This window comes from Haemaphysalis longicornis, unplaced genomic scaffold (assembly GCF_048455015.1).
Source record: "Haemaphysalis longicornis isolate Haplotype H1 unplaced genomic scaffold, Haemaphysalis longicornis Haplotype H1 scaffold_4, whole genome shotgun sequence".
NCBI lineage: Eukaryota > Metazoa > Arthropoda > Arachnida > Ixodida > Ixodidae > Haemaphysalis > Haemaphysalis longicornis.
This window is the reverse complement of record NW_027526361.1, coordinates 153,051,633-153,195,811: the sequence shown is the minus strand read 5'-3', so window position 1 is coordinate 153,195,811 and position 144,179 is coordinate 153,051,633.

Here is a 144,179-nt window from a genome sequence, read left to right as displayed (position 1 = left end):
GTTTGATGATGTGGTTTGTAACGAGTAACATGCCATATGCTTCTGCCGTGTAAATACTGTTATGAAAATTCATTGTTTTGCTTACTCTAAAATTTGGTCCGTGCGCTGCACAAGATACCGTAGAACCAGTTTTCGACGCGTCGCTATAGAATTCTGCGCACCTGTACTTGTCCTGCAGGAACAGGAAGTGCTGCAGAATTTCATTCTTGGGTACCCTATTTTTTTCTACAAGAGTGACTGACAGGTCGCATGATACAGGACGAAGATGCCATGGTGCGATGAAATTTTGAATGGGTGTCTTGTGCGTGTCTGAAAGAGGGACCGTGAGTGCAGAAGCCTCCTCCCTAACTCTGAGAGAGAAAGGTAAGGAAACGGATGGACTGTTTAAAAAGAGTTGCATATTTGATGTATTGTTCATGATGGGATTAAAGGGATGGTTGGTAAGGGACACAATCTTAGATGCATACAGCAGGTCAACATACTCCCGCTGATGCCCTAGACACCACTTGTCGCACTCGACATAAAGGCTTTCGACAGGGCTAGTGCGGAAAGCGCCGCATGAGAGGCGAAGGCCAAGATGCAGCACTGGGTCGAGCATTCTCAGTGCGGTCTTTGTCGCCGACCCATACACGACACTGCCGTAGTCGAGCCGGGACCCCACCAACGCTGTGTACAGGCGCAGCAGGACTTGTTTGTCGGCCTTATAAGATTGATGTGAGAGAACCTTAAGAATATTCATTGCCTTTAGGCATTTACATTTGAGCTGTTTGACATGAGGAATGAATGTAAGTTTTTCATCGAATAAAATGCCTAAAAACTTGTGCTCCTTGTTCACAGGAATTGGCACATTCGCAAGAGTGATGTCTGGGTCCGGGTGGACCCCACGCTTCCTGGAGAATACAACACAAGAGCTCTTTCCGGGATTAATTTTAAAACCATTCTTGTCTGCCCAGCCGGCAAGCTTCTTGACGCCGAGCTGGACTTGACGTTCGCAAATGGACATATTACATGATTTAAAAGATATCTGCACGTCATCTACATACATGGAGTAAGAAATTGTAGGCGGCAGTGCCTTCCCAAGGGAGTTCATTTTTACTATGAAGAGAGTGCAGCTTAGAACTCCGCCTTGCGGCACGCCATTTTCTTGCACGTGTACCTTTGACATTGCAGAACCAACTCTGACGCGAAAGGTTCTCTCCGACAAATAGCTAGCAAGGGTGTTAAACATATTACCAGAAACACCGAATGACTTCAGGTCAGTAAGGATCCCATAACGCCAAGCGGTGTCATAGGCCTTTTCTAGGTCGAAAAACACAGGTAAACAGAACTGTTTATGCACGAAGGCATCCTTAATATACGACTCTAGTGCCACAAGTTGATCATTCGTGGATCGCCCCGCCCTGAAGCCTGCCTGGCAGCTCTCGAGAAGGCCGTTATACTCCAAAAAGTACACGAGCCTCCGGTTTATCATCTTCTCGAGAAGCTTGCACAGGCAGCTGGTCAGGGCAATGGGTCGATAGCTAGCGGGAGAAGAAGGGTCCTTCCCTTCTTTCAAGAATGCTACAACTATGGCATCCCTCCAAGACTTTGGAATGTGCCCCGAAAGCCATATCTTGTTGAAAAGGTGAAGAAGTGTTATAAGAGTGTCTGTGTGTAAGTTCTGTATCATTGTATATGTAATGTTGTCTGGGCCTGGAGCTGAGCGTTTACACGTGCTCAGAGCAGCCCTCAGCTCATGTAGTGAAAACAGGGAGTTGTACGAAGTCTGTGATTTGTTGTTGTCGTGTAGGGACTTCTTTTCACAAGAGGCTTTATGTTTCAGGAAAGTGTTCGTGTAGTGTGCTGAACTGGACACGTGTTGGAAGTGTTGTGCGAGTGTGTCAGCCTGGTCTTCCAGAGTGTCCCCTGTTGTACTGACCAGGGGCAGGCTGTGTGTCTGTTGTCCTTTGAGTTTGCGTATACGTGTCCATACTTTCCGTGTGTCCGTGTAGGAGTTTATTGATGTTATGAATGTACGCCAACTCTCTCGTTTTGCCTCACGGCGCACACGTTTTCCTAACGCCTTGGCCCGTTTGAACAAGAGGAGGTTACCCGACGGGGGGTACCGACGAAGGACACCCCACGCCTTGTTCTGGGCCTCTCGCGCCCGCCTACAGTCCTCATTCCACCACGGCCTCCGCTGGTTGCGCGGGGCACCATAGGCGTGGGGAATGGACTTTTCGGCGGCGTCGAGGATGTGCGCCGTGAGCAGTTGGGTAGCTTCTTCAACGTATAGGTGTCCTATGGATGTGTGGTGCAGTTTGGATGTCTCTGTAAATGTATTCCAATTAGCTCGTGCTTCATTGAACCTATTATGGGAAGATGGACTGCATGGGCCTTTACCTATGTATGTTAGTGAGGTGGGGAAGTGGTCACTGCCATATGGGTCAGTGCCCACACCCCACTCGAGAAGAGGAAAGAGAACTGCGGAGCCAATCGCCAAGTCAAGATATGAGTATGTGTTGTGTCCTATGTTATGGTATGTAGGCTGTTTATTGTTGAAAAGGCATGCTCCTGAAGATGTAAGAAATTTCTCTATCAGGCGACCTCGGGCATCCGTGCGAGAAGAGCCCCAAAGAGAGTTGTGAGCATTAAGGTCGCCTGTAAGAATGTATGGTTCGGGCAGCTGGTCAACCAGTACCTCGAAGTAAGAGCTTGAAAGTGCAACATCAGGCGGAATGTACATGGAGCATACCGTTATTAACCTATTAAATATTATTGTTCGAATTGCCACAGCCTCAAGGACAGTGTTCAAGGTGACAGGGTGGCATGCTAAGGATTTCCGGGCAATTATGGCCACACCCCCAGAAGAGTGCGTGCAGCCATCCCTGTCCTTTCTGTATATCAAGTAACTATTCAAGAAATTTCTGTTCTTGGAATTCAGGTGTGTTTCCTGAACACACATTAAACTTGGCTGATTGGCATGCAGAATCTCATACACGTCGTCAAGATTCTTCAGGAGGCCTCTGCAGTTCCGTTGAACAATATTTTCTCTTCCCATTATGATGTGTTCGGAGCTACTGGAGTGTGACTATTTATGTAGGGTCTTTTGGGGCTTGGACTCTTGGAAGGGGTTTTCTGGCCTTCTCTACTGACCTGGACGTCGCAGCCCGTTCCTTCCGCTGGGATGGAAGCCGGAAGGGCTCGACGTCCACGTCGTCATCTGAAGGCAAGGGGGTGCCCAGTGGACTGGGCCCCCTTGACTTGGTACTCTGTCGGGTGGTCTTTGCCTGCGCCGCGGGCGGGGCAGGCGGTGGAGCTAGGATGGGCGCTGCTGTGGGCCCTCCCGTCTCCATCTCCCTGCCCTCAGGTGTCCCTAGGGCAGGTGAAGAGGAAACAGTGAGAGCGGCAGAGCTCCTAGCGGCGATCCCATTCGCCACATTTGCTGGAGTCGCCACACTGGGCGAATCCTGACACCGCTGGACTACCGAAGGCAGTCCAGCAAGAGACGGGGTCCCCGCAGCCTCTACAGGTGTTGTAGAGGCAGCAGGTGGCTGGTCAGCTGGGGGCTGGGACAGCAACACATCAGCAGCAAGGCTGCACTGCGTCGCTGTGCTGACCAAACGCCGCCCCAGCCCCCGGCGGGCAGCGTCTGCATAAGATGTGGCCGAAAGCAGCTTGTGCTTTTGGCGTGCCTCAGCAAAGGTGATGTTTTCTGTTACTTTCATCTGTAGAATTTCTTTTTCTGCTTTGAATTTTGGGCAGGTTCGCGAATAAGCAGCGTGTGGGCCACTACAATTCGTGCACTTCACTGTGCTGTTTGGACAGTCATCGGACGAATGGTCAGACTCTGAACATTTAGGACAAGTCACCTTTCCTCGACATGATAGAGTTCCATGGCCGTATCGTTGGCATTTGAAGCATCGCCTGGGATTAGGGACATATGGTCGTACATTGCAGCTTAGGAAGCCCACTTTGACCTTTTCAGGTGGGGTTGTGAAATCAAATGTTAGGACAAGATGCTTTGTTGGGATTTCTTCATTTGCTCTACGGATTACAATTCGTTTGACAGAGGTTACTCCTTGAGGTTGAAGCGCCTGAAGAAGTTCCACCTCTGTCTCAGGCTGTAATTCCTTTTCTGAGATTACACCTTGAGAGGAGTTGAGAGTTCTATGTGGAGTCACAGTAACAGCCAGGTCAGCCAACGTTGTCTGTTTCAGGAGGTTTTCGCTTTGATTTTTCTTTTTACTTGAACAAGTAGGTCACCGGATGAAAGCTACTTAGCATCATAGTCTGAGCCGACAACAGACTCAATGCATTTGGCCAAAAGAATGACGGACTTCTTGCCAACAGGGGTGTCCCCTGTGGAATGAACTACAAGATATTTATAGAAATGTTCTGCCTTCTCTTTAGCAAGTACTTCGGTGCGGCCTCTTTTGGGAGGCCGATCATTGGAGGGGGGGGTTTGAGAAAATATCATACAGTATGTATAAAAGCAGGGAGACAGGGGTACTTTCTCCTTTGACGTTACCCTGGTAGTCAAAGAGGTCCCGGAGCTCCCTGCCTGGTAGACAGGCAGGGAGCCCATCGGCCGGAGCTTGACCAAGGCTCCGACGGCCACCGTTAGAGGTTTCTACCCTTCACCTTAAAAACACATCACCACGGTAGGTCACAGCTTATGTTGGGGGGCTGGGGGTCCGCGGTATCGCCAGTACCGTCACCAAGATTACTCAAGGTGCCCCGTGCGGGGACAGGGAGTCGTCATAAAAGAAACGAATGCTTAGCGGGCAAGATGAATTGTGCTGCCGTCACATCCTCGCCAATTCTACACTACGCTCTCATACGAAGCTATCCGCATTGATCACTTGTTGCTAACTGTAGTCCCCGATCATGTCCTCCTTCCCGACTCGTTCACATATTGCTCGTCGTTCTATTCCGCGAGGAGCATAGGGTAGCTGCCCAATTCCTTGTCAGGAAAGAACGGAATGGGGGGCACCGCGTTTCTGCAAATCCGTCTTCACTCTTTACGCCGGCCGCCCTCCCTTTCGCACCCGAGTCTGCAGCAGCCTTCCTCGGAGCAAACTGAGACGTCACAAAATTTGAATAACAAACTCAGTTGCTTTGCGATTCGCTACACTGCCCATTTCACATTTCTCTCCTCCCGTCTATCAATGCGTACGCGGGGTCCCGTGTGTGCTCTTATGAGCACAGATTTGCCATGTCCTGTCGTGCTCGGCTGTAGTCTTTGTCTAGAGACATCTGTTTGCAGAAAAAGGAAACTTTGGCGCTGTTATGGCAAATCGTTCAGACCACTTTAGTTCTGTTGAAAATGAAGGAAAGCTTTCACTGATAGAAGGATACCCTCATATAATAGATGTAGGCAATCGTAAACGTTCTAACGGAAGTAGCCTTCTTGTACTTTATCATACCGATATTTCTGAGCGTCTTGAAGCGGTTTACGTACCAGTGTTTCTTCCTTTTATGCAAACTAATCAACTCTCAATTGCGCTTCGCTATAAAAACCAATTATTCTACAAAACAACTAACACTCCTTAATCAGCTGACTTGGCAGTGATGTTGCACCACTCGCCACGTAGCAGCCATTTTATTCGCAACATAGCGTGCCGCCTTATCTTAGGTACACCTTACTGATGATGTACATTTATTTGTTATTTAAATGTTTCAACAAAACTGACAAAAGGGAAATAAATTGAAAATATTTGCGTGTGTGCTTACTTAGTTTTGGATTGAGATATTTGGTCAATGTAGTTTTATGACACCATAAACCGAATAAATAGCACGATCTGAGTAACTGCCTTCTCGAAGGATCAAATATCGTACAGCGACTACACAGCCTTCATTTCTTAACACCAGCACTCCGTTCTGCTACTTTTTGAAAAGCGTTGTTAAACACAACGAGGTAAAAGGATAGGCCTTTAAAACGATGCGCAGAAACGTCAGTAGCCTCGTAGGGGATACGAACACAGAAGGAGTAACGAATGGGGCAGGTGGTCAATTTTCCTTCTGCAACAGCCCCACTAATTTGTTGATACCAGCAGACGCATTTTTCTGCTTCAATGTGAAAAAATAAAGTTATGGTAGGGCCACTTGACGTCTGGGTTTTTTTGTGCATACGATAGAAAACCGAGTTCTACGACATACAATAGGAACCACGGCGACTATAATTTTTAAATGTTTTCGTATTGCGCAAATCCAATAAACAACCCGCGTACTGTCCAAAATATAAAGAAGGTAAACACGAATCTGAGGGTCCTGTTGGTGGCGACGAGTACATAAGCACAAAAGGCGCGCAAATATTCGCAGTCGGACGCAGTAGGTTGTGCATCACGAAATACTGAGTGGCCGCTATGGACGAATCAACCCTATTACGGCGGGACACGGCGATGTTCTTGAACATGGAATTCTGTTTAATCGACCTCCCGGAAGGGAGGTCGATTAAATTTCCCCGGAAGCACGCAAAACTTCTCTAGCACTTAAAGCTGTTCCATAGTTTCTAGGCACAGGTGAACCACGCCAAAAAGTGCGACTAAAAATGGAAATTTCGAAATACAGAGTATAACGATCATAGCATGCTTTTGGGTAGTGCCCATGAAAAATGAATCGTACGACGTTGGATGAAACACACCGCTCAGGGTATAACTGTTGAAGTTGCAAGCCACGGCTCTCAATCTTTGAGCCTCGCAAGTAGGTGTCACGATGAGCTTCTTAGGTCGGTGGGGTTGCTGTCCCTCTTTTCTATTTTGAAGTGTGCGTGCGTGCGTGTACGGGCGTGCGTGTGCGCGTGTGTGTGTGTTGGTGCGCGTGCGTACATGCGTGCTTGTGTGTGCGTGCGCGTGTGCGTGCGTGCGCATGCGCGGAATGTCAGAGGGACCCAATATTCGTCCTGTTTTATACATTGGTCTTTTCCAGTCTTTTTACTGTTTTTTAATTGCAGCTACTGGATTAATACGTACGTGTCCCTTTCTTGGATGAAACAATGATTACGGTAAAGATTTTGCTCGTGAGGAGCACGCTGAAAGCACTCTGTACAAAAGACGATGAACAGCCGTTAAGAGCTAACTTTACTGCCTGTAATGCATTTTGCCCTCCAAATGAAACTAATAAAGACACGCAAATAAAGGCCTTAGCTTCGCGGAGAACCGCGTAAAACTGCTTCCAAGGCGGCAGCGGTGCCGACGCAGTGCCACTGATGACGCCGCCAGTTTGGGGCTCAACACGACCTCACGATTGTCCGCTCGAGCAGTGCCATTCTGAGTTCTTCTGTCACTCTCTTACCACAGATCGGGGGCTTCAATGTTCGCAGACACGCCTCATCCATAGCTCATGGAATAGCAAAATGCAACTTACATGTTCCCCTTACAACAACTGTAGAGGGCACCGCCCATTGAAACCAAAACCAAGCAAAAACGTGGCAAACGAGAACAACAATTCGAGCAAAGGGTGTTCTGCTCCAGGGTTTCTGTTTTGAGCTCACAATGGTTCGGCAAACCGCACAAATTGGAGGCAATTACTTGCACTGCCCGCTTATCCACCGCGGGACTGCACAGACGCATATCTTTGACCATCATCAAACCAAAAGTAACATTTGACCAGAATTTTAACAGGGAAACAAACTTTAAGCGGAAGGATTTGCAGGTTTCAGGCGCACAGCTATTCACTAATGTTGTCTATTTGATCACGTTTGGCGGATTATTCCCGTTGTACCCTCTGCAAGAAGACGAACTCTGCAGTTTTAATTCCACCAAGCGGAAACATTATCAGGAGAAGTAAGTGAATATGTGTGATTCAAACGCAGTTTATTCTTTTTTTACAATTCATTTTTACCTCACTGCCACCTTACTACTGGGCCAGTAACATCTGTACAGCAGCAATTTTACTGAGGAAGCCGAACTCGCTATGCAGTTCATAATTTTACATCTTACGGATTTAAAGAAGCAGCGTTTTATTATAGATATCGATTTTTGCATTGCCGAAGGCCGCGATGGCAAAAGGGAATTCACGAAAACCACACTGGATATTCCGGACTTCATGCTGTCGACACCATGGCACTTTTTAATTGCCTCAGCGGGTATATAAATGTAATTCCTCTAACTTAGTTCCTCTAAATGAGATTCTTCCTCTCTTTCCAATAGCTTTATCGCTAGCTGGGAGTCAAAAATCTACTAAAAAATGCAATCACCCCCCTCTTCCCGCCCCCCCCCCCCAAAAAAAAACCTCGAGACCTCTGTCCCTTACCGCAGAGAGCCGTTGCCGGGAGATCTTTCTATTCTCTGGACGGCTGTTTTCACTGAGCCTTTTTTGCTTCTTAATTCGCGGGCTCCAGCTAGCAGGCATCGCCCACTCCGAAACGGACATCGCAGTTTGACAAATGTCGCGGTGTCGCTGACTTGACCAGAATAACAAATGTCCCTCTCGCACGACCAGAGAAACAACAGTGGAAACACTCCGTTGGAGTGTTTCCACTGTGGAGAAACAGTGGGGAAACAGCAGTGGAAACACGCATGTGTACTCTCTGAGTGAAAGCTGGCCGTTGTAAGGCAGAGGTTCACTGAGTTCATCCGGTCTGTGTTCTTTTCTCTCATTGCTGAGGCAAAGAAGATTGTCTTCCTCAAAAGTTTATCGAGGTAGCATAGGGTCGACTAAGAAGAGGTGAACTATAATTACGATAGTGCCAAATAAAAATACACTTTTAAATTACTCGGACTTTGATTCCCCAGTCCCGGCAATAAGGCTAAGGGAGCCCTTACCAATTTTGACCGAATTAACTAACAGCCTCTTTAAGCAGTGTACAAATTTATTTGCCTGAGTTGCATTCACTGAAAAATAGATACCCTTTGCTTGTGTGACTTATTGACATCACCCCAAGAAAACGGTATCAGTAATTTTTTTATTCGGGCATTCAGCATTGGAAAAGAGCACCCTTGAAACAGTGCAATCTGTATTGACGCGATCTCTATCATCTTATATCGCATACTAACTCAACGTACTACACCCTGGATGGGAAATATTAATAGATATAAATTCGTCCACGCCAACATTTGACCAGATAACGCATTGTTCTGAGGCGTGTCGCTGATGGGGACCGACGTCTGCTGTACACGGTGCCCAGCTTCCTGTTTTTGATTGGTTTTAGTTGGCCATGATATTATACCCTCTCCTCCAACTGTGTCCCTTGATCGGTTTCATGCTACCAATTTATCCTTATATAAGCCTTTGGCAACCACTTAGGACCTTATGTAAAAACACCTCAACCAATGAATCGAAAAGTACGATACTTCCTGATCACAACCTTGACGGTCTCGTTCATTGTTCTGGGCATCGCTACCCAGAACCGCGAAATATTGTGGTAGTTGTTACTTAACAATTGGCGCTTATAAAGGACAGTGGGTACGTTAATGATTTACGTTCACAGGCACACTCATTGGCCACTCAATTCGTATAATATGCTTTCCGATAATCTATTACTTCTGTCGCAAGCTTAGCATAAATTAGGGCTCATTAATCGAGCAATCTCCACCCGTCACGAAAAATACTTCAGGAAGAAAGTTAGATGCAACCACTTGCGGTGACTGGTTACTTTGCATTTATATTTATTCATTCAGTACGCTCTTCTCTAATCAGTTATGTTTCGTTGAGTTATTGAAGTTGCCAGTGAATGTGCCGTTGATCACAAAGGGCACCGATGATATCTATATGCTATTAAATTGTTTTATTAAGTTACCGACAACATATATTTGCTACTATAAATATTGATTTAGTTACTGATACATCAAGACCAGCGACTCCACTGTCGAAGCAATGAGTAGTGGGAACAGAGAAATGAAGCGCGTCGTGGAAAAAAAAGAGCAAGAGGATATATTTGCGTGTCACCCAGGTCGGGAGCTAGATGCTGGACTTCGCGAGGGGCGTCCCGCGAGAATCGATCTCAGTGCGCGAGCTGTGAGCTCAGCCTCTTCGTCGCACCAGCTGTCATTCTTTTCGGCTTCATACTCCGGTGAAGCCTTGCAGTGATAACTTTTACACCACTTGGGAGAAAGGACAACATCGATCAACTTCTCCATGTTCGTCAGGTGTTTCATTGTACGTAAGATTTATTTGGGCTAGGTGCACCTAACAAATGTTTTCTTTTTTTACTTTTTGAACACGATTGCGAGTTAGTATAACGGCAGTGTCATTAGTGGGTTTAGGTAAACTTCAAATGTAAATTTTAAAGAGTAATTTTTCGAATCAGATACCAAGACTACAAGTACTTCGACATTTGAAAGGCAGTATCTGTTAGCCCAAGTATTGAATGCAATGGCTTCACTGGGTTTGTAGCGCAACATGGGCGTTTTCGCTTAACATAAATGTCCAAATTTTGTTTCACATTACCTTTGTGCAGCGTCTCAATTTTATGTTAGTTCCAATAACAAACTACGTTTGATGTACACGATAACTGCCTCCGCTCTGTCATGTCGGAGGTCCGCAACCATGATTGGTATTCGCATGTGAACGTTTGTACTCATTGCTCATATTTGCCTATTGAGTAGATGCTACGAAACTGACGAAATTGGCATATTTTTTGAAACCATAGGGAAGGGTACTAAGCGATCCGTTATGGTTTTTAATGGAAACACAATTTCGCATTTCACTGCTTACATGGGTTTGCGGGGTATGAGACCACATCTGTAAAAAAAAAAAGACCCGGGACATCTAGCATTTTTTATGAGTTGTAAAAGCGAAAGTGCTATCGTCTTGTGCAATGCCTCAGAAAGCTTGGTTCTGCTTTACCTTTTTTGAAGGTATTGTAACCTAGCTTCATGAGACGCTCTTCTTTGCGACTCGCCTTAGCGCTTTCAAATTTATTTGATATGTCTCCTAAGTATTGCGCCGCTGCCCGAAGGTCTGGCACTGCCACGCCATCTTGCACTGCAGTCTCAGTGGGCCCTCGTCAACAGGGCCCGGGCCCACAGAGCTGCTCTTTGGGTGCTAAACCACACCTATGCCCAGCCAGAATAAAACGTGTTGCTCTCTCTTTCCTACCGCCATTTTGACGATAGCGAATTTCTCGGCTGGACTGTTTGCTCGTTTATATGCGGTCGTCCACTCCCTTCGAATGCGGTGTCGTGGCATGGATCCCCCCCAGGCAAATCCTGAGTTTCAGGTAGTGGTCGTGCTTTGGAACGCCTCGTTCTATAGAATACGTCCAAACGAGTCTCTTTGCTGTTACGGACTCCGGTGCCAACACTAACACCCCTTCGGCTTGATCGCGGTATGGGCCATTATGAATTTGGCTTTACGTTCGTCTCTGCTAGGCAATTACAATATGTCGAACTGGTATTTACCATATATACCTGTGTACATTGACAGCGCTTAAAATATCCATTGACAAAATAAAGACACGTCAAATGAAACGGTTAAAATAAACCTATTTTATTCTCTAAGCGCCGCCCGTATAATACATTTTTCAACATAAATAAATTTCACTAAGTATGTAATGCTGTGGCTTATAAAACAATGCACATCAAGCTGACAGTGGCCTGAAATTTTTCCTGCTTGTAGAAATATAGCAACTTCATTAGGCCTATTGAACGCTCTGTTTTGTTCAAATTTATACAGATAGGTTTTTATAAGGCAACGAATCATAAATAAACTCACTAGTCTCCCAAGTCTACCACGTAACCGGATGTTCAACTTAAGTTTTAATTATATATCTTTGGATGGAAACGTCATTACTGACGCCTCACTTCGCCCATTTTTGCGTCGCTCCGTGCTGGGTTCGCGTGATAAGAGTCGTTCCAACAGATGCATACGGACAGGATGTCGCATAAACAATCCTCTTCAGTTTTTCTTTCCGCTTTCCGTTTCTCTCTCTCTCTCTCTCTCTCTCTCTCTCTCTCTCTCTCTCTCTCTCACTTTTGCCTTGAGTGTAGTGCACGTTACCAACAGCCGTTCATCAAACGCGAGCGCCCAATTAAGTACTTACATGAAAAAGCGAAAATCTCAATGTTGGGACACCGGTTTCACAGCAGTTTGTAGTAATCTACAGAAAAATAAAACTAACACTATCTTGATTACTCACAGAAAATGGATGAAAAAGAAATACCACAACTGATGATGATGATGATGTTTGGTGTTTTATGGCGCAAGGCCAACGAGGGCAAAGAGCGCCAAAACGGTGGTTAGGTATGAAGGATGTAACCGTAAACGCTAAAACTGTTCAACAAAAAAAAAGTGAATTCAGTAAAAGACAATGAGGATGGCTGCTGTAAAAGGCCAGGTTGTGATGGTGCGTGGCATGAAATCGTGTTTAAAAGCAACTACGCGTGATAGGAAACGAGGTGTAAAAACTTGATGTCACTAAGAAACTTAAAGGTGCGTTGTACAGGAATCATGGGGTCATCCCCTAAAAACAATGCTGGGTGTAGTGGAATGTGTTGTCTGTAGAGGTCGGCGAAGTGTTTCTGTCGTGTTGTGTGGAGTGCTTTGCATTGAAGTAGCACATGGATCACGGATAGGCCGTCTCCACACCTGCTACACAAGGGTCTTGGAGATCCCGTAAGCAGGTAGGAGCGTGTTGCATGCGTTTGGCCTATCCGTAATCGAGCCAGGGTAACTTCATTGTGCCTGTTGTGTGTGTCAGTGGTGTATGCTCCCAAGAGTGTCTTTATAACGTGTAGTTTGTTGTCTGCCTGTTCATTCCAGTGTGCTTGCCATATATTGCGAAGGTGTTGTCTAATGTGTGACTTAGGGTCAGTGTACGGTATTGTTGTTATGTCCACTGTGTTTGCAAGTGCAGCAGCAGCGGCCTATTGATCTACTGTCTCGTTTCCGGTGATCCCCGAGTGACCTGGCACCCAGCATACGGCCACGTCAAGACTTAATGCATATGCTGACATAATGGTTTTGTAAACTAAATGAATAACATGGTTTTTACAAAGCTGCTTAGATGACAATGCACGTACTACACTCAAGGAATCTGTAAAGATGATGGACTTGGGAATTTTATGAGGAACTATGTGCTTTAAAACCAGAAATATGCCATAGGCTTCAGCCGTCAAAATGCTGCTTTTCGAGTTTAGGGTGTTTAGGGACCTGAGTTTAGGGTTTAGGGCGAGTTTAGGGACCTGATTTAGATACCCTAAAATCAGGTCCGTGCGCAGCACACGACACCATACGGGCTGTTTTTGACGCGTCGCTAAAAAATTCTGCACACTTGTATTTCTCTTGAAGGAACATGAAGTGCTGAAGAATTACAATTGTGGGTACTCGTTTTTTGTCAATCCCTACAAACGACAAATCGCACGACACGGGGCGAAGATGCCACGGTGGCAAAAAGTCGGAAAGGGTTGATTTGTAGGTGTGTGAAAAGGTGACAGATAATTCTGACACTTCCTGTCTCACCCTATGTGAGAACGGAGCAGAGATAGATGGACGATTAAGAAGAAGTTGGGACATGGGTGCATCACAAATAAATGGTTTGAAAGGATGGTCGGTTATTGACGAAATTTTAAAAGCGTACAGAAGATTTATGTATGTTCGCTGATGATCTAGGGACCATTTATCGCACTCGACGTATAGGCGTTGTACGGGGCTTGTACGGAAAGCGCCCGACGCAAGGCGGAGCCCCAAGTGAAGCACTGGGTCTAGCATTTTCAGCGCTGTTTTTGTGGCTGACGCATAAACCACGCTCCCATAGTCCAAGCGGGACCCCACCAAGCTTGTGAAGACACGTAAGAGGAGTTGCTTGTCCGCGCCATAGGAGTGGTGTGAAAGGACCTTAAGTATGTTTATTGCTTTGATGCATTTATGTTTTAGTTGTCTGATGTGAGGGTTGAATGTTAGTTTCTCGTGTAATGCGACGCCTAGAAATTTGTGTTCCTTTTTTACAGGAATCAAGTCACCATTCAATTTAATTTCAGGGTCGGGTTGGATACCGCGCCTCTTTGAGAAAACGACGCAGGTACTCTTTCCAGGATTAATTCTAAAACCGTTATGATCAGCCCAGCGAGCAAGCTTGTTTGCCCTAAGCTGGATCTGTTGTACACATATGGACATATTACACGATTTAAATGATATTTTTATGTCGTCCACATACATCGAACAGGAGATTGTTGGTGGCAATGCCTTCCGAACTGAATTCATTTTGACTATAAACAAAGTGCAGCTCAAAACACCACCTTGAGGCACGCCATTCTCCTGCACGTGAACGTTTGAGAGTGCCGAACCAACTCTGACACGAAATGTTCGGAAAGATAGGTAGCTGGACAGAGTGTTCAGCATGTTACCAGATATACCAAAGGATTTGAGGTCTCTAAGGATGCCATAGCGCCATGTAGTATCATATGCCTTTTCAATATCAAAAAACACGGTCATGCAATACTGCTTATGAAGATAGGCATCTTTAATGTAAGATTCTAGCGCTACTAGTTGGTCATTTGTAGACCGCCCCGCCCTGAAGCCCGCCTGGCAGCTCTCGAGAAGACCATTGTACTCAAGAAAGTACACGAGTCTCCTGTTAATCATCTTCTCGAGAAGCTTGCCAGGCAGCTTGTGAGGGTGATAGGTCTATAACTGGCTGGAAAAGAAGGGTCGTTACCCTCCTTCAGAAACGCCACTACAATAGCCTCCTTCCAAGATTTTGGGATGTGCCCCGAAAGCCATATGTTATTGTATAGGCGTAGGAGTGTTTCAAGTGTATCTGGGTGTAGGTGTTGTATCATGGTGTATGTAATCTGATCTGCGCCTGGAGCTGAAGGTTTACATGTGCTCAGGGCAGCCCTCAACTCATACAGTGTAAATTCAGAATTATAACCAGATTTTGACCTGTTAATGTCATGTAGGGACTTTTTTTCAGAAGTATTTTTATGTTTCCGGAAAGTGTCTGTGTAGTGTGCAGAGCTGGAAACCTGTTGGAAGTGTCGTGCAAGTGCGTTAGCCTGGTCTTCGAGTGTGTCCCCTGTTGTACTGACCAGGGGCAGGCTATGTGTATGTTGTCCTTTAAGTTTGCGTATTCTTGTCCATACCTTGTGTGCATCTGTGTATGAGTTAATGGATGTAAGGAAGGTGCGCCAACTCTCTCGCTTTGCCTCACGGCGCACACGTTTTCCAACCGCCTTGGCCCGTTTGAACAACAAAAGATTACCCGACGTGGGGTACCGACGGAGGACACCCCACGCCTTGTTCTGGGCCTCTCGCGCGCGCCTACAGTCCTCATTCCACCACGGCCTCCTCTGATTGCGCGGGGCACCAGAGACGTGGGGAATGGACTTCTCGGCGGCGTCGCGGATGTGCGCCGTGAGGAGTTGAGTAGCTTCTTCAACGTGTAGGTGTTCAATGAATGTGTGGTGTAGTTTAGATGTTTCTGTAAATGTACTCCAGTTCGCTCTATCTTCATTGAACCTGTTATGGAAAGGTGAACTGTTCGGGCCTTTACCTAAGTATGTTAATGTGGTTGGGACGTGGTCACTACCATATGGGTTAGTGCCAACGTCCCATTCTAGAGATGGAAAGAGTACTGCAGAGCCAATCGCCAAATCGAGGTGTGAATAAGTGTTGTGTCCTATATTATGGTATGTAGGCTTGTTTGTATTGAATAGGCATGCTCCCGAAGATGTTAGATATTTTTCGATAAGGCGACCTCGGGCATCTGTGCGAGCAGAGCCCCAAAGAGAGTTATGTGCGTTGAGGTCGCCTAAAAGAATGAAAGGTGTGGGAGCTGATCCACAAGGCCCTCGAAATCCGAGCTCAAGAGCTGGAAATCAGGAGGGATGTAAACTGAGCATAGAGTTATTAGCCTATTGAAAATTATTTATTTATTTATTTATAATACCTCAAGGGCCCCAGTCAAGGGGTGTTACATGAGGGGGAATGGCAACATGGTACGAATGGCAACAGCCTCAAGGACGGTCTGTAACAGGATAAAATGGCACACCAAGGACTTTCGGGCAATGATGGCCACACCCCCGGAAGATGTACCACCACCATCCCTGTCCTTCCTAAATACCTGGTAACTAGTCAAAAAGTTTGTATGTTTGGAATTTAGGTGTGTTTCTTGTATACACATGACAATTGGCTGATTGGAGTGCAGTATTTCGTAAACATCGTCAAGGAGGCCTCTACAGTTCCATTGAATTGTGTTGTCTCTTCCCATTATTTAGTGTGAGAGCTACTGGAGTGTGTATGTTTATGTGTCGTCTTTCGGGGCTGTGACTCTCGTCTTTTTAGGCTTGTCGGGAGGCTTTGGCGTCGGGACACGTTCCTTGTGGTGCACCGCAGATAAGAACGGTCCGACATACGTTTCGTCGTCTGATGTCCTCGGAGTGCCTGACTGATCAGGCCCCTTGGACCGTGCACCCTTTTGGGCGCGCTTTGACTGACCCACAACCACCGAGGGTTTAAGGAATGCCTCGGATGGCGCAGGCGGTGCGGTGGGGGTGGGAGATGCCGCTGGTTCCTTCGTCTCCATCTCGTCCGTCTGCGCCCTCGCTCGTGGTTTGGGACGCTGGAGCGGAAGTGGAGGATGCAGCATCGCTCCCAGCAGACGTGGTTGCCCCCACAGCCGCTGCTTGCTCAGCAAGCGGTCCGGAGGCGGGTTGGGCTGCCTGAGGCAACCCATGGGGGGGGGGGGGGGGGCGGACGTGGGACCAGGTCCGACACGCGGTACTGGGTCCCTGCCGAAACCAGACGCTGCTCCGCCCCCCCCGGCGAGCTGCGTCGGCGTACCTCCCCAGAGGGAAAGAGGCGACCGTCTTCCGCGCCTCTGGGTAGGTGATGTTCTCTGTCACTTTCACGTTTATTATTTTCTTTTCAAGATGAAATTTCTCCCACTTCCTGGAGTAGGCCGCATGTGGGCCCCTGCAGTTTGCGCAGGTAAGGTTATCAGAATTGCAATTGTCGGTGGGGTGGTCCTGCGATGCACCTTTCGCACAGATTGTTTTGCCGCGGCAAGAGGTTGTGCTGTGCCCGAACCGCTGGCACTTAAAGCAGCGGTGCGGGTTCGGTATGTACGGGCGAATAGAGCATCGGATGTAGCCTGCATTTATATATTGCGGAAGTGTCGATCGGTCGAAGGTCAGGATAATGTGCTTGGTGGGGATTATCTTATCGTCCCTGCGCATCTTGATGCGGCGCACGGCTGTGAAGCACTGGTCCTTTACCCTTCAAGAAGGTCGGAATCTGTTTCTGTAAGGAGATCCGACTCTGAAATCACACCCTGGGAGCTGTTCAGGGGCCGGTGGGGCGTGATCCTGATGTCCAGATCATGGATGCGAGTTTGGGCAAGAAGTGTGCGGGATTGTTTTTCAGTGTTGAGTTCGACAAGGATTTCTCCTGTCCAGAGCTTTTTGGCTTCATACTTTTCACCTAATGTGCTTTGCAGAAATTTCGAGACAAGGAATACCGACAGTGAAGCGACGGGTCTCGTTGGGTCAGCTCATTCGATCACAAGAAAACGAGAATAGTTGTTCCCGTTTGTTGAAGAGACAGTTGCTGACAGAGGTGGGAATGAAATTTCGGTGCGCCCCTTTTCGGGGGCCGATCACGTCTGGGGGGGGGGGGGGGGGGGGTTTAGAAAATGCCATATATCATAGTATAGAAGCAGGGGACGGGGGTACTTTCTCTTTTACTTTACCCTGATGGTCAAAGAGGTCCCGGAGATCCCTGCCTGGTGAACAGACAGGGAGCCCATCCGCCGGAGCTTGACCTGGGCTCCGACGGCCAACGTTCGTGGTTTCTAACCCTCCAACTATAAACACATCGCCACGGTTGGATCCAGCTTATGTTTGAAGGCTCGGGGTCCGCGGTATCGCCAGTACCGTCACCAAGATTGCTCAAGGTGCCCCGTGCGGGGAAATACCACAACTGGTTCACTTGAGACTTACATGTATTGTGATCTTCGTTCTAGAAAACACAATGTTCTCTACACTTCATTCCCACATAAAATTCGCTAGAAATGAAATCACATCACACCGGTTTGTTATCTGACAAAATTACTCCTAAACATATGACCAAAAGATATTAGCGATTATTTTGTCTTTTGTCTGGCGGAGCTGTTGTACAAGCCGTAAGTTCGGTGTTGCAGCAAAAATACCAAGAAAAAGCGGAGGGCTCCAGAGTGTGCGCCTGGCGGGTACCGCAGAGTTCTGTGCACGCGGAATGCCTTTACAAAACAAAAGAACTGGTAAAAACTACCAGGCGCAAGGAAATACCTAGCGCTCGTGGGTGCGTACCTTGCGGTGCACACCAAGCCCCCGGCTCCCGCAGTGGCTTTTGCAAAAAAACAAAAAAAAACTCCGGACCATCTCTACTAACGTAAAACCTGAGTACGGGCGAAGCATGCAGTGTAAAATTATATTTGGCGCCTTGGCGTGTTTGCCAACGGAGATGAAATGGTTGTGGGATGCAGGTATGCAACTTTGGTCTAAAAGTCTATTTGCTTTGAAGCACGAAGCTCTCAAGCACGAGGCGTAAACAAGTGTCCTGGCAATTATTACCGTGACTATACGAGACGAAGATTATGCGACGACGACGACACGAGACTCCAACAGCACGAGCCGCTAAAGTGTTTCGCTACTGTAAAAAAATCTTCAGCGCTGTCGTCAAGCGCTGTCGCGCAAATAACGCTCTGCACGCGACGATATCGATGCATTTGACGATGACTACTACTAGCCAAGTGCAAAGCAACAACGGAACATCTAAACAAACAACCTAAAACTTGTGCTAATGGGTGATAATGTGCCCGAAGGAATCACGTATAAAGAAATCCTGAACTTCCGCTATGGTTCAAGCCTTGCGCGACTTCGTGCAAGCTTCGCCAGTTGAGCTCGCGGAAGTCATCAATGCTGAGGATGAATTCGCATCCACCACTCGCCGCGAAGAAGACGGCGACCTCTTTAATACATATGACGAGGATTCGAAGCACCGCAAATATGCAAATAAAAAATGTTTCTGTAACGTAACTGTGCTTGCGGCAATGCTCGCGTACTCCCAAATCGCCATTCAAGTCTTTCGCGTAATTGCAAGCCTCTCTTACTTTTATTTGCTAGTTTTCTGCTGAAGCAAGCGGAGCAAACACAGAAGAAATGCTTCAGTTTTTGCATTACAAAGGCAGCCACAGAAGAAAGGTCACTTGCCTCATTCATCTCCGTTAAAGGAAGAATATAGTTTGTTCATAGTGGTCAGATTTTTCGTTGCACATGCCTCTTTTCAGGAAAGCTCATGTTGATCAGTCGCTGACCTTAACTACGAGCAAGAAGCTCCAACAGCATTGCTAAAAATGTTTACTGTTCGGCCGGAAGCAAAGTTTCGTCTAAATGGACGCTTTCGCTATGCAGCGTTCCCGGATATTCAGGAAATCATCCATATTGTCGCCGTTTCAAAATGCAAAACATTGCTCTTCGCCGCTACTATGCCCGATTCATAGCCTTTTCGCAAGCAGGGCGGCATTAGCGAAGCGGCAGTGACAGTAACTCTGTCATTTCACAATCTTATTTAAGGCTCACTGATCAGGCGATCACGTTTGAATTTTTTTTATAAGAAGCGGGGTAATTTTTATGCTGTCAGCTTGCATACTGAGTTTCAGAAACAAAAGGACACAGTAGGGTTGAAGTGCTTTTTGTAAAGTTGCACCGACGGCCTTTTCTTACAAGCAAAATATTTCCTTCCGTGATTCTAGTTCTAACACCCCAAACTTTATCTGGGACGAGCGTATTTGGGAAGGGAAGATAATGCATATTTGAAGCGTTTTCAATTGGAAGTGTATTCTGAAGAAGTCAATATACCTTGAGTGCTATGTAATGCAAGTTTGGTTGAAATTATCTTTAGCACGTGCGTCACAAAACACGACACAGAAACGGCGAGTGAATCCGAACCTGCTGAATCAAAACAGGAAGAAATCCGCCCACCAAAAAAAAAAAAACTAACAGCTTCGGTATAAAACAGGCTAAATCTCATGTGCAATCAAAATTGGTTTTAGTGGTTTGTCATCGAGTTTCCTACTTTTTGGCCTGCTTATAAACAAGTTTTTTTCATAGCTCTTGCTATCGATGCCTGAGTTTTGGAAAGGTCAACAACCGTTTTGGCGCGTGTGGGAATGGCTGGGGAATATTTTCTGTATAGCCGAATTTGAAGTTCGACTTCCGAGTTTGGCGTGGATTTTGGTTCCCCCTTATTTGCCTGCTTTAGCTTAATCCCTAGCTTATGTCTACAGTGTTCACATGCGGTTCCCTCCTGCTGATAGGTATAGGGGCTGTTTATGGGTTGTTGGTTTTACGAGCTGTGGTTCAGATGGAAACAGAACTACAAAATAACCCCACAGACATAGCTTACGTCACTTAATCCAATAATTGGTGGCGTAGCCATTCCAACAGACCTTCACGGTGCAGGCTACTTTGTTTTGTCTCAAAGTTAATAAGAAAAAGGCGTCAAGAAGTCAGAGAGGCAAGTAGCGGTGTCCAGAATACTTCTCCCTAAAACAAACAAAATATCTCTGGATGTCTGAATTTCAGTAGTACTGGCGTTACGTGTCTTTCTAGAACAAACAAGCCGATTTTCGCCTAAAGTAGGACGTGGGGCCAACGTGGTCCTTACGTGCCCGGGATAGTCAGCGACGCTCGACCGGAATAAAAGTCCCGGTACAGAGGAGGGGCACCCTGCGCCTTCCCGCCAGACGAGCTTTTGATGGAAGCCCGCGACGCCGCGGTCGAACAGGACCAGGTGTCTTCGCTCAACAGCAACTATAAAAGTAAGGCTCAGCAAGGGTGGCGACACAAGAGCACAAGGTCATATATGGATTTCTACCGCATCAGACGTGTCTACCGGAGACAAATGGGCTTCAAAAACAGCCTCGCAGAAGCTTGCGCTGGAGAGGCTGCGGGGCGTGCGGCGCGTGGTAAAAGGCGATCATTGCCCAATCGCCCCATCACTACAACCCCGACGCGACGTGGTCTCGCATATCACGCGTTATCTTCACCAGCGTGTCGCACGCGGTCGTGTGGCTTTGCTGCTTTTGTTAGTTGTTCTCTTTTTTCGGGCTTTTCTGTGAGCGATCATTACCGGTTCGCTGGCCGTACAGGAGGAACGCACTCGAGTATAGAAAAGAAAGAAAACGCAAACACAGCAGGGTGTTCCTCGCCTGCTAACAATATCGCGGAATAAAATTCGGCGACAGCAATTGAGCAAATCGTCCCGCCAGGGTTCTTTTCTGCTTCCGGAGCTGTGTTTACGGGGGCTTTCTCAACGACGAGTGAGTCGTCAATCTGTGGAGAACAGATGTTAAGACATGTGCGGCCATAAAGTCAGAGCGCCAGTTTGTTTATCGCCATTTATTCTTTTATTTCGCTCGGAACGGACTACCGCTGCATGCGGCATCAATTTTTAAGAAGTCCTTCGGCAGCAGGAACCATGAAGAGTTTCCATTGCCAAGTTTTCTGATCAACGGCCCACCTTTTTCGATTGGGCACTACGCCCCATTGCGTAAAATAAATGAAATTAACAACTTGCGGAATCACGTTACTGCATAGGCACAATTGGAGAACAAAACATATCGCGAATAAACTACGTTCAAGATCTGCCTGCATCTCCATCGTATGTTCAAACCTACGATAATTTGCGACGATCAGAAAACTTAGGCGCCATTCCCCTACGAAAGTGGATGACCCGCCAAGCTGTATAAAATGCACGTCCCCGACAAAGTTAGATAAGGTACACGTAATATTTCTCTAATCTTTTGGTAATGGTTGGGATTAAGCTTTGTGATGAGCTTATGGAACTTGGAAGAACTCGAGTTTTAATGTAGCACGCCTAATCTCATGCGATGTGATTAGGCGCGCTAGAATATTATCATCATCATCATCATCAGCCTATCTACGTCCACTGCAGGGCAAAGGCCTCTCCCTTTATTCTCCAATTACCTCGGTCCTGTGCCAACTGTGACCAATTTATCCCCGCAAACTTCTTTATCTCATCTGCCCATCGAACTTTCTGCCGCCCCCTGCAACGCTTGCCTTCTCTGGGGATCCACTCTGTTACCCTTAATGACCAGTGGTTATCTTGCCTTCACATTACATGCCCTGCCCACGTCCATTTCTTCTTCTTAATTTCTACTAATATGTCTTTAACACCAGTTTGCGCCCTTACCCACTCCGCTCTCTTCTTGTCCCTTAATGTCACACCTATCATTTTCCGCTCCATTGCCCGCTGAGTCGTTCTCAATTTAAGTTGAACCCTCTTAGTGAGCCTCCAAGTTTCTGCCCCGTAGGTGAGTACCGGTAAGATGCAGCTGTCATACACTTTCTTCTTCAGCGACAATGGTAGGCAGGTCGTCATTATCTGAGAATGTCTGCCATATGAACCCCACCCCATTCTGATCCTGCTAATTATCTCTGCCTCATGGTTGGGATCTGGGGTCACAACTTGGCCTAAGTAGATATATTCGCTTATCACTTCTACTGCCTCGCCACCTATCTCAAACTGCTGTGCTGCCCCGGGGTTATTGATCATTACTTTAGTTTTCTGCATATTAATTTTCAGGCCCACGGTTCTACTCTGTTCGCCCAGTGCGGAAAACATGCTTTGCAATTTGTCCCCCGAGTTACTTACCAAGGCAACGTCATCAGCAAATCTGAGGTTAGTGAAGTATTCTCCATTAACCCTTACTCCCACCTGTTCCCAATCCAACGTTCTGAATACTTCTTATAAGCATGCTGTGAATAACATTGGAGAGGTTGTCTCCTTGCTGACACCCTTCCTTATAGGTATTTTACTGCTCTCCCTATGGAGGATGATGGTAGCTGTAGACTCATTGTAGATATCCTCTAGTATTCTTACATAATGCTCATCTACCCCCTGGTTCAGTAATGCCTGAATGACTGCTAGGGTTTCGACCGAGTCAAATGCTTTCTCATAATCTATGAGGGCTATATATAGGGGTTCAGTATACTCAGCGCACTTCTCTATCACCTGATTGATCGTGTGAATATGGTCCATTGTTGAATAACCTTTACGGAACCCTGCTTGTTCTTTAGGTTGACTGAAATCTAAGGTTGAGGAGATTCGGTTAGCGATTACCATGGTAAATACCTTGTAGACGACTGACAGTAAGCTGACCGGCCTGTAATTTTTCAAGTCCTTCATGTCGCCTTTCTTATGGATTAGGATGATGTTCGCGTTCTTCCAAGATTCCGGTACCACTGCGGTCATTAGGCATTGCGTATACAGGTTTGCCAGTTTTTCAAGTACAATTTCTCCGCCATCCTTCAAGAGGTCCGCTGTTATCTGATCCTCACCAGGTGCTTTGCCCCCTTTCATTTCTTTCAAAGCCTTCCTTACTTCTTCGGTCGTTACTGATGGGATGTCTATCTCCTCTGCACTACTGTCTCGTTCGGCATTATCCTGTATGTCCCGGCTACTGTACAGATCCCTATAGAACTCCTCGGCCACTGTGACTATTCTATCCCTATTTGGGATGACATTGCCTTGCTTATCGTTCAGTGCATAGCTCTGATTTTTCCTCACGCCAAGACGTCTCTTCACTGCTTTCAGGCTACCTCCGTTCTTTACAGCGTATTCGATCCTCTCCATATTATACTTCCGTATGTCAGCTGTCTTACGCTTATGGATTAACTTCGAGAGCTCGGCTAGTTCTATTCTGTCAGCTGCGGTAGAGATTCTCATGGTTTGCCGTTTCCTGATTAGATCTTTCGTCTCCCGTGAAAGTTTACCAGTATCCTGTCTAGCAATAGTGCCCTCGACTTCTACTGCACACTCCGTGATAATGCGTGTAAGGTTGTCGCTGGCTTCCTTTGTCGTAAGCTCGGCTTCCTCGTTAAGGGCGGAATATCGGTTCCGCAGTGCGATCCTGAATTCTTCTACCTTACGTCTTACTGTTAGCTCATTTATCGGCTTCTTTCGTACTAGCTTGTTGCGGTCCCTCCTCAAATCTAGCCTAATTCGAGATCTTACCATACGGTGGTCCCTACACCTTACCCTTCCGAGCACTTCCACATCCTGCACGACGCCAGGGTTATCGCATTATATGAAGTCTATTTCATTCCCCATTCGGGCTCCTCCAGGTCCACTTCCGACTCTCTCATTTACAGAAGAAGGCATTCACTATGTGTAGGTTATTCCGTTCTGCACACTCAACTAGTAGGTCTCCCCTGCTATTTCTACAGCCCAGACCATAGTTCCCAACTACCTTGTCTCCAGCCTGATTCTTGCCTACTTTAGCATTGAGGTCCCCCATAACTACGGTATACTGTGTTTTTACTTTAGCCATTGCCGATTCCACATCTTCATAGAAACCTTTCACTACTTGGTCGTCGTGGCTGGATGTGGGCGCGTAGCCCTGCACCACCTTGAGCTTGTACCTCTTATTGAGCCTAATTACAAGACCTGCTGCCCTTTCGTTAACGCTATGGTGTTCGTCTATGTTGCCAGCTATGCTTTTATTGACTAGAAGTCCCACTACCAGTTCTCTTCTGTCCACTAGACCACGGTGACATAGGACGTGTCCACTTTTTAGCACCGTAAAGGCTTCGCCTGCCCTCCATACCTCACTAAGCCCTATTGCATCCCATTTAATGCCCTCTAATTCCTCGAACAACACCTCGAGACTTGCTTCGCTAGATAAGGTTCGCGCGTTGAACGTTGCCAGGTTCAGATTCTATTGGCGGCCTGTCCGGATCCAGGGATTCTTAGCACCCTATGCTGCGTCACAGGTCTGACCACCGCCGTGGTCAGTTGCTTCGCAGCCGCTGGGGACTGAGGGCCGAGGGTAATTGGCGTATTCATGGGAGGTTGTGGCCGTTAATACACCAGGGTGGCCAATCCTGCTCTGGTGAGGGAGTGCATTACCGGCAATGGTCGCCGGGGTCAGGCCACACCCCAAGCCCCTTTGGTGCAATTCCACCAATACGCGGATTTTTTTTAATCCGGTGGGAATTGTCCGGCACCGGGATTCGAACCATGGTCCTTCTGCATGCGAGGCGGGTGTTCTACCTCTACGCCATCGCTACCTTTACGCCATCGCTATTATGCGCCCCATCAAATCGGTGCCTAATAACGACGTACCCACGCATCGACGTGAGGGCACGTGTAAGTATGCGATACCGCGCACTACGCTCATGACGGCGAGCATGTCCCCCAATGGCAGCGGCAGTAACAGCCACTTCCGCCGTGAGCATACGCCAAACTCCACAGGGTCGGCTTCAACCGGAGATTGTCTATAGCATTTCTGACCACTAAATCCATCTCAACAAAGACCGATAAAACACCGGCGGGTATTTTTTTCTTGGAGCCTCTTTTAATTCAAAAAAAGCAATACGTAGGATAGTGGTTCTCGATCTTGAGTTCCCCGGGGTATTCCCTGGCGGAGAAATTCCCTTTTTTTGATGGTCATATACTTACCGCAGAGAGAGATTCGCTAAAATTTGCCACTTAATTTATTTTGTGAATTCATAGAGTTAGTTCACAACTTCATTGTTACCTCATTAATGAAAGTAATTAAAACTAGTCGTAATGTTGGCCATATTAGCCGGTAATTGTCCTATAATAATTCTCGGTATACTTTCGATTAACCGAGAGTAAGAGCGGGTATCTGTGATCATACTCTCGCCGCAGACGGCCAGGATTCACTGCGCGAAAGGGCAACGTGGGAAAGTGGGCTTAGAAATGCCAAGCCTAACCGACCCCTTGAAATCAGCTTCACCTCTGAGCACAAGTACCTGGCTGGAAAGACGTTTTTTAGGGGCAATACCTTTAATTTTTTTAATACGAAAGTTTTTGTTCCTGGATACACAAAAATTCTACTAACGCCATATCCGTGACGGAAATGACGGCAGTACAAACGAAGCAAGCGCCCTGTAGAGGGTGCACCCCTGTACACACGATCTCCTTGCGGGGACGCAACCATTAGTAGTAACGAGTACATTATACTTAGGGTTGTTCGTTTTCGGGTTTTATATTTCAACACGAAAGTGTTTTATGCCGGATACACCAAGACGTCATATCCACCACGGAATGGACGCTAGTACACCTTTGCCGAAGCGACCCGCCAGCAGGACGTCGCTCGCCAAGCACACCCACAAGACCGCCGCTGACCCGCAAATCATACTATGATGCAGATTTCACTGCACATTTCACTTTCGTGTTTTACTGATTCCTATCACAGAAGAGTCAACTACAGCATTTTTTCTATACTGTGACTACTGCACGGGCCCGGGTTGACCCATAAGCGTGGGCCGGGCGAAGCCTGCATCGGGGCGCAAGGCCTGGGCCCGGTTTAATGCAGCGCACCCTGTTCGGGCGCGAGTTCGTAGCCGTAGGGGCCCAGGTAGGGTCTGGCCCTTTAATATTTCATACGTGAAGTGTAGAACGGAGTAGTAAAAGCAATGCTAGGAGTTTATTTCCACGTGCTTCTTGATGGTAGTTGTCCGTAATTTAAAAAAAAAAAAACAGGTTTTGCTAAGTCTGATGGTCCTTGTAGTGCACGTTTAGCGGCATTTTATGTACTGCACTAAGATTTTATATTTATAAGACATTTAGGATCCGTCAGTGCCACAACTACAGAACGGAAGTTCCACTGGAGTACTCAGATCGACATTATGGAGAGCGAATGACAGCCATGGCTGCCTTCAAGATGCTTTCTTTTAAGCTTAATTTCCCCTTGGCAGTTTTTAGGTTTCCTGGATCGCGACTCTGCGGAAGAAGTGGTTTGCTGCAAAGTGGATCGAGTTGCTCGCCTGATATAAGGCTCCTTATCGAAGCAGTGGAAATGTCGAGTTCCATTTCGGGCTCATTTTATGGGTAGAGGTCGAAAGAGGAATTCTGGCCTTGCGAAGTCACAGGAATAGAAGGTGCCAAATACTAACCAGTTGCTATCGGAGTAGAGGTTGGACCAACTGCCTCCTTGGAAGTCGCATTCTGGAGTGCGCTCGCAGAGGAAGGATTCCTTGCCAGATCGACAGCTCGTACCGCTGAATCCTGGGGCTCTTGATCTCCTTAGGGAGGGGGGGGGGGTATTGGATGAGGACTGCAAGCAACCCGGCTGCTTGAAGGGAGCCACCGGCAAAGAGAGTGCCTGCGCAATTTGCTGTGTTTGCACTGCCAAAAAATTGCACACTTGCTTAGTTACATACGCAAGCATTCCTTTGAAATCTCCGCTAGGACGTCTTTGAGAGCAAGCGCCATCGCTTTTGCAAAGGAAGCCTCGTAGAATGCTGCCTCGCTAGCAGCCGCTCCTGCATATCCATGCGTCCTCCCTTTAAATATCGCCACCTCTTCCTTGCAAGAGCATGAGCGTTTTCAAGAACTTCAAGGATACTGATTTAACATGAACAGGGTGGGTAGTTCGAATAATCAGCTGTGTGCGACCCTCCGCAACGGTAACAGGAGAAGTCGTCTGTGGTACATTGGCTAGCGAAAGGCTCACCCCCACAGTTGCAGCAGCGTGATGCAGACTTGCATGACCCTACGCTATGTCTAAAGCGCCAGCAGTTCCGGTATTGACGAGGTCGTGGTTACAACGGTTCTACCCTGCAGATGAGCGGCAAGACTTTAATTTCCGATGGGCACGATATACCCGCAAAGGTGTCGTTGAAGGATTCTGTTGGAATAGTGGTATTTTACACTTCACGGAAGCAACGGTACACCGAGATTACCCCGGCATTAAGGAATTGCTCAAAGAGCTCGCACGGTGAAATCTCCGCATCTAACCCTCGGACGATTCCGTTTGTTCAGGCAAAATGGGAGGGGACAAAACGACTCACCGGGAACAACACGAATGTCGAGCACTTCAGGCGATCGATCAAGAAAGACTTATCCGAAATTTTGCAGACGATTCCGCCCTTCCCGTATGATCTCTCTTCCTTCAGGTTCTTGAAGTGCTCACTCGCAGCTTGCAGATCCCTCAGAACAGTTTTGAAATTTTTAAGACGGATCGCACAGCCATTTGTAGAAACCATAGCCACAGGAACAGCCGTCACACCAATCCTCAGGGAGTAGTACAGGGGTACGTCCTGCGCCAAGAGACTAGCCGACCAGGGAGAAGACCCCTGGCCCGGATAAAAAATAGAGATGGCAAAAGCCTATGCGATCAGGCAGATGTACCTAAACGTAAATGACTCAGACACCTGGTACTTGGCCAAACCCAAGTCCATAAAAACAGCGATTGTGGTCGGCCGCGAGGAACGCACGCACGAGCCCTGGGAAATTTCTTGGTTTTCAACTGCCGGCTGGTCGGCGCAATCTTGGCCAATTCCCATACGTGGGTACGCTTCGCTTAACAAACGTGCGTAGGACACGCTGGGCGATCGCCGTGACGTAGGTGCACACGAGCGCTAAGCCCCTTTTTGGCTTTTTTACCTCCCGGGCAGTTGCCACGGGACCAGGGCTCACCAGTTCGAGCTCGGTAATTTCTAGGTATTGTAACTGCGGACACGTAAAATTACACTTTGCCAAATAGCTTCGCTGTTAATATACCACTGCGCCCGGGCTTGGTCTGTGATTGAAACGACTACCCCGGGCCAGGTCCAGGTCAGGCTATCTTATGAACACCCGAGACTGGGCTGAGCCAGGGCTAGGTGTCACGGGCCTTGGTCGGGGTAAACCTCAATAAGGTGGGTTCGGGCCGGACCCGGGCCTTAAAATCAGGGCCGAAGTGCGCTCCAATTTTTTTAATATTTTGTTTACAGAATACTGCATGTTTATGTAAGAGCAATATGCTGTACATCTTTGAGGATGGTACTATGCCTTGTTTTGAGTTCATCGCAGCTCTTTTCGATTCTCTTTCCAACATCCACCGAGTCAGGGGACTTTGCTTTGGGGCCAGAGGGTACATTGGTTTGAGAGAACTTTCAGAGCAATGTGGCCCCTGCCATGTGGCTACTGAAATTCTGAAAATGGAGGAGGCAGATCCTGCACTAGCTGTATTTCGGTGCGATTAAAAGTAGGTTACGAAGCTCTCGTTCTCAGTCACACTGGGGGCCCGCAAAACTGCAAGTAAGTCTGTTGCAGTAAACACAGGCGCGCAAATGGTGTTATAGGATATGTGCCTACACGTCTGTGACCAGGTACTCCTTTTGCTTGCTGAGGTGGTTGGATAGGGGATATGGGGCGGACGATACTGCGACAGCGCCTTCATGACGAAACATATGCCTCCTGCTTTTGCTTCAAATCAGTTCAACGGAAAATACTCGCACCTTAATTTCGATGCCTATTTTGTCAATAATTGGAGTTGTGGTTATCGTATCCCAACAGTTTGTTATACTGCAGATCCTCAAACCCAGCTGCATTGCCGCTAAGGGTAATATAGCTTGGGCCGCTCCTTTTCCGCAGGCTTTTATTATCGAATTATATTTGCAATTCTTGTCGGTCCATTGGGGTATTCATGTCTTTCCCATATACTTACGTGCTTTGTTTGAGCATTAAGCGTAATAAATTTTACACTGTCGCAATTTTTGCGGTCACTAAGATTTCTGTCGACGTGTTCTGAATGTTTGCAGCAACGAACACCGGGATGGCACGGTGTCCTACATTGGTGTCCGCATTGCTCATGAAACCTCTCCTGCTGAAGATTTAAAAACAATCTTGAAGGGACGTTGGAGCAGGAATAGAAGATTCAGTATCTGCAATAGGCCAAGAAGTTCTGCCAAGATGTTTCCTGAGGGTACATCGCCGCTTTTCCTCCAGTAACCTCTGCTTGTGTCGTGCCGACGCCTTCTGAACAAACCGTAGCTGCCATGGGTTATTTGACGTTACAAGACAGAGTGGGCCTGTTTACGTGTGTGTGACTGCGTGCATTTTTTGGTGGTCGGCCGATTTTCCCCAAAATGCGGAATTTTATTCCAGCTGAGAGGATCGACAGCTATTGGAGAAACAAGCTACGTTGCCTTAAAACGCAACTGTCATGCGCAGTTTGCTGCAGCCTACACGGCACAGCGCCTCGGATACCTCTGCTAACGGATCTGAACGACTCATCTTAACGCTTGGTACGACAACGGTTCCCGTTGCATATTGTGTAAAAAAAATGTTTTAAATTTACCACAATCTTACCAGAGCAATATGTTCAGAGATTGAGTGCAGCGGAAGTCTTGGCTATCACCAAATAAAGCATTTATTGCTTTTGCGAACTGTTCACGTTGAAACTTTTCAGGTGTGAAATCGTAAATGTGGCAATCTATTTCCGATTCTGGCCAGCGTATTGTAACAAGTAGCACCGACTGTGATGAAGTTCTCGCGGCCTCATTTTTAACCAAGTACGCTCGAATGGGTCAAGAAGAAGCCTTTTTGTGGTAGGAAAGACGGGGTAAATTTGTCTAGTCAGTACACTGTGTGTTTTCCTGTTAAGCTTAAAGCTCTGTAATATGCGCCTGGGCTACGGCACACAAAGGAAGAATGAATGAAAAAAATTGTCCAACTGATCCAGCAGGAAATAAGGGACCAAGAAAGGAGCCTTGAGTACTTTAGCGGGCTAGAAATATCACTGATTTGTCTTGCCCTGTAAACACATTGTTCTGCAACAAACTACAACTATTTCGTTGCACCACGGGAGAATTTAAAGTGTGTTACTGTGATTGGCAATACGGGACCTAAAGGGACGGTAAGCAATTTCTTACAAACAATATTGTTAAGTGCGGGCATAACTTATCAGACAATCCATGGCTGATGGGAAGTCGGGAATTTACAAAATAGATGCGATAAACCTATTCTGAAAATGCACATTGCGACTATAAGATATCTCGCGCAAGGGCACAACCACTTATTCGTCGTCATCGCTGTCTTCCATATTGACGCAGGACTGTATGGGACATTGTCCACCGGTTATTCTGTGACAATATGTACAGAGATAGCTCCCACGTGGCGCGACAAATAGCGAAAACAGTATTACAAGCGCGCTTGGTCTCCGCTGCTCAGTTCCAGTATTTGACGACAGCGCATTGGGATCGACTGGAAGCAAAAAACAGAGAGGCTACGAGAGCAAATACAGCGCTCCCACCCCTCACCCCTATAGTTGCTCTCCAGGTACATGCCCAATTGAACAGCTTGGACTAACTAGTTCATCAACGTCGCAGAGCTCGATAACTGAAGGCTCCATTGTGTGATTCTGCGAGAGCTATAATAGCTTATGAAGTCTCGCATACTCTGCCAGCCCTTCCACAGGGAGTACTTCCACCGTGGCATCACCGACATCGATAGCCACCTTCCATTCGGCTCCACCATTTTATCTACAGATTGAAGTATTGAAGACACTGTGATTGCCACTACCATTCATTGCACTACCCACCAAGCCTTCTCTAAGACATCCAGATTTAAGGTTCCGGAACATCCAGCATCGTTCTGGGCGGAACTTGTAGCCATGAAATAGGCTCTGCTGGCTGTAACCGCAATTACTTTGCCGCCCAGGCAGACATAGCAGCCCTGCTAGCAGCTTCCATTCCATTTCCGACTTCCCCGTTACAGCTGGATGATGCGACTATCCTGCTTACTGAAAAGGAACACCTCCTGCGCCGCACACGTGTGCTAATTCCACCATGTGCTGCCAACATCCCCCCAGGCCTTACTCGTGACGAAGAGATTGCGCTTTGCGATCCGGAAGTGGGGGGGTAGCCTTAACTCCCGCCGTGAGCCGCCAGTGGCCTCAATTCCAAGATTATTTTACAAGCCGCGGTTGCCCAGTTTGCCACCGCAGCGATGCAATAGCCGACATACACCACTTGCTGTGGTCTTGCCTCGCTTTGCATCCTACGAAACGGCGATATCTTGCGGCGACGTACCTCCGCCTAGACAACGTATCTGCATACAACGCATGGATATATGGGCTCCATCATTGTTCCATCGTAGACTTTATAGGCGAAGAGAACATTTCCGTTCTTCTATTCAACTTTCATCGTCATCAACTCATACCCCTTGTCTACGCCCTGTGGCAAAATAAACGCTCTAAAAATACATCTTCGCCACGGAAACAAGCTGACCCTAAGGACGCAGTCATGATTCGGAAGACTATATTGACACGATCCCCTATTTGTGGTAAGCCTATACGTTTTACTGCGATGTAAAGCGCTATTATTATCCAAAGTCCTCTAGTTAGGTTTAGGGAAGACGGGGTGACTGTGCCTCGACAAGCTTCTAGAGAAATGTACCAAAAAGGAAATGTTTACTTACGAAACTGGAGCGTAATAACTGTATACCATTCTAGCAGTTCTTTGCAGTGTGGCGTTTAAAAGTTTCTATCGGATACTCTTCTAACACTGTTTGTATACATAACTTTGAAGTTGAACAATGTTGACCGCCTTTTCTGGTGTAGTTGACTGTGATGCCTTACAAGTCTGCGCTTAAAAAGGAATGATGAAATGAACAAGCGTTGAATACCTCGTGAAGTTTTTGCGCCCCATAGTGTAATTTGTTTTATCGTTGGCAACCGGCAGCTTCCAAGTAATCTTTAGGTACATACGTGTTCTCTAAAGTAAAACTTTAGTTGCTATTTAACAGACCGTCCTGTATTTATTTCTCGCGTGTATTGTTTTTATCCAATTTTTTGTCCCTCCCCATCCACCCAAGCTTTCATTGGACCATCGCGCAGGACCATCAGGAACCATCGCGCAGGAAACAGACGAAAAAAATACTAAACAAGCGCGTGTTCCAGAAATTAAACAAAAAAGAAGCACAGTCTGGGGCGAGCCGATGCATGAGGGGCGTACCTCGAATAAAATACAAAATATCGCTGACTCAGCCAGCGGCGCAGCAGTCCCTAACAAGTCGGGGGCGCTCAGTGGCTCGTACGAGCGCACTTCTTGCCGGTGCTGCGGCCACTTCAGCTTCTCTTTTCAGGAAAGCCAAGGGCCTTTCAATCTCGCACTAACGCTTCCATCTTCTCTACATAATAAGAGGGGTTTATGTGTCCTCCTAGATTTCTTTTTTTGAAGTCTGACCAAGATTTGTGCCACCAAACATGAACCACAGTTGCTGCGTTCACGAATACGAGAACTGCGAACTTCTTACCAATGAAAAAACAAAACCTTGTGCCTTTCGGGAAAAAAGTTAAATGGTAGGCTCCTGTTTTTTTAAATATAATTGCAATGTAAAATCCTTCGGAGGACGGCAATTTTAGGTGAAATTGATTTCATTTTTAAGAACTATGAGAAATGTAAGTTTAAATAAGATTTATTTGCTTTTCAAAAATAATTCCTCCTCCTGCTTAAACACCTTGCGGGGTATCAAAATTTTCTGAATTAATGTCTGCACAACGCCACTAGAACGCACGTCGCGGGGTAAGCGTGCGCTTCGCTACCAAGGCTGCCAAAAGTGCCGAGAAATCCGAATAGCCGGGCATAGGGACAATTTTCGAAGTTTCTGGTTTCGCGGTTCAGTTATTTGTTCCTGATATAGTGAACACACTAGTTCGCTCTTCACTGAACTTGCATGAATATACTTACTGGCTGGAAAAGTGGTCATAGGGTTCCCTTAAATACTGAAATATTCTCCCGAGAAAATAAACTAGCACCAAATATTTCATTCTGTGACGCATGATGTTGGCCTCAGCTCGTGAAAAGCAGCGAAGAGGGCTGGTTAGTTGACAGTTTGATAAAGCGGAAATGAGAGCAAAACCGCACCCAGCGAAGTCGGCGTTATTGATTTGGGTACATTGATGGAAAATGGAAAGAGAAGCCGGAAGGTAGAGACACCGAAAACCTTTTACAACGCCGAGTTCTCTGAATATCTGCCGGGGCTTTGGGACGGCTATTGTATTATGCAAACGTTGTAGTTCTAGGCTCGCCTGTCAGTTGCGGTCCCAGGCTAACGTTCTTAAAATATTGTGCAGTGATTAGTATATTCGCACGGGTGAGACACAGCCATGCTTTTAGGCGTAGGGAGGAGTAGGGAAAGTAGGGAAAGCCGCTGCTGCCGAGGTGTTTGATCTCTTCCAAGTGTACTGGTGCTGGACGTAGCCGCTCCTTCACTGGTTCATCACGGGCGTGATTCATGAAGCTGCCCTCTGCGTGATGACTGTTTGCATATTCTAGGTTGGACGCCACAAACCGCCTAAATGAGGGACAGGTTCCCCAAATTCTAAATAATCGAGTAGTGTACGGATTTTGAACATTACGGGAATTAGTTCTCTCATGCGTGTGAGTTTATACTGGAAGATTCGCAGTTATTTTTCTTAATTGGTATTTAGCGTACCGATTCTTTCCGCGTGCCAAATTTAATGCGAAGACCCAGCGTATATTTTCGACATTTGCGACACCTTTTAAGACGAAGCAGGAGCTTTATTACAACCACAGAGCAATGTTTCGCACAATGTAGCAGTATTAAGAGCCCAGGTACAATTTTTTGGCGTTACACCCCAGAAAACGAATGCGTAAGCTTCATTGTAAAGATAAAAATGTTCGTTGACAAACTAAATCTTGCGTGGTAGTGAAAGCCCCCCAACTTCTTGCGAGAGGGAGAGAGACGAACGTTGTGGCTATTGGGGCGAAATGTGCAGTGCCTTGTCCCTTTTAGTGGGTCTTGTAACTTTTCTTTTGGTCATTCAAGGAATGTTTAGAATAGCAAGTAGAATGGCAAACTTCTTTACTTTGATTATGATTGTGCGCTGAATCCAGCATCCAGCATTTGTTGACATTCTGGAGCCAACGTATTTAGGTATGTACGCAGCGCCATTTTCTGTTATTTCTGTGTCATTGAATGACCTTACGGTGTTCTCGGGCTATGTCGGCCCAGTTCGCATGTACGCGTTATCCAGTACCTATTCCCGGTCTTTTACCGTTTCTCATTAAATTGACGAGACTTTTGGGTGCATGTAGGTGGGACGCTCTATATATATAGCTAGAGACAGTGACTGCGTTATCGCCTCTCCTCTTACTTATTTTCTCCCCGATTTCCACCGGGCAATACAGTGAGCAACTGAAGTAAAGGCTGGTTTCTGTATCAATAGCATCTGACATTGCCGGCCCTCAAACACCTCCCGCGCGTTCGTTCGCTCAGTTTTTGTTTTGATTTTTTACGCGCGGAACTCACTAGAGTCGTTATAATCGAATTTATTTACGTCGTCGTGTGAATATATTGGGAATATAGGGGACAAATTGTCGACAGTAACACAAAACTATGCTCTTCTACAAGCTATGGCAAAATCTTTTCACTTTGTAATATTAGCTTTTGTGTTACACAGAACCGCCAGGATTAGCCTTTTTAGCTTCAAAAGGAAAATGAGCACAGATCTTTTTCTCGCACATACCCAAATATGCACGGTGATAACGAAAGGACGAAGTACTCTTCTGTTGAAAAATATGAATCTCGGAGATAACTGGCCAAATAATATTACAGATAGAACTAGTACGTTTCCATTTTCTACTGACAGCGAATGATGCGGATATGCCACCCGATTTCTGCAATGGCCCCGACATCACTATTGTGCCAAAACCCGCAATGATATGTAGGGCACAAGTATATCACGTCGAACGAGTACGTATCGGGACAAAAAAAGTTGTAAAATGGGATTGAACGAAGGTGACGAGACATCCGGTGGTATACTGCTAAATGTGTTAAAACAGGGAATGGTTGATGCATAATCGAAGGAATGAGAGCAGCGCCACCGACGCTGCACGTGTGGGTCTCTTATTCGTGTGTCGTGTCCGTCACACAGTGTTTACCCCTACGGTGTATTTTAAATATTTTGTTGAAGCAATCATGGGCCTTTTTCTACCAAATATGTATTACAGAGATGTGTCGTACACGTAGCTAATTTCTTTTCCTTGCATTTACTGATCAGGATATAATTTTGAAACATCTGTGCGGATGTGTTAGAATCATCATCATCATCATCATCATAATCAGTCTATCTACGCCCACTGCAGGGCAAAGGCCTGTCCCAGTATTCTCCAATTACCCCGGTCCTGTGCCAATTGTGACCAATTTATTCGTGCAAACTTCTTGATCGCATCTGCCCATCTAACTTTCTGCCGCCGCCTGCTACGCTTACCTTCTCTGGGGATCCACTCTGTTACCCTTAATGAGCAACGGTTATCTTGCCTGCGCATTACATGCCCTGCCCATGTCCATTTCTTCTTCTTAATCTCTACTAATATGTCCTTAACACGTTTTTGTTCCCTGACCCACTCCGCTCTCTTCTTGTCCCTTAATGTTACACCTATCATTTTCCGCTTCATTGCCCGCTGAGTCGTTATCCATTTAAGTTGAACCCTCTTAGTGAGCCTCCTAGTTTCTGCCCCGTAGGTGAGTACCCTCAAGATACAGCTGTCATACACTTTCTTCTTCAGGGACAATGGTAGGCTGCTATTCATTATCTGATAATGTCTGTCGTACCCACTGCACCCCAGTCTGATTCTTCTAGTTATCTCTGCCTCATGGTTGGGATCCGGGGTCACAATTTGGCCTAAGTAGATATATTCGCTTACCACTTCCACTGCCTCGCCACCTATCTCAAACTGCTGTGCTGTCCCGAGGTTACTGATCATTGCTTTAGTTTTCTGCATATTAATTTTCAGGCCCACGGTTCTACTCTGTTCGCCTAGTGCGGAAAGCATGCTTTGCAATTCATACCCCGAGTTACTTAGCAAGGCAACGTCATCAGCAAATCTGAGGTTACTGAGGTATTTCCATTAACCTTTACTCGCACCTGTTCCCTATCCAACGTTCTGAATACTTCTTGTAAGCATGCTGTGAATAACATTGGAGAGATTGTGTCTCCTTGTCTGACTCCCTAACTTATAGGTATTTTACTGCTCTTCCTATGGAGGATGATGATAGCTGTAGACCCATTGTAGATATCCTCTAGTATTCTTACATAATGCTCATCTACCCCCTGGTTCCGTAATGCCTGAATGACTGCTAGGGTTTCAACCGAGTCAAATGCTTTCTCATAATCTATGATCAGCGCACTTCTCTATCACCTGATTGATCGTGTGAATATGGTCCATTGTTGAATAACCTTTACGGAACCCTGCTTGTTCTTTAGGTTGACTGAAATCTAAGGTTGGAGAGATTCGGTTAGCGATTACTTTGGTAAATACCTTGTAGACGACTGACAGTAAGCTGATCGGCCTGTAATTTTTCAAGTCCTTCATGTCGCCTTTCTTATGAATTAGGATGATGATCGCGTTCTTCCAAGATTCTGGTACCATTGCGGTCATTAGGCATTGCGTATACAGGTTTGCCAGTTTTTCAAGTACAATTTCTCCACCATCCTTCAAGAGGTCTGCTGTTATCTGATCCTCACCAGGTGCTTTGCCCCCTTTCATTTCTTTCAAAGCCTTCCTTATTTCTTCGGTCATTACTGCTGCCGTATTTTATCCCACCTAATGTCCCAGGGATCCTCAAGTCGTGCAGCAACACTTCCCTCGCTAAACACTCTGCGTGCATTCATAGTTGTCAGTCCAGGCCCAGATAGTCTCAGCACCCTCTGCTATATCACTATTCCGAGGGCAGCCATTGACAAGTGCTATCTCTATTCTGACAAGTGCTATCTCTATTCTATCTCTGACAAGTGCTATCAGATGTCTATCTCCTCTGAACTACTGTCTCGTTCGGCATTATCCTGTATGTCCCGGCTACTGTACACATCCCTATAGAACTCCTCGGCTATTGTGACTATTTTATCCCTATTAATGACATTGCCTTGCTTATCTTTAAGTGCATACATCTGATTTTTCCCCACGCCAAGACGTCTCTTTACTGCTTTCAGGCTACCTCCGTTCTTTACAGCGTATTCGATCCTCTCCATATTATACTTCCGTATGTCAGCTGTCTTACGCTTATTGATTAACTTCGAGAGCTCGGCTAGTTCTATTCTGTCAGCTGCGGTGGAGATTCTCATGGTTTGCTGTTTCCTGATTAGATCTTTCGTCTCCTGTGAACGTTTACCAGTATCCTGTCTAGCCATAGTGCCCCTGACTTCTACTGCACACTCCGTGATAATGCGTGTAAGGTTGTCGCTGGCTTCCTGTGTCGTAAGCTCGGCTTCCTCGTTAAGGGCGGAATATCGGTTCTGCAGCGCGATCCTGAATTCTTCTACTTTGTGCCTTACTGTCAGCTCATTATTCGGCTTCTTTCGTACTAGCTTGTTGCGGTCCCTGCTCAAATCTAGCCTAATTCGAGATCTTACCATGCGGTGGTCACTACACCTTACCCTTCCGAGCACTTCCACATCCTTCACGACGCCAGGGTTATCGCATAATATGAAGTCTATTTCATTTTTGTGCTCCCCATTCGGGCTCCTCCAGGTCCACTTCCGACTCTCCCGTTTACAGAAGGTATTCATTATGCGTAGGTTATTCCGTTCTGCAAACTCAACTAGTAGGTCCCCCCTGATATTTCTACAGCCGAGACCATAGTTCCCAACTGCCTTGTCTCCAGCCTGATTCTTGCCTACTTTAGCATTGAAGTCCCCCATAACTACGGTATACTGTGTTTTTACTTTGGCCATTGCCGATTCCACATCTTCATAGAAGCGTTCCCCTACTTGGTCGTCGTGGCTGGATGTGGGCGCGTAGCCCTGCACCACCTTGAGCTTGTACCTCTTATTGAGCCTAATTACAAGACCTGTGTTCGAATGTCCGTACGAAAACATTGGCGGCGTATCTGCTCCTTTCGTTGCAAATGTCGTCAAAAGACGACAGTCTTTGTAGAAATTTGCCAAGGAAATACCCCTCTTTGCTTTCCCGCTCACCTCTCACGCTGTTCCTGTACCGTCGCACTCATCCCAAGGTAAACACACTAAAGAATTGCTCAAAGAAATTTCAATTTAGCGCGTTCCACTGCTACAGGCCGGGTTCCTTCATGCCAGCGCTGCAGTACGGCGGAGACGCGCGCGAATCGAGGAGGCGTACTACAATGGTTATAGAACCCCGTGGCCGTGCTCCTGGTGCGTTCCAAGCAGAACGTGGAATCTAAGTAGTGGAACCTTTCGCTGCTGTTGCCGCGTGATCTTAGATGCGAAGCAGCTTATGGTCGTGGTTGTTCCCTCCGCCGTTTTGTGGGCGCTATTGTGCGGCGTCCACACCCCACGGCCCATGCCTGGCCAAGCACCGCTGCTGTTGATTGTGGCAGGATGCCGCTAGGGATTGGCCAACCAAGGAATCCATCACTAGATAGCTTCGCGTTCAAGCACCGTCGTGATCTCCTCGTAGGGGAACCCTGTTTATCACACCCACTGCGCATGCCTGGCCAGGCACCGCTGATGATAACTGTATCAGGATGCCCCTAGGGATTGGCCAACCAAAGAATTCACCACGAGATAGCTGCGCGTTCAACCACAGTAGTCGTCTTCCCGTAGGGGTTCCCTGTGTAGTATGCGAGGCATTCCTCCTCTCCTCTCCGACGCTCCTATCCTCTCCATAATTCCTCCTCTCTTCTCCGAAGCTCCTCTCTTCTCCGGAATTGTGCAACAAATGGCAATACTTGTCGTTCCGCGCACAATAATGCCAAGCAGCTGAGAGTTAGAGATGCGACGTTAGCCGTTACATGTTCCGCTGGGGACGCCACTGTAGCCCCGCGGTTTAAGTGAAGTGGACCCGCTCTCCGCTCCCCTCATTCTCCTCCCGCAATACCGCGATCGAACTGAAAACTGATGATAACTTGAGTCGACCCCATGGCTGATTCGCCTACTACTCAGGATTCGCCTAGGGAAGATAGTGAAATTTTTTTCATATGCCGCCAGGAGGTGGCGCGGGCAACAGCAGGCGGCGGTTTTCTGCAGTAGATGTCGGATATCATTTGCTACCAAAAAACCAAGCAATCATGAGTTTTTTAATAAAGGAACAAGAGTAAATATCCCATGTGTACTTACTTCCTGTCTAATATTTGCGTAATGTCTTGTTCTTGTTGAACAAAGTTGACAAGTATGAACATATAAACCGGGCTTAGGCGTTTACCTTTGGGTGTGAGGAGGTAAGACTATGGTGCAGTATCTATTTTACTTTGGCCGGGAGGTTGAATCGAGTCACAGACAGACACACAGATAGACCTATATTACTGGGTTTAAGTAGCCACAGAAAGACTGTCGTCTTTAACGCATTTACGTTAAATTTTTGTCAGGGTGTATTGAATGAATCTCAAGTATGTCATCCACAACTATACAAGAAGCTTCTTAGAATGGGACTACCTCACCCGCCATTTTTGGTACGACAAAATTAGGTTTATATGAAAGATATATCCGAAGCAATTGCTAAGCGCACAGTGATTTACTGGGCAAGGATGCTGCATACCTTGCATAAATTCTTACTCCTGTCCCCCCTTAATAGCATTCCGGCTATTCAACTGCTGGATTGATTGGGAGGTTTAAAATACCGTCGCTACCCAAGCGATCATGTTCGCCGTCAGGGCTCGGGAGTAATTTTAACCGCCTATTGATCATTACCGTGCGGCAAAATCTCCAACAAACGGCTGCTATCTCTTTTCACGGCCTTCTCGCGACCTCTCCACCACGTGGCCTCCACGCGCCTCGCGCTCAAAAAACGGCCTCCTCGGCCGGGAAGCTCACCGAGTCTTTCGACTCAGCTGCGCAATGTCTTAGCCACTGTCTTTATTCAACTCCTAACCTTCTACCCATCCAATCAATTCTAGCACCCCTTAGCATTTTCACTGCTCGATCCCTCGCACCAATTCATCACCAGCCTTCTAAGGTGACAACTGCGCCAGTAGTAAGAACTGAACCCTATAGCGTCCCACGAGCACAATTCCATTCTATGAGGTGCCTTCTCTGAGCACTAGTCCATACGGCGCAATAAAATACAATCCTCATTTTAGCAGAAAAGGCTGCTGCGTTTCACTTGTTACTCAGACGGTATTCAACAAAATTTCAAAGAACAAGGATTGATTGATTATGAATTTCAAAGCGCCGAAAGTACAGAGGTTATAAGGCGCGCCGTAGTGGAGCTCTCCGGATAAATTTCGACCACCTGATGATCCTCATTGTGCGCCGAAATCTCAAACTGCCGGGCGTTTTTCCTTTTCGCCTCCACCAGAAAAGTGGCCATTTCATAGAACACGGGATCGCAAAAGATTGCACCGCAGAATGGGCAGTGGTGGTATTTCTACAAGTATGCACACAGAAAAACGCAGGGACGCCCATGGCCTGCAATCTTTCGCCAACTCGTGGCGAGGAATGCATACCTTAAGGCAGTGTAAGGAAGACGTAGACGTTGTGTCGTCAGTGCAGGACGTGTAAACAGAAAGCGAAGGCACTAGGTTCGGGGAAAAGAAGTCGTCACGCCTTATCCCTAATCGTCAGGCTTAGACCTCCACTGTAAATAAAGCCATTCCCATTATTTCAAGACGTGTCAGTATTATGAGACGAAGAAAGCAAAGAGAAAATGGCGGAGCGTATGCATTTGGCGGAAGAAAGCGACGAGCAACCGTTCGCGTGTTCAGTTCGCCATCACAAAAAAAAATCGACAGGTTTCTATCCTGTATGGTGTTAGTACTAAGGTTCTTGCCTAAAGAACCAACAAAATAAACAAAAGAATTTTTAAAGAAAAATTATGAAAAGTCAGAAAACCAATTCACAAAATACAAAAACAATAAAAAGCAATTTCTTGAATTCGTTGTAAAGTATAAATTTTGATTGTGACACTAAAAACTACCCGGCAGCATCCTAAGGATTTGAGTTTCACCTAATGATAGGTTTGCCCGTGTGGAATAAATATTTCCCAGAAATTATTTACAGCGGGTGTTCACCATGAGATCTTTATCGCGCTTGAAAGACACCGGCACCGAAAAGAAACTAGTGCTCAGTAGGACTGCGAAAGGAGATGCGACGTTAGGCCGCGTTGAGTCGGAGCCGCAAATCGGCTCCCGCCTAAGAGGGATCTTTGTCAATAAAGTATTTTCCAATCCAATCCGATTTTCAGCATGTGGCTGTGTGTTTGATAGATTTGGCTTCGACGTCCGAAGTGCAGGACGGCCGCTTTTGAGATACAACTAAAATATTTTATGCAAACGAACGAGTGAACCATTGTGAGGTATTTAACGTTGCAACATCACACTCACTCTCGTTACAAGGCATGCACGATGCCTCCGAGCATTTTTTCAGCAGAAGACATGCACATCAAGTTTGTAACTAATTTTCTAAAGCGGTAAAAAAATACTTGTACACACTATACCAGCATGCATTCAGTCATTATTCCGGTTTCGTTTTGTTTTGAATGGTTTATGTGGGCTTGCGGCACACATAAACAGTTATAAACTCCGTCTTATAAAGTCACAAACATCTACTGTGATGTAAAGTCCTGTTGTTCAACCTACCAATGCTCCCACGTCCATCCTTTCCTGCTCGCCGGGATGGCACGTGCAAAAGGGGAACATTTTAGATGGAGAAAAGATACGTTATGTTTGAGGAATAAAATTTGGAGCCTTTTTCCTTTCATCTTGCATGTAATCACGCCGGAAATTTTAAAGTACGATCTAAATAATACATGATGAAGAAAAAACATGCCTTAACGGCTCCCGTGTGCAGATACGTCGTCTGCTGCTTTCGCTCACCATAATAACAACAAAGGTTTGCCGCGCGTTCGGAAGATTATCGAGATTACACCGCACCTGGTGTGTTAGAACAGCGCGCTGTCGATAAAACGCTGCATAAACGTAAGATAGCTCCTTGCTGTGTTTACCTTAGGGCTCCACATTCTGTGTCATGCCGCACGGGGTGTGCGCAAAGCTGCTACTTAAGGGTGCTCACAAACCAAACCAAAATAATTAATGGGGCAAACGAAAAGTACGCAGCGGGTAGGAATCATATGGGACTGTTAACAGTAAGCTCTTGTTTGAAGAGCGACACCCTACTTTTCGAGCTTCCGCACCCTCTATTAACGCTTGAAAATTTTGCTCACACAGTCCACGTGCTTTGAGAGCCCGTACTACACTTTTGGTAAAACACAGAACAGGAAGAAAAACACTTATGACTTATAGACAAAGCCATTGTCAAGAATTTGTAGGGCATATCAAAAGTTTCCAAGCAACAAGAATCAAAATACAAGCTTACTTCTTAGACGAAACCGAAGCGTGTTATGCGAGAAAGCGGTAAAAGCACTTCTAAGTGTCCTTACTGACGCTGTTGCACGCCAGTACGCCCTGAAGGAAAGTGAACTTTCGCGGATCGTGATGATGAATGATTGTGGGTGAAGTAAAAAAAAAACGCTTCCTGAAGGCCTAATCGAACCTGTGTCGCTCGCGATAGTGTCCCTAGTGAAGGCTACAGAATATCGGCATTCTTTCCTCCTACTGTTCCGGGCCGCCGTCATTATGACGTGACATTTGTTTACACTGCGGCGGTTCATGGGCACCACCATTTTCTGGTTTATGTGCTTTCTGCTGGTCAACTGCGGTTTATACAGATCAAGTTTTGATGGGCTAGAAACTAACGCTAGGAAGCGGCACATAAGTTCCAAAGGAAAAATAAGTGCAAAATTGCTGTGAGGGTACGCATAGTACATTAGATTTAACTCGCCATTATATGCCTAGGTATTAGACAATTACGCAATAAAACCACACGCTGAGGTATGAAACATCCGAGGCCTGAGTGCATCACTCATTTAACTTGGTATAGACCTTCCTGAATTGTGCTGTTCCAACATTTTTTTTTCCGTTAGAGTGCTCAGCACGGACTTGTGGGCATTTCAGGTGAAAAAATCCTGATAAAAAGCTGCAGAAAAACGGCCCTGCATTCAATGACCCCTAACAGGGAACTTGAGCTTTGGGCATGTTATTCTAGCATTCCGTTGCAGAAAGCCCGCCACGTTTCTTTCCATGTTCCCATTCCTTTTTTGGTGGACTTTCTTCCCTGCTCAGCTGCGAGAAAGTTGAGACAGCGGAATTCCTGCGACACAGGAATGCCACACACAATGGTTTTGGCGCAGTGTCTAAACTTGCTGCCTTGATGGCGGCAGTATGTGCTCCCGTGTTTACATTCACAGCTTTTTGGAATATCAGAACCCTTTCAGAGAGTGATCACTGCGCTCACGTTGTAATAAGTTTCCCGCCGCCAGCGAAGTTCGAAACAAAGTGTGATTTAACGAAATGCCATTAGCATCAACGTAAGGCCAGATTCCCTTTATTCGCATTGTCTTAGTTCTTTACTCTTTAAATTATTTTGTTTCAATGTTTTGTTAAAGATATTGGCGAACAAATTATTCTTTATATAGAATAGTAGACAACATTGAAGATGTTGACAGCTCCCGGTACTTTTGATTACCAGTAATGAAAGTTGTATTTATGCGGCGTGGTTTTATACCATTCAGATGCATTTTGATTTATGAATAAAACAGCAAGGACGTTCTACATTTATGTGCAACAAACGTGTCTCTAGGGAGGCCCACACAGTACAAGAAGAGTACTCAAAAAAGCATTAAATCATGTTCTGAGCCACCCAGTTCAAAAATAAATATTATACAACGTTTGATGACTGCTGCTGCTTTCTACGCGCGTTCATATTTACCTAACTCAATAAAGATGTAACGATGGTACGACATGCGGGGCGCGAAATAGATTTTGCGGCCTGAAATCAGCCTACATGAGAAAACTCGCAGGACAAACGTTGAGGACGTACCGCTCTGAATCGGCGGCGGTAGCAATGGAGATGCACAGATCTATGGTACAGAACGACGACTCGACTGTTGAATTCCAAAATCCCGGGTTACTCGCTTAACCACCCTATAAGTAGAATCCGAATAGCTCCGGCTCCTCCAACAACCAGACGATGACAAGCATAAAACCATAAATATTTTTGGCCAACGATGACAATAAATAGGTAATAACAAAGAGAACATTCTTCGTATGGAAAAGAGCAGGCAGCTCACCATAGTACATATCTCCCGAGCGGCGAATAAAACGAATGCATTAAAGAAGACACCTTCATACGACACGTAAAAGGATTTGTGACTGGTAAAATCGCCTACTGCATTTATTTTCTTGAACTCAAATCTGAACACGAACTCAAAACTAACGGCATGTTAAACCGTGGATAAACAGTCAATCGAGATAACACGGCCAAGAAACGTTTACAAGCTTTAGGCATTCATAATTCGTTCGAAGACAAAGTCGAAGTGTACTAAACAAGTCGATTGAAACGCGTGCCAAAAAGCAAAAGACACATCACACAAAAGACACACAAATTACATATCACACACAAAAGGCACAAACACACTTCCTTTAGCAAAGTGGAAAGCCGGGCTAGTTGAAAATGGTTCATGACTGGAACTGCGCACAAAAAACTAGACCAAGGGAAGAGAACACACACATCTGCGTTGTGTGTGTTCTCTTCCCTTGGTCCAGTTTTTTGTGCCCAGTTCCAGTCATGGCACTTCCTTTAGTCTCTTGAAATTACGAGTGGAACTTGCCTTAAACAATAAGTGAATCTCCACATGAATGGCAAAAACGAATTCGCAGTCTGTCATTACCAAAGAACGTACAGCCAATGCAAAATGCGGCCGCAGTAACGGACAGCTCGAGCACTGCATAAAGGTTTCGCTAACCACATTGACCCACGGAAGGTCATCCATCGAGACGCCTTCTACACTACGGTGGTGTGGCTCGATTAAATTCATTGGGAATTTGAGTTATCAACAATGACGAAATCAGAGTCGTCTGCCTCCACGATGGTCAGACATCCCGCCCTGTGCGATAAGATGGCATAGATCTTGCTGTAAATGCTACTCTAGCGACCATCATCATCAGTGTTTTGAATGCAGCGATACTTAGTGTCGCGAAAGGGAGAATCTTTTGTTCAGTTGACGCGCTGTTAGACAAGACCCGCACCCATGGGAAAATCCTGGTAGTATGAAATCCCGAACAATCTGACCTACTTGGGAGTGGACCGGCTCACTCTACCAATTATGCTCGTGCCAATCGAACGCCACCACTGCTATCATTCCCATACCAGGTGCAATAAAAGACAACGAACGAACGCAGGGTACTAGAACGCGGAACGACAGGCTGTTCCCGTATAGAGACATTATAGATAATTAGATGCTAGAGAGATGTAAATTCCCACCGGCCAACATCATTATTACCACAAAACGCGGAAACGGCTGCGACACTTTTACAAGTGCTGCATTCCGGAGCCGTTACTATGCAGTCCTTATCCCAAACTCTGCACTTTATGGAACAGCAGAGCTGACCTACATCATAACCTGGCCCTGCCAGGAGCTCAAAAAAAAAATAAAACTGTTAATAATAGCAATAACGACATCCATACAAATAAAAGATGTATTAAGGCTGCAGAACAATGGGAGCCTCTTCTGCTCAGCTCCAAGTGGAGCCTTTACTTAAGGAAGTCCGTATATCCCCAGAAGGCCCAAGGATACAAGGAATCTCGTTTCTCGGGTAGTGCAGGGAGATTGTTCAAGACGTCTCAGCTTCAAAAGTCATTTAGAACAGAAATAAAGCTACTTCTCTCCCCCTGCAGAACAAAGATATCGCAGGGGCAGTGAATGCGAAATAATACTCTGTAATCTCGATTTTTTACACCTGTAGGCAGTGTGTTGAGAACCTGTGACATTAATGCCCATCTACACGCATCTGGCGGTCGTTGCACTCCTAAATGTCGTATTTCTTCATCTCTTCATCATATAAAAAGCCCAACGCTTCCCTTCTGGAACAACAATTGTTTATTACCAGCTCTTTTGAAAACAGGAGGAATGGCGATGACTGCGAACGCGAAAAGACGGCTCGTCTGCTCAACAGACCAATATTTGCTTTCGCGAAAAAGGAAAGACCTCAGGGACGCCATAGCCCTTTCTTTGAGATGTTATATCGGGAAGCATATTTAGTACTATCGAACACGTTACAAACAAAACAGTCATGCCTAAGGTAAAAAGCATCACCTAGAATGCTGTTGCTCCTAATATTGCTATTACTCAGCCACTAACTGACGCTGAGCCAGGCGTGCAATTCGCAATGTTGCTGCGTCTGCGTGGGCGGGTCAAAAGAAATTGGCCAGGGCATCTCGGAGTCTCCCAGTTGACACGGGAACAAGATAGCTAATGAGCCAGGTCATTGCCCTGGGCGCCTGCGTGACCCCGAATCCAGTTCAGCAGCAAGATGGAGGAGTATTAAATTGAGGGCACCTAGCGTATCAAAGGGACATAACCGGTGCTTGAACATGCGGATAACACCGTGACTGTCACCGAGAATCCCATAGCTACCAGGAGTCACTATGGATAGTAGTGCGTCGTTAATGGCCTGGGCTTCAAGAGAGAAGGCGGATGGAACATCCGAGTGTCTCTTCTGCAGGAGCAGGGGCGCTGAAGAAACTACGATTGTGTTTTCACGGGCGTCTCCGGAAAAAAAGGAAAAGCGTGTACCTAACTGTCGCTAGGTCGACATAGCGGCATCGAAGAGTGCACACTCGAGCTCCACGAGGATATGGATGTGAGTTTGTGGATACGTTGGTTGGAATACTGGGAACTGTTATGAGAGGAAGGGAATATAAAGGGGGTATGTGGCTGTATTAAATGCGCATGCATTTCTTAGCCGCGGGTTGTCTTGCGTCGTTGAGCGGCGTGCGCCTAGCAACAGCTGTGGCGCGCGCCTAGCAACCGGAGCAGGTGCGGAGTAGCGGAGGGCAAGGGGAGAGGAGGAGAGCGCTCGGCGTGTGAGGGCGCTCGCATCGCGGAGCTCGGGCGGAGTAGCGGAGAGTGAGTGGAGAGGAGGAGCGCGCTCGGCGTGTCAGGGCGCTCCCATCGCGGAGCTCGGGGCGGAGAGAGAGCTCGCGCGCGGGCTGGCGCGGGTCTCTCTCTCCTCTCCGCGTACCCCTCTCCGCTCGCTGCGCATATAAATGCAGGGAGCGCGCGCCTCTCTCTGTGACTGCTTGCCGACTGGCGCCTTGATAGCGATGGAAGTCGGTGAAGTCGAATCCCTCGCGGCAACGATACCGCAAAGAAGAATTCGGTGCACCCAATGCATTCGCATTTCTGCACGATCCCCTTCGGGGAGGTGGGGGGATTTTTTTGGGGGCAAGGGAGATATACCGTACAGAAGAGAGGAGGAAACACGCTCAAGCTAAGTGAGCTGGAGACAAGTGTGTTTTCTCCAGGACCACAAAGCCGCCTCCAACTTTGCGAGGAGGTATATCTGGGGTCCTGTACAGCGGGACGGGTGGTAGGCCAGAGCAGGCGATCAAGCTAAGGCCACGGCGATGGCGCAGTTCAACGCATTGCAGGGCTTAAACATGTGGCCATAATTTAGAGAGTCTACATGTCGCGTGATGTCTGGCTCTCGGAGACCTTGGTGAGGTCTGGGCAGCCGGCCGATGGTGTGAGTTATTTCATGAAGTTGATTCTTGCATCGGTCGAGCCTCTGTGAGGCCTTCCCATGATCCTGCAGGTCTATGCCCAGAACGCGCCGCCAGGCCCTACGAGGAAGAGGGGTGACATCAATCAGAGGCTCTTGAGGACGAGGGGAAACGTGCGATTGCTGTTATTAGCAAGAATCTTCCTGCTTGGGCTTAAGTTTTTTTCATATTTTCTCTCTTCAATTTTCCTGTGTTTGATACACAAATGCCCGCCGTCTTTCTTTATGGTTACTACCACGGAGCAAGATATAAAGAGGAGCGCCGACTGTGGCCCAGAAAAAATCTTTTGCTCGGGCCGATAATGTCCACGCGCCGCCGGCCGCCCAGCTTTCCCTTTGCTCTTTTCCTCCGTCGTTCGCCCTCTCGTCGCTGTGCCTCTGTACATGGCTCTTCCCTTCTTCGCTCTCCCCAGAGGCATCTTTTCTTGCGCAGCGACGTCTGTCTCATGCCTGTCCTACTATGCAGGAGGCATGCGTGCACGCGCGTAATTTAAACACCCGTGCGCGGCCGCACTAGACGGCGCAGATAATCGCACGCCGTTGCATACATGGCGATCGCTTATTCCCGAACGTTTAGTCTGACATTATGAATATCCGCTAAAAATATTGTACTAACCCAGCACATGTAAGACGCAACTGAACGACGACGACTTCACAAGCCCCAAAGAATGAGCAAGAGTAATATGGAACGCCACAACACAGTCTAGCGTTATTCTGCTTACGACGAATCGATGCAGCGCAAAGGTTACCCTCTGTTGTTATCCCGCTCTCCGGCCGCGTGCTTAATTATTTATGCTGCTTCTGCGCACGAACAACGCTTACGAGGGTCGCCCGGAGACTCCATCGGCAAACGGCAATGATGCACATTTCTGTGCCAATGACTGAATTGGACGGCTGCCCTGTTGTATCAAGTGTACAAAAACACTGTCAGCTTGATAAGGAACCCAAGAATATCAAACGCATACTTCATTTTAGCTCATGCCGCAACTTACCACCCGATGTTCACGCTCTACGGTCGTGTTATCTCGTCGACAATACCGTGGTCTCCAAATAAAATGCTGCGATTTGTATGGCTGCAATTTTTTGGCCTACCAGGGTTCCCGGCGTTTTTTTCTTTTTCGTTAAGCGGCTGACCAGCAAAACAACCGGCTCGTTAAACCTTTTGTTTCGGCGAGTTATCGCGAAATGAAGGCTTGTGAAAAGGCCGCACTGTCAGGGACTTCATCTTGAGCAGATTGCTACGTCACGGGCAGTCGCGGGTGATGTTATCGCATTTCTGTTTTTTTCTGATGAGCGTGTAAGTGCCGGCCCGTGTTCTAGGCGCACTCTGTTTTGGACGCAAGTTGCAGAACTGCGAGAAAGCTGAGGGAACTTTTATAATCGCCAGTGATGAGAACCAATTGCTCCTTTCGCCTTTTGTAAAACCTGTTAAAACACAGCCAAATTGGTATTCCCAAATTTACAAAACGGAGCCACATTTTCGGCAAGCACCGCGCAAAAGGTAGTGTTTGTATAGCAGCCATATGTTTGTATGTGGTCTCTATATTTTGTTTTCCCGCCATGCAAACCAATCCTTAATGTATCTTTGCCGTACGGCCACTCAATTCCTTCGGGTCCGAGTTACCCGGAAGGTGCTGTCGAACAAGGTAATCAACTGTGCGAAGGAGGCGCGCAATGAACGCGAAGCGGCGCCAAAGCAGGCCCAAAGCAGTCCGTGCCCAAAACTACCGTCGCCGAAGCAGACGACAGAGCCGACGGAATGCGTTCCGCCAACTCGCCCGCCGGCGCACGGGGAACGCCGGCCGCTTAGCCGCCGCCGGCTAAGGTCCCTTTCGCTGCGCCATCTACATTGTGCTCCGCGAGTTATGGACATTAAGAGCCCGCCGGAGAGAGCGAAGTCGGCGCTCCTGTTTATCTTGCTCCGTGGTTACTACGCTTGTTAGCAATGGACGGGTGCTTAAAAGGGGGTGCGTTATCAGTCAGTGTATATTCCAGTGACATTGATAAGACACGCATTGGTGGCAACCAGTACCATCTGAATATACAGGCGAAAAAAGAAAATGAAAACAAACAAAGAGAATAGAGAATATGGCATTAAAAAGAAAAGGAAAAACAAAGAAATAAGAAAGACAGGGAGGACTGTCCAAGGACACTGTAGCTACAGACATAATGCGGAAGGAGAAGCGTTTAGCGCCAAAAGCAAGTAGGCGAGGAGGACGAATCCACCAGCGAAGCCACCAACGCTTGGAAGGGGCAGGCCAAAATGGGGAATTTATTGAAATCGCCATTCAGATATGCGAAGTTCAGATTCGGGCGAATTGCATAAAATTGTGTACTTTTTGTGGAATGGGGTGTAATAGCCTATCAAGGGAGGACGAAAAATGCTTCTCTCTCCTACTTGGATAAAAAAAAACAACGGTGGGAGGTTCGTTCTTTTCGTCTCTTCACCACTAAACACTCGGTTACCGAAGTGTCAAAATGTCATTCTTCAAATTCTTCTTGACAAGGGAATTCCAAAGGTCATTCATCCTCTCTTAAACAGGCTCTTTTGCTACGTTATGTGTTGCTTACGCACCTAAGACGCTCGAGTCCTGCGTATAGTGGAAGGAGTAGTTGTGGCAGCAGATTCATTGACAAAACCTAAGACAAATCTTACGAGTCATAACCAAGCCACCGACATGGGTATACTACAGGAAATTTTTTCCATTTCTCTGGGCCTCCGCAAGAGCACACTGGTGTCCATTACTGTGTGGGACTCACGTTTCGCCTTCATCTATTTTGATGGAAGTCAAGATGATGTTTCCGGAAGCTAGTTCGCACTGACGATAGCGAAATACAGGGCATGTCCTGCTTCTTTACAATGCACGCCACGCACGAATCGTATCTCGTTTCGGCCGCAGAAGTTTCTGATAGCAGCAGCTGCTCTGCTTTCATGAAAATGAGAAAACGTATCCATCTTCCGTTTCACTGCATGTGGTAGTGGGAAAATTGATGGGAATATATGCTGTCTTAATAACAGGGACAACGGGAATTCCTGCATATTATGATGCAAAGAGATATGAAATTTTATTTCAATGCTGTATTTGGGGCTCAGATGACCACTTCCGCTTGTTTCAACTAGAATTACGTGCGTCCTCGTTATTCCTTCGAGGGCATGCGTGCTCAAAACAACATTTTGAATTCCTATTGAAGCACTGAATTTAGTATTCTAGGAACGGAACCACCTGTCTTGCGTCCTGCAAGGTTTCTGCTATAAATAGAACACTAATAGCCTACCTGGCCACTTTTAAAGTTTCTGGCACTGTGCTCAATGACAAATAGTACGGGTGACGACTGCAAAAAGAGCATGACCTCTCTCCTGTCAACTCTTTTTGCCCAGTGAATTCACCTGCAGTTTACAGAACTGATAAAAATTACACGCTATACTTTCAGTGTTTTGAAAACACCATTCAGCAGTTATTCTTATTGTGCATGTTGCACGCGTGTTTATATCCTACAAAGCCGACGAAAGAGCTCGTGGTTTTGGCAATACTTTTACAAATGTGGTTCAGTCTCATTATGCTTTCGCGACATGGCTTTGCAGCCCACACCTCGGCCCTCGAAAAGTCTTCAAGCATTCGTATTGCCTTTTTAATAAAGAAACCCGAATAATCTATATGCGGATCATGTGGGTCTCGTGAGAGAAGCTGTTTGCACCGGAGGCCGCTCCCCTATAAGTACAATTTCTGGTGGAGTATTCGCCCGGCGGGAGATAATAAGAGGGGGTCGTGCTGTTTTTCTGTCAGCAATGGTATTCGTGGTATCAACAGTGGATCAGGAGCGGGTTGTAAGCCGTTGTGGCGGCACGTTTGGTGAAACTGCCGGCCTGACCAACTGGAACGTGCGCGGCAATCTGTTGGCGTAAGGAAACGTCGTGTTTTCAATGGAACGTACTTAGCCCCGCTGCGGAGCTGCCCTCCTGTTTGCCCGCCACTACAGGTGTCTCCAATCCTCCATAAATGACACAGTAGTCATAAGTCTTTCGCTACGTTGTTGACTTCCCCCTCGTCTCCAAGCTCCGCACAGATCACGTGTCTTGAAAGAGTGATATCTTTCTCGTATATACTTCTTTTTTAGATGCGAACCATATCATGGTCGGGGCTATGTCCCTCCCTTGTTGTTGTCGTCGTTGCGCCGTCCGCACCCGTTGTTGCGCCGTCCACAACGGTAAATATAACGGTAGCTACGTACCTCAACCTCACGGAAACGACGAACTGAAAACTCATGGGCACTTGATTCGACCCCATGCCTGCTTCGCATACTACTCAGGGTTCCCCGACGTGGAGATGGTCTAATTTCTTTCTCTAGCACAGGAGATACCACAAGGGAGGCGCCTGCGTTTCTTATACATAGAGGTAACACTTGAGGGCCACCAAAGGTCCTTGGCTTACCGTTCGTGCTCGCAGAGGATTCCTCCCTTACTGTTTCATACTGTTCAAACAATGAATACGAAGAGGAGTCTTTCGGAATGGACTGCAACGTTCCTGTTTTCAAGCAACCCAGTCCAGCTTCAGCACTCAAGTGGTGTGATTGGTGGTGGCTTGTGTCCTCACGAACGTCTTACGAAGCATCGTGAAAATCTATAAGGGACTTAAACTCAAGACGAAGGTGGAAATACACACCGAAAATAGCTCCAAACCAGCGGTCTTGTATAGGTTAATTGTGTCTCGCACCCGATAAAAGTTAAAAGCTCGAGCAGGTGTCCAATTTATGTTCTCAGCTCCGAATAATAAAGGCCGCCTCTGCGACAGAACGAATGGTGACAGACTTGTAATGTTAGGGTGCAAGAAGAAGCATGTGAAGCTTACGTTCTGTGCCAAAATCAAGTGGTGTGTTACGAGATTCCCTTGCAGCGGGGTCGGAATATATTGTGTAGAGCGGGCCCAGCGTTACGTTCGCCTTCCAGATAAGGCAAATTCTCCGTGCGTGGCCGTTCAAGGGCAGCTACTTTGCAACTCATCGTTAGGATTGCCACTGTTCTGTGTTGCACAAGTGCGTATAATAAGAAGGTACACGGGCACCGCAAGAAGGACATGTCGTAGATGTTTTTGTAATCTGCAATAATTGTGACTTGCAAGACTGCGGACTTACGGCAGCAGCCCCTTTGTAGCCTCTTTCGAAAGCTGACATCAAGTACATGGCCGCTTAGAAGCTGGGTTTTGATATCCTCGTTTACCGCTGCTTCAAACTATTTCTAGCTTCCGCTGAATTAATTTTTGTGGCCGTCTTTTGGCTAAATAGTCTATCTCATGGCGCTCGCACCCTGGCGCGGGCCCGCTGTTTTCACTGATAACGCCTAGTCGGCCAGACCACTCCCCTTGCTAGGTCTATTTTCACCTTCTAGTCGCTTCCCTTCCCCCACTGCTTTTTAGGAACGAAGCTCCTCTTGCTCGGGCCTTGTACCATCCCTCGTTGCTGCTATACACGGCACAGCGCATTCATGATGATTGTGGCAGGATCCCCCTAGGGATTGGAAAACCAAAGATTGTCCGAAGATGACAAAACGTTCAACGCGTTCGTTGCTACCCAAAAGGGAGAAGAGGAAGAAGAAGAGGTTGCCGTTCGTCGCCTGCGAGCTCAAGACACGTACCGGGGGTACACGACACAAGACGGTCTGCAGACGGCGACGGCCAAGGTGGCTAAAATGGGACACACTGATTTCGCCAACTTACCTATGGCAATTCGCATCGTCCAAAACAACCCCTACATAACCACCACAAACATCGACGTCGTGGATGGGCTTGTCAACGGAGCGGTGGAAAGCTTGACGTGTCGAGTCTCTCTGTATGATGTGTGGGCGAATGTTTGACTATTTTACTGATAAGCATTGGAGCTTCGCCCCTCTCATAATCATTCACTTCGGGGAGATGGCGAAATTTTTTTTCTCTCCGTTTTATTGTGTTTTGCAAGTACATATGGTCCTCCACATAATAACTACTTCAGTTAAAAGTTCGCCTGCGTTGTGCTCTCCTTTCGATGCCCACGTTTCTGCACCTTTTTCCACGCAGCCATTGACAAACTAGCAAATACCCATAATCTGCTGCAAACAATCCCAACTTCATTTTCTACTTTCGAAAACCGAATTTCATAACTAATGAAAAAACAATCTCTTTTTGAAGTACCCTGCAACTCTAAACAAAAGCAACGAAGTCTTCACGATTTGCGAACTGTTGCATGATGGTGTCTGGCTTTTTGGGGGAGAAGTCTACGCCCATGGCACAATAAACTTTTTTCGATAATCCATGCTTTTCTTGGATAAACGAGTCTCGATAATTCCGGCTCACTAAACGTAACCTTTGCGAAAGTGTTGCTTCAAGCCTTTTCAGTCTAAAAGAACGAATTTAAATATTTGTCAACAAATTCAAAACTTTTGTGCCGTGTTGTGCGCCAAATCTAACCGCGATATGAGGCGCCCAGTTGCGGGCAGCTTGGAATCACCTCGACCACGCGTAATTCCGCAAACCCGAAATACACGTAGTAGAAGTAATAACACGGAAATTCTAATCTTTCTGATGACGCTAATTGTCATAAATGTGCCGTGCTAATCAAGCGTCCGCAGAAGTACTTCGTCGCTGCAAACCGAAAACTACGATTCAGACAGCCAGATACGAGGTCTCACCTGAATCTGGAATACACAGATACACACGAACGATAAGGGGAGTGTGGATAGAAGGTATATGATACTATAGCTCAGACTAAAAACCGGATCAGCGATTCCAGCAGGATCCGCGCCTGCGAAGTGAAGCTTGTCGCATGCCCCGACGGCAGTGACCTGCTCCACATACATCGTCGCCAAACCTGCCAGCAACTGACGCTATCACAGCAAAGTACCCTAACCGTATTGTGTGTACTAATAAAGCGACCAAACCATTACACCTAGCTCTAAAAACCAAAGCACGTCTAGATTATGACCACTATGCTCAAGTGTGTCCAAATAAAATAATAAAGCGAGTGTATGGCTTGGGATTACAAAAGATTTTAAATTGCCTTTCCAATATTTTGTGACCCTAAATACGCCCACAATTGTCGGGAAAACGACAGAAGAAGTCTTGCAGTCAGTAAAAAAGGGCCATCTCCACTAACGTGAAGCATGCAGCGTATAAGTGCATTCTTTGCGTCTTGGAGGTTTTTCCCACAGAGATTAAACCCCTTGGGGGCCGAGGTATATAGTTTTGGTGTAGGGGGCTCGTGGCTTTGAAGCACGAAGCGTTCTAGCGCGAGGCGTTGGAAAACGAGTGTCTCGGTGTGTTTTTTACGCCGATTACGTTCTAGCACCAGGCATTGGAAAACGAGTGTCCCGGTTTTCTAGTACCGTGACTATATAAAACTACCACGACAACAAGGGACGCCGACAGCCCCAAGCCCCTAAGGGGCTTCGCGCCTAAACGATGATCAATACAAAGCGACTAATGCGTTCCGTTGGTCATGAGATACTGTTGGCCCCATGTCATTAGCGTGCATGGAATGAATGCTCTGCTTTCCACGCGACGCTTGTTCTACAAATTTCAACGCTGATTATTAGGTGGTGATAAACTCTGGACCCTCCACATCAAAGCAGCTATATGGCAGCACACACAACACCGGCATATCCGTTTCTCAATTCAGTACTGGTGCTTCAACATTAACTACTCAAAAAGGAGTAGTTGGATGCCTTAGACATTTTGCGTCAAACGTACTTACCAGCCGAAAGCCTGAAAGATATTGGGAAAAAAATGTTCCGGGAGCCCTTCAACCTTGACGTGAAAACCATGCACAAAACTTTGCATCATAAGCCGTTGAGAAAGAAAAAAACGTGCATTCTTTGTGCGGTACAATTCCCCAATCGCGAGGTTGCGTACAAGCCGGGTCAACTACCAATTGCGGTTGGTTGTGAAAGATTTCCGTTCTCGGTTCATCCACCCATGTTTTAACCGGGACGTATAAAGCTTCACTGTTAGAAGAATATGTGGGGACCTACGGTATTAATGAAATGAGCTTTTGATTTAAAAATACGTGTGACAGACATGCACCGAGTTCTAAGGGGAATTTACCACCGTCGCGTGTGAAAATTAGGTCACTCGTCGAGTGGTCGTGAATTCAACATGGTAATCAAGGAAGTAGAATTATGTGGGTTAATAATGCATTCAAGCCTAATTTCTGTTTTTTCCTGGCGTTTGGCGTGATTCTTAGTAACCCAAGAAGATAAATACACAAAGGGAACGGGAGAATGATGCGTGCGTGATAGTACACGAACGGCACTACTTCACAAGGAATGCTGAGGTGTCTTAGTATGTGTTTCTACTTTGCTGTTAAACTCGCACCACGTACTCGGTAGATAATCGTCTTCTAGTTTCAGGAGTGTTACCCATGTAAAGCACGACGAATTAATTTCTATGTTAGACGAACTCGCTCTGTACTGCCTAAAGTATTGTTAGTGGTTTCTCTTCTTCAAAGCTTTTTAAAATGTCCTAGCTTTAGCGGTGCCACTATTCTAGGTCACAGTTTCAAGCTTGAGCCTGCATTTAGGCTGGAGTTCGAAAAACGTACCTTAATGTTGAATAAAAACAACACTTTGGGTTTTCCACTTAGTTTTCGTGATTTAGTGTTTCTGCTTCGTTTCCGCTACTAAAGACTGCCAGCACGGAAAAGATTTTTCTGCCTGGGTATATGAAAAACTTGAATATTGAAGCAAGTGACAATAACAGACAACACAAATCCACCTAAGAGCAGCGCTATGTGGATGTCTAGCCGCAAAACAACAGCCTCGCGGAAGGGGTCATCTATATCTTTGTCCAGTAAATTACACCGCGTAACTTCGGGGTGTAAGTCGTCCGCAGCTGCAAGTGAGTGCTTTGCGGTGGTTGCAAAGCGGTGAACACTGAAACTTTTTTGAGCGGAAACTCTTGCACAGGTCGATAATGGCTTAGTTGCTCAACCAAAGGAAAAAAAAGAGGAGTTTCTATGGCCTCACTGTTTTCTATCGCAATGTCCTCCTTTTTGTAATGGTGTACTTTAGTCCGAACGAAATCAACTGCTCATTTTCCTCAAAATGGGAGTCCTTAGTGAAGGGTTGATCGAATGAGATGCTTGTACTCGCCAAAGTCCCTGCCCCACCTTAAAGACGAAACTAGATCAAAAGATTACCTCAAGAAGGCACTACTGCATTGATATGTGTCAGGAGTGCTGTTCAAATAACGAAACATAAACGCGCCTAAAGAATACACCACCCTAAAACCGTCAACTATTACTGCGGATTTTGGTTGATCGCGTTTTCCAATATAGATGCTCGTGTAGTCATCACACGAAGGCATTGCAATGTGTATTAGGCTTAATAGAACACAAACCGAGAGTATCGCTGTTAGAACAACACGTGAAAGCTCTAAGTTTGAAGTTCAAGTTCTCAATCAGCTTGTATGCCAAGTCAAGAGCCTAATCACCGTAGGTAGGCCTATGCTTAGCTTAACCTTTGGTAGCCCTTACGTCTACCTTAACCAAGCGCAGAACAATGTCAAAGTAATCGTACTTCAAGCTGCTGATATCGCGGGGCTATGCAACTGCACGGTACACACAGAACCCAAATTAGTTTGAATGGAAGTTTTTTGTCTGAAATGCGTTTTTGAAACTTCTTACGGCAGGCGTTTTACTCCCACGTTCAGTAGTATGATTGTGCAAAAAATACCGTCTAACGGTGGCAAAGAGCCGCCGTAAGTAGGCGAATTTACCACTGTGTACCTCCCCCAAAACCAAGTACGTGGCTTGGAATACCAGGCTGATCCTAATGGGAGTATGAAAAACACCCACGCCATCTCGTCCTTCTCCATCCCACCTCCACTATGCCTGCTTATGAAATGGCTGCCAGTTGGTGTCGTGGGTGGTGTCAGCTACAAACGCATCTCCTGATAACTCCTACTGAGTTTTGAGGAGGTGCGTTTCTACGATGTCCAAACCGCGACACCATTGGGTCCTTGGTAGACTATTTATTCCGACAAGAAGAATGTCCCAGTTATGTCACAAAGATATTATCAAAATAAAACGCCACCTTGTGTTGATTGCCAGGTTGCACAAGCCAGCCACAGGGAAATAAAATTAAAGCAGTTCCACTCAAAGCGAAACTTTCGGAAGGGCACAGCAGTGGGTTGCCACAGGGACTGTGGCTCCTTGCTCCGCTCTTTGCTGCCCCCTGGCGGTCTTACCCTATCTGCCTGACTCTTCCCTCGATGATTTGAACAGAAGTTTCTTCAGTGCCATTCAATTTTCCCACATTCGCAGTGCTGGCACGCCTTTTCCTGGGGCAGCTCGCATACTTCTATTTATGTTTGACTTCTTTGGCCTGCAAACGCAAGACTGGGAGTTCTGTTTTTAAATGCGAATGCTTTTATTAGCCGAGGGTTGTCTTGCTCCGTTGGCCGGCTTGCGCCTGCATTCCTCCAGCACGAGCGCACGTGAGCGCGCGCACGTGCGCTCGCGCCTCGTAGTTCTGCCTTCGTCGTCGTCGTCGTCGTAAATGCGAATGCATTTCTTATTCGGGGGTTGTCGTGCTCCGTCGGCGTGGCCCGCAGGTGTTATCTCTCCGCGCTCCTCCTCGCCCTTAGAAACAGCTGTGGCGCGCCTAGCAACCGGAGCAGGTGGTAGCTCGGGCGGGAGTAGCGGAGGACAAGGGGAGAGGACACGCCCGAGAGAACTTGATATCGCACGCCGTTGCCACGACTCCCGTTCGAGACACGTCTCCGTACAAGGACATGTACACACTTGCCTACACCGGGGACGGAGTCTTTGTGGTGACCGTGTACCTCGCGCCCAACCTCGCTCGAGACGCCGTTGCCGCGCAGCTGGACGCGGCTATGGAAAGTGTGCGCGTGCGCCCCAAACCCTCTGACCCCATAGTCTTGGTTGGCGACTTCAACGTTGACGTGCGCAAGAAAAGTGGCGAGTGGCTGGTCGAGTACATGCAGACCAGGCACTCTATGCATTGTCTCTCTGCCGGCTTCGACACGTGCCCCACTACCATTCACGGGAGTTGCATTGATCTGGTCTTTACGCGAAACTGTGACGCGCGTATGCTTGTCAAAGACCCTTTGACCGTGCACTTTAGCGATCAGAAGGCAGTGATTGTGGCCGTCAGGTACAACGATAACAAAAACAGGTGCTGATGAATAAATGATTACGTCACACTCTCGTCATTAATTACGCCATTACTCGCAACACACTCATCGGTGCACCCAATGCATTCGCATTTATGCATGATTCCCTTCGGGGAGGCGCGGGGAATTTTTTTTTGTGCTTGCTTTCACCTCCTACGTGCTGGAGCCTTTTCGCGCCATTCTGAACGAGTCGGGTTTTTTTTTTTGCGGCACCTTTTTCTAACTGTGGTAAAAAATAACGGATGAGCATTCCTATAAATGGACTCGAGGACCGCTGGCCAAATTCATATATTTTGTACCTGATGAAATGTACCTGCAGTTTTCTTTGCGCTAACTAAGGGGGAAATGTATGACAAGTGGAAACGGTTTCAGCCGTTTCGAACGCTTCTGCCTAACTAAATCTTTTGTTCAAATATTCTGTTAACTTTAGGCAAACTGCTTATTCAAGGTAAGTGTGGATATTTTTTCGAAGCCTCTGTTTGGGTGCATGACACCGCGTGACTGCGCTGGCTAGGTGGCGTGAAATAGAACGAGCTAGTACGACAAGCCCCTTAAGTGGTCTGCACTTTGTAGCCTTTAGCAAGGTGCAAAGTCTTTGCGACCTCTCCTACATGCGGTAGCTTTGAGCATGCAAGTGATAAAAATCTGTGAGATAACACATAAGGGCGATACCGTTAATTCGGCGTCGAGCGAGTGTTGTGGAACAGAGTGGGTACAGTTACCAATATTCTTTGGAAACACCTAATGTCAGTGAACAGATCGAGACAAGCTGCAATGGTTTTTAATCCCTGTGGCACCAGAAACACAGAGGTCATCGTTGCTTGTGAAGGTTAGGATGCCAGCGGGGAAGGTTGTGGGCATACCTCGGCAAAGTTGCCGCGGCTCACTCAAACTCACTCAGAAATTTATTTCCCAACCCCCACTCACTCAAACTCAGATCCCTTGCTGAGGAGCACATTTGCGCTCACTCAAACTCAAACTCACAGTGAGTGCAAAACTCAAAGCTCACTCGGACTCAAAACTCAAAATGTACTCGTACTCAAAATGCACTCAAGCTCAAAATGTGCTCTAACTCAAAATGTACTCGAACTCAAAATGGACTCAGAACTCACTCGGTCTCAGGCGTACTAAAACTCAGTAGGGCTAAAACTCACGCAAGCTAAAATTCACCTTGCCACGCCAGCCTCGCGCTCACTCACACTCCACCTCATAAGTGAGTTTGAGCCAAATGATTCTGAGTGAGTGGATTCCTGGGGGATTCTAGCCAGACGGCAATCGTGGGGGTGTTTCAATGTGTTTATTCTCTGGCGCCGTTAACGCAGTGAAGGAGTGGTGTTCACTAGGAGGTTGAAAGAGGCAGATATAAGGTCTTTATTGAGTTAGACATTTAAAAGGTAGGGACAATGAGGTAAACATATGTTAGAGAGATCCATGTTAAAGACCAAATTCCAGGAGATGCAACACCTTTTGCACTGATCATTTCCGTAATCTGACGCTGACTTGGAGGAGACGAGATGGTCAGGGCAGCATCCTATATCATGATAGAAGTAGAAAATGGAGAGGTTGAATTGTTCTTTCGGCAGCATACCCTAGACACAACCAAATCAATTAGAACAAGGCAGATGCTCCTCTGCAATTACCAGAGTTTTAAATTAGACCTCCACGTTACAGCAGTACTTTGGATGTGGGTGTTGGGCTATATTCTGCGCAGAGGTGGCGCTTTTTTGACGGTGACATCTCCACGTATCACAAGGAAAGAGCCTGCTTCCAGGCTTAGGATAAGAGCTGCTTCTATTTTTCGGAGAGGCCAAAAGGTGCCCGTTGTGTTCGTGCGCTTCTCTGTTGGCTGTCTCATTTTCTTCCATACCTGCGTGTCCGGGTGTGCATTCCATGTTGTCAACTTTCCCTATTGTGGATGGCAGAATCAGTCTCAAGAATTGGTGCTATTCATGTTTATTGATTGCAAAGGCTATTGATGGTTTGCCAGCGGCCAACCATCAATACCCTTTAGAAATCCTACAGTAATGTTTCGGCTTCCATTCACTAATTCTACTGAGCGGACCACGAAAAGAAGCGCTCGAATGTTTGCAACCTATATTTCTGAGTTCAGAATCTGCATGCCGTTACAACGAATTCCCGGTAGTTCATTCGATCAGTTGTTCCATACCCGCCCGAACTTCAAAGTGCAGTGCAGTGTACAGATGTCACGCGTCACCTCGGTAGAAGAATGGGCTCCGGACACAAAGGGATCAAGCTGAGACGATACTTTAAGGTTTGCAAAGGTATTGGGAACGTAAAACAAAAGGACAATAAAAGTGATGGAAAAAAACCCTCATACAGAAAAAACCCTAAATAGCTTTCAGTTCATAACTACAACAGAGTCCTCGCGCTCTATCTACATGTTCTTCAAGGCCATTTCCCTACCGCACTTTTTGTTGTTGCGTCGTCCTGGAGCCTTGAAGCAGTCGGGTGTCCGTTGTCGCTGGGGTGGTTCCCTGAGCGCAGCGCCGTGAAGATGGTGACGGGGCCAGTGGGACGAAGCCACTGGTGCGTGTGTGCCCGTGCACGCCAGTGCTGAAGCCAGCGGAGCGGAGCCGCCGTTGCCCAGGAGCACCCGCGTCAAATGCTTGAGGAGGCCAACGGGGCAGTGCCGCTGGTGCCTTGCGGGTTCCCAGACCTCGGGTCCCGCCTCCTTCGGTCGCCTCGAACCACGATCTCCTCGTCCACCCGCTCGTCGTCTTCCTCCTCGTTTTTTCCTCTCCCTTTTCTCCACCAGCTTCCAGAAATTTCTCGCTTCTTATCCCTTCTTCGTCGTCGTCTCCGCCGTCTTCGCACCTTAACTCCTGACATTTGCCCCGTCTTCAAGAGTTTTTTATGAAAAACTGCTTCCACGTTTGAGGTCGATGACCCGCCCTCATATCACAAATCCCCGTCAGTCAGTTTCTCACAGCACAGTTCAGCTCAGTCCTAAGCACAACATCTAACACAATAAAGTGTAATAACTGAAAAGTTCACGAAAGTGTCACTTTCCGTGCGCGTTAGTGTAAATTCACCAAAACATTTTCTCTCAGGCATTATGCCAGCAATGCCTAACATACAGACTACTGATTGGTTAATCACGGCACTCCACTCATAAAATCTGCTGTAGCATTACATTGTCGTCTATCTAGTGCACTGCTCACTTGCTAACTTAACATATCTTTCTCATTTTGGACATTCAGCAAAATACACTACTACATCACTAATCTACCAATTCACAGTATTCTGCTCAGCTAGGGATTCCTTCTATTCTTACATCCTTGGCAAACTCTATCTCTACGATCTAGACCGCCCTGTCTCGAAAAGCCATTGTATTTGCGTCCATAAGCTTGTCCGGCCTAATGTCTTTCGACAAGGTACTGTTTTGGGTTGAAACACCCTGTTCCTCAAAACTCTTTCTGTCCTCGCAGTTCTTCAGCCCGTTGACCTGCATCTCCACTTCCCCAGCAAGCTTGGTAACGTCCTTGAGCTGCGCCACGAACTTTGAGCCGACCGTTTGCTGCGCTCTGTACAACCATTACTCGCGATCCCCTTCGTTGTTCTACTTGGTTATAAGATTTTCGTGGTCCACTGCAGGTTTCATCCTTGCTCCGGTATTGATGACCTCCTTGTGCGACTTCATCTTGACAAAAGTTTCTGCCTCGTTGAGAGGGGTTGCCGTATGCCCTGCAGCTCTTACTGTTGTCTGCTCTCCAACCTCGTCGTCTGGTACTTTGGAAATGTCGCCGGCGATCTTCGCAATAAGCTTGTTGACACCAATTTCTCCAAGATGGATCCTTCTTTTGTTGTCGGGTGATTGTCTCGGGTGACCTGTCCAACGCTGGTGCACTTGAATCAGCGAGTTCATGTAGCGATTCTTTTTTCTCAATTGCGGCCATTGCGCGCGCTGTCATAGACATTACCGGGGTTGAAATGATTGTTTTTGTTGTTTCTTTATCCTTTTTCCGTTCTTCATCTGGGCGTCTTCGTTCTCCATTCATATCCGCTAACTTGCTCGTCCATTTCGTGTCAGGGTCATTCACTTCCCTAATGCCTCTCACGTTACCTAGAATCACGTCAAACGGTGGTGCATCTACACATTTCGCTATTAACTCTCCCGTGTAGTAAGGGGTCGATTTTTGAATGATTGCTTCCGGCCAGCACCTTACCGTTCCATCTACAAGAACCACTTGTGCCTCCTTCCCAGTAAACTCGTTTTCCGTGACAAGGCTCCTCCTTACCAATACCGTGTTCGTTCCGGTATCCCGGAGAACTGAAATTTGCTCTCCCCGCAGCTCGCCATCTACAACAGGCATTTGCCATCCTTGTGTCGCCCGATCCTCTCCTTCTCTAAGTGTTGTCTCTTTTTCTTTGGTGCTTGTGATTGTCTTTGGCGGGGCTGGGCCGAACTCGTTCGCTTTTATTGCACAAGCTGACGTCTCCTGCTTTTGAAACCGGCATTCTTCTGTTGCATGCCCTCTTCTCTTACACACCTGGCAAGTTGAAGGTGCTTGCCTCGAGTTAGCAACAGTTCGGCAATCAACAGCACGATGCCCTACGCGATCGCAAAGAAAACAACGCGATGGAGCCCTCGGAGTGAACATTCGTGTCGTACTTTTCTGTGCTTTTATGCTCGTCGCCATGCCCTCTTCCTTCACTTTGCCCAAGTTCTTAAGCCTCTGAGCTTCACATTACTGATCTGCGGCAGTAGTCATCTCTTCAAGGGTCTTTAGGCTGCGCTCTTTCAAAAATACTGCCAACTTGGAATTGCAACACGCAAGAAACTGTTCTGTCACCATTCGCTCACGAAGTTTTTCATACGTCCTTTCTGTGTTGGACATCTCTAACCACCGGTCAAAATAACTCAGGAGACGCGAAGCAAACTGCTTTCCTGTCTCCGCATCCTCTGGCTTTGCGCTGCGAAATTTCTCGCCGAAACCATCAGCTGTCAGTCTAAATCTTTGCAGCAGTGCTGTCTTTACAGTGTCGTAGTCCATAGACTCTGATGCCGGCATTCTTCCGAAGACACTAAGTGCTTCGCCGACCAGACAGAGACTCAATGCTGTCGCCCACTGACTCTTCTCCCAACCTTGCCCTAGTGCTACTCGTTCGAAGCGATGGAGATAAGCATCGAGGTCATCTCTTTTGTCATCGAAAGGAGCCATGAGTTTTCTTGGGCAAATTTCTGGACTCTTCGACATCTGTGGTACTGGAGATACTGGGGATTGTTCACCACTTTGGTTTGATGCACTGGCATTTGCTAAACGTAGCTTTAACTCGACCAACTCTTTCTCTTGGGCTAGCTTTTCTTTTTCTACATCCGCCATGCGCTTCGCTCTCTCTTCCTCTTCTCGATTCGCGTCCCTCACTGCTGCTCTTTCCTCTCGGCGTCTCTGATTTTCCCTCTCGTACAGGTCCAACATCTCTTCCTTAGTCAACCCCAAGCTACTCGCCAATGTCATTAACTTTTCAAGATCCATCTCTTCCACCGCGGTAAACAGGTGACAATGGAGAAAGGGATCCTGGCAGGCTCGCCAATGTTTTTGTCACGCGTCACCTCGGTAGAAGAATGGGCTCCGGACACAAAGGGATCAAGCTGAGACAATACTTTAAGGTTTGCAAAGGTATTGCGAACGTAAAACAAAAGGACAATAAAAGTGATGGAAAAAAACCCTCATACAGAAAAAACCCTAAATAGCTTTCAGTTCATAACTACAACAGAGTCCTCGCGCTCTATCTACATGTTCTTCAAGGCCATTTCCCTACCGCACTTTTTGTTGTTGCGTCGTCCTGGAGCCTTGAAGCAGTCGGGTGTCCGTTGTCGCTGGGGTGGTTCCCTGAGCGCAGCGCCGTGAAGATGGTGACGGGGCCAGTGGGACGAAGCCACTGGTGCGTGTGTGCCCGTGCACGCCAGTGCTGAAGCCAGCGGAGCGGAGCCGCCGTTGCCCAGGAGCACCCGCGTCAAATGCTTGAGGAGGCCAACGGGGCAGTGCCGCTGGTGCCTTGCGGGTTCCCAGACCTCGGGTCCCGCCTCCTTCGGTCGCCTCGAACCACGATCTCCTCGTCCACCCGCTCGTCGTCTTCCTCCTCGTTTTTTCCTCTCCCTTTTCTCCACCAGCTTCCAGAAATTTCTCGCTTCTTATCCCTTCTTCGTCGTCGTCTCCGCCGTCTTCGCACCTTAACTCCTGACAACAGACAAGGACACTCAACTATGGGCCGTCCAGCAGGCCCGGGGTGCGCTCGAAAAGCACAAGCCTCACGACCCTCCACAAACGGGCCAAACTGGGGCATTGCAGAGTAGGGCATAACCCCGGGTCGACGATTGGCCAACGTCACGACGCTTCAAACCGTCGGTTGTCGGCATTTAATAAATTTGCTCCTATCCTATGCTATCCTACCTTGGTAGTTTGATACGTTCAAAAATCGTACACTGTGTTTTCACTGTTCGGACATTTTCTCTAAGAAAATGTGTTCTGGCTTGCCACTGATTCTATAGTAGGTTTCAAACGCTGTATTCGGTGCGGGTAGAGCTTTTATGAAGGGTCGCTGGATGTGTGACATATCAATCATGTCGTCAAGACATGATGGATATGTCTTGATCCAGCGACCTATCTTCTATCGCGTCCCCTGTCCCAATTTCGTTTTTCCCAAAACCATCTCTTCGATGTGGAAGAGGGCCTACTCTGATTTGAAAAGCATAAAAATACCGAGTTTAAGGACTTTATCGATGTGCATAGAGATAGGAAGTTTGCGTTCTTCCTTATATGCAGTCCTAAATAGATTTTTATTTGCTTTATTTTGGTCTTGGTAAATTGGCTTTACCGTCGGGTGTGCAGTATCCGGGTCATGATGAGTGCCTGCATGGGACTTAGAATTTTTTCTGATTCAGGCTGTACCTGAATCTGAATTGACCCGAATGTTCTAGGTTTTATCTAATCCGGCAATTGTTAAATACGCGTCGGCGATTGTCTGCCGCGTTATGCCAAGAAGTTTTTCGTGACTGTTTTCTGGGAAAACACCCTTAGCTATTTTAGTGAGATTTTTTCATTTGGCCAGATAGCATCATTTCTTTGTAAGACATTTCTTTGCTTCCGGCGTTGACAAGGAGGCGTGAAATTCCAGAAGGAAGCTGAGAATTTCGGCAATGTGAGGCAATATGCTATGTTTTATTTCTTTTAGGACGCATTTAGTTCTTTTCGGCTGATACTTTTTTCAAAGCTTCGTGTTTATCATTGCGCCTTTTTATTTAGGGGCAGAATGGTGTCTCCGGCTTCAGTTCTTGACGTGATAGGTGCTTTAGTGTCATGGGGTCAGTAGTGGCCACTGCTGGCGACCGTGTCTACCGAGCGATTGCAGAGGAAGAGAATGCGACCATCCACGGGGCATAGAACAAGCGTCACTTATAAGACGCGATACCTGCAGAAATAACGCATCATCTCTTCTGACTGCACTGTACTGTCATTGCCCTCCCTTTCACATTTCAGTTGGCGCTGTGACGCATTCGACGTTAAGGCGAGCCCTGGCATGTGGCTGCCCTCGGACGAAGTTTTCGATTGGCAGCCGCACCAAGTTTTACACACGGTTTATGAGTACGGCCTATAGAAACCAACTAGCAAACCCGGAAGAATACAGATTTTTCTGTGGAGTGCTACTGCTTTAAAAACGTTCTTCGCAGTGTTGGTGCGTTTCAATTCCTGTACGGCTGATACTCCTTTCCACCGCACCCAAGTTTGAGCGGGCGTCGAATTTAGCACCAATACTTGCCAAGAAATAACCAGTGGTGCATGAAGTATGGCACCACTTCTTCCTCGGCAAAGAAATCTACTTCACCGGGGCGCTGTTTTCAACTAATGGCTGTTGACATTCATGGCGTCTAATTGCACAATAACAGCGGCGTCTCCCCCATCTACGACTTCACAGAGGTATGAAATGTTTTTCGAGGTTCTACGTTCAAACCCGGTGATGCTTTCAATATTTCAGTTCAGACCGTTACGATTAACAGGTCGGTTAGCTCCGCACTGCATCCCTGCCACACTCCGCGAAAATATACACGCTTCCTGGCATGCCTAACTTTTACCGTAACGATTTCAACATACAGAATTTCGTTGTATTAAATTGTTAGTAAATAAAGTCAAAGATTAGATCATTATATACGTGTTTAATGATGCTCCTCCACTTTTTCTGAACAATGGGAAACAATGTACAGGAGAAAGAAGGGCAGGTTTAAACTTTTCACAGCCGTTGCAACAATTTTTACCGCCTTTCCTTGCGGCGTGAGGCTCATCTTTCTCCAAATCCAGGTTTGAAATTAGCGAGGCCCAAATTTCCACCATCCATGCTTGCCGGTAGTCTTAACGGAGCGTTCAATCAATGTTAATAGAATGAGGTCATTTGCCTTTATGTGAACGGTTCAGAGGGGTGCGGCATCTATTGGGGAGCTTGGTTGCCACTTTTTTCATTATTCGCTTAAGTGCACGCCTTAGCATGTACTGCCGGAAAAATATTCCTTGGTCTCTTGTAATCTCCTGCGAGTCTCGACTTCCAACAGCTGGAGAATTCTAAAATCGTTTTGTCAACCTTCCTTCCTTCTACCAGTAGGAGGGTCCTATTTCATCGCGTGCAGACAGCTTTGTTAGGGTTCATATAACTCTGTTGCTGGCGCTGCGTAAAATATGTTCGACTTTACTGAATTTCTGTTCTGATAACTCAATAAACAGTGCGCAAGCGTTTTGAAACAAAACCGATGCCGGATGGCTCAGGGTTGTGAAGTTTCATAAGCCATCAATAATTACCTCTAAACAACGGTTTACCGATGCCCTCTCTGTTGGTGTTCGCATTGCCTCCCGCACGTAATCCACACAGATAAAACGTGGCTGTCGAGATGCGGCATTTTTGATGTCCTGAATGCTGACAATACAAAATCATGTACTTGCTGCCGCAGCGATTGCCCAGGAAAAAAAACAAGGATCTCTAAGTACAAGTGATCAATATCGCCCGGGACGTTCACTGCGCCTGTGAAGTTCTTGGGTGCCTCTGTTAAGACTATTGTACTAGAGCTCCTAGTACCAAACTCCCTAAACAGATAGTTTGGTGAGACCTTTTGAGGGAAGTTGCCAGACCAACCAACATAGACAAGTGCCAAATGACGCAACTTTCGACGAGGAGACCAAGGCGCGTCTTATGTGGACTCGGGTTCGGTAAAGATAAGTTTTTGAGTGGAACTTCACGTCGATGCCAACCAAAGGAGTTATGGTTGTGGGCATGACGAACACATTTTTCATTCTTCATTGAGCATTCATGGATCATAAAGTACGAGTCCAAAATTTTCACATATTTGTCTGTCAGCGGGGCTTGCTGCGGTAATGCTTTTAAAAATGTTAGTGTAGTTTTCGGCGAGCTGTATTTCCTTGTAAGCCACAAATGGGGGTTATATTTGTATATATGGTTATATCTGGGTTATAAATTTGTATGTGTAATATATAGCTGCCCTTGTTGGGGCAAGCATGTAGCTGCGGTAACGCTTGATGTTACTTTCCCTGGAATGCCAACACTATTTCAATCCTAATAGGTGACCGTTTAACGATACCCTCCAATTGAAGCTTCTGTGCTAAATTATAATGCTTTAAAGTTCAGTCAACCCAAAGAACAAGCCGGGCTCCGTAACGGCTATTCAACAATGGACCATCTTCACACGACCAATCAGGTGATAGTGAAGTCAGCTGATTATGTAGACGAGCATTACTTAAGAATACTAGAGAATATTTACAATGGGTCCACAGCTACCACCATCTTTCACAAGGAGAGCACTAAAATACTTATAAGCAAGGGTGTCAAACACAGAGACACAATCACTCCAATGTCATTCACAGCATGTTTACAAGAACGATTCAGAACATTGGATTGGGAACAGGTGGAACTAAGGGTAATGAAGAATACCAAAAGTAACCGCAGATTTGCTGATGACGTTGCCTTGATAAGTAACTTGGGGGACGAATTACAAAGCATGCTTACCGCAGTGGACAAGCAGAGTAGAACTGTAGGCCTGAATTATAATATGCAGAAAGGTAAAGTAATGATCCATAACGTCGAGACAGCACAGTGGTTTAAGATAGGTGAGAGCCAGCGGAAGTGGTAAGCGAATATCTTCACTTACGCCAAGTTGTGATTCCGGATCTCTACCATGAGGCAGAGATAATTAGAAGGATACGAATGCGGTGAAGTGCATTCGGCAGGCATTCTGAGATAATGAATAGCAGCCTACCATTGTCCAGGAAGAAAAAAGTGTTGATAGCTGCATCTTACCGGTACTCACGTACGGGACAGAAACATGGAGGCTTACTAAGAGGGCTCGAATTAATTACAGGACAGCTCAGCGAGCCACGGAGCTGTAGATAATGGGCGTAACATTACGGGATAAGAAGACAGCGGAGTGCGCCAGGGAACAAACGCATGTTAAGGACACATTAGTAGAAATTAAGAAAAAAATGGACGCGGGAGGGCCATGTAATGCGAAGGCAAGATAGCCCTTTGTCATTAAGGGTAACAGACTGTATTCCTAAAGAAGGCAAGCGTAAGTGGCGGCGGCAGAAAGTTAGATGGGAAGATGACATAAAGAGGTTTGCGGAAATAAATTTGTCGCTGTTAGCACAGGACCGGGGTAAGTGGATATTAATGGGAGAGGCCTTTGCCGTGCAGTGGGCGTAGATAGGCTTGTGATGATGATGATGAAGGTTCATCTGGGAACGCCTCCAGTCTACAAAATGGTATATATTCTCGCTTCTATAATAATATTGAAAACAATACAACAAATTGACATTTCATTGTCTCTATGGGCAATAAGTATATTGATTACGAAATCCCGCGCCTTCCTAATTTATATTCAATTTTTTTTATAAGTGCCTAAATACACAACCTGTTTTTCTATAGGATAAATGACACGATATCCAGGAATACGGTTTAACTGTCACATGGCTTACCGGTCACACGAAAAGGCAAATAAACAAATGCGCGGACTTGATAAATACTGAGACGCCTGTTTAAACACGTCTCAGCTTCAATTTAGGATTTCTGTTTGCTCTTGACATAAGTAAAGTTTCAAGCAATCAATGTATGTCGTATTAAATTTTAAGGATCTAATTTACACAGAATATATCAAGTGCCCTTCTACAGTGGGAAAAAACATGACCGGCGCCGCTAAGCACACTCTGAGATGCGCCGGAAACGAAGATGTTTTTTTTTTGTAATTTGGGGTTCAGCATCTTTGTTAGCTTATTAGCTGAATGAAACTTTGACGGATTAGAGTTTTATTCTGGCGATCGAACTTGCTCCTCTCCCTTTTCCTCCCGTTACAATTATATCACATTAAGGGACGACGGGAATCTTACAATATTTACAGCCTCCCTTTGGACTACGTTTAATTAAAAGTAGGTGAAACTCCGCGTAATGTTAGAGTTTTCTTACGGGCTAATTGTCCTATAAATGGTGTAGAGATAGCTACGTTAAAACAAGAGTTGCAGCGTATTTCTTAAACCATACACACTCCGTAGGCAGCCTTGTATTTACAACAGCCCAGAACTCAGTAACGCTTAAGACTTCAATGCGAACTGAATACTTTTGACCACAAAACGTTACAACAAGGGAAAACTCGTTGTAGTCATAGAATAGTCTTGCGGAATATTTCAGTATAACTTTTTTTATATACTTATATCATATTGAGAGATCCACAGCAGTGACCAGAAAGTTGGCTTTGTTGGAAGATTCAATTTTCTCGACGTGACTTTTAGCTACATGTATTATAGGTGCACGTAGTTTTAGAGAGAACCTAGCGTATCTCAGGTCCGCCGTAAAATATCTTCAGTAACGTCCTAAGCAATAAACAACTTTTAAAACCTGTAATCCCAATAACAGATAGAAAAAAAACTGCAAAAAGTAAAACATGTTTCCTTTTTAATTGTAAATGCAAGGTACAGAAATGATTTTCTCTTCCTTGAATGTACGGTGAATAAAAATATCGATAATTTTAGACAACACTTACTGGTTTAAAAAAGCTGGCCTATTGACTGCTCACGTACGAAAGCACGTGCAGCTTGCGTATTTCTAGCGTCTACACCGAAGAGTCTAGGATGCTGGCCCTGTCACAATATCATGTGGTAACCAACAAAATATATCTAAAAAATTATTACATTGCACTTATACACTTTTATGTGAAATATTTACACGCATGGCCCTTTGGTATACGTTTAGGACCCAGAGTGTTCTGATCAATAAAGGAACCGGTGTAGGCAAGTTGAAATCACGTAAGAGCTAAATTTCGCCACATAGAATATTCCTTCAGCATTCTATTGGTTAAACACTAATTGGTACAATTAGATGCACAAGAAGTAAGAAACAAACTCTAAAACACGTTCAAAGGCCAGTTAATTGATTGAGCTTGTAATGCGTAAATCAGCAAATTGTACCTCTCGTAGAACTTGTTAGTAACATTAAGAATGACAATAATTGACTAAAACAAAACCGTGCTTCTACTTCTCAACAGACATCGAGGAAGTTGTTAAAACAAGCAATCCTATTTTTCCCATCAGTGCTCTTGGAAAATGAACTTGAAAAAATTCGGCAAATAGCGACAAAATATAACGTCATTTGTTTCCAGACATAATTAAGTAATGGGTATGGGTATAATCAAGTTAGACAACTTTACCGGTGTATAGCATAGTTGAGATGTGGTCGAAAAATGTTTAGCGCATTCTTATCCGTGGCGGTAGAATTCAAGACAGTTCGAAAACTTTACCAGTGTAGTGCATCCTTGAGGACTGGTCGGAATATATTGAGCGCAGAATGATCCGTGGCCGTAGAATTCACGAAGAAAGTACCTTTCTATTCAATCGATTTGTCCCTGAAGAAATGTACTTTCGCATTTCCAAATTCACTGAGGTTATCGTTTTCGGATGAGTGATGAGAAATCAGTAAGTCGGTGGGTCGTCCCCTTATGACCACTTGTTACTGTTAGTATATTTCCGCAATTCTAATTTTGGACAGAGAGATAAATCACTTCTCAGTGCATTTGTCTCTGTTGAAATTAGGTTTAAATAGTTTACTGAACAGAAAAGCGCTTCACTGATGCCTATTTTCAAAAAATCAGAATGGTGGCATCAGCTGGCACCCGCCCATTACTTATATAAGGGGGTGTCAATGCCCACCATCAGCATTGGGCCTACAAGTACACTACGAAAAAGGGTCGGCAAGTTGCCTCGGCCATTCACGAACTTAATCTCGCCCTCCTGAGCGCCTGAGCTGGCAACAGCGCTTGCCGGGACACCACCCCGGACTTGTGCTCGTTGGCGCGCGATCTCGCCGTCACGTCGTCATCCATGCGCACTAAATTATGCTCAGACCACAATAATCATTCACCTTCTTTTCGGCAACTGGGACTACAGTGCACGATTAGGAAAAGCTTGGGTTAGAAACTAGAATAATTTCCCGAAGGTCCCGTGCAGCCAGTCGCCAAAACCCAATCAGTCTAACACTGCATGGATATACAATCTTCTTCTCACAGTAAAGGATCATACTTGAACTGTACCCCCACTTACCAGACCCCCTATGTGGATGCGAGTTTGCTCCACCTTTAGGATGCATGACATAGCCGTACCCGTAGATGGAAACGCACGCACAATACGAAGCTCCTGAGACAGGATTTCTCTCACCCAACAGCCGGTGGCGTATACGCAGGCGGAAAAAAAATTGGATGCAGCTTTTCAACAGGCCCCAGCACACTCTGACACCCCGAAAAACATGGAACATACATCAGCATCTTATTGACCCCTAAAAAGCAAGGGGAATGAAATCGAAGACCACCCGCACCATTCACGCTTATCCCGGCTCTCCGGGACAGGTCATTCAAGACGCAATCGTTAAATACCCCAAAACGGAGATCCTCTCCCTTCCGCCACCGTACTCTGGTACCCCCAACACAGTCCTGGACCGAGACATCAAACTTTTTGAACTGAAAGCTGCACTGGCTGAATGTAAGAAAAGGAGAGTACCGGGTGATTACCAAGTAACCGATTAGCTCTTGGCCAAGTGACGATGAACTCGCCATCCTGCTTCGACATCGTAATAAACTCTGGACGTCTGGTTACCTACTAATTCAATAAAAAAACCCCAGAAGTCCGCTGATTCCTAAAGCGGACGGATGCCATGACATGGACAATATCCACCCGGGTTTCCTTACCTCTTGTGTAGGGAAGCTAGTGGACTCAAAATACTCAAAAGACTGCTACTATAGCTAGAAGAGACCAGCCAGGTTTCATACACAATGTTTGGCTTTCGAGAGCATTTAGTACCCATAATATTGTGTAACTCAAGGAAGAGGTAATTTTACCTGCCAATCACAACTATCCTCGAGTAATTCCGGTCCTCCTATTGAAAGTAGGTTTTGACAACGTGGAGCAGGCAGGGATTTTCACCTGCCTTCTAAAACTGGCTGTACAACCGTATGTGTTCCTACATTTCGTACTTTCTCAGATGCCTCCAGGCTGTACTCAAAATTGGATGTGCAAACTCCAAACAAATCTCTCTTCGCAGCGGCGGTGCACTTTAAGGGTGAGTATTACCTCTGCTCCGTTTCAATATCGCTTTCCTATGTCAACCAGCAACGCTAGAACAGATACCAAATATTCACCGCGCACTGTATGCAGACGACGCCACCCTTCGGACCGACACCGACTCTCCTACAAGGCTGCAGGATACACTGCAGCCTCATTGTATTCTGAAAAATTAAGCGTTTCGTCAAGGCTTGGGATTTACATTCTTCACCACACAATTCAGAACTCATACTCATCGTGAAACACGCTCTTCGAAATCACGTCAAGCGCATCAAAACAACCCTAGACGGTCAGTCGATGACACCTCGGCACTTATTCAAGATATTAGGTCTTACCATACAAGCCAATTCCAGGAGCAACTTTGCCGTGTTCAAACTACGTAGTATGTCTGATCAAGTCATGTGTATGATTAGGCGGGTCACTAGCCGGCGTTTAGAAATGAAAGAAAAAGGCACAATGAGATTAATTCAATCTTTTTTCATAGCTCTCCGCAGCTATGTCCTTCCATACACGACCCTAACCAAGTCTGAGATTCAAACACTTAACAAAATCACTCAAACATCATTTAAACAAGCCCTCGGGCCTCCCATGAGCTCCTCGACAACCAAGCTTTTTCAAACAGGTATTCCGAACATCATCGAGGAACTCAATGATGTCTATCTAGCGAGTTAGCGCCTCCGTTTGAACACTCCAGCAGGCCGCTTTGTTCTTCAATGCATCAATTGGACCCGTGTGCGAACAAACCCATCTCCATCCTTTTCCAGACAAGTGCCGTAAACATATTTTGGTGAGATTCCTGCCGAAGAAGATGAGCCCCGACATCCCTTCCGAGCGCAGAACCGCCCGAAGCCCAGTCCACAAAGGCTTATACCGCAATCGCTCTGACGGGTCCTACGCCGAAGAAGTGAGGTCGAGCTACGCTGACAGCAAAACCACGGTTGCAGTGACAGCATCCAGAAACCATTGAATTGCATGCGCACCCATCCGGACGACGTCCCGTCGAGATGAAGAAGATCTCGCAATTGCCTTCATCCTTATCCAATGCTACTGCAAAGACAGTATCACTTATTCTTGGGCACCCTGCCACAGGTTCCTGTGAAGGAGCGTGGCACCAACGATACTATTGGTACTTCAACACTACCGTCAAGTTCGACGAGGGGTGATCGTGTGGACACCTCCTATGCATCTGGAACGGGCAACAACTTCACCCACAAAAAGGCTTGCGAACTGGCCCACCGAGCCTTCGAGGTCACCGCAGGTTCGACACCGCTTCTCACCTAACGAGAAATTATTCAATGTTACAGTACAAATAGACAAAAACTCCCGCCCTGTCCCTCATCTCTCAGCAAAACTTAGGAAAGAATGCTCCGGCAACTACAAAAAGGGACGTATGAGCACCCAGTCCAAATGAATTGACTGCTCCCCGCCCAGTCCATTGCGCTATGAAAATTCTGTCGACAGCAAGCCACACTCTAACGAATAATCCTGGAATGCGCTTACAACCTAGCGCTACCACTCATTTCCACTTGTTCCTTTCATGAGCTGTTGGAGACATTGTCGACCAGCTGTCAACCGGAGGAGCAGACTGTCCTCCTAAGACGGGCGAAGAAGGCTAGGAGCAGTGCATAAATTCATGGACGGAGGTTCCACTTACGCATTCGACCTCATTAAAGAGGTGTCTCTCTCCACAGTTTTGTGCCATTTCACAGATGGCACATGACTCTGGCCTCACCATTCTGCGCCAACTCACAAGTTCTAGATAGGCAATAGAAAAACTGCGCTACAGAGGTCACTTAGGAAGTAGTAGTAACCACCCTGTATACATCTGAAAGATCAACCATGCCCTGACACCTCCTTAAATGCCGCTAAAAATAATCAGGTGATGTCCCCTCTGCTGAAGTGGCACAGCTCCAGGAATCAAATTCGGAATTTAGCAGGCAGTAAGTTCGAATACAACGTGATAGTGCGGAAGGGATCTCCTGCTGCACAACGCAAGGCATACAGTCAATCAATCAATCTATCTATCAATCAATAAATAAATCAATTAATCTGTCAATCAATTTCATATTATCTGAAAATTATACCTGGAAATTATATATAAAAAAGGCCTCAAGGTCGGAGACTGTAGAGGGCGCGTGTATACAGAATAACCTAAACTACACTGAATAACAGCAGCAAATTATGGAAAAGAAGGATATGTCCACGAATGATGTAAATCTGACTGAATAGGTGAAAGTACATCGTAGCATTAACTATACAGAGTCAACTTAGAAACACGCTGAACAACAAAGCATCAGAAGCCATTTTGGTTATGTATGAGACATGGACATGAGGCAGCACTTTCTTTTTTAAATTTCTGTGATGTGTTGAACGACCTAATGGCGGGTGGCGTAAACTTTCATACGAATATTGCCGAGAAGTCCACCGTCTGTTTGCTGTAGTTAGTTTTCACTCTGGGTAAAATGAAATTGTTCTTAAAACCAAACCTAGTGGTGTTAGTGTTAACAAGACTAGTGGCCAAAAAACAGAAACAGGGAAACCCATTACAAAGGACTTTAAAGAAAAAAATATCTATGGTATACTCATCAGTTTGGAAACAGACAACATATTGTTTGTGTAATGCAATGAATGCGCAATGGCTCTATATGAATTGGATGAGATTATTAGAAAAGCTTGATTTTTTTTTAAATATTTGTAATTGGATAAGGTGAGTGTATTTTCCCAGCATGAGATACATTATATAATATGTGAATGAATAAATGAGTAGTATAGTGACATAAGCCTTTAATGACTGAAGAAAGATAGATTTAATAAGGATGGACATCCATAAGCCATTTTTCTCTTTATGTTATTGATATGATGATTATACTTCAAGTTCGAGTCAAGTAGGACGCCTAAAAATGAAGAGCATTCACTGGCAAAAATCTGTTCGTTGTCAATGGTGACAAAAGGTGTGGCTGCTATGCCCTTTTGGTGGGAGTGGAAGGCAGCAAAGTTTGTTTTAGAAGCATTAGCATTTAACTTAACATTACACCACTTTAACACGTTGCGAAGCTGTATATTCAGTTGAGCAATTACAGACGAATCAGTACTGTAATCGTTGCAGAGAGTGGTATCGTGTGCATATAATAAACAATTTGAAGAGGAAAGACAATCCGGTACATCATTATTGTATAACCGAAAAATAGTGGTACCAGTATGAAACCTTCGGGTACGCCAATATTGGTTGTTCTTGTTTGCGAGTAGACGTCAGCAACGGAAATAATAGTGAATTCGATCTCGGAAATAATTTTTAAGGGCCAATAAAGGTGGTCCACAAATTCCAAGCAATCCAAGTTTAGTAAAAAGGATAGAGTGATTGATAGTATGAATTGCTTTAGCAGCCTTCGTCAATAAAAGATTTAAGCGTGTCAGTAAGGAAAACGAAGACTATATCAGTGGAATACCCGAGACGGAAACCAAACTGGAATAAAAAAAGAATAGTAAATTTATTTACATGGCCTTTTAGAAGAGTTTCAATTTGTTTTTTAGTTATTTTACTAAAAAATGGCCGCACAAGTATGGGCCTGTAGTTAGGAAGAAATGGTCGATCGCCTTTCTTAAAGACTGGAATAATTTCCCATCGCTTAAGTTCCACCAGAAACACACGTTCTAAAATTGAAATATTATATGAGAAGGTGCCTCTGAAAGGAGATGAGCGACCATTTGTATTTGGCTGGAGTGAATACTTCCAAGCATGGAGCTGGTTCCTTGTTGGTTGTGCAAGTTATAAGGATTTCGTGGGGTGTTGTAGGCGATAGGAAGAACGAAAGAGGTAGCAATGCGCAGGAAGGCCCGTAACTGAAATTGTGGCTTTGATGGTGACTGCAAAAAATGGGAGCATCTCCACTCCGGGGATGATGGCGAGGATGCGTAGTACGGGGACTCGAAATGATATCCAAGTTGAGCCCCCATGACATCCAATTTGCGCCCCTACCATAATTCAATTTGAGCCCTGAGTCGCACATTGATTTTTCCCCGAAACTGCAACTCACGGCTCACATGGAATTTCGCTTGATTCTCGCTTGATGGTGGCGTGTGTACGGATGGACACGGACCGACATTGGGAGGTCCTAAGGTACTTCGCACCGTTACAGGCGAGGGAGTAAGCCGTTTGGCTCTCGGGTACTAACTCCCGGCCGTAGCACAATGGGTAAGACAACTGACACTCACTCTGTCTGGCCTACCAGGCACAGACTGGAATCCTGCCGATGCCTGTGTGGTCTTTTGTGATTGTAAAGGCTATGCGCACGGACGCAGAGAGAAATGCATCGGTTCTAAGGTGCTCCGCACCTAAAAGAACACAACTCCCACTGAGCCGGTTCCAGGAAGAAGAAGAAACAAAATATAAAGAGAAGTGTGCGAGCTGACCCAGGAAAAGGCGCTCAAGTACTGCGAAGGTGACAAAACTCAGTTCGTTGAAGAAACGTCCGTTTAATTCATCGCGACAGGAGTAAGACATAGAGGGCAAGAGCGTGAGGTGAGCCAAAAAAGAGTGGTCGGACGCGGACGGACATTGTGCGGTCATAAGGTGATCCGCACCTAAAAGAAAGTGCTTAAATCGCTGGCCATATGAATGGGTTTAACGCACTCTATACCGTTATGCGATATTCTGGAGATATGATCGTAAGGCATGCGTATATTTAAGAACGAAGTTATAATTTCCAATTTCAATTTTTTTGAGTTACGGCCAGTATCTGTTATTTTATGTTCGTGATACTTTCTTTTGGCAGTCTTCAGTTGCAAGCAGTCTTCAGTTGCGAAGAACTGTCATTAGCTAGTAATTTAAACCGAACAAACAACTTCATTTAGAAATGCTCTTCTTTTGCAAACATTATCTAGTCTGCGCATGGTCGATAGTAGTGCATCGGTAACTCAGAGATTATTTACAAATATAAATTTCTGTTTACGTTTTCGGGTATAGGAGTTATAAAGCAGGCATGATGAAATCATCAGTACAAACTGGGAATAGGCTTCTTGCGTTTAATCTGTGCTCCTAATTTCAGAATGGTCTACTTTTGAAATCTCTTTTCTAGATTTATCTACGTGTTTTTGTAAAATGTATCCTTTGCTACAAGGAGACCAAGGTGAGTGCCCTACAAACGGATATTTCTTTTTCCTGAGTCAGGTGTTCAAATGGATGATTTATCTCGGCGCTTATTCCTTTTTTCTCGCCGCAAAAACAGCGGCCCATGTTTAGCCAAGTTACACGTTGAGCATAGGCTGCTTTCCCTCCTAAAACGTAAAGAATAACCATAAATATAACTTTTAAAACATTGGTACAAGTGCGTAGCAGAGATAGAAAAATATTACAAATTTCCGCTGGTTCGTATGCATGAAAAAAATGGGTTGATAGGGGTGTAGCAATCTTTATATTTTTTAAACTTTTTGCACTTGATCACCCCGGAGGACTCACAAAATAGAAGATTAAGTCCTACAGTTCTTCGCTCTGAGATATCAGGTTCCAAAAGTATACACCTCTCTACACCGCTACAATTGTTTTCGCATATCAGAACCCCGCACTCCCGCGAAACATCTGCAACACGCAAAAGAAATACGTCTACATACTAGGCACCCATCAGAACCGCAATTGGCGACGCACTAGCCTCATCAAGTCGTCGTCCTACATATACGACATGCTCGAACGAGCGTAAAGCGCGATTATAGACAATGGAGTTCTTAAACGGCTCCGCTTTTCCATATGCTTCGTTTCAGTTTTCGTTTTTTACAGAGCCCGTTAACGCAGAAAAGCGTGCATCGAGTGTAAAGGAAGCCACACATATTTGCATACGCCAAGGCAACGTCTTTGCTTTTATTTCCATTACTGGTTCTTGCTCCGTGATAAAAATCATAAAATTTTCCTCTCCCCTCCCTGCGCAAGAGCCGACGCTCCAAGGACTTCTCAATACTATAAGTATTGGAAGAGGCAGGGGCTGCTTGTACATCACCGTAATTTGGCCTTCAACTTTAGCAGCGCCATGCACACTTAGGTGTCTTTAAAGCGACTCTCATAGTACAAAATCAAAGTTCAGAAAACCCTTTAAAACCACATTTTTTTGTCCCAACTTACTAAGAACAGAGTAAAATATTTTGGGTGAGAGTTGGTCTGCTTCATTACATCCAAAAATTCATACCAGACACACGCATAGTATGAACACGTACACGCAAACTCAAGGGACAACAGACACACAGCCTGCCCCTGGTTAGTAGAACCATGGACACACTTGAAGACCAGTCTAAAACACTTGCGCAACACTTGCAACACGTGTCCAGTTAAGCACACTACATGAACACTTTAATGAAACGCAATAAATCCAGTGCAAAAAGGCGTCGCGGGATCATAAGTCGAGCGCTTCTTCTATCACCCCTTTTCTCTTCATGACCTAATGATGGCTCTCAGTACTTGGGCTCAAGGCGCAGACAACATTACCTACACTATAACACAACACCTACATGCAGATACACTTCAAACACTTCTACAGACATACAACAAAATATGGCGTCCAGAGCACCTTCCAAGGTCGCGGAGGGAGGCCACAGTAGTGGCGTTTCTAAAGGAGGCGAAGGGCCTTCGTCTTCCGCCAGTTATCGACCCATTGCCCCGACGAGGTGACTGCGTAAGCTTCTCCAGAAGATGATATACTGGAGGCTCGTGTCCTTTGTGGAGTACAACCATCTTTTCTAGAGCTGCCACGTTGAGCTCAGTGCGGGCCGATCTAGGAAGGGCCAAGTTGTGGTACTTGAATCGCATATCAGAGAGCCCTTCTTGGATAAACAGTTTTACGTTATGGTGTTTTTTGGCATCGAGAAAGCCTATGACACCGCTTGACGTTGCGGCATTCTTAGTGACCGGTAGCCAATTGTTGTTTCGGGCAACATGTTAAACACCCAGGTTAGTGTAACGTCGTAGAGCAGCTTTCGGATGAGAGTCGGTAATGTACTCTCAAAGGTTCATATCGAAGAAAACAATGCGCCTCAAGGTAGTGTGTTCAGCTGCACACAGTTCATAGTTAGGATAAAGTCCCTTGGAAACGCGTTCCTACATACAGTCTTTAATTCTGTATATGTAGACGGTGTCCAGGTATTCTTTAAATTATGTAATATGACAATCTGGGAACGCCACGTCCAGCTTGGCGTCAAGAAACTTGCTGTCTGAGTAGAGATGATTGGGTTTAAGTTCAATCCGGTAAAATGTACATGAATGGTATTATTGAGAAGGCGAGGAATACAGCCAGATTTGGACATTACCCTCAGCGGCTTATCAATTCCGTTAAAAAAATTGGCCATAATTCACGATGTGAATGTGGCTGGTAAGTAAGCCTAAATACGACACAACAATTGCCCATACGACGTCCCTTGAATTCACGCACGTGGCTCTAGAAAGTGTGAAACCAGATATTACGCCAGCCGTTACCTAGGATTCGCGGGGCGGCGTCCCCAACCTAGCAGTTTTGGCCACAGCAGGGCCCAAGCGGCGGACGCTGCCGTTCTTGCCATGCTGTGCATCGGCAGAGGAAAAACTGAGTGGACACGTTTTCGCAGAGTGGGGAGTATGGCGACTACTGCGTCCTCGCTCTCCCTGCTTTCCCATCACTCTTGTTCAATGTGTCATCTGCAAAAATCGCCCTGCCCCTCCTGAGCCGCTGAATGAAAACAAGCGTATAAAAAGTTTTAGTTCCCAGTACAGAGACGCTCCACGTACGTTGAACGTTGACGGGTAACCAGTGCGCATGCTCAAAAAGCAGAGGGCCTACGTGAGTATCACGCATGGAGGAGGAAAAATTTGGGAAGGGAGCATTGCATCAGGCGGCCCAGCTGCGGTACGCCAACCTCTCCTGATGCCACCTTCTGCTCTAATCGGGATCCTCCCGAGCACTGCATCCTGGAAGTTTCGCCTGTTTCAGGCCCACGGTAGAATTCAGTGGCTTCGGTTCGCTGCCGGTGCAGGTTTAGGCGAGCGGCATCGCCGATGGCGCCGTACGAGATATTTCTCTCGCGCTGTGGTCCAACCCTCGTATCGTGGAAGTAGTGTCGGTGTTCAAAGCGACACGACACGTAAATGTCCGTCAGATTCGCATTTTTTCACTGCGATGTTCACGTTGCTTATGCGCGTAGAGTTGACCAGCATGGCGGCGCCCTGCCCTCCCGGTTCGCAGCAAAAACACTTCGTCGCTAATTCCCAGGTGCAAAATTGTGTTCTAAGCTATGTATTTCCCCTTCAAATTGCCCATTCTTACCCTCACCAGCAGTTTAACTCATCAAACAGCTTTTGTTTTTCAGACAGAATAGTGATTTTCAGCTGTTCAGCCTGGCGAATTGGCGTTTGTCATGGTCATAGAAACCGGCTCGGAAGATGACGAGCCATATCTGTGTCCGCCAGTAGATGGCACTGGGAGTAACGCGCGGACATGGGCGAAAGAGCGTGCATCCAAAGGCACTGCGTGTGGAGTGGGCCGCGTGCATGTAACTAAAAGTATTTCAGACTACACGCGCGTGCGCTACGTATACATTCCCGTTTACGTACGGGAACTCTGTGCGCACGTCAAACTAAAGCTGTCTTCCCGTCTCCAGGTGTGGGTGCAGCGTAGTCGCTAAGACGACGGGCTCTCGCGGCGCTTCTCTTTGGTGCTAGGTTCTATCCCTGTCCGTGATAGTAGTTTTATTTAGCCTGGTTAAGAGTTTCTTGTCGCGCAGGCCACGACGAAACTGTTGGCTGGCACAGGTAGAAAACTTCCGTTTAAAACAATAAAATATTTCTTTAGGAAGTCTGCTTGCAAGAGAGCAGCTCGCCAGTTTCGCTTCAGGATTTCAAACCTGTTAGAGTTAGAATCTGTATATTTGGAGAGAACATGGATTTACTAAACACAGGATACGTCAGAAATGTAATGCCAGCAATCGAGTCAGAAATTGAAGAAGGGTTGTTCCTTAAACAAACCCCGTAGCTGACGCAAAACCTTGATGGAAAGACTCAGCGAACACTTTCCTGAAATTTGTTTTACACCCCGCTAAAGTGGTAATTACTTTGAAGAAAACCTTCAGAGCAACGTCGATTCTATGAAAATGTCGGGCAATTTTTTTAATCCCATTTTTAAAGCCCCGGCACGCTGAAAACGCACTTCTAGAAAGTGTTCTAAACCATAAGGTGAATAACTCCGGCAGCACTGTCCTGCCATGGCTGAAACATCGGGAGCGCTTCCTTATACGATTCGCAACTCTGCCTCTCTTGCGACCGCTGCTTTTATGTATGATTTAGACAAGTGGGTTAAATTGAGTCGTTTGGATTCAGGCCGCTACGTTTGCTTCCCTGATAATTTCACGCACAGCTCACGGAGTCGTATCACACGCAGCGTGCACGGATTCAGAAGGTTGGATTTCTGTCACACGCCTTTTTATTCCTCCTCTCACTTTTAACAACGCGTGGTTGTTCACGCTGCAGAGACTAATTTAGTCGCAAGCTTGCTTTTTTTGTGTGTGGATCTGTATCTTCGCACTACACACAGAACGAGATTGCTACTGGTAAAAACGCGGCGTTTCGCAAGCGAGTGCGTTTCATTGGGCTTACGTGCACTTACGTATAATAGCCGGTCACTGCCAAGATGGTGACACGGAGCCAACGACACCCAGCGCCGCCTTGGGCTGATACCTGCAACACTGGGTCAGTCACCGCACGCCGGCACGTTCAGGACTGGGGCGCGCTCATTTCTCGTTGCACCCGGTGAACCGTTTTGGTAGCCCATTTTATGCTTAAAATATATTCAGTATTCTACATTAATTCTGACACACTGTGTAAGAGAACGAAGACCGATTTTCCCGGCCGGACTTGCGTATGGGATGAAGGTGGAAACTAACTGGCGTGACGCCCGGAAGGGAAACGCATGCGCGGGAAAGCTCACAGGTCATCTGTTTGGCCCGAACAACTTTCTCATGATGTGCGTGTTTTGGTTCAAAAGAAACAGTACTTTATTTTTTCGGTTCCCCTAAAAAAGACGTTGCTTTTTCAAACATGGTAGCCGACGCTTCGCGATGTTTCTATGGGATATCTGGTCTATGTGAACACCCTTGTCGAAATACGTTGTTGACTGCACAGCGACTGACTGGAGAAACATGGGCGCTACATTTGATTCGAATATTCGTCCTGGAATATAAAAGAGCCTAAGATTAACACTTGTTTTTGTGTTTGCGAAGTGGTGTAGTTAATGAATTGAGCGCACTATCGAATACGGCAGTTCGAGTGCTGAATATCCAATGCTCACCTTCGATTCATTACTGGGATTAAAACAATCGAAACATTGCAAAGGTGTGTATCGCGGGTACACTTTGCCATCTCCGTTTCTAGTATATTTGTACGCTTCTGCCGGAGCACCGCACTGTCGATATCACACTCTCCAGCCTCTCACACTCTCCGAGGGTAAGCAGGATGCCAAATAAGTATATTGGAAATATTTTATAATATTCGTGTTTGGCGATATGTTTCGCTGTACACTAACGGCTCTGCCATGAGAACTCAATTGTAAAGTTATTGTATCACTTTTATTACCTTCACCTTGCAGCAAAAGGGTTATTTTGAATAAAAAAGTAATTGGAACGCGAACATTTTCTCCGACGTTTTTCATTTTTCCGACTTTTCTTGGAGCCGATGTTATCTGCCTTTTTTACCCATATATTTGCTGATACAACACTATTGCATAATCCATTTTGCAAGAAAAGTAAAAAATATGCTATGATATTCAATAACTCAAGAAGCATTTCGTAACTATTGACGCCTAAAGACTGCACATGTATGTAATAAATACGGCGGTAGCCCCAAGAAATAATATCTGTATGATATACTGGTGCCGCTGGGTGATAAATTGTGATCACTGCGTTTGAGCGTCCTCATTGTGAAAAAAATATACTGCGAACTTATGCGAACTTATGCTAACCAAACTCATAATCACCTGCTCGTACTTCACAGCAGCACGTCATTCGTTCTCTTGCTCTGTTTTTAATTGAAGCAACCAATTCAGTAACTATGGCTTCGTACCCGCAAAAAAGAGAGGAATCTGCGAGGAAATGCAAAGCCTTCAAAGCAACCTTCACAGTGTGCAGGCCTACGCCTCTGCAGGAAAGCGATACTATAAGCGCCGACTTATTTGAGAGCTTCTACCTTCTCCAACATTTATTTCTGCCATTGTCACAGTATTTTGTAGGTATGCACTTTAAGAAAGTTGTGCTAGACGCCTTTGCAAAGGCACATTCGAGGAAGAAGAGGGTGGTCGGCGTGGCAAGATGGTCCACGAGGTGTGCGCGTCTGCCGCGGCTGGCGCTGCGGTCGTCCGGCAAACTCCAGTTTCCGGTGCCTATAGGCTACTCAAATTTTGTCTTGCGAGGGTGCTGTGTTTGCACATGTATACTTATAAATGGTGCCTTCGGGATTCTGTGCGGTTAAACTGCAAATGTGTATTTTTCTTTCTTACGAATAACATATTCGTTGAAAGGAGAAAAATTACAGAAGAAACTTGTGCGCGACGAATATTCCTCGGAACACGGTTGATAAAAAAGTCCTACGAAAGATAAGACAGGAGCTGCGAACCACTCCTCTTCTTTTGTTTTTTTTTGCATTTTCTTGACAGCGTCTGACCATGCCGGCAGGTCTTACCTGTATTGAAGCCCGTGTTTTCTTTCCTTTCTATTTTATGCCACCCAGGTGTTCTTATTAGAGAGGGAAAGAATGTTGCCCTTTCGTCACGAGACTACAATGTTCTGCTTTGATTGCCAGTGTACTCGGTGTAATCCGAGTGTTGCAGAGAGAATACAGCGGCAGGATCAATGCTCCCAGGGCATTTCGATTCGATTCGCCTTCTGTTCGCATTCAATTCCCCGACCATCATCAGGGTACATCACTCCGTTAACTGCTTCAGCGACGCGTATTCTATAATTTCTTCGCGATACACACGTGCGCTCTAATAAGCGTTCATTTCTGCAAGAAAGTCACACCGTCTTCACTGCCTGACATATCACGTTTGCTAGTGCTTGACATCTTTGTAAGTATAACCACTGCAATGCTGTTCAGGGTACAATTAAAACTTGTGTGAATAAATTTGTTTTGTTGAAGACAAAAAAGGATCCCGAAATACATACAAAAGCAAGTTGTTTTGGAATATTTCTAGCAGAAATCCTAGTGCCAAACACCGAAATTTGGAGATGAAGCAAGTTTTACATAGGACGAAGCTTACGACCGGCAGAAAGTGACTGAAATATAGCACTTCTGGGCTCTGGTAAATCAGTGAAGACGAAACTACTGACTTCTGGATGAATTACCCGAAATAAAAAAAGTTTTTGTTATAAATGGTAGAGCTTGAAAAAAACTTACCCCATTCGTTTTTCGGCGCATATTTTTAAGTGTAGCGTAAGTTCTGGTTCAGCTCCAAACTCACGTAAAACGTTCTACCGGCTGTATGAGGAGCCCTTGTTGTCTACGTCCTCATGTGGCTTTTATTTTGAACATTGGTACCCAATTTAAACCAAACGCCTTAGATGTTTGCGCTTGACAGAACGCGTGAAATCGTAAGATTGGCCACGTACCTCCTGGATTCACTAGAAATGTCTTGTAAAGACAAAATTGTTCTGCTGCTCTTGCTACGTAACTCGTCTCCTCTCTCCTATATGCAGCCCGCACGCCATTTCGCTCCTGTCATGGTCATGGACAAATGAAATGCGAACACAAAAACATGAACCAGAGCACAGAAAAGTTAAAAATACTATTCGTGCAGGTCCAATGATAGGTCGCTAACGGTACATTTAGACTGCCACATTTTCCAGCTTTGCTTTTGTAATTAAGCCACGCGTCACTCTAAATTGAATGGAAAGAAATTGCGCGTTTTGTCTGTTTTTGTACATAGTTTTCTGTCCGCATTTCATTTGTCCATGACTGTGCCTTAGCGCAGCACGCCATGTTCTCTTAGCACATTTTCTCCAAAGCTTACGGAATTGCTTCCACATAACTATAGTCTTTTAAAGGTGGGTGGTGCGCTTTCAAAGCAAAGCTTTAGTGTCCGTAGTGATGCCTTTGTAAGCCAATACGCCTTACAGAAAAGCCAATGTCCTCTGACAATGATGATGAATGATCGTGGGTGAACTCAAAGAAACAAATGCTTCCCTTGTCCGGAATCGAACCTGGGTCCCTCGCGTTAGAAGACCTAGTCAATCTGACTGCTCCACTTCAGACTGTTTCAGTCCGTTGTCTTGACGCTGCCGCTGCGGCCAGTGAAACACCGAACCAACCACATCCGGTTTACGAGCTCTTGTTCAGTAGCGGTGTTTCGCGGATGAGAGCCGTCATAGTCCCTGAAAGTGGACGTGCACTGTGACTGACGCCGTACAATGAATCGTGGCTATCGGCACGACATGTCGTGGGAAGGGTGAGATCCTGGCCCGAGGCAGGAAACCGGGGGGGGACGTAGTCGGGCCGCGATAGAACACTACAGGTAGTGTACTGAAACTATTACCAAACGATACTAGAGTGTGAAGACGGGCTTGTTTGTTCATACCGAAGGCAAAAAACAGCGCAAAAAAACGCCATGGAAGAAAAGAAACAGACAAGCATGGGCGCTGAAAGCGTGCCGTTTCTATGGGCGGTTTTTGGCCTTCACTATCATACGATGTTTCGGGCTGTTGTCTGGTCTCCGCCGCTGTTGCCAGTGAAACGCTGAAGCAACCACGTCCGTTTTATGAGCGGCTATTCAGTCGCAAGGTGTTGCGGACGAGATTGTGAATTCAGTATTGTGAATTCAGTATTCTGCTTAAAATTAGACGCTATAGCACGCCTTGAAGTGAAACAGTGAACGTTAGGCCGTATAGTTTTTGGAGCGCTTGGAAAAACAACTAACGAATCAGTGCAGGTATATATAAGCTGGCCGACATTGGAAGTCCGAGAAGCGCACAGTAAAATATGTTTGGAGAGGAGGTTGAGAGCAATGGTTCAACGTAGGTGGAGAGCTAAAGGTTTTAGCTACATATACATGAAAAGCCTGTACACGCAGTTGCTAAGGAAAACTAGAAGAATAACGATGAAAGGCGGAAAGAACAGTGGAGAATCGAAAACAGCCAAGGTAACCAAAAAAAGAGGCAATGCAAATAGAAATGAATAAATGGAGAGGCATTATGGGAGCTACAATTTCGTTAGAGATGTGCATGGCTCACAAATTTAACATCAGAAAGGAAAATTTCTACGATAGTTCCAAAGGAAGTGCTTTGCATTTTGAGGCTAGCGCAGGTTGCTTGCGAACTAAGAGCTCCGTGGGTAACCATACACAAAATGATGGGGTATGCGTGGTATGCAGAAAAAAAAGCAGAAACAATGCGGCACATAGTGTTAGAATTGGAGGGTATCCATCCAAATCTACATGGGGGAAATATTCGGCTTACAGAAGCCCTACGACTTAAGGGTACCACAGGGGTAGTTTACTTCAAGGCTGTTGAGGTGACTAAAGGAAGATTAGGATGCTGGTGTACGAAACGCACAGAGAAATATATTGCCTAGGACAGCTACCACCTGTAACAGAGAGAATAAGTATTTTGTGCCCATAAAGATTTTTGTGCCTGCCCTAAGAGCAGCCTTAGTATTAAATGAAGAGTAGAAAACTCGATATATTAGTTTTTTTAGCTTTGTTTTGGTAAAATGACGCGTCATCATGCCCTTACAAAGGGGATACAACTAGCAATCATCAACCATCATCATCATCGTCAGTATTTCCTTGCTGTGGCCGTTTTACTGGGACTGACGTACTACGATGAATTTTGGCAATCGGACGTGAGGTGCTGGGGAGGGAGAGATCGGAGCACAAACCCGCCGCGGTGGCTCAGTGGCCAAGGCATTGCGCTGCTGTGCACGAGGTCTCAGGTTCGATTCGCGGCCGCGGCGGCCGCTTTTATGATGGAGGCGAAAAGCAAAAAACGCCCCTGTGTAGGAGATTTCGGTGCACGCTAAAGATCCCCAGGTGGTCGAAATTAATCCGCAGCCCTGCACTACGGCGCGCCTCATCGCATGCGTTGTGTTGGCGCGTTAAACCATACAATCAATCAATCAGATCGGAGCATGAGGCAAGAAACAGCAGGGGGACGTAGCCAAGCCACGTAGAACACGGTAGTGTGTGTCCTGAAAATATTATCAGGTGAACATTCAGGCCGTTGCGTGCTTGCCACCGCTGCTGCAACTCAGTTTGGATATGCAGTGGGAGTTTTCTCCTTACGCAGGCGGTCGCCCCAGAGTTGTATGGATTAGTACAAGTCCGCATCATTTACCTAAATATGCTTAAAGGACAATGTTAACTTTGAAAAGAGATGGACCTAAAGGTGGTGCAGGGTAGTCGGCGGCATCGCACCCCCACTCTTCAAGCAAGAACTTTCAACTCCCGAATCCAATTGAATTGCTATAAAAAGAAGGAAAAAAGTTGTCACTGATTTCCTAAGCCATACGAAATACAGAGTTATTTAAAGCGTTCCAAAATTCTGATACACCTTGTTAAGTACATTACGTAATCAAAGAAGCCACGACTCTTTTTAATGCGCTATGAAAGATTTGAATTCACACCGTAATAGAAGGAAACAATTACCTCAGGTGTAACTACACCCAGCACGTGCGAAATTGTGTAAACATAGTAAATATTCAGCTGCAGAATGGGGTTTACCATTTTAGCTCACCAGTCTTCCCACAGTGTATGTGCATGATGTTTTTGGGAAGAATGACAGAGATACCCTTCGACCTTATTTTAATGACACTTCCCGTGGGGAGCCCATTTTGCCGCTGTTATTCTTCGCGATTACCTTTGCATGTTCGTAGAAACTAGGTTTCTGAAGAGGCAAGGACACGTAGTTTATTGTATAACTAGGAGCAGAGGAGTAAAGTTGGGATTTCTGAAAATCCTGCTGCCAATTACTGTACGCGTAGAACTCATTTCGCGAATCATTCTCCAGTGATAGTTATAAACTGTTAGTAACAACTGCTTTGGCCACGCGTTTAAATCAATTTATGTCGAGTTTGAAGTATGTCAAGCAAGAAACGCCTGCACCCCGAAAGGTTTATGGCGTATATTTATACTAGGCTGCCGTAAATACCCGTACATTTCCGAACGCTAGTATTTGTATTGTTCAAATAGCGCAGTTAGAACATAGAGTGTAAAATTGGGTAGAAATCATTGGTTCGCCATACAAAAAGATTCAGGTAGAAACGAGTGTGATATGTCAAAGGCACAAAAAGAACGCAATTCAGAAAACAAGAACAAGGGTGGCGCAAGTTTTCTAAAAAGGAATTCCGAAGAAGAACGTTTGAAGAATGAAGCCTCGCTGTCATATCCCGTTGATTTTTATGACAATATAGGGCCGACTGTTATCGCAACGAAGACCTACCACGCCTCAAAGCGTTTGAATACGGTGTTAGATGCCGAACCATAAACTGGCATCACAGTCTTTTATGAGACCAGCGACACTTGTTCGTTTCTTTTCATTTGCTTCAGCGGGTGCAGAATGGCAATGGAATAGCACGCCAGTCACCCTCAACTGTGGTAGAGTTTTGAAAACACACTTTGCTCGTCAACCGTCTTCTTTGAGTGGGCGATAGAGCGTGAAACGACTTGATTTCGCGGCCGCGACAGGAAGTGATAGCGCATGGAGCTGGCAACGGCAACGTACCATTGGAATTCACTTGTTTATTTGCCTCGCATTTTCTCCGTCAAGCTCAATGCAGCCACCGAGGATAGTTTTACTCAGGGCTAAAAAACCGGGGAACGCATCAAAGTATTCCCCGTTGTCGTTTTAAGATAAACGATGGGGGTTCTTTTCTGCAGCAGAAAATTTCACTGGCGTAGTCAGCAAAGGTTACATCGTCGAAGGAGAAAACGCCGAACACAAAATTTCAGACAGAATGCTTGCTGCATGCATTGTTTTAAAGCCACCCTAATTTTCTCAGTGATGGCGTCTGCAACGAGAAAACACCGAAGTGAAAGAATGAAATGCTTCCGGTGGCGGGAAAGAGTAGATAAAATTGCTCCATTTTGACATTGTTGAAGCGGTTCGGAAAACTGGAATGAGAATCGAAGGATCAGTCACAAGAAAGCCTCGCGTTCAACCATCGTCGTCGTTTGCAGGCGGGGTGCATAATTTTGTTGTATTCGGTACAACAGATTGAAAAGAAAAATAACGTATTTAGTTGCTTTATATTAAGCCCCGTGTCAGTACGGTTAATCTTCAGGTAACCATTCGATATGAACAAAAAAAGACAGGACAGGTGGTACTGAGGAAAAACAACATAGCTACGTACTTTTTCCCGTCTTTTTTATCGTTCGCTGATTTGTACAATACGAATACGTATAAACATTGCTTATTCATTTAGGACTGTACCTTGCTCCTTTTGTGGATGCAACTAAACCGACCTCACTGCTAATTACGTACACCACTAGTTACTTTTTCGTTTATACGTTGGGGGTGTACAAATATTGTCTGTACAAAACACTGCACAAAGAGGATACTGCTTCACGCGATCGCACCTGCTTTTAAAACTTAAGGGCTATCTTGAAGGAAAAACACACTCGTTTGCACTAAAACATGTTCGTTACTGACCGTTCTCATATCTCGCCGACGCAAATACAACCGTACCCAGGGGCATTCCAATAATAATTGTTTTTTTAAAAGCTGTTTTAAGCAGAGAAGAAAAAAAAAAGTTGTCTTTTTTGTGAAGAAGGGTGCCCAGTGAAGAAGCATTCTGCCCAAGGACGTTCACTCAAGGACGTTTAGGTGACTCCATTTTTGGGACGGTCTTGGTTGAAGACGCCTGAGAGTCTGGGCACGTACTGTGGTAGTGGGCCCCTACCAGTCGACGAGGTTGAGTGGCTTCTACCCGTCAATGTCGCTGGCGCTGTGCTTGACGCAGTAGCTCGCTGCTTGCGCGGTGTGCTTCGAGAAATACTCTTTTTCGCTTCCTATGATAGGCCCCTTCTACTTACCAGTGTTGGCAGGTGCGAGACTGTAGCTAGGACATCAGGAAACCGAGCAAATCTCTCTTTCTTGTAACACTTCTCCAAACTGGTGTGTTTGGGGATGAGCATTTGCTTGCGCCAAGGCGTATTCTGCGTACTCGAGACCGACATATTTTTATTTCGCCTAGACATATAGCGCTTCGCTTAAAAAGACTTTGCTGAGGCAGCCCGGCGCTCTGTAAGGCTGTTGGGTGAAGGCACGTAAAGACGGATAACGAAGGTTCAGGTACATATGAAAGCGTATGCCGCTAGATTCATACATACACAATATATTTCTGCAAACAAACTCTCGCTGGAATAAACCAACCACTAATTAACAAGATGTACACTGGATAACATTGCTAATAACCCAAATGAGCGATTGTAATTATTTTGGCATGTGATTTCGACAATGCGGGTTATTCGGAAAAAACCAATCCAGTAACCAATGACTCAGAGAAAGACACAATTTAGTAATTCAATTGACCTACTGGAAAATACCCCTTCATTCAATGAAATGGCAGCGCGTCTTCAAATGGACAGTAAGCAACAGAATGGGACAAGCCCATAATAGATACCATATTACCAAAGGCTGCCTGCGAAGGCCGCTGACTATCAATTAAGAGTGGAATGCGTTTGAAAAAAAGAGATTCTCCGACAAGCGCCGAAGCCCTGGTGAGTACTTCGCTTTCACCAAATTGAAGAAAGTACGCTGGAGACAACATTTATGGCGGTGTATCATGCAGTAACATGCGGGCCTATCCTTGCACCCAACTATAACAAGCGACAACAAAAGGAGAGGCATAACATTTTCAAAGTTTTTACCTGTATAATTTGGGCGCTCATGCCATCTCCCTTCATTTAGTCAGGTCTTGCACTGGCGTGCTTTTACGCTTTTTGTTGATCAGCCTTTTGTCCTTACTGAGAAACCTGAGGCCAACTAACTACTCACTCGGTGAATATAAAACTTGGAAATTGCGAGTATTGGCCAAATAAATAGACGCGGTGGCGTTCATTACCAGTATTGTTTGGTATTTTAGTCAATTTGCATGTTTGAAATACATTTTAAATCAGCCTACGTACTACATGCGTTTGCAAGCAAAATCTTTTGTTCACGAGCTGTGAACCATGAATGTCCCCGTTTTGTGTAAGGGGCCAGAACTTCCTTCATAAATTGCCTTCAAGAAAGTCGTACTCCACATCGGTAGATCTCTGTGGGTGCCTCATTGGCTTTGTGTCACCGTGCATGATACGTGAGGCGGGAAATAAATTGTCTGGCTGGAAGAGAAAGATGCAAAGTGCGAGCTCCTCGCAGGGCACCGCGTATATCGTAGTTTTTCAGCCCGGCACCGTATTGAGACCAGCCACTATTCAGCCGTAGTAGCTCTTTTCGGGGAGCAGTTTAGCTTTTCTCTAGGCAATCAACTATGAACGTATGGTGGGGGAGGTCCCAAAGCTAACACTCTTGAATCTCATAGGTGCAATATAACATCTTTTGTCTGTACTTTCTCTTTTGCCGTGATCGTGAAAGATTATTGCGTTGTGAAAGGCCCTCCCAAGACCCTCGCTTCCCAGATGTGGTTTCTTTTTCTTTCTTTTAAGATATATGTGGTTGGCACAGCTGAATAAGATACCCCTTCTCTATCTGCTCTGAAAAAAGGCATAAACCTGGTTTTAGTGCCTGTTGGTGAGAACGAATAAATTGGTGTGCGACAACGAATCTTAAGTAGTTGCTTTTGAAAAAAACAGAATGCCCATGTAATAAGCTGCCTAGTTGAGAATCTAGGAAAGTACTGTACTATGACATCGACACTCAGTGCAATGTCTTATTTCATTTAAGCCTTCTTTCCTTCTGAGAAGATGAGACGGTGCCGAATTCGCTTGTTAAGCAAGAATTCACAATGGCGAGCGGCGAGCGTACGACGACGAACACTGGTTCAGGATCTTATCAATTATTTTTTGATGTGTTTTTAAATTCGGGAAAAAGCAGTAAGATAGCAGAGCGCGCACTCCTTCACCGCTTTTAACTCGGCTTTTACGAAATAAACAAATGTAATGTTTACATAACTTAAAACAGAAATTTGTCCTTTATATTCTAAATGCATTTTAAAAATTATCTTTGCCACAATTTTATCACCCGGCTTTTCCGCACGAGATTATCGAAGCCTGTAAATTGATAATCATGTGCAATTGATAAAGATCGTACGTTTCTGAGGCAAGCAGGTTGTTTTTGTCACCGAAGGTTTTTTATTATGTTATGCCTTGTTGGGGAACTGCCATCGATTTTTTTTATGTAATAGTGTTATAAAGCCCACCCGAAGCAAACGAAGTTCAATTACACATCAAAAGTGAAAACCGGAAAGTACCCCTAGAAAACGCTTGCGTAAGAATATGCGGCCAGACCGACAGTGGGCTATCGCCTACTCTACATGACGCAGCAGCACCCCTACCAAAGATAAGAATTCTGCCCAGCGGAGGAGGCATAAATACAGCACCGTCTTGCGATACCAATAACACAAGCATTGGCAAAACCACCCTCATTCTTCGACATGCGAGACCCAAATAGCATTTCAAAAACTTCTTTCTTCACCTCATCTCTAAGGAGACCACTTTGATTTCGCTGGCCTTTCGCCAAGGCATGACCCCACAAGACCGGATTTTCTTGTGATTTGGACTCACGCGCGTTCGGGTAACTGGGACAATGAGTGATCTCACCCAGTTTTTGAACCCTCCTGGCATACAGGCAATGCGCCCGGCAAGGCAAGGCGCAGAAACAACACCGACCATCAAGACAAAGCAGTAGAACCCACTTTTCCAACTGGGATTTACATAATTTATTCAATATTTCCGAATAAGGGAGCGACGACCACAAAATGATCACGTGCGGCTCACTATGACATGGTATATAACACAAGAAAATTCCGCAAAAGACGCTGATGAGCCAAGTGATGACTCCAAGGTTTATTGAAGCAAGTTGCTGGAGCAGAACTACAACTTATACAGCGACGACGAAATCGTTAACTACGTGGTCTGGTCCCACTGAAGAAACTAAAGCCTTGAGCTACCCTTCTTCCCTGCAGCCCGACGCCTGTAGCATCATCTCTTTAGACATATAAATATATACATTACTTTCAGTGCGGTTCAGTGCCACTAGTGCTCATTAAAAGCTACCCACACTTGAAAGCACTACATCATAAACCATTCCAAACGTTTGTGCCCCCTGCTTAACAGAAAAAAAACATTCCACGGCTACCAAAATTCTGACTTATGATCTACAAAAGCCTGTCGTTGCTTTAGCCATAGTTACTCACACCCACCACGAAGTAGCAGCCCAGGCGGTATTTGGATGTCCTGGACTTTTTAGGCGTGAACAATTTTTGGCCTTTCTTTTTTCCGCGTGATCGATTTAATCGAACAACCATCGCTGTGGCAGAGTGAACTCTGCCGGCAGGTGCATTCAACTGATTTATCTGAAATTATTTCCCTAATGCTTTTCTTTCAAAAGAGCCTGTTATTCTTCAGATCACTAACCTGTTTATCAAACCATTAAACCATATTTTTCAAGATCGTTTAAAGCAAAAGAAACACTTGTCGCAAGGTTTTCAGGAGCCTTCATTTACTTCCCAATTCTTTTTCGCTTGCAACAGGCGTACACTGGGGCAAGTCGATCGTAAAGAAATTTGACAGTGGCTCTTTAGACTGCTCCAATGCACCAATTTCCGGCCATGTTCCTTCGTTTGACAGCACCTGTCAGAATGACGAAGCGCAGCGTAGGCTGCAAGCCTGTTTTTGAAATAAATACTCCCCGTGTTTTATATTTTCCTTGTTGAATTCCTTTCTGAATCTCGCATGAGTAACGTGGAAACGATTCTAGTGCCTCGGGACAGAGACGTCACAGCAATCCTCGATGATGGCGAAGTTTTTTGACAGCCGGGGTACTTCTCTCCGCACGCCATCTTTGCAACAGCCGCTCCTGAACACCAGGAGCTGACCTGTTCGCTTGGTTCACCTCTCTTGTTTCAGAAAAAGAACTCCAGCGGGCGCAGTTTTTCGGAGATCTGCGGTGCCGTTTAATTTAACACTGTCTAAAAGACTCGATTAAAACGTCCACTCCCCCTAAAATCATGGAAATGTACATCTGTTATCTGAAACCATAGTTTCCGATCTGTGCAACTGCATTTCTTGGGTAGCTCTGCAACGGCTCATATAGTTTTAACGTCACTCAGTTTTACGCACTATAAGGTTCGGTTTTCACGAAGATCATTTACAGCAGCTACGCGTTGAATTCCCCAGCAATGCAGCGACGTAATTCGCTTCGTGTACACAAACAAAAGGTTTAGAATATCTCTACACATAGCTTAACAAGCAAGAAGAAGCCAATCGATCACCACTATATACTGCCTTAAGTGAAAAACTCTGAGAGCCCCTAAGGAATAATTACTGTGCATTCAAAAGCATTTAATTTCAAATAAAGTCAGAGTACACTTTAGAGGGAGAATGTTAACGTGGAAACCAAAGGGCATTCGGCTTTTTAGGTCACTCCGGCAATCCTGGCAGTCGTATATTGTGTGGGAAAGGGGACTCCACTAGAGCAAAGTACAATACTCTAGTTTACATTACCGCGATTTCCCCGTAACGGAGTATCAGTTATGTCTTGCTGGAGTTTTTTTTAATGATACCATTTCTAAAGGCCAAGGGGATTTTTGTGTAATATTTTAAGACACGACAGTCTGTCGTCTGCTGTATAAGCATAGGAACTTTTTGTCTGTCTGTCTGTCTGTCTGTCTGTCTGTCTGTCTGTCTGTCTGTCTGTCTGTCTGTCTGTCTGTCTGTCTGTGTGAAAGTAACTAGGTTGATAAGTATTGGCGTCCTCTCGCTCTTGAGAGTTCATGCGCTGTTTGAGATCCTGACATATGCTCTAATGTTCTATTTTTACCAATTGTTTCTAACGCTCTACCTCTGCGCAACGTTGCCACATGTTAGTAACACTAACACCAATCTCTCTTGCCATAGCGCAAAGTGCATAGTGTTATGTAAAATAATTGCTATTAGTTCTTCGGTCATCGTAGAACAAAAGAGAACCGTAACAATGCTCTCTAAGCAACCTTTCAAATAGAAGTGCAATAAATTAAACGCGATGTGACCGTTAGTACTTCAAACGTAATCTTCAAAATATTCACGTGTATTTTCGTCGGAAATTTTTCATTTCAGTTATCGCTTTTGCAACTTTGACATCCACACAGGCAAGCTGGGCTCAAAGGATCCCAACAAATTAACCGACCTAATATACGCAGGAACAAACACCACCCTTATATATATTTCAGCTGGGTGCACCTTACCACAATATTCACGCAAAAAACACGCGTTATCTGTCAAAATACACTATTTTAAACAGCAAAAAGACATAGTTTAGTAAGAGTTACGTAATGTTTACTAAAACACTATCTCAACACACCAAACATTATTGTGCTACTTAAGGGAAGGAAACCGAAGAGAAGGAGTTACGTGGCGGGTTCAGCAGTGAGCTTTCGTTTGCCAGCGCTATGTGCAGTGAAACAAGCAAGTATGCAGGCAATGTTGGTCTATTTTAGGAACTGTTGAACAAGCTCGAATTCTGTCAAACCATTCTCAATACAATAGAACAAAACAAGCAGCGCACGTGACTTAGGCTGACGAAAAAGTGAACATTTTTTACGCTTGATATAACATATATGTGCGTGTACGCAAATTCCTCAGAAAAGAAAACCCAAAGTCAGGGAGGTTGTTTGCGCATAGCGTGCAGCAAAAGAAAGAAACAAGTAATGCAGAAACGTTGAAGTGACCATAACTGGCGCCAACCAGTATATTATTATTTGTAACCCACTGACAAATTAATAGAGACCTGCCTTTAACAGCTTTTATGGCCATGCGAAACACTTCCGCTGTCTCTCGGGGAAGCTTCTCGCTTTGTTTACGAACTAACTGCGTAAAACGTAAACATAGGTTACTTCAACGCAAGCCATAGTACGGGGACAGGTGCGCCCTAAGAGCATTTTTACAGTTCCGCAACATGAGCTCAACATGGACTGCATTTATTCTGCAGCCTGACTTGTGGATGTTTCTTTCACACCATCTTGGAAACCGCAAGAAGGCCTCAATCCATCAAATCTACTGACCTTTACCATAGTTGTGAGTTCTATGTTTGTAACGTAAACACAATGAACGTCAACCACAGTATATGTAAAGTTGGTTGGAGCACTGATACCGCATATCGTAAAGCTTCAATTTAGGCAACCTCGAAGATACAGGATGAGTAATGATGCACTGGAAACTCTGGTCATTATTAGAAAATGTAGCAAATAATGCGTGTCCTCTTCACTAGCCGATAATCACCAAACAAAATTGTGAACATAGTGCGTCTGGACAAAGCGAAAGCACGAGGCACCAATCTTAGCCACTAACCTATACTTCCTGAATGAAGAAAAGCCGATGACGATTTCACTGCCGCGAAGTCGGGGAGACTCTTATTTTAAAGAAATAGGTTTTCACATGTTTCTAATAGGAAGTATAACTTTACTCAAGCGGCCACATAACTCATTTATCAGTCGTGCAGCCAGCAGACGCGCAGTCAACCAAAAATTGTTGCTGTTTTCCCTGCAGCTTACCCTGCTTATTCAAAGCGAAAACTTCGTTTACCCTGGACAAGTCCTGTTTACAGCTCAGAGGGCGATATCAGCGACCTGGTCAGGTCAGACGCCGCTTCCCGACGTAGGCTCAAAGCCTCCAGCCCCCCCGCAACGCTCATAGAAAAACGGCCTGGACTCGCCTTCATCATGGCCGAATTCGGACGGATTAGGCGAGCGTGGCGACCCCCTGAGCCATGCGTGTGGTTAGTCACACGGCCAGGCGGTGCCCCAGATGGAGATAGCGCATGCGCGAAGCCGGTAGCGGCTTGCCCACGCAGCCACGGCAGCGATCTGTGCGCCGAGTCACGTGATGCGTTGCCAAGGCTACCGTGCGACAGGGGGGAAATTAAGGTCACATTGCTGGCGACGGCGATAGCCGGCTCGACTAGGTTAGTACAGCTTTCCTTTAAAATGCACTTCTATTAAGCGCAAAAAGAACAGCGCTCCCGCCGCTGTGATGCGCAGCCAAGTACTACTTAACCACAGCTTTTGCTTTGGCGTTTTGTTGACCAATACGAAGATTTCGCCCTTCATGTTTATGCTTGCCGCACAGTAGGAGTTGCAAAACGTGCAAGGCAGAGACATTCGCCGCTAAAGAAAAGGTTGTTGAAAAACTTGGGGCTCGTCTAAAGAAGACATGGCAGGGTAAACAAATTGTTTAATACTTCCAAAGCACAGAGAATAGGCGCTCAGGCTCAGGCGTTAGCACTTGAAAGTGTTCCAGAGTATATTTGGGCTTAAGTAGTGTTAAGTTCAGATTATGCGCTTGTTCTGTGCGTTCTATTAGGTCTTTGTCGATGTATTTGCGCTGTTACGTTTTTTGAGGCAGCGGAAGCGTTTGCACGAGCCGACCTTTAACAAAATGTTTCTGGTTCGCTCTGCCAGAGGGGCGCGCATCGCGCAGTCATCCTGTGAAGAGAACAGATGGAAACTCGGCCGTGAGCATGAAACTGTGGTTGGCATCATCACTGGGGACCTCGCTGAAATGTACTTGAAAATTTTGGTAACGTTAAATCACAGCCGGATGGGAAGTGGTGAATGCGGTGAGGATCGTGCAACAGCTGTTCTCGTGTTTGTTCAATCCCGTTGAAAAGGCATGTGAGAGCTGTAGGTGGATATGTCGGCGTTGCAGCCAAAAGGAAGTGTGTGGTAACGCCTTTCGCTCCTAACAAGATCTGCTCCCATCGCTGGCAGCGGAAAATGAGTACGTATATTGTCATTTGCATACAGAAGAATGTTGTTAATTTGGACCCGGTAATTGGGAAGTTTGTGTAATTCATCATTCCCACATTCTTCCTTCAAAACTGTACATAGCCTTATGGCAACGAACATTTGCTAATTCGTTTCAAAATTCCATGAGCAACGCCTAAGGAACATAAGCGAGTTTTTTTTTTTTCGGAGCACGCATCGTTACCGTATCGACTACCTTCATCTTCACCAGGAACACCCGAGTTTAGATGGACAGCGACCAGCGGCTGGATTTACCGTCACGGAGGGCCATCCGTCGCTACGGTTCTCCATCCGCTGACAGCATGGAGGTAAGCTGTTCTTTCCTCCATGGTTAGCAGCAGCGGTGCACTGTCGAAGTTGATGGCGGAGGCCAAGGATAAGCTGTTTTCTTTCGAAAACGTACGATAGGAGACGCTAGTATAATCAAGGCACGCCCCCTCTAGAAACAGTTGCGCCATGAGTTCTGGTAGGTCATCGTGAGATGGCGCCAGCTAGGTTCCTATGAAAGTTGGCGTAGGGTGTGGTTGCGCAGAAGCTTATACGCCTGCAGAAGCAATACGCCTGTGCTAGAGGGACGGTCGCATGTCCGCAAACTAGTCCTTTCCGCTCAGCTGTCCCCAAGGAAACAAACAAGCCTCACATACTTCTTCGCAAAGTAAAGGTATGAAATAAAAGAATTGAAGAGGCGAGTTTTTGTTATTAATTAGACATTTCGGCGTTAGCGTAACTCGGACATTTTTTTCTGTTCCTTGAGACCCGACTGAATAACGTTTTGCAGTCTATTAAGTCTTGCATTTTGATGATTCTAATGCTGAGCTAACGACCTGCGAGGCAACTAAAAACTCGTTTTGCGTAATGTTCTATCTACTGGCTGTTGACATTTGTAAAGCTGAAGGTCATAACGTGTTCAATTGGTTTTCTTTTAGTCGGGTAGAGTCATGGGGACGTAGTGGTGTCGAGGATACCTGCTCGTATCGCATTCCAGAGGTCCTGGTTCTCCTATTCAGTCCAATTTTTTGCATTTTTAATATGTTGCTTACTCAATAGCCCGATTTCCTTTAATTCACAACGAAAACAACAAACAAGAATTGAGGGATATCAAAACATGCTGGGGCTGACTTACAACTGACGTTTGTTGCTGTGACGTCTCTAATATAAATATAGCAGATGTCAATGCAACAAGTAAATACAAGCGTAACGCGCCGAATCAAAATAGCAAAACGGTAATGACGCGTTGTAACCGTATGCCCACCTACCGTCAACATAAGTAATTTTTTGTCCGATACCCGAGGTAACTATAGCTTACTCGCCCCTTTTTTGTTCGTGAGCTTCGACAATTTTCCTCGTGTGATTTTAACTACTCTTCCTTCATTTGTTGTTGTGATAGCTCCATATGACAGAATTTCTAGGGTTTCTTTATGCCTCGTACTAAGCACGAGGACGCAGATTCGATTCCTTGCCGTGGCGGCCGCTTTTCTGATGGAGGACAAAATCAAAAAGGCCTGTGTGCTGGAGATCTCGGCGCACTATAAATATCTCCAGGTGGTCAAAATTAATTCATAGCCCTCCACTACAGCTCTACTCATCACCTGCGTTGCGTCAGGCGTGTTAAACCCTACAATCAATCAATCAATCAATCAATCACTCACTCAATCAATCAATCAATCAATCAATCAATCAATCAATCAATCAATCAATCAATCAATCAATCAATCAATCAATCAATCAATCAATCAATCAATCAATCAATCAAACAAAAAATCAATCAATCAATCAATCAATTCCGTATGCTCCGGAGCGTAACAGAAACTGCTGTTTAGCAAAAGCATACTTTGTAGAGTTCCTAACCCCTGAAAATGGCATACTTTGCGCGTTCTAGTAAGGCTGAAGTGGGGCTAAGAAAATATTATTCACATCCAGTAATCACCTTGTTAGGTTATGTACGGCCGAAAAATAAAAATTTGACGGGCCCAGGTAAGCGAATTTTATTATCTAGCGCCTCCGGGGCGACTTTCCTTGCTGCGAAAAATGTAATAGAGGTTCCAAATTCCAGCAGTATTTCCCACAGAAATTCAGATAAGGATTGAGGTTTCTCAGCAACGCTTTTAACACGGTAACAAGGCAATTGCGTATATTATAACCAGGTTACCATATCTATGATGAAAGTGTTCGGTAGCATGATTGTACATGTAGTAATAAAAGGACAGCAATGAAAACCTTAGAGCCCAATCAGACAAACACATGCGTAAAACCGGTTCAAACTCCAGCTTGTACTCTATTAGAGCTGCTAAGAAATTTTATAGACAAAACATTGCATCAACCAGAAAATGTTGGGCGAGTTGGCGGTTCATCTTGATGAAAAACAGCGCACAAAGACATTAGCCTGAGAAGTGCGCACCACTTGTGGTGTGCACGTTTTGTCTGTCGGTCATCCTTCAGAGCTGTTCTACCCCAAAATAAAATACTGAGCTTTGCAGTGCTCACGCACATAAAACCGTGAGAGTTGTCTTTGTGTATACATGCCACATGCCCTCCTGTTAGGGCTAAAGTTTTCATTTTCTTGCATTTTGTTGGCGAAATTATTTGGGTGTCTTTCTCGAAACTGGAGCGCCGCTGTCATTTTACGCTTATATTTACCAGAAAGAAGCTCATTATTCTTTGAGGTTTACACAGACGTGTTATGAAAAGAGATTGATGTTCCTAATTCTGACGCGTTGTGCGTGGTTATTGATGTTATTTGCAATAGTAGTTTGTCTGAGTAGTATTCATTGTGGTGGTGGAAAAATTCTCAAAAATTACATAGTTTCGCGATAAAAATAGAACAATTTAAAAACGTCTTTGTGCTTTGTTGCAACTTCATTCTTTTCTTGCTATGTTCGATGTTGCCACTTTTGCTCAAATAAGTTACCTATGGTATACAAGTAGAGAGGTTTGCAGTAGGGCGCTTCAGGTGAGAGAGAGTAAAAAGGAAAACAAATTCTGCTGGTTGCAAATTTATTTTTAGCTAAAAAAGGCAAATACATGCTGTATACACATTTTGTCACTTGTGCAAATATGTCTTATATTATCAAAGAGCTTGTATATAATGGTCGTAGAGGTGCACAAGAACCTCGTATACTGACTGCTAGAACAGGAACAATAAACGAAGCCGATTATTTTTTTCTATAGGGACAATTAAGAATAATCAGTACCACCAAGGATAATCCAAAGGCGTAGCTCGGTAAGATATTACGGCAATACGCATGCAACCGAACTATAACTTCCCTCACTGTGGGCAATTCGATCGCACCTGCAATAATAATACCGCCCATGGCTGCGTTGTGAACCTTTCCAGATATGCAAAACGGTGGGATTGAGACGTGACAAACATTAATCTTACAAACAGTGCCATGTGATTTTCACTTTAATTGAATTCCTGAATGGTGTTGCTGTGTGTAACTTTGAAGTGACCCTTACGTCTTTTCGTGGGACCATTCTGCCGCACCAAATATTTTTTCTTCATTGTCCTGGGTTAACGAAATGCCCAATTCTTTTCTGCCAGTGGACACACTGCAAACTCACCGGAATACTACTTACAAATAGTACCTTTCTTTGTTTGCTTTTAGGGCTTGTGGATCGTCAATTTTGGGAGCCGTAAAAAATAGTTTGTAGTGTGTTCACTATATTACAACCCAGTCTTAAAGCCTACCTTTAATATAAAGAAAACCGCTGTTTCACTTTGGTTGTTTTAGGGATGGTAGCGCTTATACTAGTACATTTTCCCATCACGGGGCAAGGGAACAAAAAAGTTTCCCATGCCTTTTAACCACCAAAAACTAAAAATATACTCATACCCCTGGTTCCGTTGCCTTACCATGTGTTATAAATTGCTGAATGAAATGCAACATGTGTTGTAATCATCTCACAGCGAGAATATCTGTACGCGTTGAGACAATCATTGTATCAGATTTTTATGACAATGCTAACATAATACCTCCTCTCAGCGGTAAACATCGTCAAAACAAAAGTTACAGCAGTGACGAAATATCAACCCAGAAAAGTCGCCCCGATTATATTGTTCTTTTTTATGACTTTTATCAGTCCAGCGTGGCGATTCGACTTCCAGGCATGCGGAAAAACGTAGTTTTTTGCTCAAAAAATTGGGTACAAGTTTGGAAACCACATCGAAAAGTCTCACTGACCTATTTGCTGTAGAGAAGGAGCTCCTAGGTAATTAACAAATAAACCATTAAAAGCTATATGCGACCCTAACCTGAGAAATAGAAAAATGATATTTCAGACACAAAACCAACCAGGAGTACTCCGGAGCAAAGGCGATTCATTCTTTGTAGGAAGAACTCACAAACCCATCCATTGCCACAGTTGTCTAACGATTAGTAGGGCCAATACCAGACGGCCTGACGCCCAGTATTCAGCAAGGCCTCTGACGAGTCTGGCTGGGGGGGGGGGGGGGGGGGGTGCGGGGAATAATGCTTGGGATATCGAGATTCGGAATACCCTCCGCAATAGACGCTCAGCATCCTGTCTATCATGTGCAGTGCACACGTGACCCGGGAACCCGCTGTGCACGTGTATACGGCATGTCGAAGATTACACGGCTTGAATCGGTCGGACTATGGTAGGTAGAGGGGGTTTCGCATGAGGAGATGGGTGAATGAGCATCGCTGTTCTTTGGTTCTTTTTGGTTGGCTGAGGCGCAGCCGCGTTGGCTCGAACTAGGGGGTTTAAACTCCTTTCGGGATATGTTCTGTCGTTCCCTCACTGCATGTTTTTTTTTTTATTTTGCTACTTGACCCTTGACCTTTTTTATACCTGGAATTGAAGTGAACAAACCCTTCGTGATGCTGTCCTCTGACCAAAAAAAGAGGCACAGTTGAAGCTGGCGTGAAGTCTAACCTCAGCTTTCCGCTCCTAATATTTTATAGTGTAAAAATATCAGTTCGTATCAGTGACATCAGCGCGAAATTTTTAATTAAAGAAATGCAGTTTGAGAACATGCGGAAAATATGATGGTTCCAAAAAAAGTTTTCTTCAGACAAATGTTAATGAACGCTTTACTGAACACGCAGCAAATTCATAGAACACGCTAAGGGAACATGTCATGTTTAACGTGTGAGCACGCTGTGGCACTAAATATAGCCTGATAATATACGGTGATGTAATGCAGAGACAATAAAAAGTAAGACAGCCCACAAGCTTATTTTCCACGCACAGTAAGGTTGTGAACGGCTTCGCATGGGTACAATTTTATGAAACTAGATTTTCAAATGTTTTAATTGTAAAACTGCATTCGTCCCTCTTCGACTAACGGTCGCAAGGTAATTGCTCTTCAGATATTTGTGGTCAGTTGAAGGCTTAGAATCCAAATTTGCTTGAAATTGCAGTTTATGCTCATGTATTTTATTCTTTAGTACAAAATGAAAGTACGCAAATGTCGCGAGATCGTTGGGGTCTCTGTGATGCATGGTTAGATACAGCAATGATCCAAAATTAACCATTGACAACTTGAAATATTGGAGCAAGCTATATGAAAAATGCTGCACACCCGTCAAATAAATCCTTCATTTTGGCATGTGTCCTTGCCCGTCTACCATACAGTGCACTTTAAAAACTACGAAACAGAAGTGTGGTCCAAGGACACGCGCCAGAGAAGTGGTCGCATAAAAACGAAATTCTAATAGTGGACACATAAAAGCTTTTCACGGTTGTTCGATGATGATGATGATGGTTTGATGTTTATGGCGCAAGGCCAACTGGGGCAAAGAGCGCCAAAACAATAGTCGTATATGAGAGGTGATACCTTAAACACTAAGTAAAATCAGCAAAAGCAAAAGTAAAATCACAAAACGACAATGAGCATGGCTGGTGTATAGGGCCAGATTTCATGATGCGCGATAGGAAATGAGGTTTAAAAACTTGACTTCTGACAAATACTCAAACACACGTTTCACGGAAACAATGGCTTCGTCACCTAGAAACTGCGATGGATGTAGGGGAATATGTTGTCTGTAGAGTTCTCTGAAGTGTTTGTGTCGTGTTGTGTGAAGTGCCTTGCATGTTATTAGTATGTGCACTACGGATAGGGCCTCTCTGCACCTGCTGCACTGGGGTCTAGAAGATCCCGTCAGAAGATACGAGTGCGTCGCATGTGTGTGCCCTATCCGCAGCCTACCCAAGGCGACTTCCGTGTGTCTGTTGTGTGAGTCAGATGTGTACCGTCCAAAGTGTGGCTTTATTACATGTAGTTTGTTGTCTGTCTGTTCATCCCAGTGTGTTTGCCATTTCCTACGAGGGTATTGTCGAATTTGTGGCTTAAGGTCACTCTGTGGTAGTATGGTTATATCTACTGTGTCCCTGAGTGCAGCAACTGCGGCCTTCTGATCCGTAACCTCATTGCCAGCAATTCCAGCATGGCCTGGAACCCAGCACAACACCAGAACAAGTTTTTGGGCATATATAGACATGATAGTGTTGAGGACCATATGGACAATTCTGTTTTTGCATGGCTTGTATGATGCCAATGCGCGCACAACGCTCAAGGAATCTGTATATATGATGGACTTCTAGATTTTGTGTTCAAGAATGTGTTGTGCAATTAGTAAGATGCCATATGCTTCAGCTGTGTAAATTGTGGTGTATGTGCTCATGGTTCTGCATGCATTTAAGTTTGGTCCATGAGCAGCGCAAGACACTATGGTTGCAGTTTTTAATGCGTCACTATAAAACTCTCTACATTGATACTTGCACTGCAGGGAGAAGAAGTGCTGCAAAATTGCAGTTTGTGGTACCCTGGTTTTATCAATATTCATGAAAGACAAGTCACAACACACAGGTAGAAGCTGCCAGGGTGGTAAAGCATCAGTGAAGGAAGATGTGTAAATGTCTGAAAAGGAGATGTTGAAATCCGAAGCTTCCTGTCTCACTCTAAGTGAGAATGGCAAAGGAACGGACGGGCGATTTACAAACACTAGTGATTTGGATGCATCATTAAAAACAGGTTTAAAAGGATGGTTATTCATCGATGAAATTTTGAAAGCGTAGAGCAAGTCCATGTACGTTCGTTGGTCCTCAAGGCACCATTTGTTACATTCAACGTATAGACTCTTTGCCGGGCTAGTGCGGAACGCACCCGACGCAAGGCGGAGGCTCAAGTGGAGTACTGGGTCAAGCATTTTTAGTGCGGTTTTTGATGCCGACCCATACACGACGCTGCCGTAGTCTAAGCGGGACCCGACTAAGGCGGTAAAGACCCGGAGAAGTAGTTCCTTGTCTGCACCATAGAATTGGTGGGAGAGCACCTTGAGAATGTTTAGTGTTTTTAGGCATTTATGTTTAAGTGCTTTGACGTGAGTTATGAACGTGAGCTTGTTATCAAATATGACACCTAAAAACTTGTGCCCCCTTTTAACAGGAATAGATGCACGGCCAAGAGCAATCTCAGGGTCCGCACTAAGCCCGCGCTTGCGGGAGAACAGAACACAAGTACTTTTGCCCGGGTTCAGTTTAAAACCGTTAAGGTCCGCCCATCCAGCAAGCTTCTTAACACCGAGCTGTACTTGACGTTCGCAAATTGACAGGTTACAGGATTTAAAAGATATTTGAACATCGTCTACATAGATGGAACAGGAAATGGTTGGTGGCAATGCCTTTCGGAGGGAGTTCATCTTAACTATAAACAATGTGCAGCTTAAAACTCCACCTTGCGGCACACCATTTTCCTGCACATGTATCCCGGACAGGGATGACCCAACCTTAACACGAAATGTGCTCGTGGACATGTAGCTAGAAATGGTATTTAACATGTTACCTGACACACCAAAGGACTTCAGGTCGCTAAGGATGCCGTATCGCCAGGCTGTGTCGTAAGCCTTTTCAAGATCAAAGAATACCGTAAGGCAGAACTGCTTATGAGCAAATGCATCTTTTATGAAGGATTCCAACGCAACAAGTTGATCGTTGGTGGATCGCCCCCCCCTAAAGCCTGCCTGGCAGCTCTCGAGAAGACCGTTGTACTCAAGGAAGTACACGAGCCTGCGATTTATCATCTTCTCGAGCAGCTTCCACAGGCAGCTTGTCAGGGCGATGGGACGATAACTGGCGGGAGAGGAAGGGTCCTTCCCTTCCTTCAGGAACTCCACTACTATGGCCTCCCTCCAAGAGTGTGGAATCTGCCCCGAAAGCCATATTTTATTGTATAGGTGTAGGAGTGTTTCAAGAGTGTCTGGGTGTAGGTGTTGTATCATGGTGTATGTAATCTTATCTGCCCCTGGAGCTGTAGGTTTACATGTGCTCAGGGCAACCCTCAACTCATAGAGTGTAAATTCAGAATTGTAACCAGATTTTGACCTGTTAGTGTCATGTAGGGACTTTTTTCACACGCTGTTTTATGTTTCAGGAAAGTGATTGTGTAGTGTGCAGAGCTGGAAACGTGTTGGAAGTGTTGTGCAAGTGTGTTAGCCTGGTCTTCTAGTGTGTCCCCTGTTGTACTGACCAGGGGCAGGCTGTGTGTCTGTTGTCCTTTAAGGTTACGTATTCGTGTCCAGACTTTGTGAATGTCGGTGTATGAGTTGATGGAAGTGAGGAAGGTGCGCCTACTCTCCCTTTTCGCCTCACGACGCACCCGCTTCCCAAAAGCCTTTGCCCGTTTAAAAGAAATGAGGCTATCTGACGTGGGGTACCGGCGAAGGACACCCTACGCCTTGTTCTGGGCCTCTCGCGCCCGCCTACAATCCTCGTTCCAACAGGGCCTCCTTGGGTTGCGGGACGCACTGGAGGCCTGGGGCATGGACTTTTCGGCGGCGTCGAGGATGTGTGCCGTGACGAGTTGGGCTGCTTCCTCCACGTGTAGGTGTTTTATGGTTGCGTGGTGTAGTTTAGATGTTTCTGTGAATGTACTCCAGTTTGCTTTTGATTCATTAAACCTATTATGGGAAGATGGACTGCATGGGCCTCTACATGTGTACGTTAGGGAAGTGGGGAAATGGTCACTACCATATGAGTCTGTGCCCACACCCCACTCAAGACATGGAAAGAGAACTGCGGAACCAATCGCCAAGTCAAGATGCGAGTATGTATTGTGTCCTAAATTATGGTATGTAGGCTGTTTTTTGTTGAAAAGGCATGCTCCGGAGGGTGTAAGAAACTTCTCTGTGAGGCGACCTCGGGCATCCGTTCTGGAGGAGCCCCAAAGAGAGTTGTGAGCATTAAGGTCGCCTGTTAGTATGTATGGTTCGGGCAGCTGGTCAACCAGTGCCTCGAAATCAGAGCTCAGAAGTGCAAAATCGGGAGGAATGTAAATGGAGCATACCGTTATCAACCTATTAAATATTATCGTACGGATTGCTACAGCCTCAAGGGCAGTGTTCAGAGTGACAGGGTGGCAGGCTAAGGATTTCCGCGCGACAATTGCCACACCTCCTGAAGAGTGTGTGCAGCCAACCCTGTCCTTTCTGAATACCATGTACCTATTTAAGAAATTTGTTTGTTTAGAATTGAGGTGGGTTTCCTGGAGACACATGACACTTGGATGACTGGCATGCAGAATCTCATACACATCGTCAAGATTTTTAAGGAGGCCTCTGCAGTTCCATTGGATGATGTTTTCTGTTCCCATTATTTAAATTTAAAAATAACTGGAGTGTGTGTGTCTGTTTGTTCATGTGTCGTCTTTCGGGGCTGTTATTCTAGGATTTGTAGGCTTTTCTGTCGGCTTGGACATCGGAGGCCGCTCCTTGCGCTGCGTTGCAGGCAGGAACGGCGCGACATCCATTTCCTCGTCGGATGCCAGAAGGGTGCCCGGCGGACCAGGCCCCCCAGACTTGGCCCCCTTTCGCGAGCCCTTCGTTTGAGCCGCCACCGCCGAGGGCGTCCGGGGCACCAGAGGTGGCACGGGCGGTGCGGTGGCGGTGGGAGCCGATGCAGGGCCCCCGGTGTCCATCCCCTCGGCACCCTCCAACGCACTGGAGGACGGGGAGGAAGGGGCGGGAGCGGCATCGGTCCCAACAGAGACGGTTGGCACCACAACCGCTGCTGCCTCAGCAACCGGCGTGGTGCCGGGTTGGGCTGCATGAGGCAACCCAGGGGGGTGGGGGCGGGACCAAGTCCGACTCGCGGTACTGGGTCCCAGCCGAAACCAGACGCCGCTCCGCCCCCCGGCGAGCTGCGTCGGCGTACCTCCCCAGGGGGAAAGAGGCGAACCTCTTTCGCGCCTCTGGGAAGGTGATGTTCTCAGTGATCTTGATGTTGATGATCTTTTTTTCTGTTTTAAAATTTTTCACATTTGCGGGAGTACGCTGCATGCGGCCCCCCGCAGTTCACACAAGTGAGGGTGTCGGATGGGCAGTTGTCGCTGGGGTGATCGTACGCCGCGCATTTTGCACAGGTCGTTCGGCCACGGCAAGAGTTTGTACCGTGCCCGAATCGCTGGCACTTGAAGCAGCGGCGCGGGTTCGGAATGTAAGGACGAATGGAGCATCGAATGAAGCCTGCATTTATATATTGTGGAAGTGCCGAGCGGTCAAAGGTCAGGATAATGTGTTTGGTGGGGATTATCTTGTCGTCCCTGCGCATCGTGATGCGTCGCACAGCTGTGACGCCCTGATCCTTTAAACCTTCGAGAAGTTCGGCATCTGTTTCCGTCAGGAGGTCTGTCTCAGAAATCACACCCTGGGAGCTGTTTAGGCTCCTGTGGGGCGTGACCCTGACGTCCAGATCATGGATGCGGGTTTGTTGAAGAAGAGTGCGGGCTTGTTGTTCGGAATTGAGTTCTACAAGGATTTCTCCGGTCCTGAGCTTTTTAGCTTGATATTTGCCACCTAAGGTGCTTTGCAGAAATTTAGAAATCAAGAATACGGACATGGAAGCGGCAGGTCTTGCTGAGTCAGCTGACTCAATCACAAGAAAACGAGCATAGTTATTCACGGTTGTTGACAAGACATTTGTTGAAATTGGTGGGAACGAAACTTCGATGCGGCCCCTTTTCGGGGGCCGATCACGTTTGGGGGGGGGTTTGGAAAATGCCATATAATACATTGGAAAGCAGGGAGACGGGGGTACGTTCTCCTTTGACCTTACCCTGGTAGTCAAAGAGGTCCCGGAGCTCCCTGCCTGGTAGACAGGCAGGGAGCCCATCGGCCGGAGCTTGACCAAGGCTCCGACGGCCACCGTTCGTGGTTTCTAACCCTCCACCTATAAACACATCGCCACGGTTGGATCCAGCTTATGTTTGGGGGCTCGGGGTCCGCGGTATCGCCAGTACCGTCACCAAGATTACTCAAGGTGCCCCGTGCGCGGACGGTTGTTCGAGTTATGATTGGCATATCAGAACTCAAGTAACTCCAACTTTTTCTCTCGTACGCTTGCTTCGCTCTGTACGCGGCGCCGCATGGCTCCCATGGGTGGCGCCACGGGAAGTCGTTTCGAACGGCGCATGGAGCTCAGCCAGCATCATTGAGAGGCTGTCGATAGTGGCCGCTGCGATTTGGTCAGGCCGCATGTCTGACCTAGTGAGTAAGGGCGCCGAATGAGTGGAGAGGAGGCGGAGCAGAGTGGCGCTCGTTGTAGTGGTACAGGAGCAAAAACAACTCAGTAGTCGGCGGAAACCGGAACGAGCTAATGAGGAATAAATATCGCCCTAGTTCTGGAATGGCGGCTTCGCTAAAAAAGCAGGAAGTTGATACAGATAAAGACTCGTCAGTCTTGGCACTTCCTTGGGCATCCACCACAATACGTTTGCGCTGTATAGGCGTCACCAGAAAAGGCTAACGATTACTATACACCCTAAGTGGACATATGCACGCAACGTGAACAGCAGTCTTCTCGATCATGCAGCATAGCTCTGGCGCCTCAGGAAGCGATCGCGTGAAGAGCGCACGCACTGCGGTGTGCGGGACTCTACTGTTATTTCGCAGCGCGTCGCCGCCACCGAGCATGTTGTTTTGATTCGTGTTTGAAACTCCAGCGCAAATCTCATATGATTTGGATGAGCCACCCAACTTGGAGCATGTCTCACTGCATCTCTCTCACACTTTCGCGAAGTTTCGCTATCGACAAGCGTATCCTGAGGTCTCAGAACACTGGCCACCACTTCACACTTTCCCAACACATTCCTTCGCTGGTCTCTCTCTGTCTTGGCTCGCTGTGTTAAGACGCCGTCGCCGCTGCCAAACCACAGAAGCGGCCCACAAAGTGCTTCGCACTAAAAATTCGATCCTTCCATTCTGTGAAGACGGATTCACTGTGAAGCTGGGCGCATCCGATTGAGAGCACGAAACAAACCACATTTAGTTGTAATTCGCGATTGAGCATAGTTCCTAGACATTTAGGTGAATGAAACTTGGAAGGAGTCGACATTTACTCTATGGAACACACACAGTGCTGTCTGTTTTCCTCCCGCGTGGTAGGCATCTTACTTTTGTGTAACCCTCAACCCAATCCGTTCGACCAGTGAAGACAACAGACGGGACGCATTCGGCTGTTTTACGTCAACGTATAAGCCTTCGGCAGCAAGAACAATATTTAATGAGTGAGGGCTCAAAACCTGTAGCTTCCCGTGTACGCATTCATCCCCCCGCCTTTCTCCTGCCACTCCCTGCACGTGAACGCCTAATCCGGAAACCTCTTATGCGCTCGTGCTTGAATGTGATAGAAACAGGCAAATAACAGTTGTGAAAGATGCGTAGGAGGTGGCGAAATAAAACTTCGGAGCGCCCCCGACTGAGGCGGCTTCAGAGGAAATAATGCTGGGGGAGGGGGGCTTGACTCATACTGCTTCGTAGTAAAATGGGCACGAGTGAAAAATCTTCTAATGTAATGGTAAGTTCGGGTGTTTTCCAGTTCGGGGGTACTCGTTTTCCAGTTGTGGTGTTCTCTGTTTAGCGCCAGATTAACCACTATGCAGAAAGACAAAAGCGCGTAGCACTGACCATTAGCTGTGCAAAATTCCGTTTACTTGTCGGAAACAAGATGAGGCGGTCAGGCCTGCGGTATTATTGTATTTTGTTATATCGAGTGAAGACACTCTATTTAGCATGAAGTTATATCTGTTGTTTTATTAAAGCTTCCTCTGTCGGACACATTCAGCCTCGTTATAAGAGTTAGACGACGCCAATTTGACGTGCAGCAGAAAATGCTGCCGTAAAAGGGCGACGTTGCTACAAATCGAAGCTTAGTCACGCGAAAATTTTGTTTAACCTACTTACTTAGCAAAAGGTTCTGAAGGCCCCTCCTCATGCGTTGGATGGAAGGCAGTATTATGTTCTGTTGCGGTTACTGATGTGTTTCCTCAATAATTTTACATACGTTATTGTGACATACGTCGTTTCCTGATATAAGAGCCTGTTATCCTTTTCCTTTTGCATGCCCTTCGTAACGCCCACAAATGCCCCGCTATATTCCCTGAGTGTTATGACTGACCTCAATGCTATAACAACTGAATACGTCTTCGGAACTTGTCATTTATAATAACTTTCTCAGTCCATATTCTGGTGCACTGTGTGTTTGCAGCACAACATTTTGGTTACACTAGATGTTGGTGCTTGGTCAGAGCAAAAGCTCGTGTTTTTGGCGTGCCTAATTTTAATTTTAGCGGTTCTGAACTTTGCCCAACTGCAGTTTTCTCAAGCAGCGTTCATTGGCACACATCAGTCGTAGAAGTGTTTAAAGTTGCAAAAAATGTCTGACGAACATAGCCAGCGGAAACAAAAGAGTCGTCACCTGCGGCAAACCTTTCAAAAACCCTAGTCTTTATATGTTATTAGTACATTAGTCTTTCTGCGGCAAGGTAAGCCCGAATCATTTTTTCGCTCATTCTGTGCGTCTTTGAGTCTGCCTGTTGGGGACTGGATTCAAGAAATGGTCCAAGATGGATTACAAATCATTTGGGGAAGAATGTATAGAAACGGCTGTCCCAAACTAGCACTGGTATGTGCCATGCGTGTATATTTTAAGCAGTGCCACAGCAAGCAGAGGCCTGTTTATTAATATTTTAACCATTCATTTCGTTTTCTTAGATAACCGCTACTTTCTACTTGTTTCCTTTGACACCACAACGTTTTCCTATTGGTTAAGTTACAGTCGTCTTTTATTCATAACGCACACGTCATTGCAGTAACATGTTCTTGTCACCTTGTTCTATCTGTAAACGTGCGAGGATTCCAATTTCTTTTTTTCTGACGATGCAAAGTGACACTCAGAACAGAGACTTTTTTAGAAAATGTTGTTGTCTCTCTACTTATGGTTTTAAACGGTCGGAGTTTTTCGGTTGATTTGGAGGATATATTCTCACGTCTAGAAGGCATTCCTGGGATGATGAAGTTTTGTGCAGCAAACCTAAAATAACCCACTACGGCCGTATATATTTCGGGCTGTTGCGTGATACTTTTTAAAATTACATTAAAAACGTGAAAAGGCAAACGTCCGAGGGGTGGCAGATGACCATCTCATTTTTTTAAATTGTTGTTCATTACCGCGTTCCCGAGGAGCCCTGGTTTTATTTTTGCGTACGGACAAAAAACGTTGCCTAAACGCAACAATCCTTAGGATGCGCTGCATGCGAAAATGGCGCCAAATTTGTAAATTTATTTCAAATATTTTGCAAAACATGGGCATGTGTGGCACATGTCCTGACACATGTGCACACGTGTGGCACATGTGTGTCCTGGTATATTCGGCCAATTGAAATTGAATGTCCCTCACAGGTATTTTGCCTCGTTTCTGGTGGCAGAATGAAGCTGAAATGGTCTTTTTAAACAATGTTGTAAAAATACATTCAGAACGTAGAGTGAAACGAAAATTCTTTTCAACTGAGACCCGTGAGAGTACAGCGCCTCGAACATATACGAGCGCGTGGAACTGGGCAAGATAGTGTACTTACATAATGGAAACGGCGCAAGGAAAGACGAAGACAGGGATACGGTACACAAACACAGCGCTGTTTTGGCTTACCGATATTTTTGAAGAGGTGAAGTAAAGACGTTTGTGGGAAACATATTCTAAATTCTGCAAAAATACACTTTTGCCGTACATTCAAACGCAAATTTCTCGTACAATCAGACGTTCATCCCCCTTGTAGTGTTGTTTTTTGAAGCCATATAAGTGCACAAGCAAGAGATCGGGCCGGTCGACCGAATATTCGCTTCGCTATGTCAACAGAGCGGGCCACAAAAGAGACAAAACGAGCAAAACACAGGACATAGCGGCTTTCAAGAGCGGAGAGAGCGATGTCACATAAGAGGCGGATATTTCGTCTCTTCCCCATTCGCTAGCCTTCCGGCGTCCTCCTGGCTCGGGGGGTGTCCACCTGCGCGTTTTACAATCTAGGTGAGCAGCCGATTTAGGTGTCCCTACTCACCACCGGAATCGACCGTTTTCTATCGCGGTCATGAGCCACTGTTGCTATCTAGGGGACGTTGATTGCGGTGACCTCACGTTTAGGTGGCGTCGGTGGCGTTATAGCAGTGTTTTCACGTCTCCTCACCATTGGTGGCCGACTACGCACTATGAGAATCAAAATTTGTAACTATTGCAGGGTCTATGACGCCGAAAAATACGGAAGGTCCTCGAGGATGGCGCTATGCCGAAATTTCTGAACACAAAATTTGGTAAATTCGCACGCACTCTTAGCGATCCACCCATAGATCTTCCCTAATTATTTTTGTTGCCCTCGTTGTCCCATGTTATCGGTCTCTCGCATTACGTGCTAAGTCCAATTCCGCTTTTTGCTTCCACATTTACATAGGATATATTCAATCTGAATTTGCTTCGTGATTTAAAACGCTTCTTTTCTATCCATGAAGTTTACTTCTATACTGCACCTTTCCATTACTCGTTTTGCTCACCTAAGCGTTGTTTGTATCGGTTAGTAAGACACTATTTCTGAAGCTTGAGTTATCTCTGGCGTTGTGAAATCATATGGTACCTTCCTTTTCTGTATCACAGGCACCTCATTATTTTTTATTTGAACTTCCTATCACAAGAATCACTGTAGAAAATAAACCGGTGTTCTTCTCGATGTTTGCATTATCAAAAACAACCTTTTAGAAGTAGATTCTTCCATCTACTAAATTATCAACGCCGTAACGCATCGAATTCTAAAAAATCAAGGGAAGCGCTTGAATAACAACAAGTAAACGCAACAACGCGAAGATGCAGCTTTTTAAAGAGCAGAGAAGGGAATCGACATCGCGGTGAATATTCAAAAAACTTCGGCGCATGCTGTTTGCGTTGGGGATCAGAAGTCTTCCTTGATTGATGCGATTCACATAGGAAGCACTTGAAACTTTAAAGCACTACCACTGGAAATAGGTGACGACTGGTCAAGCAAAAGGAAATGATTAAAGTGTTACTTTTATATTTACTGCTCTGCCGCCGACTCGTGCAGTAAACAGCCGTCCACCCTCTTTAAACCTTTAGTATTACTCAAGGAAGCGCGTAGAAAGCTATGTTTCGAAAGGGACGGCTCCTTTATTTAGGAAGCCCACTACTTCTCCCCAGGGACAATTTCTGCTGTATCCCTGCTGCCCTATCAGATGCATGCGATCCGATTAAATTGCCTATTCATATGCTTGCATGTAGGTTTCTTTGCAAAGCAGACAAATTTCTCTTTCAGTCTTTATAAAAATGGTATGGATTTGATGCAGTCACGCTTCAAAAGTAACTTCTGTGTTTCTGCTGCTATGAGTATATTCACAATCATCTCATACATCCAGCGTCCGAACTAACATGTATAGTCTTAAAGTCGGGGTGCTATCTCCAGACAAATCATTGTTCGTCATTGCAAGGTTGTGCTGTCATTATCCCAGAACAGCAGGCTAAACAGCCTGCTGCTGTGGATCATAACCGCGAAGTTCAGGTAGTAATAAAATTTAAATTTAGTGGTTTTATTTTCTTCTCTGAATGAGCCATATCTAGTGCAACAAAATAGGTGTATATCAAACTTTCTATCAAAGTTTGTGTACAGCATTTTTTAAGATAAGGTTCATTGTCGGTAGATATCAAGCTAAATTGCACGCTTATTGTTTTTCGATTTTTTTCAAGCGTGGAAGCCCTTATGTCAGTAGTTTGAATCTCTCTATGCGTGTAGCTGCGTCAGGAAGCTCATGCTGTGCGATCATGCCTGCAAAATGCTGAAGCCGCGTAGCGAGTAAGTCAACACGGTGTTGTCACTACCTATGCAGGTTTAGCGCAATATACAAGATATCATTTGAAGATATCACCTTGAGAAAGTCAAACTTGAAATTAAGACCTTGTATAACAGTAGACAATGTTCATAAAAGTGTCACAAAATGCCCTCCGTTCTGTCTTCTTCCATGTCCTAGTATTGTTCGATTGATTGATTGATTGATTGTGGGGTTTAACGCGCCGACGCAACGCAGGCGATTAGGCGCGCCGTAGTGGAGGGCTCCGGATTAATTTTAACCTCCTGGGGTCTTTTAACGTATTGTTTAAAGTTCGCCCTTTTCCTAACATGAACCTTTACGAAAACGCTCAACTTGTAGTCGACCCTAATGTCGGTGGACATTCACGATTCAGAAGCAGCAGGACTAAAAGCGGGACATCTTTCTTTTAATATAATTAATCACTATGTAATAAACTACAGCAAGAAACCTTTAAAATTCAACCTTAAAATTTATGTTTAATTGCAGTGTAGCACACAGCAAGGAGTATTCGAATACACTTAAGTCATCATAGCGAAGTCACCGGGAACTGCAAATTACTGCGTTAAATTGAGAACTTTGTAACATCTGAACTGTCATTGTACATTCAGTTGATTCCACAAGTCTCCATGATAGCGCCATTGCGGTGGCCGCGGCGCCTAATTATTTACAATGCGTTGTGAAACTAATAAAAATAAAATTCGGGGGGTTCTGGGGCAAACAAACTATTTCTTGCCAAAAAAATTACACCATCTTCCCACGTCGGAACCCTGAGGGGATGCAAATCCATGGAGTAGTATAGCGTGTTAATTGGTTGTTAGAGTAAAGACACGTGTAGTAGCGTATTAAATGTCTTCTTTATTTATCGAGCAGTGGGGAACGTTTCGCGGCTTCTCGTTCTCGAAGTGAGTAATCCGCTTTTCGACGCTTAAGTTTCGAAGCTTTATCACGTTGCCGAGCGCTAGCTGGATCAGCTACTCGCTTCTGGCGTTTCAAAGCGGCTTCTCGTTCTCGAAGGGAGGAATCCCCTGCTCGACGCTGCCGTTTACGTTCGGCATCGCGAGCGCTCCTCTGTGCTGCCTTGTCTTCGGAGGTGCTCGCGGTTCTGACAGTGGGCTGGCTGGCGTTAGTTGAAGGCGTGAAAGCTAGTTCACTGCCAGAATCGTTGGCGTCCATTGTCAGCTCATCGGACGGCGCAGCGTTGTCTCGAGAGAAAGCAGCAACTGGAGGGAGCAGCAGCGCGGACCTGCTTATCTTAAGTGGAGAGGAGGAGGGGATAGGTAGAGCAGCGCGCACAGATGGTGTGGAGAGGGGGAGGGAAGGAGCAGCGTGTGCGCTATCGCACAGGTGGTTAGGAGAGGAGGGGAGAAAGAGCGGCGTCATCACAGCTGTTGTGGAGAGGAAGAGAGGTGTGGACGCCGGATGACTGAGGGTCGACTAAAAGATGCTTTGCATCTAAACACCTGAAATTTTTGCCTGCGTTCGCTTCCCCGGGAGAAACCGCGACATGGCGAAGTACATTGCCACCTGTCGCACAAGACGTGAATCATGGGCTGAAACCACTGATGACTCCATCGAGTATCACTGATAGACAACTGAGACTGCTGAGTTTATCTCGTAGAACTCCGTAAAAATAAAACTAGATGCTTTGTTTTTTACTGATCTGGTGTGTGGGGTTCTGAAGCAGCGCATTCGAAATGGCTCGTTCTTTAATGTGTCTGTTTCTCGAAGTACTGCGTAGCATAGGGACTGACGCTGAATGTATTGCGTTCGTTCGGGTTTATAAAAGCATTGATTTGTACAGGTACAGTCTTTGTCAAAATTTTGTGGCCCAAGCTGGAAACATGCAGGCTGCAAAAAATTCAATAAACAATCTTACGTCCCTAGCAAGGCCGAAACTTTTTATACAGCAAAGCTAGAAAAAACCCCTTTCTTTCTTACTACCTTAACATATTTTTGTCACATTGAAAGGTACTGCCGATCCCTTGAATTCTCTGTGGTCGATAAGGCCAAGGATCTGCCCAAAAAAGTTTTGTGAAGGGTGTACCTGCGGGGTATCCTAATTCGTTCGTTAGATTGTGAAATTGGTAAGAACATGTTTTGTTACATCGAGTACTGAATGTTCAAATATGAACAATGGTCATACTAAGCAAGGCGACTACCCAGTAACATTTACTCGAGTCCCAGTTTTTTAATCAAATGAAAACAAAAAGTACATTGCCTTTTTCTCACAGTTTTTACATTTTTTGGTTCCCGAAAAAACAATTTCTGAGGCATAGCCCAACCCATAAAACTTTGTTGTTGTAGAGAAAAACATTTGAAATTTTAGTTACCCACTGCACTTCACGTGCCCCACAGCGTGAGTATTGTACGAAATGTAGTGTTAAAATATCCAAAATAATTGATGCTGTTGGCAGGAAAACACCTAAACAGTTAAGTCAAATAAAAGGTTTACCACAGTACATTTCGGCTTGAGACATGCGGAATTAGGTTTAAACTCCCACGTCCGGAAAGCGCACATCTCTATGGGGGTAACTACAAAAAGTACAAGTGCCGTCATTGTTTCGGCGCCGAGCGCGGTGTCTTGAAAGCAATTTTGGGCCAATATATATTTGTTTAGGAATCTTGAGACCAAACTAAACTAGGATGTTCTACCTGGAATTGTTTCAAAAGAAAGCGTTTGCCAGATGCACCATCTATGTACACGTTTAAAAAATGTCGATTAAACAACACATCGTCGATTTTGGTAAACTTTTCTAAATCTTTTCAAGCCTAGCAACATAAAACAAAAGCGTAGTACTACTAGTTTTAAATCAAGCCGTTTTTCGATATAAACTTGCAGAGTTATCATTGGCTTTGTAAGCTCTTCCTTCAAGCTGCAGAAAATAATGTGCACCCTTGTTACACGCCATCTGGTGCAACGCGTCTTGACAGCATTTGAGGAGTGGCGTCTCTATTTACGACAGCGCTCAATTTTCTGAGAAGTTGCCGAAGCCGGTTGTGAAACTTGGAAGCAGCCGGAGCTTTTGTACTATTAAAGGGACAGAGCAATATGTTGAAGGCTGTGGTTGCACTATGATGTTTAACTCGTTCCTTTGCCTCCGTGATTGTGAAACAAGCTCTGTGTCACAATTCTTTAAATGAGATGGGAAGCAAGTGGGTACTTTTTTTCTGTCTTTCGGAAGTGCTTTGTCGTCGCATCAGCTAAATTGCGCGTAAACTGTAGCCACGCACAGTCTCATCTGGGTGGCCAGCCTAATCACTAAAGCACTAAAATGTCAACTCTTGTTGGGTACTTGTCCGGACAGCATAATGAGGCAAAATGCCAAAGCAATTTTACCTGAAAAATAAATTTTCTTGTTCTGACAGGGTACCTACAATCAACACAGTAACAGACTGTGCAGTTAAAAATATTGACATATGGCAACATCTTCGATGTACCACTATAACAGCAATCTAATATTTACCAACATCACAGGAATATCTTAAAATTAAAACGATTTTTGAAAGTGCGCAAGCAATTACACATATGGCAGTGTATTATCGTCTTGACGTTTATCCGGGCGGAGGAGCACTAGCCTACTTACAGCGCTCTCTCGCATGTTAGCTGGTGAGACTTTTTTAGTAGGGCAAAAGAAGGGCACGTCGTAATCTCTAACCCTAGCAAGTTTTCTTGCATTACGTGTTTTGAGAGCGCTTATACATGCATGCATACACGTACGTACATTTTATTCCATATATTCTACATTATAGTTTTGCCAAGCCTAGCGAGAGTGGCAAAAGAAGGGCTATTTTTACCAAGTCCATTTCGCGCTAGACTACAGTAAAAAAAATGCAAGATAAAAAGAAAGAAGAAAGCGGCATGAATTCTGAAACACAAAAACACGCTGTCACAGCGAAAACAAATAGGATAGGAGGGAAAGAATGCTAGAAAATTAGCAAGAGAACAATAAATTGACACAACAAATTTTAGTTCTGGGATGGCGGCATCTCGCTTCGGAGACACTTCCAGGTTTTCTACAGATGAAGGTGCGGTTACATGTAAACAATTCAACTCTGCAATATCGTGCAAGAAAATGAAAGCCTAAAAGTGTTATTCGTGGTTAAAATGACGTTGAAGAAATAGCATGGGTGTTACCGGATTTCTTGTTGAATGGTGTTAGATAAGCATGGCGGTCTAACCCATGCTTATTGGAGATAAATTGGTGCATAACCTTCGAGCGAAAAAATTCCGCCTGATGTCGAGCGTGGGCATGGCATTACTAATGATTAGGGGTTTACCAATTTGCAGCCATTGCATTTGAGGAAATAAAACGTACACGAAACGTGCCTACATGCACAGACACGCGTATTCTGACACATGAATACATACATACATACATACATAATGCAGCCGAAAAGAAAACTTTAGAAGGTTGAAAAAGAGACCAGTCGCATCGTTGAAATGACATTACTGAACTGAGGCCGCTACCTTCTTCAAAGTTTCCTTTATATCTGCAGACCATCTTCAAAGTTTTATGCTTACTTCAATTAAATACATACATACGTAAATAGAAATATACATGCACGCATACAGAAAAACAAACAAACATCATCATCCTTATCTCCATGAGCATATCTACGTCCACTGCAGGGCAAGGCCTCCCCCAATACTTCTGCAATTATCCCGGTCCTGTGATAACTGCGACCAATTTATCCCCGCAAACCTCTTAATCTCATCTGCACTTCTAACTTCCTGCCACCCACGACATGCTTGCCTTCTTTAGGGACCCACTCTGTTACCTTTATGACCAACGGTTATCTAGTATTACATGCCCGGCCAACGCCCATTTTTTCTTCTCAATTTCTACTAATATATCCATAACATGCGTTTGTCCCCTGACCGACTCGGCTCTCTTCTTGTCCCTTCATGTTAAAACTATCAGCTTCCGTTCAATTACTCGCTGAGCCGTCCTCAATTTAGGTGGAACTTTTTTCTGAGAGCCTTCAAGTTTCTGCCCAGTTGGGGAGTGCCGGTAGGATGCAGCTGTCATACACTTTCTTCTTCAGGGACAAAGGTAGGCTGCCAGTCATTATCCCAGAATGCCTGCCAAATTCGCTCCACCCCATTCTTATCACTCTAATTATCTCTGCCTCACGGTTGGGATCCGGTCTCCATTGACCTAAGTAGATATAATCGCTTACCACTTCCACTGCCTCGCCAATTATCTCAAACCGCTGTGCTCTTCCGCGGTTATTGACAATCACGTTACTTTTCTGCATAATATTTTCAGGCCCACGGTTCTTCTCTATCCAGTGCGCTAAGCATGCTTTGCAATTATTCTCCCGAGTTACTAAGCAAGGCAACGTCGTCAGCAAATTTGAGGTTACTGAGCTCCGTGGACTGACAACTCCGCGGCTCGGACTTGAGCTGCCTAATAAAGTTTCATCTCTCTCTCTCTCCAACAGCCCTTACTCACCGTAATTCCCAATCCAATATTTCGAATACTTCATGTAAACACGCTGTGAATAACACTGGAGTGATTGTCTCCTTGTCTGACACCCTTCCTTATAGGTATTTCACGGCTCTCATTATGGAGGACGATGGTAGCTGTGGACCCATTGTAGATATCCTCTAGTATTCTCGCTTAACGCTCGTCTATCCCCTGAATCCGCACTGCCTGACTGACTGATGGGGTTTTGACCAATTCAAATGCTTTCTCATAATCTATGAAGGCTATATATAGGGGTCGAGTATACTCCGCGCACTTCTCTCTCACCTGATTGATCGTGTGAATATGGTACATTGTTGAATAGCCTTTACGAAACCCTGCTTGTGAATTAAGTTGACTTATATCTAAGGTAGCAGGCATTCTGTGAGCTGTTACCTTGGTAATCGCTAATAGACACGTACACGCCTACATACATACATACATACATACATACATACATACATACATACATACATACATACATACATACATACATACATACATACATACATACATACATACATACATACATACATACATACTTGCTCTTGTGTATGTATTTAATTACTCTGTGAAAAATGGCCAATTTTACGGAGAAAGCTGCTAATAAAACGTTGTTGGAGACATTTCCGTAATTTAGACAATCGAAAGAATTTTAAGAACGGAGATTCCGCAGTACAGAAAGGCCGTAACAAAACAAACACTCCGTCTCAAAAAGCACGTCTTTCCGTAATTGATAGAACCTTCAGAAAAAAATACTTCGACGAGGAATCGAACCCGCGACGTTGATCGAATAGGCACGACGCTGGAGACCACTGCACCACCGCACGAACGCTGCACTTGTGCCGAACAACCTGTATACTACATGAATGCCCACCCTGCGTGTGCCATACATCGGTGTTTACTGGCTGGCTTACAGATTTCCTGGCTGACAAAGTGCGATTTCTTAAATAGCGCTTGCGCAGTAAGGTTCCGCGAAGGCCCCACAATAGTTGATCGCCATCAACTTTGCTGTTTCGAGAAAGCGCTCGCAGAAATGTGTGTGACTGGCTGCGACTGCGATTTCGCACTGCATGAATAGTGCTTGCTGTGCTTTGGTTTTAAGCTTTACGCTAAATACTTCGGCTGATATTGATTTCTTAAGAACTAAATTACCTTCCGCAACTTTGCTTCTGCACGCAATGACCTTATATTTTCTACAAGTGTGCCGGTCACACACGCATGTGCAGTTTGCAGGTCCGGGGCAGCGACGTCGCCGGAGCGTCGTAAAGACAAGATACAGCGCTCGTGTTGAGCGGTATGGGCCTCATGGTCCTCACTACGTTTACTACACGTTAGACACTAACGAAACACAGCCGCATTCATTAGGCCACGAATGTTGTCGGGGCGCAGTTTTCGCTTCTCGATCGATTCCTGACGATCGAAACGAATAAAGATTATATACAGTTATTAATAAACTGATCTGTTTCTGTTCTGCGTCTTACAGACGAAAGGCCCGTATTTTGTAAAGCAGAAAAAGGTTCCGTTTGACGTGTAACGGATAGAGCATCCGTATACTGAGGGACGGAGCGCACTTCAGTTAAATTCCGGGGGTTTTCTTTGCTCTGCTTCAAACGGAACACGGCTCTGTTTTATCACGGCCATCTGGTCTGTACTTTTCCGTAAAATAACGGATTGTTTTTACAGTGTAGGTTACATTGCACGCTAGACTACGAACTTTTGTGAACAGAAATGTCTCAACAACAAAAATATAGAGCAATGCCAGATAATACATGCGGAAGGAATAGCAAAGACTGGCCGCAATGCACAAAAAAACATTATTTTCAAATAAATGAGGGGTGTTCAGACATCACTTCTGTGTACTGTAGATTCGTAGGCTGCGGTTGAAGTTACGAGGAACACCCTTTCCCAGTAATACAAACCGAGTACATACTGTCTATATCCACAGCACGTACTCTCCACTGCATGTTTTGTCCATGCCGTTCATTTTTATTCTCTAAAAAGTGTGCCCTGGCAACCTCAACCGTAGTCTATGAACATGCAACAACAAATAACCCAATTCCCTACCTTGCTGACATATACTGTACCCAGCGGCTAGAATGTACGATAAATGCAAAGAATTAGCAGCAGTGAAGGCGGGTTTGATAAGGGCGCAGAAGCTGCTTTCCAGAGGGAGGCGATAAGTAAAAACGCTCGCGTGTTGAGATTTCAGCGCAGGTTAAGGATTCTCAGGTAGCAAAACATTCGCGCCACGTCCACTACGCCGAGCCTCATAGCCCGGGTGAAGATTCGCGATTTGAGCCCAAAAATATAGGAAGCCTTATTATTTGAAACGACATAATCTTAGGCTGGAACTGCCTGCGAGATATGAAGCCGTCCTTCACTTCACTCTTTCTGAGGTTCAACCTTTCCTGCCTCACGAAGCCTCCCTCAACGAAGCACCACAAAATTGCTTGCTCCTGGTTATACACGGATCCCTGTCGTCTTCTCGGTGGATGCTGCAGTGTCCTGTGAGAGAGTACAAGACGTCCCAGTCATTTCTACGCCATCTTACTGTAACTCTATGGCTACCTCTCCCCATCTTTCCTCCAATCTGGCCAGACTGGGATCATTGTTTTTACGTCTTTCTTATTTCTTGCTAGCTAATTTTCTGGTTAATGCCTGGTTCAAGTCCAGCCCGCAGATGGCCACCTCTTCGTTAACGTTCCTTTAGACCCCGAACATCCATATAAATTCTCTTTACGCTCTTCTTGAGTCCAATCTCAGCCATTTTATGCATTCTTTTGACTATGCTTGTCACAGGACACAACCGCACGAGCTTCTTGCCATTCTTCGCTGTTACCGCAAAGCTTTTGGTTGCCAAAAAGCTTCTTTGCAGCGGACGTTTAAGGTTTTGCTAAAACTTGACACTGGTTTGTATGCCGCATTGAGAGAGAGAGAGAGAGAGAGAGAAAATACTTTATTCAAAGTGTCCGGCATGGGGGGAGCAAATCCGGCCACGCAGGGCGCGGTGCTCCCCCGTCTTGCACTACGTCTACAGTCCTATAGGCGTGTGTCGGGCCTAGATCCCGAGGCTACCGTGCCCCGGCCCCGCTCGGACTACTCGGGCTCGCTCTAGTGGTTCCCTTTCGCCTCTGCAGGGCCAGAGCTTCCTCTAGCTGCTGGACGGCCTATCTCTGGTCCTCCGGCGCCGCAGAGCCCACACACTGTCTCACACGCGGCGGGTACGCACCGTCCTCAACACTGTCACAGCCCCACATGATGTGGGCCAAGGTAGCCGTCGCCCGCGCACACATGCTGCACACCTCACTCTCGAAGAGTTGCGGGCACACGTGGCGCGCGAGTGCCGGGGTCAACACCGTCTCTGTTTGTAGTTGGCGCAGCCTCACCGCCTCCCACCTGGTTAAGTCCCGGTGTGGGGGCGGGAAGCCGCGTCGCTGTTCGCGGTGCCACTTGAGGATTCCGCCGTAGTCCGTCAGGGGATCCTCTTCTGCCGTTACTGTCGCCGCCTCTTCGGAAGCGAGGGCCGCCGTGTCCCGGCACGTGGCGAGACCACAGGCCGCGGCGTCCGCCTCCTCGTTGCGGTTCGGTGCGTCTGGTGTCAGGTCTCGGCCCGCGTGGGCCGGGACCCACTTGAGCGTGACCGGCGTCGTCCCCCTGTCCTCTCTCAGGATCCTCGCTGCAGCCTCGAACACCGCTCCTCTGGCGAAGTTGCGGATTGCAGTCTTGCTGTCGCTCAGGATCGTGTGCACACCCGGGGCGCTCAGGGCCAGGGCGATTGCCACCTCCTCCGCCTGGCTCACTCCCCGGACGCTCACGCTGCACGCGGTCTTCAGCTCCCTCGTGGCGGCGGTCACCGCCACCGTCGCGAAGGTGTTCGGACGGCTCCTGCTTTTGGCGGCGTCCACGTACACCGCCCCGTCCTCGTCGCGATACTTGAGTAGCAGCGCCTTTGCCCGCGCCGCTCGCCTCTCCGCGTTGTTGGTGGGGTCCACGTTCTGCGGTAGCGGATACACCATCAGGCGTCTGGTCGTCTCGTCCCGCAGCGGCGTTGACTCGGGGTCCGGCGCTTCTGGGGCGCCCATGCCCACTCGGTCCAGGATGCGGCGCCCGACCGCGGAGCGGCCCAGGCGCGCCAGTTGGGCTGTTCTCTGGGCCTCGCTGATCTCCGAGAGTGTGTTGTGCACCCCCAGGGAGGCAGCGACCGTACCGCATGTCTGCCAGTGTGCGAGAAGTCATCGCTGACGGCGTAGTGGACATGTTTCTTGTGTGTCTTGAGGGTAAGGGGCAGGTTTAAGTATTTTTCCCTCTTCGTATCTTGCAAAGTATGCGTTGTAGTCATGTGTACATACGCTAGGTTAGGTTTTGCGCCATTTTGGCTCAGAGCGGTTTGCTGTGCGACGAAACCGAGTTACTATAAATAAAGCGAGACCAGCGCACGGGAAAGGTCACAGAAATATAAAACATACAATGTTACCAGGTGTGCATTAGGGTGTGTTCTGTTAGTTACAAGGTCAAGAGTTGAAAGCGCTTTCTATCGTAGCAAACTAATTTTTGGCTGCACACACGATTGTTTATTGGGGCGTTATTCAAGTGTGAATTACGGTTCGTGAGTCATTCAGATGTATAATAAATTATACGCTAGTTGTGAGTATTCAGGTGTGCGTGTTGGTTTGAATAAAAACGTGTTCTGAGACAGCGTCGTAAGTGTCTTATTTACGTTACGTGTCTGTGCAACTTTCTCTGCGGCCTTCAAGATGTCTAGTAGCTGGCACTAACATTACGAATGGCCCTGTGTTTTGCCGTATCGCTAGCTAATCTCCTTCTATTGTTTGACACGATGAAATGATTCTTGGTCTTGTTTATAACAGAAGAACAATCGACGTTGAGGTTGAATTACATTACACAATGTGGAAAACTTCTATGTGAGTGCGACAGAGTTAAAAACAATTGCCTTATATCCGCACTGTTAATAAATGCATGCCTTTATGTGCGAATATGCGGACTTGAGACAATCTCCAGCTGATCTCCGGCATTTCAGTTCCGGAGCAAGCCTGGAAAATAGAGCCATATAATAGGTCATTAAAATGCTCCTAAAAGCTCGTGTTACTGCCGAGCATGGAGCCACCACAATTCATATGAGAACGTTAGGGCGGATTATATAACAGAAGAAGAAATCTTTCCTTCTGCCTTATATTTGAAACCTCAAACCAGTGGCAATGTTTATATCAGATAACTATCAACCCCATTCCTTCAGCCAAATGTGACAGCGAACAGAAAAGCATACGGGGAAGGCTAACTTAAGTGCACGATAAATATCAGGAGAAGCTCCGGTATATTTTAGGAGAAAAAACTGTGAATATCTTGGGATCAGCTTAAGAGCAGCGAAACAAAAACACCATGATAGCAAAGTAAGCAATTCAGGGCGCCTCCGTACACTTCCATGCACGGTTACAGCAGCCAGTTTCGGAAAAACGTATTGGAACCCTTTTTCTCCTATTGGGGGAAATGTTTTTGTTATAATTTCTTCCCTGCTCTTATCACACCAAAATTTGTTCTTCGGGCGCAGATGGAGCATGCTGAGCGGGAAATTGCAACAAAAATAAATTATGTGTGAAACCCACACTGCTAAAATATATAAATAGGTATAGAACGAAAGAGAGATGGCAGGAAGGACGGAGCGAGAATGCCACGAGCCTTTCTCTTCTCGGACGACGTCATCACCCGTTTTTAAATCATCTTCATGCTTTTTTTTAAGAATTGAGAATGGTCGAATTGCTGCGAGAGGCGCGAGCAATCCGCCTATCTTTTCACATGCGTTACAGTGGCTATCAGTTGCTTCCCATAAACCATAATGGTCCATCACTCGCGTACGAGGTTTGAAGTATACAATCCTGTTTATCCCCGTGGGTCCCACACCTAGAGGAAGCGTACCTCGCATCAGCAGGCATTAAATTTTGCGCGCTGAGAAATAACACTCGAAATAAAATGTTGAAACCTGCCAGAAAAAAAGTAACACAAAAAGGCGGGTTGCGGTTGTTACATTTCAAGGACGGTAATTTCATACACTTGCCGCAAATTCCTTGTGCAGTGGCTCACCCTACATCAGCAGGCCTTAAGCGCCGTTGTGCCTCTACGGTTGATTTTAAATCTCTCAGAGGCACAACGGAAATACTGAACATATCAGAACATCCCTAACCGCACGGTGCCAGGATGGAATGTGTGATTGCACTTTTATTGACGTAATCAATTTCCCAGGTTATAACATTGGGGCGGCAAACAAAATGATTTGTTTATTTCTTTTTGCTCCAGTCATAACAGCCACATGCCCATCACTCCTAAAGGTTTTGAAGATAAATGGTAAAAAAACCCGTAGCGTTGTCAACTATGGCAATAATAAAACAATTGGCTTCTTCACTACAGCAATGTTATCACATAGAAAAGTTACGCAATACGGGAGATAAATTTGGTCGCAGAAACCAATAGCCAGAGAGTACGTGGTTGGCTGAGGACAGTTGGTGACTGTAATTTAGAAAATTTTCTTTGCACAAACGTTGCCAAAACGCTGCTAAAACGTTTTACTATTTCAACTAAAATAGCGAACCGTGCTTGAGGAGGTAGTAGGAAAAAAACAATTCGTTTGATTTTCTGTAATGTACTATGCCGAGGGAAAGTATTGCAGGATTATTACATCAATATAAATAAATTATGTCCTAATAGGTTTATCCGTATTGAATAAAATTATCGGGAATAAAAGCCTATGTTCGGTAAGAAGTGTGCCAAACTCTACTTCGTATTTCGTTGCCGCAATGCATCCCCTTCAGAGAATTACGTTTGCATGGCACTGTGCGATTCCTAGCAGGTTCGTGCAATTCCCAGTAAACTTATTCAAATGTTTCTGCGCCGTATTCTTATCCTTAATAACAAAATATTTCAAGGTTTTAAGAAACATAACCGTCAGAGCATATTCGTCAACACGGCGAATGGACATACTCAGTGCGTCTTTATAATTTCTAGAACAGTAACCCTAGCTGTAAAAGTGACTAGCGATATCAGCCTCCAACATAACCATTCATGTTTTGGGAAGTAGTCATCGCACACTTTTTAAAAGGCACCTGCATGGTGCCTGCAGCGTGTCCGTATGCAAATAAGCCAAGTGTGCTGGAAAATATTTATCTTCTGCTCAAGTCGAATCATACGTGTCATTCGTCCGAGTAAAGAAGTCACAAGACGTAAATGCGCATTTATAATTAGTTTCTACAATCCAGAGTGTTTCTGTTTTGAGTACTTACCATTTTGGGTTTATTAACAGTTTCAGTAGTGCTTTGTGTACTAAGAGTTTGGCATTTTTGAGGCAGTTTTGCTTTGCTATAGTGTCACTTGTATCTTCTTGTAACAAGTTTATGTAGAGGATGCTGTTCTGGCCGCGTTTATGTACTCCCTTACGCCAACCGTGTTGTCAATTTTTGAAAGGCATGGTCTCTTGTTTAGAGAGGACGCCATTTTCACCAGACTTCTTCCTGAAGGTTTTAAACCTCCTCGGCAAGGAGCGTTTATACGTTACATCAATCCGCTCAAAATAAAAAGGGAACGCTCTCTCACATTTCATTCAATCCAGCCTGTCACACCTCTCAGTCGTACTTCATAAAGCTGGTTTCGAGAAAAAACATGTCGATACGGCAGGCAATTTTGCGACTCTGTCAAGCGCACCATTGGTATTTTGTTCTGTCCCTATAAATCGATAGGTACAGAACATTCAATGAATTACAGCCACAGAACATAAACAGCAAAATAATGTCCGCTGTCCCCTAATCAATCGTTCTAATAACAGAAACTGCCTCACCGTTCACTGGAACAATGCAGGGACCGTAGATACTGTAAAACCCCAAGGTCTTCTAATGTTCCCAGAATAACAGCGCAGGATGAAAGACCTTGATACGTAGTATCAAAAAGCGACCCATTGCTTGTCTCCTGCCTTACGGCATGCTTTATTCATTACCGAACCATTACCACTGCTGGGCTTGCTTGAGATCGTATTGGCTATTTTTGACGCGCCTTCCTAACAGACAGAAAGTGAAAGACGCAAAAAAAAAATTCCGATACTTTCTGGCGGATCTTTAATTTGGGCACACATGGAATTAATCAGATTATCTGAAAGATTAGGCTTTACGTTGTATCACATCACACTTTTCTTATGTTATAAGCTTAGAAGTGCTTAGAAGCCTAAATAATATGGGCGGCCGCATATTTTTGGAAAAGCACAAGGTTCCCCCGGTTACAGTTCTAGCAAAACCCTGAAATGCTTCTTCCATCAATAAAAATATCGCTTTGGCGGCTTCCTATGTCCCTTGCTCGCGAAAAATAGCATGAAAAGTAAGAACCATATGCTAGCGCTATCGGATGTCATTTAGTCTCTAACCAGCATTGAATGAAGTTAGCCAATGGCAGGCTTGTTGCAGTCAAGGCTTCACAGTCTTTGAACATCAGAGCTGTTCGAGCCCTTGGTTGTGGTGTGCGTGAACAGAAAAAAATTTAAAAAAATACCTAGCGCACGTGAGCGTGCATATCTTGAGGAGCGCCCGGCGTCGTCCAGGCTTGCGCGTGCGCTTGCACCACGTGAGGGGCTCGCAAACAGAAACAAATAAATACCGAGAGCCGGTGAACGGGCGCCTCTTGAGGAGCGCCCGGCATCGACCAACTACACTTTCGAGAGCACTCTGCCCAGACTCGGGGCGTGATTTGTCGCCTGCTCTTCTCTTCCACAGTTCATGAAAAGTGCGCGAAGGCGGTTGCCACCGGATCTAGCGCGTGCTAACGCGGTCCACTTTGGGAGAGATGGGAAAGGCTGCGGTCAAAAAATCTGGACCTGCCAGTCATAGAGAACGGTAAGCGGAAAGTTCGGAAATTCTTGTGAGGTGCAACAGCCGTGCTTTTGACGGAAGGGCGGCCAGCTCAGCTGTTTCTCAGCCTTGCACCACTAGTTCAAGCTGCCTCAACTGTTACATGCTTTATGAGTTAAATTTCCGCGTAGCATCATGTACCCCGAAGCACCAAATAACATAATCGTCCATTGCACAGCAAACCCATACGATAAATGTTACGCTTCGACGAGGCATCCCTCAATAAACAACGACGCAAAAAACTCTGTTTCGTCACTCACTCCAGAATCTTCAGGTTATAGTGCGCACTACGGCAAAGTAGCCGGTAACCGTAAAAACTCCACAGTAAAATGGACATAAAGGCGTGGAAGCGCCTTTCAACCCGCTGAGGTGACGACACAGGTCACTGAGATGTCCTAAATATTTAGCTAATTTCGGTTACGACGCGTATCTTCCCTCATACGTTTCTGTTTAGTTTTTTTTCCTCAGGTAACTATGCCTACCGTGGGGAGACCATAATGCCGTACAAGAAAGTTTTGTATTCAGTATTTATTGGGGTTTACTTTCAATAAAAATAGTTGCGAGTTAGAGCCATGTCGTCTCCTCTTTCGGTCTTCTTCTCTGTTTTGAGAGGGCTTGCAACACCAGGATTAGCAGTTACCAACTAGCCCAATTGCCCGTTCTGCTGCAATCCCCGTAAACACAAAGGATTTAACCTTCAAAACTAGTAATGGCATACAGACGGGATCAAGGAATTGACGAAATCGAATTAAAGAGCCGACCGTTTCTGATGAAGTCACATAGGTGGCCTTTAAAATATTTTTCTGGAATACATAATGGTTGAATATTCTTTACCAGTGGAGCTGTTTAGCCAAGAATTATTCGTCCGCCGCTACAAAAACCCATGAAGTGTCAGGGAAAGAGGCGAAGAGTCAAGGAGCCCAGGAGCAGGTGTTGGGAGTGCGCCACTTAGGAAAAAAATGTAGTTAGTGAGGTAACGGGAACAGAACACGTGCCTCGTACGCCGTGAAGCTGGCAATCAAACCAGTGGGCCACTCTAAAGACTCGACGGGTACAGAATTAGCAGTAGCGCGGAACAATAAGCTGTGCAGCCGTTCGGTAATACAAAATTGGTCGCCATCCCGCACTGCCTACGTATACATCCAAAAAAGCTGTTGTACACCACTACAAATGGTGAAGGAGGAGGGTATGAAATGTTTTTCCTCGTTTCGGCGGGCTTGTCGGTTGCGCTCGGCTAGTGCGACTAGATAAAGGTAGAGAGTATCGGAACTCTTTTCGCCCTTTGTTCAGTGCTGCCGCCATAATCGTTGGTGAGTTTGCCTTAAGTGACTTTTGTTTACACCGCGACGGTTACTGGACGCCACCATTTTGTTGTTTATGTGTTTTAGTCGGTAACTCTGGCAGGCTGAGCTTGTTCTCGATGTTCTTGAGTTGAGCGGGACAATTCGGTCAAAGATAAGGCGTGTAACAGCATTTCAGCAGCAGAAGTGGGTCCAAAAATGCTATTTGGCTACATCTTCGTTAGTGTTGTTAACAAACGACGCAGTAGGAGCCAACGGCGAGGCCATAAACGCGGCAAAATTATTGCCTTATACAAGTTTTTAAGTCGTCTCTGACCTATTTATAGCCCTAATCGCTTCGTTGCTTCCTGGTTTATTATCATTTACGCGAAAATATACGGTAAAAAACTTGTACAAACTCAATTGACACGCTAATATCATTGAAGTGATACGCAAAGAAGATACAGGGAGGCCCAACTGACTGCCCCGATTACATCCACGCGACTGAACGGACATGCGGCGGAGTGACAGAAACAGTGGCCGATACCAGTGACCTGTGATCCGAGCAGTGACAAAGTTTTACTCCTGTGTTTAACCGCACAGAGAAAACTACTTCTAGCTATCCTGACTTGCCTATGCTCACAATGTACATGGAACAATCTAGGTATCGCGGAATTTTTTCCCAAGAATTCTAGGGATGTAAGTTGACGCCGCCTATATAAATACTTCGAAAATTTCACAAAGTTTTTGCGCATTTGGGTGGTAAGCAAAATCTAGTATTTTATTCGCTTGTTGCGTCGAGAAATTTGTAACCACGAAATCGGAATGCGGAGGGCACTGAACACACGTGCTGTTCTGTGGTGAAAATATTGTCTAAATCAGCTTTCAACAACAAGCACAATCGAATGTCCGGCCGAATTTGATCACCTGTTTTTATTTTGTCTTGTCGAAGTTAGTATTCGAGCCATTAATTCGTTCACAGTACAGTGTGAATGAGGTATGCTTGCGCAATACCGAGCTACGGCTTTTCATAGCCATGTTTGCTTTCCTACTGTTATTTACTGCTAACACTGCTGTCTGGTTTGGCCATACATTCTGGAGAGGTTTCGAATGTATTTAATAGGCCTTTGAAACAAGTGTTGGGCAGATTTCATACTTGCGTAAATTCTTATTTCTCCTCAAATGTGATCCCTGAAGATCAGTTAGGAATAAAGATTTGCCAACGTTCGGTGGCTGTGACTTGGTGTTTCCCTCAATGCCTCGTATTCCTTAGAAATTGCCTTCTCAAAATGAATTTCCGCCGACAAAAGATAAAATAACCTGTGTTTCAAAAAAGTCAGCACCATAGAAAACGTATCTCTCTTTTGAAGCATAGTTCTACACTTGAAATTTGGAACTTTTCATCCCGAACCAACCCATCACTACATATTCAGTTGGGAGACTATACAAATTCTGCGGTTCTGACATGCAACGCATACTAATACATTAGAGCTGTGTGCAGTAAGCAAAGAAAACAAGGTTGCTCTTATTGTTTTCGTGTTTTAGTTATCTAGAACGCATTGGAAGCGCTAAATACGATGTATAGCGGGCTCCAACGGGAACGTAAAATTCTACTTGACGATTTTATTTTTGTAACGACATTTTTGTCACGACAGAAGATTTGAGGATCTATGCTCTACGTTTCAGAAATGACCAATCGTTTCTACCGAAATTTCTGTGATCGCCGTATAACATATAGCAATGGTACCACAAGTCGCGGAAGTTGCGTTTCCAACAAGAAGGGTTAAAAATAAATAAACTCACACTTTAGCCAATGCAATTTTACTGAGGTGTCGGGATTGACGCAAAATGCAGAGGCGAGCTAGTTGGTGAACACCCATGAGTGAAACTTAAGGGCAAACACACGCAGGGACTAAAAAGGGTGTCGAAAGCGCTGGTGTCTTTACCTTTCTCGTCCAAGTGTCTGTTTGCGCTTAAGTTTCACCCATGGATGTTGGGATTGATGAATCAGTCCATGGTACTTCCATACGAACAAGTGAACGGGTGAGCAGAAACAAGAAATTAACGAGGGAAGGAAGATGGCCTGATCTGCCTTCGCAAGATTCGCTGCTTGGATATGGAGGAAAGGCGGGCAGGGTGTGCAATCGTCTTCGCGTCTTTTTTAGCGTGAGCTACACTGGTACGCTAGCGCGGCATGTAGCGGCCCGGTCCACTATGAACATGCGAGGGTTGGCCGGGTGTGGAACCGATGGCTCGTGTGTCGCAGCAACACCGGCGTGCGCATGTGGAACCATACCCCACGTGTCCAGCATCTTCGCCGACCACCGTTCCGCACATGGCGGCCCGGTCCACTTCATGATTATGCGAGGGGTGGCCGGGTGTGGAACCGATGGCTCGTGCGTCACAGCAATATAGCGAACGTATTCCAGTGTGCTATAGCCATGGAGAAGAGCGAAACGGCGCACAGCTGGCGCGTCTGAGCCGCCGCCACTGGACTGGACTGGGCTTGGCTGAACTGGACTGGACTGTATTGCATTGGTCTGGATTGGATTGGATTGGAAATCGTTTTAGGAGCAGTAAGAGCATAATAACAAGCTTATCCAAACAACCAGGAAACCTAACAATAACCAGCTCAACCAGAGCCCACGCTACGTAAATCTTGTCACAGCCGAGCTAAGCCACTGCTAATTTTTTCAATGTGAAATGCTGAAGTCTCGCAGACTGTGCAAAACCGTCGTTCTTGTGGTTGCACATTTGCGGCAAAAAACCCGCCAACGCCGTAAAGTGTGAACGCGAAGTCCGTTTCAATTTTCCCGCGATGTTCGCTATCACCAAGCGAACATCACCAAGCTAACAAGCTTCGCTATCACCAAGCTACCCCCGTAGTTTTTTTTTTCTAGCGTACAGAATACTCACAATTGTATACAATGTATGAATTAACATTTACAAATAAAGAGACTCATCAACGGAGCTAAAATTGAACGCCCGTCAAAAGTCGGGCGAGAAGACACGCGTTCACGAAACCCTGTCACTCTGGCGGGTCAGTTTGCGCCGCATAATATCTCGACTCCAACGCGGCCTGCACCCGAAAAACCGACTTCGTCGGCCGAGGGAGTTGCGCATGCCTGTCAGACACGCGAACCGTCCACAAGCTATACAATTTCGTCGCAACACAAGCATTGCACGCAAACATTCTGAAGAACCGAACTGTGTGAGGAGTATTGTTTACGTCTTCTTGACAGTTTGTCCCAAATATCAGAAAAAAATCAGCATCACGACACACTCTCAGTGCTGCAACAAACATTGTAGCGGTTTTCGTCAATTCTTAGGTCACATACGCCCTTGGGGATTGGCTTGAATCAATATCTTTGAAAGACTAGTGCGCGCGCTTGACAAACCTCAAATAAAAACGCTAAAGTTATGGAAATGTGCGTGCCGCTTGACACCTGAATGTTATGGCATCCAAGTGCAATCTCTGCGTACCAGCCGCCCAGAACTGTATCTAGAGAAGCTGTTGTGTGTACTGTGTACCAGTCGGGTACTGAAGAGCAAGACGCTAATAAGGACAAAGTGACGCAATCATGGTAAAGCAGCAAACAAGCCTATCGAAGTTTTGCTGCAAAAGACGATGAAACGGAAACGAGGAAACAGCTACTAATAGAATGCGGCACTAAAGAATTCTGTGATAAGTACCACCAGCCTTGTGACTTTAAAACGTGCAAGCCGACCCAGATTCCAGGACAACTTAATTTCTTTGCCAGCTTTTGATCAGGATTCACTGCTCCTGCACAGAGCTTGTCTATGACAACATGCACTTGAGAATTATCGAAATAACGTACGATGTCGGAAATCTGCATGACACATAGCTCAAGCTATAACGCGTGACGCAAGATCACGGAGCACTGGCCTGGTAGGAATATGTTGATGCGGTTATCATCACCTTTGTCCGTATTTCTAGCGGACCGCAGCACTGAGGCTTCAGCTTGTGCGTGGTGTGGCATGCTGCCTTGCCTCATCTAGGCGCGTGTCGGCGGCGAAGCCCGGGTTGACTTAGCCTTTATTGTTCTTTTCCGAAAAGACCCTCGCGGTTTTGCGACCACCGGGCGTCAAGCTTCCATCAAAATCTCGTCAATCAGGAGGGAACTGGAGCCTTTCCACCTTCTTGCTGCCATAATTTATTTCGGTGCCATTCTTCAGATTTTCCTATAACGAACACCCAGACACGCCGGCCGGACGTGCTATTTGAATGGCACATAGCCTATTTTGGTGTGCAAAGGAAAGGAGCAATCACCAAAAAATAAAAATCTTCTTTTCTTATAGGAGTCTTGTCTGCACTGCACACTGCAACAATGGCGCTCGAAAGCCCCTTTTTAAGGCCACATCTCCCTAACAAACACAGAACCTAACAAATAAAGCCCGCAAGCAACAAATTTTCTTCAATAATCATTCCCAATGTAATGGCCTAATTCGAAATTTCGGCTTTGTCGTCAAGCTTAAAAGTAGACAGCATCTATGGTGACTCTCAAGATGGCAATACAAGATGGCGAAAACGTGCCTAACAACGGCGCTAAACCCATTCGAAGCACTGATAGCCTGCGGGGTAATAAACCCCATAGTGGTGTAGATCACCAATATAGCAACCGTTGAGCGGTGTTTTTCAGCGAACTACTGCAACTGATTTTACGAATATTTTAGCTGATACACAAAAAAGTTACTTAACACGTGCTCATCTTGAGTGACTTCCTTTCCCCGAAGTAGTGGCCGCTAATCTGCAGTATTATCATGAGTTTTGACAATACATTTGACGGATTTATAGAACGCAACGTGGTAAGGTTAGCAACCGAGACAAAAGTGCAATTGGAATCTTGTATCCACTTGGCATGCTCAATGTCTGATTTCATTATGGCACAGGCGCATCCACATAAACGTCCTGGGACGTTTCTCTCTTTAGGCTAAACAAGAAAACGAAAATAACGCCGCCTGTTACAAAAGGATACTGTAAAATCATACTGCGTGTAAGTTGATGCAATGTAAATAAAGCCGATAATATATTTCTGTGGTGTACCAGTGAGTCTTTCAGAGCACGCGAAGGACTAGAACGTGCTTGGAGGGAAACGCCATTGAATGCAAAGCAGACAGGAAGACAAAGCAGACAGCAGAGCAGACAGGCAAAGCAGACAGGAAGAACATCGTTTACATTCATCATAGGTCAACCGAGTTTTCCAAACTTATTTTATTAGTATGGTTGGATTATAAACAATACCATTTATTTTGTTATCTCTAGAAGCTGCAGCCCGAAATCAGGAACATGGACGAAGTAGGTAAACAAAAAATGCAGTCCTTGCTGCCGCTTTCGGTGGTACAACAGATGACTTTTGCGCCTAATCAAGAATTCGCTTTTTTCCGAAGCTTTTTGCCGTACCTCAGCTGGCGCCATTAAAGATCCCATTATCATCATCAAATGTTTGGTATACTCATACAGTCCTGGTCCACGTACAATTTAAGAGCATCAATGTGCTTCCTCGGTTTAAATTGATAACGCGCGCATCGCCTCGCAGGAAAACCCGTTTGTTGCTTCCGGCTCTTTGAGGGCACCCAAAATTTCTGCCCTTCTGGCGCGTGCAGGCCGCTTCGCAATGTAAATTGTGCCTTTAGTAACTGCTTCAAACCAGGTCCTGTAAATGTGACTTACTTTGCGGTTGGCGACTATCGCTTGGTGTGTCCTCTTAATTCTGCCGAAAACTGAATTCACGCTTTACTTTGGCAAATGATCACTTGGGTCTTCAGTAGAAATACATTGATGAGTGTGGTCGGCTACCGAGTACACTAACGTTATACTTTAATGATGTGGAACTGGTTTATTTTTGCCGGACGTATAGAGGCTTCGGTAGAACGACTGAATCACACGTGTTGGGTAATTTACAGGCAGTGCATTGAGGTTCTTGTTTGATTTTGTGCGCGAAAGTACAGTGTAATCTGGTTCGGGTGCTGATTGTCACCTCTTCCCAATAAAGCCTATAGCACATTCTTCGTGGAGGCATTCGGTGGCGACGTGCGGCTGAAGCTCAAGGAAAATTTCAGCTTGGCGTTGTGTTCTTTCGTTCAGTCGAGATTGTTGTTGAGTGGTACGTCCTTTGGCTGGGGACAGTTTGTGGCGCAGATTGTTTCTTCTAGATATTTTTGTATTCATGTGTAGCATGACTGTAATTTTATGGTACGGAATCAGCACGAAGCAATAACGAACTACCTCCTTTACGCGGTCGGACTTATATAATTCAAAGTTGATGATGCAGTTATAGATTCACCCTGCGAGACTGATAGATATACATATACAGATATTTTCGGCTAAGGAAATGAGCCAAAGAGTATCGCAGTCATGATGCTGGTGGAGGAAAAAGGCTTAACGTTCTCTCCTCCTTCCTGGAAGTCTTCTTGTGTTAGTTCGGCGGTCAGCGGTGGCCGTAGGACGGTGCCTTCGTCCGATCTCTTGACCAGGGGACCTGTACGACCCGGTCAGAACTGCGAAGCGAGGCTTGCTACCTCCCATCAGGCGAGATATCTAGGAAGAGGCCCTGGCCATGCTCAGGATATGCGGGCAAGTTGCTCATGGGCGCCACATTAGGGTCACGCCGAGACCGGGTAAAGGCGTAGATGGAAAGGGGTAATTGCTGCCGGATTGGGGAAGACGGCCGTCTGGAGTAGCCGCCTGACGTGGCATTGCTATAAGAAAAAAAAACTCACCATCTTACCGTAGGGGAACCCTGAGTAGTATGCAAAGCAGCCATGGGGTCGACTCAAGTACCCATTAGTTTTCAGTTTCATCGCGGCATTGCGGGAGGAGAATGAGGGGAGCGGAGCGTGCGCGCGCGTAATTTATACCGCGGAGCTACCATGGTGCCCCCAGCGGAGTATGCAGCGGCTACCGTCACGTCTCTAACCCTAAGCTGCTTCGCATTATCGCGCGCGGAGCCGCAGTGTTGCCATTCGTTGCGCAATCAAGGAGAGGAGAGGAGCTTCGAAGAGGAGAGGAGGATGCCGGAGATGAGAGGAGGAATGCCTCGCTTAAATAATCAGGGTTCTCCTACGGGAAGATGACGACGGTGGTTGAACGCGAAGCTATCTCGTGCTGGATTCTTTGGTTGGCCAATCACTAGGGGCATCCTGCCACAATCATCATCAGCGGTGCCTGGCCAGCCATGCGCAGTGGGGGTATGGACGCCGCACAACGGCGTCCAAACAATGGCGGACGGAACACTTTCTACCATAGCTGCTTTGCATCTAAAAGATTTATCTGCCTCGTAGCAGATCCGGCAACACGGGTGGCAATGGGCGGTGGTCGTTGTTGGTGAACGCGTTTATTTGGTATTATCGTGCAGTCTAAGGCTGCTGTAATGTCGTGGTAGCCGATCAAACGGTGCCGCACGGATTATCCGAGGTCCAGCACCTCGTGTTTAGAATTTTGGTTGGCTCGATATTTCCTGCGGGGTATTTAAACTTGCTCATCGGCATCGTTAGGGTCTTTGACATCCATTGTCCTTGAACCTAGCGTCTGACACGTCGGAGCTATCGAGGATTTTCTCACAGGGTTTCTTGCACCAAAGTTATATTTCACCTGAAAACAAAGGGTGAGAATCGCGGGGGGAGGCACAAACTATATTATTACTAATATGCGCGCGAACTGAATGACTACCTTGTATTTCAACACCTTGCTTTAGTTCTGTCATTCAAGCTTTTTGGCCATGTTGACAAATAAAGTCATGGTGTTGGTCTTAACAGCGAGGAAGTCCTTCCGTGCGAAGAAGTGGCAATCGATGACAAGTGGTGGGGGGGGGGAGGGGGGGGTTGCAGAGGAACCAAACAATTATGAAGCCCTAGAGGCACCTAGACGGCTAGGGGTTATACCATAGCCGGCCTGTCCATCACTCTGCCGCTTGAAGGCAGGGGGAGATATGGGGTGAAGAAAATTTATCTGCACTTAGCAAGCCCTATGTGCTGCCGTGCCTCCCGATGGCACCATTATGCTGGTGGGGTCATACACGTAGATGTGTTCTTGGTTTGATCAAAACGGCGTCTTTGCACAATGTCCATCACTTTTGGTGGTATGTAATTTTGACAGCAAGGCATTATAATACCCGAAAGGCAATAACACTCTAACATTGGCTGGGAGTCCCTGCTCTTCTTTTCCGAAAAGTTTCAGGGAAGGGAGATGCGCACCGAGGCGTCACCACACAAATCCAGTCCTAGGTACCGAAATGTAACAGCTCCGGAACTTGTTCAAGTATTTCTTCTTTACGAACCCAGTGACTTGTAAGAAGTCATTGTCGCCATCGAGAATGCGAAAGAGGTTCTCCAGACTGCCATTCACGTTCGTGGCTTTATGTTTTTGATTCTTTTATTTTCTTTCATAAATGCCTGCCTGTACACAGTTACATAGCTTGTGGTCAGTTTTTCGTTTGTTTTCTGTTTATTACGAGCATTTCTATTAGGCCGGGGTTTGCCAATCTCTAAGATTTGTTCAGTATTCTTCTTGCCGTTTACTTTATATTAAAATACTGTTATATTCTCAAATAGCCTTATTTTCTGTCACCAAAGTTCTGTTAACCAATTTTCAATAGGAGTTTCGGTCAAAATGAGTATCTTGCTGTATTGAGTATACATGATGGCGTCTTGTTTGCCCGTACTGCACTGGTTCCAATTTGGCTTCGCGTTCACTTGTGTCCGTCCTCCCTTCAATGTCTTATTGACGCGGTGGGTTCCATAAATAAATAAATAAATAAATAAATAAATAAATAAATAAATAAATAAATAAATAAATAAATAAATAAATAAAAAATGCAGAATTATATTGACACGGAGGAACTACAAAATATGTTACGAAACAGTTCCAAGTAGCGAATGCAAACGTTTATATTGCTACGTGGCAAATTTATACCCGTGGTGGGTGGAGCACGTCCGGGAGAGGGGTCACGGAATGAGGTGCTGAATCCAAATCCGTGACCTCCACCAAGGATGTTACGTGGCAAAGATACGTATATTTGCAGCTATTAATAAGTGAGAATAAGCTCGGAAGCGCTGGGGTAAGGAGCAACGTGAGTCGAGGGCCAAGCTTCGTCAACCTCGTCGTCTTCCATCAGCGGCGGAGCGTCTGCCGCATGTTTGGCTCGAACAAGGATTTCCCCGTCATCACCCTTTGACGTCGCCACACTGATTAACCAACCGTAAACACCAAAAATATGTCCTAAGCAGAGCACAGCGTGTTGCTTTGCCAGCCGACGTCAAATTTTCATAGCCCGTGGAGTGGTATTCCAAAGACTTACATTGCGGCATAAAGCTCCGCTTCTCCCAGGCGCCGCCATAAATTAGCATGGTGGCGCTCGGCGTCACCTTCACTCGCGCTTCCTGTTTTCCGGTGCTTCCAGCTATAGTGAAGGAATGGGTACAGTTCCCTGTATGGAAACTGTTGAAAGGGTGGCGCGCATCTTCACAGGAAACCTCATTTCACTTTTGTAAAAATTTTCGCTTTAGTGCTCGCCTCATTGTGCTGTGCCAGCGAATTCGTCCTTTGAGCCTGCCTAATCTCCGGCGCTTCTCGAAATACGAGAACTGGGAAATGCGAGCTTCTTTCTCCAAGCTCCTTTCCTCTTATAATTTGCAGAACCCTCTTCGATCCAGTTTGGCAGCCATTGCTCGCATGCGCTACCTTTTTCCCCAAAATTTCTGACAGTATTTGAGGCTTATAAACGTGACTGGGAAAGACCAATTATCAGGAGCGTTCTTCGGAGTGTTTTACCATATATCTGGTTTCCCCACGAAAGCTAAAGAATTATAAAATAAAACGAATCACTCTTTTGGGATGCGGAATAATTCTTTTTAGTAACCGTCATCGTTATCTACTGCTACCATCTGATGTCAAGACACTTGATTCTCATTCCGACACTCTTCTCGTTAGAAGACGGGTTGTTACTAAGATTTGTAAGGTCGCGAAATTGGGAAGAAATGGGCTCTTTTGCCATACGTGATACTTCTCACCCTCAACATTACGATCTTACGACACATTTTTCTGCAACTGGTTTACTTGTAAAAAAACTAATTAGGACGCCTTAAGTGCCTTTTTCTGCGAAAATCTGTTGTTTTCCGGTACAGAAAATGACCGTTGCTACAAATAGTAAACAAAAAAGCATATTGGAGTTAAAGTGCCATTTGCACCCGACTACCTTGAGTAGAATCCGAATGCGTTAGCAGTTCGCAGAGGCCGCACGTTGGCAGGGGGGGAACGAAGGCAGGAATATTTTTTGTTCCTTCGTTCGTAAAATATTCGCAGGGGGGGGATTGGCCAAAAAACAGCGTAGCCATTTAAGCAAAGGCGTCCACGTAAAAACTGAATAAATAAATCTGGATAAATATTACAGTGCACAGCATTGACACTGAACGTCGAGGCACGTGAGTAAAATCGGGCATCTGATCCGCGTTGAACATTATTTCTAGGAAAGACCTGAGGTGTGTTTGCGGTCAGGTTCTTAAAGTATTTTGGGCCAAAAGAGGAAGCAACAATAGTGATGAAACCAAGGAAACTAAAATATAACTGTAAAACTGTCTTTGATAAGGATTTCCAGGCAGTCGCGTAGAAAGAAATAATTTTCGGCGGGTCTTACATGCCGCAGGACAGAGCACCTGAAAAGAAATATAACCTGCGCGCATACACCACTTTAGTCCACTTCTCGTATCCAATTTTCTTAATTTATGTCACGTGATAAACTACTGATACGGAGTGTGAACGACGGGGACGAAAAAAAATTAAAACCACTTTTTAAGGGGATCATGCAGCAATTACCGTAGACTACTCGGAATGCATTTTGGATTAAAATCTATCGTCCCAGCAATCTATTGGAATTCATCGTGGTAGCGATCATTAGGACAAGGACAAACCTAAAGAGAAGACGAACCATACGCTAGAACTTCAGCTCAGTTTAGGCCACATAAACTGGAAAACACCAATAAGTACATGATACTTGAAGAAATTTTCAGAAAAATGCAGTGAAAATACTTCCTTTGCGGACCTTCCTGGGCGCTGTCCGCGAAGGAATTCAATTTTTTGGAGAGGAGAAGGTGGTTGCGTTTGGGCGATGGATGAAGGCTGTTCGCCCGTGTGGGTTTAATTTCTGCCATGTGATATGGGCCGGCGCGTTGAATGAGCCATGAAGAGAAAATACAACTTCGTTTAATATGAAAGAACTAAAATTCAGTATCTCACTCAGCTCCATTACAGCCAAAAAACATGTTTTTGTAGCGAAAAAAAGCAAGAAGTATGTAAAAACCTCCAAATTATGCGCCACCTTGACGTGTTATGAGCAAGAATGACGTCATACGGGCCAACACTAAAGCGATCCTGAGTGCG